The 108,543-nt window shown below is 36.9% G+C and overlaps 2 protein-coding genes and 4 pseudogenes across 2 annotated transcripts; 4 read left to right on the top strand and 2 right to left on the bottom strand.

The window, feature by feature from the left end:
* Window positions 1-16,902: 16,902 nt before the first annotated feature.
* LOC142625377 (uncharacterized) lies at window positions 16,903-18,071 on the bottom strand. The gene is made up of 3 exons (XM_075799049.1): window positions 17,971-18,071; window positions 17,434-17,892; window positions 16,903-16,989 (listed from the first exon to the last, which is right to left on the bottom strand). The coding sequence occupies exons 1-3, from the start codon at window positions 18,034-18,036 to the stop codon at window positions 16,903-16,905; spliced, it is 612 nt and encodes a 203-aa protein (XP_075655164.1). The 5' UTR covers window positions 18,037-18,071.
* Window positions 18,072-38,197: 20,126 nt separating this feature from the next.
* On the bottom strand, window positions 38,198-54,850 carry LOC142625376 (uncharacterized; annotated as a pseudogene).
* Window positions 54,851-59,354: 4,504 nt separating this feature from the next.
* LOC142623781 (putative acetyltransferase At3g50280) lies at window positions 59,355-60,692 on the top strand. Its single transcript, XM_075797240.1, has one exon. The coding sequence runs from the start codon at window positions 59,355-59,357 to the stop codon at window positions 60,690-60,692; it is 1,338 nt and encodes a 445-aa protein (XP_075653355.1).
* Window positions 60,693-72,006: 11,314 nt separating this feature from the next.
* Window positions 72,007-74,910, top strand: LOC142625375 (putative acetyltransferase At3g50280; annotated as a pseudogene).
* A 1,597-nt stretch (window positions 74,911-76,507) lies between these two features.
* LOC142625374 (putative acetyltransferase At3g50280) lies at window positions 76,508-93,552 on the top strand (annotated as a pseudogene).
* Window positions 93,553-95,998: 2,446 nt separating this feature from the next.
* LOC142625373 (uncharacterized) lies at window positions 95,999-104,423 on the top strand (annotated as a pseudogene).
* Window positions 104,424-108,543: the final 4,120 nt, after the last annotated feature.

Below are 108,543 nucleotides of genomic sequence, written 5' to 3'. Positions count from 1 at the left end.
GATGCCGGTGGGTCAGGTCCGGGCTGGGTCCAAAACCGACCCTAACTCGACCTGTAGACAGGTCTAGTCACCAAAGTAGCAACTTTAGCCACTAAACCACCAGCACTCATCATTGGAATAGAAACTCTAGCCATAGGATCAGAATCCTACTAGCTCAATCATAGAAGGTCATTGGCATTAGTCGTCAAAACAATGTCTCTAGCAACCAAATTGCCAACACTGATTGCCCAACCCATTGGACCAATGGCCTAACCACCATATATAGTGAGGGAAGTCACTATATGTTTTTTTGTACAATGTTTTACCAAAGGTAAAACGTTTTACAAGTTTTTGTAAAATTTTGTATGGTCAAAAAAAAAATTATAAATTTAACCATAATTTACTTGTAGGTAAACACTTGAAAATAGAAAAAACATTTTTCGAAAAATGTTTTACTTCAAAATAAATGGAGTGTAAAAAACATGTTGGGACATAAAACATTGTTGCTATAAGAATATTATTCTCAATTTTTTTTTAGAAGAATTATTCTAATATATATATAAATAAATAATATTTTGCGGTGCAAAGGAAGGTGGTGCTCTATTTTTGTATTATATACAATTTAAATTAATAAATTATATAGCCTACATGCCTTCTTTCTTTCCTAGAGTTTTGACATTATATAAAAATAGTCGCTGACCCATGCTATACACAAGAAAGTTTTATATTAAAATTTGTGCTATGCACAGGAAAGTTTTATATTAAAAATTTCAAAATTGCATGTTTAAAATTTGAATTGCATGAAACAATATTTGTTGTTTCCTACAAAGTAAAGCTCATAAATAGTTTAATTTGGTCCCAAAATTTTTTAAAGGAAAACAATTTTATCCCTCCATATGGGGTTGGTTCAATTTTGGACCCTTAAATGTAGGATTTTTTTGGATTCTATCTTCTAAACTAGGATTGATTCATTTTTGGTCTCTTACATATGTAGTTGGTTCAATGTTCCTTCAAATTAGGATACAATAGTACAGTCGCATAATGACCAAATCCAAAATTTTTAAATTTTATGAAAAATTCAAACTTAAACTAAATTTTAGGACAAAAAAGGTTAATGTGCCCAAAAATGTAATTTATTTAAAAGCTTATATAAGAGCATGAGAAATTTCTCAAAGACTTTGTCAAAATCAACCTAATCTTCAAAACTTAGAATCCGGTCAATATACTTCACATATTCAAAGCCTATTAGCTCTAATACCATAGGCATTTAATCCAAGGGAATATGCACAATCCAAAAAATTGAAAATTCATTTTATACCTATTTCATATCAAATATAAAAAACTGGTAACATATTATATGCAAAAAGTATAATATCAAATATCAACTTATAATAGCCACCCGAAAACATCAATGGCTTAGAAAAATTTTCAAGCTTCACAATCACAAACCTACCTCAAAGTTCACAACAATGCCTATATACTCAATGTCTAATCTAACAACTTTGCAAACATATAATCCAAGTTGTAAACTATTACAGTGTTCCACTTCCACATGAAAGTATGAAATTCCTAAATTATAAAGAAAAAAACCATTCAAATTTTACTTGAAAAATCCAAAATACTAAATGAATAAAAAATAGAATTGAAATAATGAACAAACCCTTTCTTATTCTGATTGAGGCGTTCGTTTTGTCTTGTTAGGAGGCTAGTAGTTTATTTTATAGTCTTTGTACATAGCACTAAATTTTATGTTTTTGACTTTCTGCTATGCTTCTTGCATTTTTTCCCCTCCATCTCTCAATTGTTCTTCATGCTTCTTCTTTAACGCTCCTCTCTCAACATACTCTTCATATCTCTTTCTTTCTCTTTCCTTGTGCTGCTGCCACTTGCTCTTTGTAAACTAAAGAAAAGCTTATCTAAACCAAAAGCAAAGAAGTGAAATAAGAAAGAGCAAGGGGATCAAACCTTTGAGGCTCACGACTCCTTGTTGCCACCATCACCAAATAGATCTCTCAAACCCTAATACCCTATGACTTCTACATGGGCAAGTCTTCCGTCAAACTTTTAGGGTGTTGAGTTTTGTCGAGGACACAATGAGTATATAGGAGAAATTAGGATGAAAAATCAAATTAAAAAAAAAAAAAAAAAACAATGAGGAGGCAAATTGTGAGAGCTCCAAATTTGGTAAGAGGCTTTGGTTTTATAGTATATATTAGTATTATGCCTGTGTGATGCACGGCTTAATCAAGAATCATGGGTAAATTAATAAAAAAAAAATAGATAACAAAAATAAAGTAATATTTTACTCTATTTAAAAAAAAAACAAAGTAACCATTTACCTTAAGTTATATGGTGAATGCATATTGTGTAAGATTAGTTTTTAGATAAATAAAATCATATATGAGTCCAAAATGGAATATGGTAGATAACTATGCAACTGAAGTAAAAGGAAGCGCTTAAAAAAATATAAAGGGAGTTTGCATAATTAAATCTCAAGTGCATATTTAAATGAAAAACCTTGAATTCAATAATTAAAAATAATAATTGAAAGCAAATATAAGTGGACCTCAATGTAATAGTTAATAATTATGAAACCCAAATTACTAAACATTAAAAAATAAAAGTAGATAAACTTACATAAAATTGAATTTTTGTCTTTGAAAATGAGGTAGGAGGCACCGAATTTCACCCTATAAAAAAAAAAAAAAGTGTAAATATAAACTTCAAGAAATTTTTTTGAGAAAAACTCAATACCAAGAGTATTTTTTGATCAAGTGCTTCAAAACCTCAAGGAAACTCTCCGAAAAAAAAATCAATAATATAAAATAAAAAAAAATTAAACAAACAACCTTAAAAAATGATAGATACTTGGACGTTCAAAATATTAATAAAAATATTCATGAATCTGGCCTTATTATTTATAATGTCTTGGAAATCTAAAGATGAGAGTCATGGTATAATAAAACTATTATCCATAATCATTCCTATATTTATCCAACAAATAAAATTAAACTTCAACAAAAAAACAAAAGTTGAAATCAATCATTCGAATAAAAAAATATTAAAAAAATAAAAAATGTTTTGATAATATAATTAAATTTAATAACAAATAAAATGAAAAAAGAATTAATTCAAAATTTAAGATTAAAAAATAAACTGTACTTGTACACTAAAAAGAAATTTAATTTTTATTTCTTATTTTGATATTTAAATAATTTGTTTTAGTGTTGATTTCATTCAAATGGTTATAAGTTATATTAATTCTAAACCATCATATGTATCTGTGGGGGGTAAGATTTATAAAATAAACAAATGGGTCGTGGGCTTGATCAATTGGTACTAGTTTGTTTTTGTCATTGGGCCCCTAAGCCCACGAGTTAGCCTGTACTACAAACATCCGAGGAACCGTCCGAGGATGAATGTCTCCTCGGATGGGCCCGGTGCACACCTTGGGATTTGCCAAGAAGATTAAAGGCAGAGTTCTGGAAAAACTATTGGGTAAGAGGGGGATCCAAGTACCCTCTAGAGGCAACGACTTGATAGAAATATCTGAGAAAAATGCTACTACCTCCACATTAAAGACCCTGCACCTACTTCCCTGGCCGCATTAATGGGGAAATGACCCATGAACAATAGAATTGAACTTTCCTGCTATTATTTAAAGACTTCAAGAAGGTGATGGAAATGGGGGAGGTACCTAAGAATAAGATTTGTGAGACACGTGGAGGTAGAAAAAAAGAAGAAGAATATTTAAGGAGAGGAGGGAAAGAAGGAGAAAGGGGAGATCGGTCGGTGAGCAAGAGAGAACTAAGAATTGTAATTTTGAGCACAAAAGAGAAGCAATATACAAATCGTCCTCGGCTTACGTCCAAGGAGGTTCCATCGTCATATTTGTTTATCATTTGCAAAGATTGTGGCATTCTAGCCTGCTTATCAAGTTTCCAGTACCCCTAAACTAGATTTCGAATCTACACTCTACAAATCTTATTGTTTAAGGCTCATTGGGCCTGAGCCCACGACTATCTTCGGGTCCAGGTGCAATTGTGCACTTACAGTATCCATATGTAACATTCTAAATTAATAAATAAAAATTTAATACTCTAACTTAATGTAACATTCTAAATTACTAATAAATAAATATAACACCAAAACTTACAGTAATGTTTGTAATTATATTGTGTTTTAGCCTTTAAGAACACATATATTATTTTTTTATCATAAAAATAAAACACAGATATTAATATTACACATGAAAAAAATAATGAATTCAATAATTGAAATGGTTGAAAACAAAATTAAGCCAAAACCTAAATTCATTAATGAAAAAATATCGAAATTTTTGAACTTAAAAAAAGCGGAGTTAAGTAAAGATAAACTTACATAAAAATTTGGATGGATGGATTCTCTCGTATCCAATTTTATGTTTGACAGCAAATTTTGCTTTTAATTAAATAATATAGATTCCATGGAACAAAGCATCAAACAAAAGCCATTACAAATTAAATCCATTATAAAATATTGATGTCAACAACAAATAATTATGTAATAAGAAATTAAAAAATACAAATATATAGCTTGCTATATTACTATGTACTACTTTCTTTCATTACTTGATTTGTCATATTTATCCAAAAAATATGTATATCTATTCTTAAAATCTAAAAATTTAATTTATTATATATAATATGATATGATATAGATTATTAGATTACAAAACAACATAAATCTAGCAAGTTTTTTTTCTCTAATTAATCTAAAATTGTCGCATCTAATTCTAAAAAATAATATAATAATAATAAACCCAAAAATGAAAGAACTTTTGTTACGTAACTTCTACAGACTCATAGAAATAGCTCTTTTTACATCTAATAAGAAAGCAAAAAATGCACATGAAGCAAAAAGGGGGAAAAAAAAAACTACATAAACTAACCATATAATTCATCGTAAACGGTAATCCAAACTCCTCTAACTCATCCAAATTTAAAACTATTTTATCTCAATCACCACAACATATATTCATATCATTAATGTTTATCCAAAACTAATTAAAATAAATTAGGCTCGAAATAGTGTCTCATTGTAGGTCTTTTTCATTCTTCTTTTTGTTGTTGAGTTGTGATTTTCGTGGTGGATTAGTTCAGAGATGAAGAGATTAGGAGACAATGTTTATGATAGGTCTTCGTAATCCAAGAGACCCTTTGGTTCTACTCCCGAAGACTCGTAAGTTTCTTTCTCTCAACCTTTTTGTTTTTAAAAAAATTACGGTTTAACCTCACTAATGTGTTTGCTTGGTGAGTTTTTGTATGATGGTATTTGCTGAATTTATATGGGGTTTTGTGAGGGAATAGAGATATGGGTTATGTAATATTTCTGTACTAATGTTTGAGTTTGAATTGTGCTCTTGGTATATGTGTTTGTGGATTTGAAGCTATGGGCAATGCCAAGTCCCAGAGGGTGGAGAAGGAGGTAGTGGTCTTAGTGTTACCACGCGGAAACTAAAAGAGACTTACGCCTAAACCTAAACTTTACCGTAGACAGTGGGTCCGTTTGGATAGAACTTATTGCTGAAAACTGAAAACACTGTAGCAAAATAATTTTTAAATGTGTGAATAGTGCCGTGGGACCCATTTTTAATGAAAAAGTTGCTGAAAAGTAAAATTTGTGGGTCCATGAACAGTGCACGGATGCACTGTTCATGAGGAATTAGTCAACAACTACGGCTGAAAAAAAAAAAAAAAAATCTGAAAACGCTGAAACGCTGAAACGCAGCCCGAATAATTTCAATCCAAACGCCCTCAGTGTTGCTGGGATTCATACAATCATATTATTTATATATATATAACCGAAGCCTTGCTAGCTCTACAATTTTCCACATCATCTTTTTTTTTTTTTTTAAATTCTTTTTAACATTTTATTATATTAGAATTTATCAATTTATAACTCCAAACTATACAACTCCCCAAGCCTTCACGTCACTTTTTTTTTTTTTTTAAGCCTTGCTAGCTCCACAATTTTTCACGTCATCTTTCTTTTTTACATTTTATTATATTAGAATTTATCAATTTATAACTCCAAACTATACAATTCCCCAAGCCTTCATATCACTTTTCTTTCTTTCTTTTTTTTAAAATTCTTTTTAATGTTTTATTACCCCAAGCCTTCACATCACTTTTCTTTCTTTAAAAAAAAAAAATTCCTTTTAATGATTTATTATTAGATTAGAATTTATCAATTTAGAACCCCAATACAACTATACAACTCTCTTCAGCCTTCGCATCAAAGTCAGAGTGTTATACCCTAAACCTCTCTGTTTTCTAATAGACGCTGGCACCCCAAAACCCAGATCCTCCCGCTGCCGCCGCCGTCGCCGTCGCCACCATGGATCACCGCCACTGCATCGATTTCTCTTTGCCTCTCCATCCGCTTCAATTTTTCATGGAATTTTGTTAGTTTGTGGCTATGGGTTGCTCTGGATTTAAGTTTTTTTTGTTTTTATTTTCATGGAATTTTGTTGGTTTGTGGTTGTGGGTTGCTTTGGATTTAAGGTTTTTTTGTTTTTTTTCTTTGAAGATTTCCACTTTTTCTTCTTCTTCCTTTGTTGTCAAATCTGAGGCAAAGAAGAATCATGAAATTTTTGTTATTAGATTTTCTTTTTTCCTTTTTTTTTGTATGCAATTTTTATTGGATTTTTGGTTTCTTGGGATTCTTCTATTTGGTTTTAATTCTGGGTTTGTTTTAGTTGATATATAGTGTTTTTCTCATCTTCATTTTACATTGGTTTGGATTTTCTTTTTCCTTTTTTTTGGTTATGCAATTTTTATTGGATTTTTGGTTTCTTGGGATTCTTTTATTTGATTTCAATTCTTCCTGGGATTCTTCTATTTGATTTACAATAACCATAAACATCTTACCAATTTTAGTATATTATATTATGAACTATAACATCACGGTATAATATTATTCTAAACCATTCTCAATCAATTTAAATTTATTTGATAATTTACAAAATTGCCGAATGATAAGATATACTTTTATATATTGCTAAAAGTATAATCAAACTTAGCTAATCAGAGTTGTTAGATTGCTAAATAAATTATATTACTTGAAATTCATACAAATTGTCAGACGGCTCGCTGCTCATTTTTTCTTTGTCGCATGCCGTCATCTGCTCCTGCAATCGTTTATGTTTATCAATGCCACCACCAAGGTTTGATACTTTCCTCTACCTTTTTATTTTTATTTTGTTCATCTCTGCCCATTCACTGGGGTTTCTCATTTTTGAATTGCTGTTTGTCTCTAAGTTATGGACTTCTTTCATTGTAATTTTGGATGGTTCTTGCTTCATTTTGAATGAAATTTCTTTATTTGCTACAAACCTTGATAGGTATTGCTTAATGAAAAGTTATATGTCTCCATGGCCATTACTCTTGCACATGGAGGGGTAAGTCCATATGACTTCAACTTTTTATTTTATTTTATTTTTATCTATGATATTTAGTTATTTATTTTGTTCATGAGTTATTGTGCTTTCAGGTTTCTTAGAAATCACTCACAAGGCAACATAATTCATCCTTCGGCTCTAGGGATTTCATTTCCTACACACTCTTAGATGCCACAGTCAGTATTCTTAAATCCAATTGGCAAAGCAGGATTCAAATCAGTAGATAAGCTCTAAGTGGCTTACAAACCTTGAAAGAGGAAGTTTTTTTTGGCAACATGTAAAACCCAAAAATCTGGGGCCTTGTATATCCATGAAGAAGGCTATTGATTTTATTTCCAAGACATCATATATGCTTGCTTCTACGTTAGATATGTCTGATTATAAACTCATTGAGAAGAATGTTGTTTTATAATTGCCATCTGTGGGGAGTAAAAAGACCCAAGTGGGCATATAGGCCTTTGAACTGTAGCATGGAGGGCCGACCTGCTCCAGAATTAAGAACTTGTTAACTCTATGAATTGGCCCATACGCCGAGGTTCCGAGGATACAGCCGAGGTTCCGAGGATACAGCCGAGGGCGAGCTTCTCCTCGGACAGATCCAAGGGAACTCAGAGCTTCATTATGAAGGCCAAGACACAACTCTGGAAAGACTAATGGTTAAAGAGGGAAATCCTGAATCTTCAAGGTACACCGGTGTTAGAAAAATACCACAAAAAAAGGCTGCCACTACCACATTAAAGACTCTGCACCTACCTCCCTGGCCGCATTAATGGGGAAGTGACCCCTGAATAGTAGAACTGAAACTTCTGGTCACTATTCAAAGGTACTAAGAAAAGAAATATCTAGGGGGTTGGAGCAACACGTGGATAAAGTATCAGAAAAAGAAGTATTTAAGGGGGATGAACGCCAGAGAAAGGGGGCGGTCGGTAACTAAGAAAGAAATTAAGAATTGTAACCTTTAAAGAAAGAAAGAGAAATAATACAGAAGTAGTCCTCGGCTCACGTCCGAGGAGGTCTATTTGCAATTATCGTTTATTATTTACAAGTGTTTGTAACTTTTAGCCTATTATCAAGTTCTCAGTACTTCTAACCTAGGTTTCAAACCCACACTCTACAAATTTGATTGTTTAAGGCTCATTGGGCCTGAGCCCATAACCTTCTTTGGGTCCAAGTGCAATTGTGCACTTACAATTGGCGCTGTCTGTGGGAATCTAGTAAAAAAGGAGCTGGGATACGATGGCAGGCCTAGGTTCTCACCATGCAGAATCACAGGGATCACAACCGGAGGATCATTTCGAGCGTCTTGAGCGTCAAAGGGATCGTGAGGGAAGTGTCCATACAGAATACCCCAAGGCTAGCCATACTCAGGGCGGGGGTAGCACCACCCACGAGGATGTTGCTAAAGCCATGCAGAAGGAGATTGGTCGTTTGAAAAGAAAGCTGCGCCGCGCCAGACGTAAGCCTTCACTGTCCTCGTCTAATTCTTCTTCAGAGGGAGCCCGGTGAGGTAGTTACAGCTTAAGGTCATGCTCACCCCCCAGCGCAATGTCCTCTTGTGAGGAGGACGACCAGCCAGCTCGCAGACGCAAGAAGCTTCCTTCTAGGGGCTTAGGGAACGATGCTACGAGTCGGGCGTTGCACCAACTCTCCAAATCTCCATTTTCACGGAGGATTGAGAAAGAGAAGCTTCCCAGGAGATTCACCCAGCCTACCTTCACCATCTACAATGGCCAGACTGATCCGGTGGAGCACGTGAGTCACTTTAACCAGAGAATGGCGGTGCACTCTCATAACGAGGCTCTGATGTGTAAAGTTTTCCCCTCTAGCTTGGGACTTGTTGCTATGAGGTGGTTCAACGGCCTTAAATCGGGGTCTATAGGTTCGTTTGGGGAGCTTACTAGAGCATTCGCTTCGCAGTTCATTACGTGTAACAGAGTACCTCGGCCATTGGACTCGCTGCTATCCATGACCATGAGGGAAAGGGAGACGTTGAAAGCGTATTCCGACCGGTACTGGGAAATGTTTAATGAAATAGATGGTGACTTTGATGAGGTGGCGCTCAATACCTTTAAGGTAGGTCTTCCTACTGATCACGACTTGAGAAAGTCTTTGACCAAAAAGCCTGTCCGCAGCGTACGTCGCCTCATGGACCGTATTGACGAGTACAAGAGAGTGGAGGAAGACCAGCAGCAAGGAAAGGGTAAGGAGAAGGTTATCCCGCAGGAGAGAAGAGATTTCAGGTCGGACAGGTACCACAACAAAAAGCCGAGGAGAGATTACGTTGGGCAGTCCGGCTCGGCAGCACCTCAGGCCGTGAACACTGTGTTCCGAGAACCAGTACATCAGTTGCTAGAGAAAGTTCGTAAGGAGCCCTTCTTTAGATGGCCTGGTAAGATGGCAGGAGACCTTGCGAAGAGGAATCAGAACCTCTTTTGTTAGTACCATCAGGATGTGAGCCACACTACCGAGAACTGTCGGACCCTTTGGAACCACTTGGAGCAGCTGGTCAGTGAAGGAAAACTAAAGCAGCACTTGTGTCAACCTGGTGGACAGGGCAGTCAATCTGGCTCAAACAATCAGAGGAACGGTTCATCTCGGCCGGCGGTAAGAACAATCAATGTTATTTTTGCTGCACCTGGCAGGACAGGCTCGGGTCCCACCAGGGTGATGGCAGTGTCACATCCTCAGGCCGAGGAGTCAGGCTGCAGGCTGAAGAGGTTGAAGCTGAAATTTCTCGTCTTGGGATTTTCCGAGGAGGATAAGGTGGGGATTATCCAACCCCATGACGATGCTCTTGTAGTTACTCTTAGGATAGGGAATTATGATGTGAGGAGGGTGGTGATAGATCAGGGCAGCGGTGCAGATATCATGTACCCTGACTTATTAAAAGGGTTAAGGTTGAAGTTGGAAGATCTTACTCCTTATGACTCGCCACTTATAAGCTTCGAGGGGAGAGCCGTTGTGCCGAAGGGGCAGATCCGTTTGCCCGTTCAATCCGGCTCAGAAACGGTTGAGGTGAATTTTATTGTGGTCGACGCGTACTCTCGATATACCGCTATCCTCGCCAGACCATGGTTGCACGCTTTGGGAGCCGTCTCCTCTACATTGCATGTTAAAGTTAAGTTCCCCTCTGGGGAATATGTTGAGGAAATCCTCGGCAGCCAATCGGTGACTAGGCAGTGCATATCGGCCGCAGTGCTTCATCAGACAGAAGCCGAGTCATCAGCCTTGCCCATTCCAAAATCATAACAATTAACAGTTCCTGATGCACCTGTATTGGGGACAGGAGAGGAAGCTTATTGTGGGGAGTTAGAGAAGTTTTTGATAGCCGATGATCCAGAGAGGTTCTTCCAAGTCGGCATACGCTTGCCGCACCAGGAGAAGATGGAGTTGTTGGAATTTCTGAAAGGCAATATCGATGTTTTTGCGTGGGACCCTTATGAGGCCCCCGGCGTGGACCCGAGCTTTATTTGTCATCATTTAAACGTCAACCCTGCTATTGTTCCGAGAAGGCAGCCACCTCGGCGTTCTTCCAAAGAACATTCCGAGGCCGTCAAGCAAGAGATGCTCAAACTCAAGAGGGCTGGGGCTATTAAAGAAGTTTTCTACCTCGAATGGTTGGCGCATACGGTTGTGGTTAAAAAGAAGAATGGAACGTGGAGAGTATGTGTGGACTTCACAGATTTGAACAGGGCCTGCCCCAAGGATTCGTTCCCAATGCCGCGTATTGATCAACTGGTTGATGCCACTGTCGGACATCCTCGGATGAGTTTTTTGGACGCATTCCAAGGTTACCATCAGATTTCCTTAGCGTTGGAGGATCAAGAGAAGACTACTTTCATTACTCCAACGGGGAACTACCACTATAAGGTCATGCCATTTGGGTTGAAAAATGCTGGGGCTATTTACCAAAGAATGATGACCAGGATGTTCGAACAGCAACTGGGGAAGACTATTGAAGTATATGTGGATGATATGGTGGTGAAGAGTAAAACAATACCTTCACACGTGAAAGATCTGGCCGATACCTTCCAGATGCTAAGAAAGTACAAGCTGTGCCTTAATGCCTCAAAGTGCTCTTTTGGCGTGGGGTCTGGAAAGTTCTTGGGATATATAATTACTCATAGAGGCATAGAGGTAAACCTAGCGCAGGTTGAGGCTATTCAGGATTTGCAACTGCCTCGGAACCCAAAAGAAATCCAGAAATTGACTGGGATGATTGCCGCTTTGAACAGATTTATATCTCGGTCAGCTGACCGGTGTCGTCCTTTCTTCCAATTGTTGAACAAGTGGAAAGGGTTTCAATGGACCGAGGATTGCGTGTTAGCTTTCCAACAGCTTAAGCAATATCTTTCTCGGCCACCCATTTTGTCTCGCCCCGAGGCGAACGAGGTTCTGTTTGCTTATCTGGCAGTGGCCGTCCACGCGGTCAGCCTGGTCCTTATAATGAATGAAAGCGGGGTGCAAAGACCGGTCTACTATGTTAGTAAGTCTTTGAATGAGGCCGAGGTGCGCTACCTACTCTTGGAGAAAGCACTTCTAGCCATAGTTCATGCCACGCGGAAGCTTCCTCATTATTTTCAGTCCCACACGGTGGTGGTCCTGACCCAATTGCCTCTCAAGGCGGTGTTACGCAACGCCGATTACTCTGACAGGGTGGCAAAGTGGGGAACCATTCTAGGAGCCTTTGACGTTAAATACAAGCCCCGCACCTCGGTGAAGGGCCAGGTCCTCGCTGACTTGGTGGCAAAGTTTACTGAACCATTGCTAGAAGAAACTCTAAAAGAAGCACACATGGATGGAAAATCAGTTGGTGGGATCACAGCCGCAGTGCCTTCGACTTGGAAAATGTATGTGGATGGGGCAGCTAATTAGAGAGGGTCTGGTGTCGGACTTGTCCTGATATTCCTTGAGGGAATTATCTTCGAAAAATCTCTAAAGGCTGTCATTCTCGGCTACTAATAATGAAGCCAAGTACGAAGCAGTCTTGGTGGGCATGAACATGTTACATAAGATGGGTGGAAAGGAAGTCCGTGCGTTCTCGGACTCTCAGTTAGTGGTCGGCCAGGTCACGGGGACCATGGAGGCTAGGGACCCAAGAATGTAGGAATATTTGGCCCAGGTCAAGCGTCAGTAAGCTGAATTTGACTCCTTCGTCTTAGCTCACATCTCTAGGAGTGGAAACACCCATGCCGATTCTTTGGCTACGTTAGCAACGTCCTCGGCTCAGGGTTTGCCCAGGATTATCCTTGTGGAGGATTTGCTAGAGCCAACTCTTACCGCTGTCAATGCGGCTCGCATCCATCTAATAAGGCTTGGACCTAGTTGGATGGACCCGGTCGTATCTTTTCTTAAGAACAATATCCTTCCTGAGGACAAGTCTGAAGCAGATAAGATACGTCGAAAGGCGCCACGTTTCTGGTTGTTTGAGGACCAGAAACTGTACAAACGATCCTTCTTAGGACCGTACTTGTTGTGTGTGCACCCTGAATCAACGGAAGCACTTCTGAAGGAACTGCATGAGGGGATTTGTGGAAGCCACACCAGGGGAAGGTCCTTAGCCCATAGAGCCCTGACTCAGGGTTATTGGTGGCCCAATATACAGAGAGAGGCTCAGGACTATGCCAGAAAATGTGATCAATGCCAGAGGTTCGCCCCTAATATTCATCAACCTGGAGGGGTTCTTAACCCTCTCTCCAGTCCTTGGCCTTTTGCGCAGTGGGGATTGGACATAGTGGGGCCATTTCTGAGAGCTGCAGGAAACAAAAGATGGCTTCTCGTAGGGACAGACTATTTCACTAAATGGGTTGAGGTCGAGCCCTTAGCAAATATCAGGGACGCTAATTCCAAGAAATTTGTCTGGAAAAACATCGTCACTAGATTCGGTATACCACACACACTTATCTCAGACAATGGCGTCCAATTCGACAGCAAGGCTTTTAGGAAATACTGTGGTGACATGGGCATCATAAATAGATACTCCACCCCAGCTTATCCTCAGGGAAACGGGCAAGCCGAGGTCGTTAACAAGGTCATAGTTAGTGGGCTCAAGAAAAGGTTGGACGATGCGAAAGGCAGATGGGTAGAAGAACTCCCACATGTTCTGTGGACGTATCGGACTACACCGCGCAGGTCCACGGGAGAAACACCATTCTCTATGACTTATGGAGCCGAGGCGGTTATACCTTTGGAATCTGGTTTCCCTACCCTGAAGACGAGTTCTTTTCGCCTGGAGAATAACGATGGACTCTTGGAGAAAGGTCTTGATTTACTTGAGGAACGACGCGAGGCAGCTATGGTCTAAATGACTTATTATCAACAGAAACTAAAACGGGGATATGATGCTCACGTGAAGCTAAGGCCACTCGCACTTGGAGATCTTGTATTAAGAAAAGTAGTGGGCACTTCTAAGAACCCAGCTTGGGGTAAGCTAGGACCAAACTGGGAAGGCCCCTATCGCATTGTTTTAGTAGCTGGCATAGGGTCATATCGGCTAGCTGACCTAGATGAAAGAATTGTACCACGCCCATGGAATGTAAATAACCTTAGAAGGTATTATTATTAATAAAATGTGCTTTTGTTAGTTAACACTTCAAAGTTATAAGTACCTCTGGGGCTTGCAGTTACTATTCTTAAGAGTCAAACAGAAACTTGGTTAAGTGTAGTCCTCGGACCACAAACCTTGTGGAAATTGATATCTTATCATTTGTTAAACAGAACCTTAGTTATGCCGGGTCCTCGGACCTTCTACTTTGGGGAAATTAACATTTAAACTTACTACCCTTAAGAATCAAACAGAAACTTGGTTAAGTGTAGTCCTCGGACCACAAACCTTGTGGAAATTGATATCTTATCATTTGTTAAACAGAACCTTAGTTGTGCCGGGTCCTCGGATCTTCTACTTTGGGAAAATTAACATTTGAACTTACTACCCTTAAGAGTCAAACAGAAACTTAGTTAAGTGTAGTCCTCGGACCACAAACCTTGTGGAAATTGATATCTTATCATTTGTTAAACAGAACCTTAGTTATGCCGGGTCCTCGGACCTTCTACTTTGGGGAAATTAACATTTAAACTTACTACCCTTAAGAATCAAACAGAAACTTGGTTAAGTGTAGTCCTCGGACCACAAACCTTGTGGAAATTGATATCTTATCATTTGTTAAACAGAACCTTAGTTATGCCGGGTCCTCGGATCTTCTACTTTGGGGAAATTAACATTTGAACTTACTACCCTTAAGAGTTAAACAGAAACTTGGTTAAGTGTAGTCCTCGGACCACAAACCTTGTGGAAATTGATATCTTATCATTTGTTAAACAGAACTTTAGTTATGCCGGGTCCTCGGACCTTCTACTTTGGAGAAATTAACATTTGAACTTACTACCCTTAAGAGTCAAACAGAAACTTGGTTAAGTGTAGTCCTCGGACCACAAACCTTGTGAAAATTGATATCTTATCATTTGTTAAACAGAACCTTAGTTATGCCGGGTCCTCGGACCTTCTACTTTGGGGGAAATTAACATTTGAACTTACTACCCTTAAGAGTCAAACAGAAACTTGGTTAAGGGTAGTCCTCGGACCACAAACCTTGTGGAAATTGATATCTTATCATTTGTTAAACAGAACCTTAGTTATGCCGGGTCCTCGGACCTTCTACTTTGGGGAAATTAACATTTGAACTTACTACCCTTAAGAGTCAAACAAAAACTTGGTTAAGTGTAGTCCTCGGACCACAAACCTTGTGGAAATTGATATCTTATCATTTGTTAAACAGAACCTTAGTTATGCCGAGTCCTCGGACCTTCTACTTTGGAGAAATTAACATTTGAACTTACTACCCTTAAGAGTCAAACAGAAACTTGGTTAAGTGTAGTCCTCGGACCACAAACCTTGTGAAAATTGATATCTTATCATTTGTTAAACAAAACCTTAGTTATGCCGGGTCCTCGGACCTTCTACTTTGGGGGAAATTAACATTTGAACTTACTACACTTAAGAATCAAACAGAAACTTGGTTAAGGGTAGTCCTCGGACCACAAACCTTGTGGAAATTGATATCTTATCATTTGTTAAACAGAACCTTAGTTATGCCGGGTCCTCGGACCTTCTACTTTGGGGAAATTAACATTTGAACTTACTACCCTTAAGAGTCAAACAGAAACTTGGTTAAGTGTAGTCCTCAGACCACAAACCTTGTGGAAATTGATATCTTATCATTTGTTAAACAGAACCTTAGTTATGCCGGGTCCTCGGACCTTCTACTTTGGGGAAATTAACATTTGAACTTACTACCCTTAAGAGTCAAATAGAAACTTGGTTAAGTGTAGTCCTCAGACCACAAACCTTGTGGAAATTGATATCTTATCATTTGTTAAACAGAACCTTAGTTATGCCGGGTCCTCGGACCTTCTACTTTGGGGAAATTAACATTTGAACTTACTACCCTTAAGAATCAAACAGAAACTTGGTTAAGTGTAGTCCTCGGACCACAAACCTTGTGGAAATTGATATCTTATCATTTGTTAAACAGAACCTTAGTTATGCCGGGTCCTCGGACCTTCTACTTTGGAGAAATTAACATTTGAACTTACTACCCTTAAGAGTCAAACAGAAACTTGGTTAAGTGTAGTCCTCGGACCACAAACCTTGTGAAAATTGATATCTTATCATTTGTTAAACAGAACCTTAGTTATGCCGGGTCCTCGGACCTTCTATTTTGGGGAAATTAACATTTGAACTTACTACCCTTAAGAATCAAACAGAAACTTGGTTAAGTGTAGTTCTCGGACCACAAACCTTGTGGAAATTGATATCTTATCATTTGTTAAACAGAACCTTAGTTATGCCGGGTCCTCGGACCTTCTACTTTGGGGAAATTAATATTTGAACTTACTATTCTTAAGAGTCAAACAGAAACTTGGTTAAGTGTAGTCCTCGGACCACAAACCTTGTGAAAATTGATATCTTATCATTTGTTAAACAGAACCTTAGTTATGCCGGGTCCTCGGACCTTCTACTTTGGGGAAATTAACATTTGAACTTACCACTCTTAAGAATCAAACAGAAACTTGGTTAAGTGTAGTCCTCGGACCACAAACCTTGTGGAAATTGATATCTTATCATTTGTGAAACAGAACCTTAGTTATGCCGGGTCCTTAGACCTCCTACTTTAAGGAAATTAACATTTGAAGTTACTATTCTTAATATCTTGTCACTGTTCTTATTCTTATCACACGTTTTGTGGAAATCAGTATCTTACCATTCGTTAATTTGATCTTGAGTTCTATGTCTTTAAGTGTTGAACAAATTTTTGTAAGGAATGGTCCTCGGACCTTACATCCTACTGAAAGTAATACCTCAAATTACAAAAGTTCAAACCATTAAATTAGTTTTTTAACTAAGGCATTGTTTAAAATCCAAACTAAGTTAATCTCTGTCAGGTTCTTAAGTACTCTACTTTGCAAAGCACAAAGAGATTAAGTTAATCTCTGGAGGTTATAATTGTGCGACTCCTGGGGTCAGACTTGTCTGTTTTGTTCTTCTTTAAACTATGTATTAATGAGAACTTCTACGAAAAGCACAAAAAGAATAAAGTAAAGCAAAAACAACATGAATGAAAGTTGGATGGAACTATTCTTTATTAATTATATACATAAAAAAAAGGGAGTATAGAAAGTTCCTATACTAGGCCCTAAATTAGGGAAGGGGGGTCTTGGAGGGAGCTGCTGCCAGCCTCAGTGCTCTTCAGTTCCAGCTCAAAGGTGGACAAGGCTTGTTTCCCTTTATCTGTTGAAGGAATGAGGGGCTCCACGTTTTGAATCTGCTCCTTCTCGGCACCACCACACTCGTCCTTCTCTTTATGGGAACCTTCAGGTTCTGTAGGATCAGGAACAAGTTCTTGCACCACAGGAGGAAGGGCAAGAGAGGCAGCAACATGAGGGTCTTCAATTTCCTGTATGTCTAGGGGAAGCCAAATGTTCTCGGGCTTCCTTAGCTCGGAAGCTTGAGGAACCCCTGCTGCGTTCATGGCCTCTCCCCAGACCTGCTGACAGTACTCTCGGTAGAAGGCCGCAAAAGCCTCTGTCAGCTGTTCTTGCGTTCTAGTCACCCCCTCCTGATAGCTGGTCTTCTTCGCGGCCTCCAGTGCGTGCTTGTGGGCGTGAGCCTCCTCCTTCGCCCGCGTAAGCTCCTTTTCCAAGTCAGAGCGTGCCTGTTGGACTTGGGCGAGCTCGTCATCCTTTTGGCGGAGAAGCTTACGCTGCCCCTCCACTTGGGTTTCCATCATCTTCAAGCTGGCCTTGTCACCATCTCTCTCTCTTTTCAAGTCGGCCAGCTGTGACGTGATCTTCCCATTCTCTGCTAGGGCCTGGCTTAGGGACCTTTCTGCCTCTTGCCTTAGCTCTTGCTCCATCCCAGCGCGCTTCCGAGAATCCTCCACGAACTTCTCGGCCGCGAAAACTTCTTGGATGGACTGCAAAGATGTCAGGAGGTTAATTACGGTAAAGTGTTTACAAATAAATACAAAGTACGAGTGCGAGGTGGAACTTACCAGAGCTAAACCCCTTTTTAATGAAAGGAACAGCTGAGGCTGACCCATCTTCTCCAAGGTTTCCATGTCCTTGGGCAGCAGAAGAGGACGCTCCAATACCTCGGCCAAATGGTGGGCGTGGCCTTGTTGGACTACCCTAATGCTGGAGTGGCAGGGAATTGGTGCGTCGTCCAGCCTCAAGTCAGGAGACCAGGTAGCTGGTGCTCGGCGCACCTCGGCCACGTCCCTAATCTCCCCACTCTCAACTGAGCGGGCGCGCCTTTTGCCCTTGTCCAGCTTCTGCTGCTAGGCCGGCGATGGCTGCTGTTTCAGCTTCTTTGGCTTTTCGCCACCAGCCCCCTTGGCATCCACCTTTCTTTTCTTCTTAGAATCGTCAGTGGGAGGTTTGGGCTCAGCTGGAGGAGGGGGTGGTGGCAAGGCAGGGGGAACTTGGGACCCCCTCGTTCCCTTATTAGCCACTCTCGCGCCTCTCGCGGTCATGAGGCCCTTAAGCTCGTCCATGTCTTCCTCAACAGAGTTGTCTTCTGGACATGCTATCACTAGGCCTTCGATCCCAGAGGCCTCGGCTGCTTCTTCTTCCTCGTCGAAAAGAACAACGAACGGGTTTCTGCGAGGTCGTGGGGAGTCCTCGAGCCGAAACTATTCTATCTCCTCGTCCAACGTGTTCGAAGAAGACACTTACTCCTCTGGGACAGCAATTGCTTGAGAGTGTACAGCGAGGGGGATTACCGCTATGGGCTGTGTGTACAATACAGTGTGAGGGGCGTCAGGGATTTCGTGGTCGGCCAAAAAGTGCGGCCTGGCTACGTGAATCTTTCTTCGCCTCCAGTCCCCCGCAATTATCGCGTTCTCAATCTCCTGGAAGTCCGAGGAGATAGGGTTATACCCTAGAATCAAATGAGCCGCCCTCACTTGTAAGTCTTCGCTGACGAACACCTCAGAGCGCAGCACTCGATTCAAATCTGCAACGTTGCAGTGGCTTAAGCGTGGGCGCACGTGTTGCTTATCTGCAAAGAAAGATACCAAACCCAACAAACATGGTTAGACTCATAGAACATGTGATAAACAAAAATTAAATAGTTTGTAAAGGCAAATGACATTCTAAGGTGTTTAGATGGGGTTATGGGGCATGAAGTTAGATCCTAAGGTGTCGCACCTGGATCTCCCCACTCAACTGGGCAGTGGGGGCCGTCGTGCCAGTTGCCAGAGACGATGAGGTCGTCATTCTTCATGCCTTTATTGGACTTAGGCAAATAGGAGATTAGCCTAACTACGCTAGAGCGGGATTTGATGTAATAACCTACTTTAGTGAGTTTATGGCATTCGTACATAAAGGCGACATCATGCTAGGTGAGGTTGAGACTCATTTGCTCGTTCAGAGCGTCTACGCTTCCTAAGACTCTAAAAATGTTGGGAGCGCACTGATCGGGGCACAACCGGTGGTTGTGGAGGTACTCCCTGGTTACGGGTTTCATTGGGATGGTCATCCCACCTTCTACGAAGGCGACTATTGGGATGATGACCTCTCCGGTTTTCCTAGAACTTGCCACGGCTTTCGCCGGGCAGTATTTTAATCCTACGTCGCTGGGAATACTGTATTTGGCTCTAAAACCTTCCATCCCAGCGACGGTGTCAACTAGACACTTAAATTTTCCCATTAGAAATGAACGAAAAACTAAGTTGTAAAAGGGGAAACGGCTAAAAAGTGAGCCGAGGACAGGATCCAAGGAGAATGGGTTAAGGAAAGGGAATAATCACTTACAAATTTGAAGTTGTGCGAGTTTCCACGGATTTGTGCAAACAAAAGGTGATTACTGATGTTTTGATGGGATTAGCCTTTGAAGAAATAAATGAAGGCGCAGGTTCCCGAAGCGTCACTAAGTGCGGGAAGCGGCCTCGAAATTACATTTGTCCCGCCCAAATTTTCATGGAGTAACAAGGGCCGTTGGATGCTCATCTCACCGTTGAACGTGGGGGACAAAGCATAACTTACGGTAATAAATGCGCGCGTTTTTTAAAATAAAATCGCCAAGTGGCATCTTCTGGAACGCGAAACGGTCTCCACACGTGCAATTATTTACAAAACATGTGAGATAAGTCCTCGATGGATCAAAACCCTATTTTTCTCCTCGGATGCTGAAAAATAGAGTTTTGAGGGGCTATTGTGGGGAGTAAAAAGACCCAAGTGGGCATATAGGCCTTTGGACTGTAGCATGGAGGGCCGACCTGCTCCAGAATTAAGAACTTGTTAACTCTAAGAATTGGCCCATACGCCGAGGTTCCGAGGATACAGCCGAGGGCGAGCTTCTCCTCGGACAGATCCAAGGGAACTCAGAGCTTCATTATGAAGGCCAAGGCACAACTCTGGAAAGACTAATGGTTAAAGTGGGAAACCCTGAATCTTCGAGGTACGCCGGTGTTAGAAAAATACCACAAGAAAAGGCTGCCACCACCACATTAAAGACTCTGCACCTACCTCCCTGGTCGCATTAATGGGGAAGTGACCCCTGAACAGTAGAACTGAAACTTCTGGTCACTATTCAAAGGTACTAAGAAAAGAAATATCTAGGGGGTTGGAGCAACACGTGGATAAAGTATCAGAAAAAGAAGTATTTAAGGGGGATGAACGCCAGAGAAAGGGGGCGATCGGTAACTAAGAAAGAAATTAAGAATTGTAACCTTTAAAGAAAGAAAGAGAAATAATACAGAAGTAGTCCTCGGCTCACATCCGAGGAGGTCTATTTGCAATTATCGTTTATTATTTACAAGTGTTTGTAACTTTTAGCCTGTTATCAAGTTCTCAGTACTTCTAACCTAGGTTTCAAACCCACACTCTACAAATTTGATTGTTTAAGGCTCATTGGGCCTGAGCCCATAACCTTCTTTGGGTCCAGGTGCAATTGTGCACTTACACCATTATTTGAGACTTTTTTTTAATAACTAAATTGATATCAATGTGGTCCTACTTTCTATTGAATCTTCTTGAGTTAAGATTTTTACAAATTACAGTAAATTAGGCGTTACAAAACAAATTAGGTGTTAAGATTTTTACTAATTACATGGGTTTTTACTTCTAAAAAAAAGTCATTCTATCTGGTATCTCAAAAAAAAAAAAGTGTTACAAAACAAATTGGTTGAAATTTATAAATCACCTTAATTGCTATAACAGATATATTGTTGATAATTAAATAGACACGAATGCCATTCATTTATTTATTCTTACCAATGTGCTTATTGACTTAAGCAGTTAATGGAATTAAATGAAATTTAGGACTCTGTTTTAACTTTGAGAATTATTGGCTTTGGGATGGTTTAATTATTTTTTAGTGTTATTCTCTATTTAAATACAACGAAAGTGTTGAAATAGAAAAGAAGATGTTTGATCACTGTGAAAATACTGCAACTTTGTTTCAATAACTGCATTGGAATGAAATTAGTAAAACAATACATTCAAAATTTTCCCGTGTATCGCACGGGTTAGCGACTAGTATATAATAAAAAGGCAACAAATACACAAAATATATTTAATTTGATGAAAGAAAAAAAAAATTACCTGCAAGGTTGTAGGTAGGGCAGAGACGAGAAATGAAGAATATAATAAATAATTGTAAAATACGTAGTAGAAATAATAAAACATTAAAAAACTGTGTGTATATAGAGTAAGAATTTTAAGTTGCGAAGAATATGATATGAACAAAAAGAAGTAATTTAGGTGAAACTCAAATACTTTTTTCTTTTTTTACTTTATTATTAGGAAAAAGATGACATAAGATGCAAATTTATCCATTAAAAAAAATGTATGAACAAAAAAATGCAAGTTCTATCTTTTTTTCCTTTTACGTTTTTTAAAGAAAAGTTGGGAAAAAAATGCAAATTTGATTTTTTTTTTTAAAAAAAATTCTATCATTAGGTAATTCTATTCTATTGATTTTAGGCTTTGTTGATAACCTTTTAACAATTGTTATAGTTGTAAATCAAATACTACTTTCTTTCATTACTTGATTTGCCATATTTATCCAAAAATATGTATATATTTATTCTTAAAATCTAAAAATTTATTAAAATTTCTGCAATTTGATGAAGCCACTTGGCACAACCACGGCGTCTAAACCCAACTTTTATTATATATAATATGATATGATATATATATATATATATATATATATAAATTAGTTTTTTTTTTTGAGGAAAAAATATAAACTAGTTTGTAATCCACACATACACATTGATGCATTTAAAAATAAATACATTTTTTTATAATAAAAATATACATAAGTAGTCAAATTATTAAAAAAATAAATTAGATGCATGTTAAAATTCCTACTTAAGTTTAGTACTACTTATAATCATTTTTTTAAAGATAAGTTTTGTTCTAATTTTTAATAAGACAGAATGTGCAGTTATACACACACACACACATTAACTTGTAATCTCATGCATATGCATGACTACATTTATTTATTTCTTTTCGAAACATAAAAGATATATAATTAGATACATAGTTTTTTTCAAAAAATAAAATAAAATTCACAGTTTAATTACCACATAAGTTAAATGCTATTAATGATCATTCTTATATTTTCTTAATTCTTAAAAAAAAAAACCTTGTAAGAATATTTTTAATATAAAATTAAAAAACTTCTCAATAATTGCAATGAGTAATAAATACCTTCACCAAAATTAAGAAATTGTTATAAAATTTTTATATTTAAAAAATAAATAATTCTCCTTAAATGTGGTTCTAACTTTAATATGAAAATTAACAAATTTCTCGATTTTTTAAATGAGTAGTAAATGCCTTCACCAAAATTAAGAAATTAAACTAACACATGTCACAAAATTATTGCTTAATTGAAATTCAATTTAGTAAATATAATTGAATTTTGTCTCAATTTTGACTTTTTATATATGATATGACTATCTTGTAAATCATAGTTGGTATTTTTTTTTAATAATGATTACTATAAGGTCACAATTTATACCTAAGCCCAATAATAGGAAAGGTATAGGCCCAATAATAGGAAGGGAATAGGCTCAAAGAGCCCAATACAATAAATTTGTAGAGAGTGAGTTTGAAATCTGGTTTCTTATGAGCTTAGCTAACAACGGTAGTGACCCAAGATCACAAAACAATATTGATAGACTAGTTTGTATGATGAGAAATTGTCCTTAAACTCAAGCCGATGAGCTGGTTCTTATATTTCTTTCTTCTTAAAGGCAAATTACAAAAGTATTTAGTTTACAATGTTTTCTCTCTTTATCTCCCGGTCCCCCAACTTAGGGCTTTCCTCTTCCTTTTATACTTCCTTTTCTCCTCTCTCTAACCTCCACGTATGGATCAGATTGCCAAGCAAGATATTTGTCCCATCAACCATTTCCTGAAACTTTTGATGACAGCTATAAGGCTGAGCCCTGCTACTCAGGCATCACTTCCTCATTAATGCGGTCTGAGAGTTAGCTGCAGAGCATTCAATGCGGAGACAATAGCTTTTCCTTTAGATATTTCATGGTTTTCCTTTGTTCTATACCCCCATGTTGCATATCCTTATCAATCAGAGTCTCATGGGACATTGTCTCTGGATGGCAGATAACTCATTTTGACCTCGGCCTAGCTGATCCGAGGAGACATTCCTCTTCAGACCTACTCCTCGGATGATCACGATCAAACCTTGCTTCTTTATAAATTAACACAGACCCTTAGTAAGATGTTTGCTCATCCTCGGACCACTTAATGTCCTCGGCTCAAGCCTCTGGCCCATTATGCACATAAATGTACACTCCTAGGCCCATCTCCCCCACAGTTACTTTTGATCTTCTTTTGGAAGTTTGGGTCCATGACTCCTAAGCCACTAGGATATAGTGAATCTAGAGCTTTAAGATTTTATCCATGTTGCACAAAACCCTGATCAAACCAAAAAATGTCTCCACCTCACCAAAGGCTTTTAATATTACTCAAATATATTACTCAATATATGTCAGACCTCACGTCTAAAGTAATATTATGTTAAGTAATGTTAAGTTTAGTCTTTTTTCAATTAAGCAAAATAAAATAAATAAATAGATCGGTTTCAAACAAGTTTGGATTCACTAATAAATATGGAAAAAACTTGAGATTAAATTGCTAAAATTTAATAGAATTTTGAATGAGTTTGGTATCTATATTTTTAAATAAATTTGAATTTAGAATAGGTATTCTTAACCCAAACTTGCCTTTTCTATTATTAAGTAAATGCACCAAAGTGGGCTTTAGTTAGCTTAACTGGTAAAATTTCTAATGGTTGAATAAGAGATCTGAGATTCAATCCCCGCCTACACCAAAAACCGATTAGTGTCTTGGTCTAATGATAAAGAGCTATCATCAGGAGTGGACGCTATAGGTTGAAACTTTTTAAAAAAAGAGAGTAGGTGCACCAAAATGGACCGAACATACTATAAAGTGGACCAAATGGATCAAGTGGACCCAATTTATTTTTGTTTAGGAGTGCTTCTTCAACAACATTTTTTACAACAAATTCTAGGTGGTAAGTTGTTATTGATTCAATTTGAAATCACCATTCAAATTAATTTTTTACTTACCAGTAACAACCTGCCACTTAGAATTTGTTGTGAAAATGTTGTGGACGAATTTTTTTTAAAGAAAAAATTATGCCACAAACAAGTATACTGCCACGTCATAGATCCAAAAACTCAAGTAATTGACTAGACCAAAGAGCCTATATATATATATATATATATTAAGGATGAAATGTAATGATGATATGACCACTGATGTGGCTCAACAAAAACATGTCAACAAAAAATGTTACGCTTCATTTTTTAGATATTACATAAATATATATGGAATATTTTTCAAACACAAATTCATGGGTTGCAACTATGCTCCTTATCAAATTTGATTTTTATTTTTTATTTATATAGAACTCAATTTTCACAAGGTCAAGTTCCATACACACAAAAAAAAAAAGCATGGAACTTGAGTTTTCAAAAGTCGAGTTCCAAGTGGGACTAATGCCACATCACTCGTGCCACATTAGTGGTGGTTGCTTGAAACTCGAATTTTGAAAAGTCAAGTTGTGCCGGAAAATCGATTTTCACTAAGTCAAGTTCCAAACGAGGCTATTTAATCAAATAACTTTCTGAAGAGTCTTTTTAATCGAATAATTTGAAAAAAAAACATTATTTATCAAAAAAAAAATCACAACTAACAGTTGTGGGGGGTAAAAAGATCCTGATGGGAATGTGGGCCTTTTGGGCCGTGTTAAGGAAGGCCGACCTGCTCCTGGGTTTAGAATTTGTTAGTACTATGGGTCGGCCCATACGCCGAGGATCCGAGGCTCCAGCCGAGGGTGAACTTACCCTCGGATAGACACCGAAGAACTCGGGATTTCATAGCAAAGATTAGGGGATGACACGGTTAAGGCCAGTGGTTAAAAGGGGTGAACCCTAGAATGCCCCAGAAGCACCGGTGTTGGAGAAATGTCAAAGATAAAGGCTGCTACCTCCACATTAAAGACCCTGCATCTACCACCCTGGCCGCATTTATGGGGAAGTGACACCTGAACAGTGGAAGAGAAACTTCTGGTTACTATTCAAAGGCACTGAGAAAGGAAATATCTAGGCTAAGGGGGAGGTGGGGCAACACGTGTATAAAGTATTCAAAGGAGTAGTATTTAAAAAGGATCTAAGACAGAAAAAAGACGACGGACTTTTTGTAACCTAAAAGGAAAAAGAAACAAAGAGAAAGATATAATATAAGAACAACTCTCGGCTTACATCCGAGGAAGCTGATTTACAATATTCCTTGTTGATTCCAAGTACTTGCAATCTTTAGTTTGTCATTGAATCCTCACACACTTCTAACCTGGGTTTCAAGCCCACACTCTACAAATTCATATTGTTTAAGGCTCATTGGGCCTGAGCCCATAACTGTTCTTGGGGCCAGGTGCAATTGTGCACTTACAATTGGCGTCGTCTGTGGGGACCTAGTCTAGAAGAGGTAGGGATATTATGGCAGGCTTAGGCTCTCACCATGCAGAGTCACAAGGATCACAACCGGAAGATCATTTCGAACGTCTTGAACATCGTAGGGATCGTGAGGGAAGCGTCCATACAGAATACCCAGGGGCTAGCCATACTCATGGTGGGGGTAGCACTACCCACGATGAGGGTTCTAAATCCATGCATAAGGAAATCAATCGTTTGAAGAGGAAGTTACGCCATGCTAAACGTAAGGTTTCCCCGTCCTCGTCTAGTTCTTCTTCGGAGAAGGATAGGGGAGTTGGCTACAGTTCAAGGTCGTGTTCCCCCACCAGCGCAACATCCTCCGGTGAGGAGGACGACCAGCCAACCCGCAAACGTAAGAAGCTTCGTTCTAGGGGCTTAGGCAACGATACCATGAGTAGGGCGTTGCACCAACTCTCTAAATCTCCTTTTTCACGGAGGATTGAGAGGGGGAGGCTTCCCAGGAGGTTCACCCAGCCCACCTTTACCATCTATAATGGCCGGACTGATCCGGTGGAGCACGTGAGTCACTTCAACCAGAGGATGGCAGTGCACTCTCACAACGAGACTCTGATGTGTAAAGTCTTCCCCTCCAGCTTGGGACCTGTGGCTATGAGATGGTTTAACAGTCTCAAATCGGGGTCTGTAGGCTCATTTGGAGAACTAACTAGGGCATTCGCTTCGCGGTTCATTACGTGTAGCAGAGTCCCTCGGCCATTGGACTCCCTGCTATCCATGGCCATGAAGGAAGGGGAGACACTGAAAGCATACTCCGATCGATACTGGGAGATGTTTAACGAGATAGATGGTGACTTTGATGAGGTGGCGCTTAATACCTTTAAGGTGGGTCTCCCTACTGATCACGACCTAAGAAAGTCTTTGACGAAAAAGCCCGTCCGCAGCGTACGCCGTCTTATGGATCGTATTGATGAGTACAAAAGGGTAGAGGAAGACCAACAGCAGGGGAAAGGGAAGGAAAAGGTTATCCCGCAGGAGAGAAGGGATTTCAGGTCGGACAGATATCACAAAAAACAACCGAGGAGGGATTACTTCGGACAATCCGGCTCGGCAGCACCTCAGGCTGTAAGTACTGTGTTCCGAGAACCAGTGCATTAGTTATTAGAAAAAGTTCGTAAAGAGCCCTTCTTCAGATGGCCCGGCAAGATGGCAGGGGACCCTGCGAGAAGAAATCAAAACCTCTTTTGTCAGTACCATCAGGATGTGGGTCACACTACCGAGAACTGTCGGACCTTGTGGAACCATCTAGAGCAGCTCGTCGGTGAGGGAAAGTTAAAGCAGCACTTGTGTCAGCCCACTGGGCAGGTCAGTCAAGTTGGTTCAAACAACCAGAGGAACAATTCATCTCGACCAGCATTGGGAACAATTAATGTTATCTTTGCTGCACCTGGTAGGACCGGCTCAGGTCCCACTAGGGTGATGACGGTTTCCCATCCTCAGGCCGAGGATATGGGTAGCAGGCCAAAGAGATTAAATGGCACTTTACCCGTTTTGGGTTTCTCCGAGGAGGATAAAATAGGAACTATCCAGCCCTATAACGATGCTCTTGTGGTTACCCTCAAGATAGGAAATTATGATGTGAGAAGGGTGATGATAGATCAGGACAGCGGTGCAGATATCATGTACCCTGATCTATTTAAGGGGTTAAGATTGAGGTTGGAAGATCTTACTCCTTATGATTCGCCGTTCATAAGTTTTGAAGGGAGAGCCGTTGTGCCGAAGGGACAAATTCGTTTGCCCGTTCAATCCGGCTCAGAAACGGTTGAGGTGGACTTTATTGTGGTTGACGCGTACTCTCCATATACAGCCATCCTCGCCAGGCCATGGTTGCACGCTCTGGGAGCCGTCTCCTCTACCTTGCACGTTAAGGTTAAATTCCCCTCGGGGGAACATGTTGAGGAAATCCTCGGCAGCCAGGTAGTGGCCAGGCAATGCATATCGGCTGTAGTACTTCGTCAGTCAGAAATTGAGTTATCAACTTTGCCCATCCAGGAGTCATAGTAATTAACAGGTCCGGAGGCACCTGGAGCGATGACAGGAGATGAGGCCGTTTGTGAGGAGTTAGAGAAGTTTGTAATAACAGATGATCCAGAGAGGTTCTTCCAAGTTGGCATACGTTTGCCACACCAAGAGAAGATGGAGTTGTTGAAATTTCTGAAGGATAATTTAGATGTCTTTGCATGGGACCCCTATGAGGCTCCAGGCGTAGATCCGAACTTCATTTGTCATCGTTTAAACGTGAATCCTGCCATCGTTCCGAGGAGGCAGCCACTTCGGCGATCTTCTCGGGAACATTATGAGGCTGTGAAGGAAGAGGTTCTTAAACTCAAAAGGGCGGGGGCTATCAAAGAAGTTTTCTACCCTGAATGGTTGGCTCATACTGTTGTTGTTAAAAAGAAGAACGGCAAGTGGAGAGTATGTGTGGACTTTACTGATCTTAACAAGGCCTGTCCTAAAGATTCGTTCCCAATGCCACGGATTGATCAATTGGTAGATGCTACTGTCGGACACCCTCGGATGAGTTTCTTGGACGCCTTCCAGGGTTACCACCAAATTCCCTTGGCGTTAGAGGATCAGGAGAAGACTGCTTTCATTACTCCAACCGGGAACTATCATTATAAGGTCATGCCATTTGGGTTAAAAAATGCTGGGGCTACTTATCAAAGAATGATGACTCGAATGTTTGAACAGCAACTGGGGAAAACCATAGAAGTATATGTGGATGATATGATGGTGAAGAGTAAGACAGTACCTTCACACATGACAGATCTGGCCGACACCTTCCAGATGCTAAGGAAGTATAAGTTGCGCCTTAACGCCTCCAAATGCTCTTTTGGTGTGGGGTCTAGAAAGTTCTTGGGATATATGATTACTCATAGGGGCATAGAGGTAAACCCAGTGCAGGTTAAGGCTATTCAGAATTTGCAGCCGCCTCGGAACCCAAAAGAGATTCAGAAATTGACCGGGATGATTGCTGCGTTGAATAGATTTATCTCTCGGTCAGCTGACCGATGCCGTCCTTTCTTTCAGTTGTTGAACAAGTGGAAAGGGTTTCAATGGACCGAGGACTGCGAGTTAGCTTTCCAACAGCTTAAGCATTATCTTTCTCGCCCACCCATTTTATCTCGCCTTGAGGTGGACGAGGTTTTGTTCGCTTATCTGGCCGTGGCTGTCCACGCGGTGAGCTTAGTCCTTATAAGAAGTGAAAGCGGAGTGCAAAGACTGATCTATTACGTTAGTAAGTCCTTGAATGAGGCCGAGGTGCACTATCTGCCCTTGGAAAAAGCGCTTCTGGCTGTAGTCCACGCCACGCGCAAACTTCCTCATTATTTCCAATCTCATACTATGGTTGTTTTGACCCAGTTGCCTCTCAAGGCTGTGTTGCGTAGTGCTGATTATTCTGGCAGGGTGGCAAAATGGGGAACCATTTTGGGAGCCTTTGATGTTAAATACAAGCCTCGCACTTCGGTAAAGGGTCAGGTCCTCGCTGATTTAGTGGCAGAGTTTACTGAACCATTGTTAGAAGAAACTTCGAAAGAAGCACACATGGGTGAAAAATCAGTTGGTGTGATCACGGCCGTATCGCCCTCGGCTTGGAGAGTTTATGTGGATGGGGCTGCTAATCAAAAAGGGTCTGGTGTTGGACTTGTCCTAATGTCCCCTGAAGGAATTGTCTTCGAAAAATCTTTGAGATTGGCCTTCTCGGCTACTAACAATGAGGCCGAGTATGAAGCAGTCTTAGTAGGCATGCAGATGGTACATAAGATGGGTGGCAAGGAAATCCATGTGTTCTCAGACTCTCAGTTAGTGGTCGGCCAGGTCATGGGGACCATGGAGGCTAGAGACCCCAGAATGCAGGAATATTTGGCCCAGGTCAAACGCCAGCAGGCTCAATTTGACTCCTTTGTCTTAGCTCACGTTTCTAGGAGTGGAAACACTCATGCAGATTCCTTGGCTACGTTGGCAACATCCTCGGCTCAAGGTTTACCAAGGGTTATCCTCGTTCAGGATTTGGTAGAACCTTCTCTTGTAACTGCTAACGCGCCTCGCATCCATCTAATAAGGCCTGGTCCTAGCTGGATGGATTCGATCATATCTTTTCTTAAGAATGACATCCTTCCCGAGGACAGGGCAGAAGCAGCAAAGGTACGTCGAAAGGCGCCGCGTTTCTGGTTGTCCGAGGATCAGAAGCTCTATAAACGGTCCTTTTCAGGACCGTATTTGTTGTGTGTACACCCTGAATCAACAGAAGCATTACTGGAGGAATTGCATGAGGAAATTTGTGGGAGCCACACAGGGGGGAAGGTCCTTAGCCCATAGAGCCCTGACTCAGGGTTATTGGTGGCCCAATATGCAGAGGGAGGCTCAGGACTATGCCAGAAAATGTGATCAATGTCAGAGGTTCGTCCCTAATATTCACCAACCTGGAGGGGTTCTTAACCCTCTCTCCAGCCCTTGGCCTTTCGTACAATGGGGCTTGGACATTGTAGGGCCATTTCCGAGGGCAGCTGAAAACAAAAGATGGCTTTTTGTAGGAACAGACTATTTCACCAAGTGGGTTGAGGCCGAGCCCTTGGCAAATATTAGAGATGTTGACTCCAAGAAGTTCGTCTGGAAAAACATCGTCACTAGATTCGGAATACCACACACACTCATCTCGGACAATGGTGTCCAATTCGATAGTAAGGCTTTTAGGAAGTATTGTGGTGACATGGGTATTATAAATAGGTATTCCACCCCAGTTTATCCTCAAGGAAATGGACAAGTCGAGGCTGTTAACAAGGTCATAGTCAACGGGCTCAAGAAGAGGTTGGATGATGCAAAAGGCAGATGGATAGAAGAGCTCCCTCATGTTCTGTGGACGTATCGGACCACACCGCGCAGGTCCACTGGAGAAACTCCATTCTCTATGACTTATGGAGCCGAGGCGGTGATACCACTGGAATCTGGTTTTCCTACCCTAAAGACGAGTTCCTTTAGCCCAGAGAATAATAAAAGACTCCTAGAAAAGGATCTTGATTTACTTGAGGAACGGCGTGAGGCAGCTATGGTCCAAATGGCTTATTATCAACAGAAGCTAAAACGAGGGTATGATGCCCACGTGAAACTAAGACCACTCGCGCCAGGTGATCTTGTACTAAGGAGAGTTTTAGGCACTTCTAAGAACCCAGCTTGGGGTAAGTTGGGACCCAACTGGGAAGGCCCCTATCGCATTGTTTCAGTAGCAGGCATAGGGTCGTATAGGTTAGTTGACCTAGACGAAAAAATTGTACCACGTCCATGGAATGTAAATAATCTTAGAAGGTATTACTATTAATGAAATGTGCATTTATCAGTTGATATTCCACAGTCATGATTAGCTCTTTTATTTGTAATTATCAGTTTTAAGAATCAAACAGAAACTTGGTTAAGTGCAGTCCTCGGACCACAAACCTTGTGGAAATTGATGTCTTGTCATTTGTTAAACAGAACCTTAGCTATGCCGGGTCTTCGGACCTCCTGCTTTGGGAAAATTAACATTTGAAGTTATCATTTTTAAGAATCAAACAGAAACTTGGTTAAGTGCAGTCCTCGGACCACAAACCTTGTGGAAATTAATATCTTGTCATTTGTTAAACAGAACCTTAGCTATGCCGGGTCTTCGGACCTCCTGCTTTGGGAAAATTAACATTTGAAATTATCATTTTTAAGAATCAAACAGAAACTTGGTTAAGTGCAGTCCTCGGACCACAAACCTTGTGGAAATTGATATCTTGTCATTTGTTAAACAGAACCTTAGCTATGCCGGGTCTTCGGACCTCCTGCTTTGGGAAAATTAACATTTGAAGTTATCATTTTAAAGAATCAAATAGAAACTTGGTTAAGTGCAGTCCTCGGACCACAAACCTTGTGGAAATTGATGTCTTGTCATTTGTTAAACAGAACCTTAGCTATGTCGGGTCTTCGGACCTCCTGCTTTGGGAAAATTAACATTTGAAGTTATCATTTTTAAGAATCAAACAGAAACTTGGTTAAGTGCAGTCCTTGGACCACAAACCTTGTGGAAATTGATGTCTTGTCATTTGTTAAACAGAACCTTAGCTATGCCGGGTTCTCGGACCTCCTGCTTTGGGAAAATTAACATTTGAAGTTATCATTTTTAAGAATCAAACAGAAACTTGGTTAAGTGCGGTCCTCGGACCACAAACCTTGTGGAAATTGATGTCTTGTCATTTGTTAAACGGAACCTTAGCTATGCCGGGTCTTCGGACCTCCCGCTTTGGGAAAATTAACATTCGAAGTTATCATTTTTAAGAATCAAACAGAAACTTGGTTAAGTGCAGTCCTCGGACCACAAACCTTGTGGAAATTGATGTCTTGTCATTTGTTAAACAGAACCTTAGCTATGCCGGGTCTTCGGACCTCCTGCTTTGGGAAAATTAACATTTGAAGTTATCATTTTTAAGAATCAAACAGAAACTTGGTTAAGTGCAGTCCTCGGACCACAAACCTTGTGGAAATTGATGTCTTGTCATTTGTTAAACAGAACCTTAGCTATGCCGGGTCTTCGGACCTCCTGCTTTGGGAAAATTAACATTTGAAGTTATCATTTTTAAGAATCAAACAGAAACTTGGTTAAGTGCAGTCCTCGGACCACAAACCTTGTGGAAATTGATGTCTTGTCATTTGTTAAACAGAACCTTAGTTATGTCGGGTCTTTGGACCTCCTGCTTTGGGAAAATTAACATTTGAAGTTATTATTTTTAAGAATCAAATAGAAACTTGGTTAAGTGCAGTCCTCGGACCACAAACCTTGTGGAAATTGATGTCTTGTCATTTGTTAAACAGAACCTTAGTTATGTCGGGTCTTTGGACCTCCTGCTTTGGGAAAATTAACATTTGAAGTTACAACTTTGGTCAAAGTTATCTCCTTATCATGTCTGGATGTTAATGCGTTACTGTTTATTAAACTCGGATCTTAAGTTTTATATCTTTAAGTGTTAAGCAATTTTGTGTAAGGAATGGTCCTCGGATCTTACATCCTACTAGAAACAGTGTTATGCATTATAAAGGTTTAATTGTTATATGAGGTCCTCTCTTCTTTTTAATCGAGGCATTGTTCAAATATATTAACCATGTCACCTTTTATTAAATCTTTAATAATATGCGCGTGACTATGTGAAAGTTATGATTGTGCAATCCTTGGAGTTAGATTTATTTACTCTGAGAAACTTCTGTAATAAGTACAAAAAGAATAAAGTAAAAACAGATACAACCCAAGTGAAAAGCAAATGAAATTGTTCTTCATTAATCAGTCAAATATACATTACATATATAATTCAAAAATGGAAAAAGAGAAGTCCTAAAGATAGGTCCTAAGCTTTTGTAGGGGGGTCTTGCTGAGAGGTATTGGTGCCCTCGGTCTTTCTCAACTCCAGCTCAAAGGGAGTCAAGACTTCCTTTCCCTTATCTGCTGTCTTCGTTGGAAGGACGTTGGGTTCCACTGTCTGGCTCAAGTCCTTCTCTGCATTCCCTCCTCCTTCCTTCTCTTTGTTGGAACCAGAAGGTTCTGTAGGATCAGGAATTTGCTGTGGGACCACCGGAGGTAGAGCAGGAAGAGTTGTCTCAGGGGTAGGAGTGGCAGCAGGAGCCTCTTCAATCTCCTGTATTTCCAGGGGAAGCCAAACGTTCTCGGACTTCCTCAGATCCGAAGATAGAGGAACTCCTGCTACGTTTAAAGCTTCCCCCATACTTTTTGACAGTATTCCCAGCATAAAGCCGCGAATTCCTCTGTCAGCTGCTCCTCGGTGGTTGCTACCCCTTCTTCGAAACTCGCCTGCTTGGCAGCTTGAAGAGAGAGTTGGAAGGATCTGGCTTCTTCCTTCATCAACGCCAGTTCCTTTTTCAGATCCGAGCACTCCCTTTGAGCTTGGGAGAGCTCTTCATCTCTTTCACGAAGGAGCTTGCGCTGTCCTTCTATCTGGATCTTCATGGTCTTCAAGTTTGACTCGACCCCATTTTTCTCTCTCCTCAAATCAGCCACCTCTGAGGTCAACTTCTCATTCTCAGCAAGGGCTGTGCCCAAGGACTTCTCAGTCTCCAGCCTGATTTCGAGCTCAGTTCTGGCTATCTTCCGAGTGTCTTCTATAAACTTCTCGGCTACAAAGACTTCCTGAATGGCCTGTAACAAAGTATGATGGAATTAGGAATAGTAAAAAAAAACTTACTTATAAATATTGTTAAAAGTGGAATCTTCCTAAAAAAAAAAAAAGGGCAAAAACTTACCAGCGCTAAGTCTCTTTTTAGTGAGAGGAATAGTTGTGGCTGGCCCATTTTTTCCAAGGACTCCATGTCCTTGGGCAGCAGGAGAGGGCGTTCCAACACTTCGGCCAAGTGGTGGGCATGGCCTTGTTGAACCGCCCTTATACTGGACTGGCAGGAGATGGGTGCGCCGTCCAGTCTTAGATTGGGGGACCAGGTGGTCGGTGCTCGGCGTACTTCAGCCTCGTCCCTGATTTCCCCGATTTCAACCGAGCGGGCCCTACCCTTGCCTTTGTCCAGCTTTTGCTGCTGAACCGGTGGGGGTTGTTGTCGTGGTTTCTTGGGGTCCTTATTAATCGTCCCCTCGGTATCCCCCTTTCTCTTCTTCTTGGGATCCTCGGCTGGAAATTTTGGTTCAGCTAGAGGAGGGGGAGGTGGTAAAGATAGGGGAACTTGGGACGTCCCCGTCTTTTTCTCTACAACCTTAGCAGCTCTATTGGTGAGGAGACCCTGCATTCTTCCCATATCTTCTTCGGATTCGTCCTCAGGTAGGGCAACCACAAACCCTGCAATTCCATAGGCCTCGGCGGCTTCTTCCTCCTCGTCGAAAAGTACAACAAACTGATTCCCGCGAGGTCCCTCGGTGTCTTCGAGACGGAATTGGTCTATCTCGTCGTCTAGTGTATGCGAAGAAGACACCTGCTCTTCTGGAACGACAGTTGCTTGTGAGTGCACAGCGAGGGGAATGGCTGCTATAGGCCGGTGGTACAAAACGGTGTTAGGAGCGTCCGGGAGGTCGCGGTCGTCCAGAAAGTGGGGCCGAGCTACATTTATCCTCCTTCGTCTTTGGTCACCCGCAACTATGGCGTTCTCTATCTCCTGGAAGTCCGAGGAAATGGGAGTGTACCCTAGAATGAGATGAGCAGCCCGGAGTTGTAAGTCTTCGCTAACGAACACCTCGGAGCGAAGTACTCGGTTTAGATCTGCGACGTTACAGTGACTCAGACGAGGACGCACGTGTTGTTTATCTGCGAAAAAGACATCAAAACAAACAAACCTGGTCAGATTCACACAGATATTTAACAAGTTTAAGTAAGTATGAATATGCATTTCTGTATGTGTTAGAAGAAGTTGTGTTGTGGGGAGATTAATCCTACGGCATCGCACCTGGATCCCCCCACTCAACTGGGCAGTGGAAGCCGTCGTGCCAGTTCCCAGAGACGATCAGGTGGTCGTTCTTCATGCCTTTGTTGGATTTGGGCAGGTAGGAGATTAACCTAACGACACTAGAATGGGACTTAATGTAGTAACCTACTTTGGAAAGTTTATGGGACTCATATAGAAACACGACATCGTGCCATGTGAGGTTTAAACCCATCTGCTCGTTCAGAGCATCTACACTACCCAAAACTCTAAAAACGTTTGGGAGGCACTGATCGGGACACAACCGGTGGTTGCGAAGGTATTCCCTAGTTACAGGTTTCATTGGAAGGGTCATCCCACCCTCTATAAAGGCTATCATTGGGATGATAACCTCTCCCTCTTTCCTAGAACCGGCCACGGCTTCTGCCGGGCAATATTTTAACCCTACATCACTGGGAATACGGTATTTGGCCCTAAAGCCTTCCATCCCAGCGGCGGTATCAACTAGACACTTAAACCTACCCATTAGAAATGAACGAAAGGCTAAAATCTAAAGGGGAGAATATTTACGAAGACAGCCGAGGACTGTATCCGAGGAGAAAAGGTTAAGAATAGAGAGAGCAAGAACTTACAAAGTTGAAGGTACAGGTTTCCACGGTTTTCTGCAGGTAAAGTATGATTGTTGATGTTTTGATGGGATTAGTCCCTGATGAATTAAATGAAGGCGCAGGTTCCCGAAGCGTCACGACGTGCGAAAAGGTGGCCTCGAAATTATATTTGTCCCGCCTAAAATTTCGTGGAATAACGAGGACCGTTGGATGCCTATCTCACCGTTGAACATGGGAGACAAAGAGTAACTTACAGTAATAAATACGCGCGTTGTTGAAAATAAAACCGCCAAGTGGCGTCTTTTGGGACGCGAAACGATTTCCACACATGCCATCACTCACAAAATGTGTGGAGTAGATTCTCGTCGGATCAAAACCCTATTTTTCTCCTCGGACGTTGAAAATTAGAGTTTTGAGGGGCTATTGTGGGGGGTAAAAAGATCCTGATGGGAATGTGGGCCTTTTGGGCCGTGTTAAGGAAGGCCGACCTGCTCCTGGGTTTAGAATTTGTTAGTACTATGGGTCGACCCATACGCCGAGGATCCGAGGCTCCAGCCGAGGGTGAACTTACCCTCGGATGGACACCGAAGAACTCGGGATTTCATAGCAAAGATTAGGGGATGACACGGTTAAGGCCAGTGGTTAAAAGGGGTGAACCCTAGAATGCCCCAAAAGCACCGGTGTTGGAGAAATGTCAAAGATAAAGGCTGCTACCTCCACATTAAAGACCCTGCACCTACCACCCTGGCCGCATTTATGGGGAAGTGACACCTGAACAGTGGAAGAGAAACTTCTGGTTACTATTCAAAGGCACTGAGAAAAGAAATATCTAAGCTAAGGGGGAGGTGGGGCAACATGTGTATAAAGTATTCAAAGGAGTAGTATTTAAGGAGGAGCTAAGACAGAAAAGAGACGACGGACTTTTTGTAACCTAAAAGGAAAAAGAAACAAAGAGAAAGATATAATATAAGAACAACTCTCGGCTTACATCCGAGGAAGCTGATTTACAATATTCCTTGTTGATTCCAAGTACTTGCAATCTTTAGTTTGTCATTGAATCCTCACACACTTCTAACCTGGGTTTCAAGCCCACACTCTACAAATTCATATTGTTTAAGGCTCATTAGGCCTGAGCCCATAACTGTTCTTGGGGCCAGGTGCAATTGTGCACTTACAACAGTGGTTAGTGATGTGATATACTCTCTCACGTGAATAATAGATGTTATCATAAATTTAATTAGTAAGAACTACTAATATATTTAAAAAATAAATAATAAAAAACTCCCAAAATATTGATTTATTTATTTATTGTAAGTAGGTTCATTAGACTCATAGCTGATACCCTTTTTATAGTGGCTAAAAAATGTTTTGTCATTGGATTTGTTATTTTTATTCCTCCAAAAGTGGACAAAATCCATCAGATGGTTAAGTAGCGCTATATTTAAAATTCTATTTTAAGGGATGATAGAAGCTATCTCAAATGAGGTGGTGTTAAAAAAAAAAAAAATTTGTTGTGTGCAATTTTGCTCATAAAATGTACTCTCTCCATTTCAAAGCAATTGGAGATGATCCTTTTCCCAACATTTAACCGATAGCAAGTTGCAGCTTAGTATGATTTGAAGCTCAAAATGATTTAAGCTAGTCAATGGGATTTAAAACTGTGTTCAAATACAACATTAATTATAGATACATTAATATCTGCAGCTAATTGTTGCAGATTCGACCCACCCCATGAAAAAGAATAAGCGGGCAATCAACTCATCTCAAAGAATGTTGTCATGTAAAATAGTTGCCACAACCCAATGACCAATTCAAGGTTTCAAACTATGTAATGAACTTCCATGTTACCTTTCTACCTCAATACAAGAATCACTAAGGGCCCATTTGGATGGAGGGAAGAAGGAGAGGGAGTGGAGGGGAATAGAGTAGAGCTGGCTAAAAATAAGCTAATTTTGGGCCAAATCTACTCTACTCTACTCTACTTCCCCTCCCTCTCCCTCAATCCAAACGGATCATAAGGGTATGTGTGGAACGGGGGAAGAGGAGAGGGAAAGATGGCTGGAATATACTAAAATCTCCGTCCACCAAAACATAGAGTAAGAGTACTGAAGCATTATTCCCACCCATTTGCTGGATTTTATACTGGATGCACACTGTCAGTTGTATGATTTCTCCCCCACTATGGTCAATTTCTCCAGCACTTGAGATCACAAAAGCTAAGAGATTTGCTTCCACTTCTCTTGAATCGTTTGTAGCCAATTAGCAGGGAATCTAGAGATTGATTCTTCCCTACAAGCCTGTCTTCTCTGTTTAGTGTCTGCAACATGGGAATTCCATAGTCCTCTACAAAGTTCTGGACCATCATTCTATTAGATTCCACTAGAGGAGACTTTTATCCTAATTAGTTTCCCAAGCTTTGATTTATCTTTGATTCTTGCAATTTTAAGAGCCTTTGCACACACAGGAAAACCCCTAACCATCCCAAGACACCAAAATTACGCCAGTTCCCAAGCATGTTCTTCCCTGATAAAAGGCTGCAAACCACCCAGCTGCCAGACCCTGATCATCTTCAAATAAGTGGACAACCGCAACGTCTTCACACCCATCTTGACCAAGTTCCATTTCCAAACTGCAGTTGTAAAAACCAAGACCTGAAAAATTATAGAGACATGTGAGTTTGAGTTGCTACGATTATGGACTTGGAATTCTGCAGGGGAATTTCAAACGACATAGTAGGATTCATAGCATGCCTATTAGTATGTGATGGGCGTTCTTTAGAGGACTATTATTCACTAAGCGAGTCATGCATAGTGTCTGCTTCAGATCATTTTATATTAGGGAGTAGTGAGGAAATAAGGCTTATGGTATGTTTAGAACTAAATTAATGAAAAATTACCGCAATAGAAGTTGGACACTTCTACCTAGCATTAGAGCTGATATTACTAATTTGGAGGCAACCCACTAAGCCATTTTAAGGAGCCAACATGAAATATGCATCTTCTTTTGTCAAATGAGAAGTAATTTCTTGACACAAACACCATATTGTTTTTAACATCCATCTCAACAACATACCTGCATGAGAGACAATATGGTCCATGAGGCCTAAGCCCAATGGGTATGTGCTCAATTATGTTATATTAATCACTCATTCTTCTCATCTTTATTCAATGTGAGACTTCACTCACATGTGTAACCTAACAATCTCCCCCTCACGTGTGAGTTTGTCTCTCTATGGGCTTCAAGACCTCTCTGTGGGCAATGAACAAGTCCTACTCACTCTCCTTTGCCTAATGAGCTTTTCACTTCATCAACGCGTCATCCATGGGAACCACGTGTCAACCCCGCACGTACATCAATGGGAACCCTGCATGTCCATGTCCATGGGAACCTCGCACCACACCATTATTTAGCACCATTAGCAACATTCCTTTGTTGGGCCTTTTTTTTTCTTCTTCTTCCTCTCCAGGATCTTTGTGTGTGGGCTGTTTAGGCTTTTTATTTTGTCCCTACTGGGTAGGGACCTTGAACACCTCACCACCTTTGCCACATACTACCATGAGCTCTGATACCACTTGTCGGGGAATAACACCTTGGAGAGATTCCTTGAGTAATTAATATAATACATAGAGACACACTTTAACCTAAAAGGCCTAAGCCCAATGGGTATGTACTCAATTATGTTATATTAACCACTCAAGAAAGCTCCTTAAGGTGTTATTCCCTGACAAATGTTATTAGAGCCAGGTTTAGGTTTAAGTGGGAGTAATGGTAGAGGAAGTAGGAAAGGCGTCTGGAATAGAAAAGTTTGATGGCACAGACTTCGCGTATTGGAGGATGTAGATTGAAGATTATCTATATGGGAGGAAACTGCATTTGCCTCTTTTGGGGACAAAACCTACCACTATGAAAGATGAGGAATGAGATCTTCTTGACAGACAGGTACTGAGAGTTATTAGGTTAACGCTGTCTAGATCTGTTGCACACAATGTTGTGAAGGAGAAAATTACTATAGATCTGATGAAGGCTTTGTCTAGTATGTATGAAAAGCCGTCAGCAAACAACAAGGTGCATCTGGTGAAGAAACTGTTCAATCTAAAGATGGCAAAGGACGCATCAGTAGCATAACATTTGAATGAATTTAACACTATCACAAATCAATTGTTGTCTGTAAAAATTGATTTTGATGATGAGATCCATGCATTGATTGTTTTAGCTTCTTTGCCAAATAGTTAGGAGGCAATGAGGATGGCAATAAGTAATTCTATAGGAAAAGAAAAGCTAAAGTACAACGACATACGAGATTTAATTCTAGCTGAGGAGGTTCGCAGAAGAGATGCAGGTGAAACCTTAGGATCTGGTTTTGCCCTAAACCTAAAGACAAAAGGCAGAGGTAATAATAGAAATTCAAACCGGAGTAGATCAAAATCCAGACATTCTAACTAGAACAGAAGTAAATCTAGATTAGGCCAACAAGTACAATGCTAGAATTGTGAGAAAACAGGTCACTTTAGGAGGCAATGCAAAAATCCTAAGAAGAAGAATGAAGATGACTCTGCTAATGCTGTAATAGAAGAGGTACAAGATGCATTACTTCTTACAGTAGACAGTCCACGTAATAATTGAGTTTTGGACTCAGGAGCTTCGTTTCATACCACTTCACACCAAGAAATCATACAGAATTATGTTGTAGGTGATTTTGGTAAGGTGTATTTGGCTGATGCTTCAGTCTTGGATGTTGTGGGTATGGGAGATGTTCGGATATTGTTGCCCAATGAGTCTGTTTGGTTACTGGAGAAGATTCGACATAATCCTGACCTGAGGAGAAATTTGATTTCTATTGGACAACTTGATGATGAAGGGCATGCAATACTATTTGTTGGTGGAACTTGGAAGGTTACAAAGGGAGCTAGAGTATTGACTCATGGAAAGAAGAATGGTACATTAAATATGACCTCAAGTCCAAGAGACACAGTTGCAGTTGCTGAAGCAAGTATTGATATAAGCCTATGACACCGCAGACTTGGTCACATGAGTGAGAAAGGGATGAAGATGTTGCTATCAAAAGGGAAACTACCAGAATTGAAGTTTGTTGATTTTGACATGTGTGAAAGCTGCATCTCAGGAAAGCAAAAAAAGGTGAGCTTCTTGAAAATTGATAGGACACCGAAGGCTGATAAATTAGAGCTAGTATACACTGATTTATAGGGGCTTTCTCTGGTTGCATCCCTTGAAGGTTCAAGGTACTACATCACTTTCATTGATGACTCAAGTAGAAAGGTATGAGTTTATTTTCTGAAAAATAAATCTGATGTATTTGAAACTTTTAAGAAGTGGAAGGCTATGGTTGAGACAGAAATAGGTTTGAAAGTAAAATGTTTGAGGTCAGATAATGGAGGAAAGTACATAGATGGAGGGTTCAGTGAATATTGTGCTGCACAAGGAATTAGGATGGAGAAGACCATTCCTGGGACACCACAGCAGAATGGTGTGGCTGAGCGCAAGAATAGAACTCTCAATGAGCATGCTAGGAGTATGAGGTTGCATATTGGACTACTAAAAACTTTTTGGGCTGATGTTGTTAGCACTGCAGCTTACTTGATAAACTGAGGACCATCAGTTCCTATGGAGTTCAGATTTCCTGAGGAGGTTTGGAGCGGTAAAGAGGTAAAGTTTTCCCATTTAAAAGTTTTTGGTTGTATTTTTTATGTTCATGTTGATTTTGATGCTCGTAGTAAACTTGATGAAAAGTCTAAAATATGTTTTTTCATTGGCTATGGTGATGAGAAATTTGGCTATAGGGTTTGGGATGAACAAAACAGAAAAATCATTAGAAGTAGAAATGTGTTTTTTAATGAACAGGTTATGTATAAGGACATGTCAACTATAGTGCCAGATGTTACAGGGATTAATCAAGATAAATCTGAGTTTGTCAACTTAGATGAATTGACTGAAAGTACTGTCCTAAAAATGGGTGAAGAAGATAAGGAGAATGTAAATAGATAAGAGTACACCTATAGCTGAAGTCTGCAGATCTTCCAGGACCATTAGACCTTTACAATGTTATTCACCCGCTCTAAATTATCTCCTGTTGACTGATGGTGGTGAGTCAGAGTGTTATGATGAAGCTTTGCAAGATGAGAATTCAAGCAAGTGGGAGTTACCCATGAAGGATGAGATGGATTTCTTATTGGGGAATCAGACATGGGAATTGACTGAATTGCCAGTAGAAAAAAAGGCTTTGCACAACAAGTAGTATCAGAGCCCATGGTGGTGTGCGGTAAAGGTGGTGAGGTATTCATGGTCCCTACTCAACGGGGATAGAGAAAGCCTAAACGGCCCACACACAAAGATCTTGGAGAAGAAAAAAAAAAGCCCAACAAAGGAATATTGCTAATGGTGCTAAATAATGGTGTGATGCGAGGTTCCCATGGACGTGCAGAGTTCCCATAAATGTGTGTGCGGGGTTGACACGTGGTTCCCATGGATGGCGTACGAGAGACCCATGGATGACGCGTTCATGAAGTGAAAAGCCCATTAGGCAAGGAGGAGTGAGTAAAACTCGTTCATGGCCCACAAAGAGGTCTTGAAGCCCATAGAGAGGCAGACTCACACGTGAGAGGGAGATTGTTAGGTTATACGTGTGAGTGAAGTCCCATATTGAATAAAAATGGGAAGAATGAGTGGTTAATATAACATAATTGAGCACATATCCATTGGGGGCTTATGCCTTTTGAGTTAAAGTGTGTCTTTATGTGTTATATTAATTACTCAAGGAAGCTTCTCAAGGTGTTATTCCTCGACAAAAGAATTCCTTGGTAAGGGCAGGTAAGGTTGGAATAAACAAGAATAGCCTCATCTGAAATAAACAAAGGTTGAAAACAACTATTAGAGGAATCAATACTTTAGAACACTCAAGTGTAAAAAGTATCATAATTTCAAACAAGTATTTGATAAGGATAAAATTTAGTTACAAAATTGGTTGTAGCCTTACTCAATATCATTAACATTAATATATATTTTGAAAATCTAAACGTTGGTCTATATGTTTCTTATGCTCTTAATATACATGTCAAATTTTGTGCCAATTGGATATGATTTACTATATAATCTATAAGACTATATTTTGTGCATAATTTTAAATTACAAAAACTTGCAATTTAAATAATTTATTGATAACATAACTAATGATCTTTATTTTTTTAGAAATTTTACAAGCATGAAGAATATAAGAAAAAGATGTAATTCAATAATAGATTCGTCAAAATTTACTTCAAATGAAAAGATATTAAGGGTTTATTTGAGATCTGCTTATTTTGCTAAAACTGAAAACTTTTTGCTGAAAGTACTGTAGATAAAGGTAAAAGTTAGTTGAAATAGTACGGTGGAACTCATAAATAGTACCAAAAAGTGTAGTGGAGCTCTTAAATAGTAGCAAAAATGAGCGAAATAATAAAATAACCTAGCTTTTTAAGCTGGAGCCAAACGCACACTAAGTAAGGTTATAGCGTAAGGCTATAACCAATTTTGTAGCTAAACTTTCTCCATTTGATAATAGCCAATTTTCACATCATCAAATTATATAGGAGTATAATCTTACTAATAAAACAACAAAAGCTATGGTGAAAATTAGAAACTAATTTCGTTTTCCAAACAATATATTTAGTAGGCCACTTTTTCAAAGTATATTACTTACTAACATCTCGAGCCTAAGAGGCTCGATTTTGGGCTTATAAACCGAGCCTCAGAGGCTCGATTTTTATGTTCTTAGGGAGTCTGACTTGGCGCTTTTTTCACGTGGAAAGAGACTCGATTTCTATACCGACCTTTAGAAGCTCGACTTCTGTGGAATAGGATGCCGCGTAGATGCCACATGGAAATCGAGCCTTAGAGGCTTGGTTTGCTAAAAGTGAAATCGAGTCTCAGAAACTCGATTTTTAAATTGTGGTGAAAAATTACTCCACGTGGCAATCATGTTTAGGTCCTTATATCAGATCTGGTTTTTTTGTCTGGGTCTCTCGGGTCATACACACATTCAGCAAGTCTTCTTCCCCCTCTCTCACTCCCTCTCTTTCTCATACAATCCCAACACTCATTGTAGTCTTTCCCTCTCTCACTCCCCCTCTCACTCATACAATCTCAGAATATTTGCACATCCTCATGTTAGGTAAGGGTCTGTTGGTTGTTTAGTGTATAAAGTGTTAGTGGATTTTGCTAGTGTTAGTGTATATAGTGTTAAGATATATTTGTATCATGGGTATGTATCATGACTTTTGTTGTTTGGTTTTGATATTTGTCTTTAGTTTTTTTTTTTTTTGCTTGAGTATGGAAATTATAATCATTGATTATTTGTTAGGTTTTTATCATGGGTATGTATATAGCCAAAATGTGTTGCTAAGACATACATAGTTCTAAGATGTATATAGCATGAATAATAAATATCTTTAAGACATACATGGTTCAAAGACACATATAGCTATGAAATTATAATCATTGATTGTATTGTTCGGTTTTTATCATGGGTATGTATCATGAATTTCTTTTATTGTTTGGTTTGATATTTGTCTTTAGTTTTTTTGTTGCTTGAGTATGAAATTATAATCATTAATTATTTGTTAGGTTTTTATCATGGGTATGTATATAGCTAAAATGTGTTGCTAAGACATACATAGTTCTAAGATGTATATAGCATGAATAATAAATATCTTTAAGACATACATGGTTCAAAGAAACATATAGCTATGAAATTATAATAATTGATTATATTTTTAGGTTTTTATCATGGGTATGTATCATGAATTTCTTCTGTTGTTTGGTTTGATATTTGTCTTTAGTTTTTTTTTTTTGCTTGAGTATGAAATAATGATAATGATTGAGTGTGTTTGTATGTGATGTGGGGTGAGTATATGCAAATGTGGGGTGACAAGTTGTAATTTTTGTACTTTGAGTAGATAGAAAAAGTTTTGCAATTGATGTTAAATGAAAGAGATAAAATATGTCACTAACATATTACACTTGACTCTAATAGTTTTACAATCTTTGAAGAATATTGATATAAATGTATACTACGATGGACCCCTTGCCAATCCTGAACAGATTGACGGATTCCCATTTAGCGGGACGTGTATCGAATGCTACTTCATGATGATACGTCGTAAGTTGAAGACGTTGAATGATTTGAAGAGGACAATAATGGAAGAATTGAATTTGAACCCTGCTTATTATGACATAAATATTATTTATCGTTATCCACAAGAAGTCCTTCATGAATGGATAAATTATGGGTATATGGTGATCAAAGAAAACAAACATGTAAAGATCATGTTTAATAGAATCCATAAAATGCCCCAAGTAAATATTGCTGAGTTGTACGGAAGTTTGGAGCCGCTTGCAGAAGTTGATACTAAGGAGGTGCAACAAACAATTACATCTTTACAATTTACAGCCCTAGATGATGGATGCACTACAATGGAAGGTTATACAATGGGAAGTTATATGCTCCCATTTGAAGATCATGCTGCTAATATCGGTAAAACACTCCAATTTCAAGAGACACATTTAGAGGAGGAAGACGAAGATGAAGATAAAGATCATGTTGCAAATAATGGTGAAAATCTTGATGATATGGATGAGTACGAAGAGAGGATTGAGTGAGGCGACTTTGACAGGAATGTGGATGACCATGAACTCGTTCCCAATTTTGAAGAGAAAAATATGGAGTACCATGATAAAGGTGATGTAGACAATGATATTGGCGTTCAGCATGATACAAATACGACAACTGCCTATACACCTCCTGCCGAGTAATTCTACGCAAATACTTGAAAAAATATGGTTGATCCTTCACGTCTTCAGATACCATTTGTTTCTACTTGGGAAGATGGGATGCATTTTAGTAAAGGGTTGACTTTTGCAAATAAAGAGGCGGTGAAGCATGCATTGATAATATACGTAACAAATGATAATAGAAATTTTATTATCCGGAGGTCAACCAAAACTAAATTATGTGCCGTATGCATTAACACCAACTGCAAGTAGTACGTTGGGGCATTCATGAAGGCTAAACTTAATGGTTTGTGGATGGTCACGTTTTATGTGGGTTTACATAGTTGTATACCATTTGGCTTGCGAAGAGACGGTAAAATGATAGATTCTAATTTTGTTGCATCAGAAATTGTGGGAAAATTGCGACAAAATCACACTGTTCGTATTGATGAGCTTTGGGAGATCAGACATACTAAGTATAAACATGAGTTTTCTTACTATAAGGTATGTGACGCAAAACAAAAGACAATTGCTAAGATATTTGGGGACTGGGAGGAGTCTTACCAAAGGTTGCGAAAGTTGTTGTTGGCATACTTGGATCAGGATTCGGGTACCCAGTACAGCTATTTCACCATACCTAGACCCATAGATGGTACTAGGTTGCTGCGCTATGTATTTTGGGCATTCGCTTCATGCATTGCTGCATTCAAATATTGCAGGCCATTGATCAGTATTGATGAGACTCATTTGCATGGTAAATATCGAGGGGTGTTGATGATTGCAATGACAACCGATGCTAACCAAAAGGTTTTGTCTCTCGCCTTTGCTATTATGGACAAGAAGTCAGGGGCTAGTGATGGTGGTTTTTAGAGTGTCTCAGAACTTTGATAGAGCATGTGATACCTAACGAGGGCATTTGCATTATTTCTGACCGACATAAAGGTATCAAATGCGCCATTGCAGAGTGGCCTAGAGGTGATGACGGAAGCTTACGGATATTTCACTGATATTGCCTTTGACATGTTGCTAGCAACTTCAATACACACTTTGATAACTCGACTCTAAAGGCATTGGCCGTGAAAGCTGGATATGCGACTCATGAAGCTAAATTTAAGTCCAAAATGCAAACCATTAAGGATGTCGAGATTAATGCACTAAGGAGTGTAGACCCTGATGATCCCCATCTTGAACGCTATATGCTATATGCCATACACATACTTAATGAGTGAGGATGTGGACAAATGGACCCAGTGACATGATGGTGGAAGACGTTACGGGGCAATGACAATCAATATCTCTGAGTGCTTTAATGGGGTATTTAAAGGTGCTCGCGGTTTGCCCATTGCTGCAATGGTTGAGTTCACTTGGTGCAAACTTGTTTCATATTTCCATGATCGACATAAAGAAATTACTTTTGATCGCTCTCGAGGTAAGGTGTGGAGTGATTATGCAATGGGGATCTATACCAAAAATGTCGATAAAACTTCAGGACACACTCTAAAGGAATTTAATCATGAAACTGGTGTATATCAAGTGGTTACCCCGAACAACGATCATAGAGGTGGAGGGGGAAACCACAGTCATGAAGTGCGCATATTTGATAGAGCATGTGGTTGTGGAAAGTGGCAAAATATTAAAATCCTTTGTTCACATGCAATTAAAGTTTTGCAGTAATTGCATCTCAATGCGACTAGCTATATTGACTCATGTTATAGTTTGGACAATGCCATTCACACATATTCACATCAATTTGTGGTGCCAAAGTTAGAGTCATTGTGGAGGGACGTTCACGGACCATGGTAGGTGCCTGACCCAAGTTTGTTGCAGGCCAAATGTCGTCCTGTGAAGTCAAGAATAAGGAATGAAATGGATGGGGTACGACGAAAACGGGGAAGTTGGAACCTAGATTCAAACTTAAGGGAGATTCAACCGAGGCAGCGATGCAGAGTGTGTCATGAAGAGGGGCATAACCGCAGAAGATGTCCCAATTCCCATGGGGCTTCGACAAGTGGTTCCCGTGGGGCTTTGACAAGCGGTAGTGCTACAAACTAGGCAAGTGCTGTCGTTGTTTTGATATAATATGCTTAGAATTTCATTTGCTTTTTGTTCTTCACATTTAGGAACTAACAATCGTATTTTAATGTCTTTTAGATGAGCAGAGACTCGATTTTGGAATGGCAATGTACATGGGAATTGTGGTTATCTTCGGTATGGACAAGTGCTAGGCGACTATGTTGACCATGTTGTATCAGTATGGACAAGTGTTAGGCGACTATGTAGACTATGTTGTATCGACTCAGTTGTTATTTTGTTTATTACTGAATGTTGTTGTAATTGAACTAGTAGCTATCCATTGTACTCGTTACATTAGTTGCGTTGTGCAACTTTTGCTTATAATGCCAGCAATGATAGTACTTTGGATGTGGTTAAATCTGATTGTGAGCCGGACGTACTGTGGTTAAATCTGTATGGTCTGTATCTAAGAGGGCAACTATAGTGCCCATGAACAGTGACTGCTTTAATCCAGTTTTTTGCATCTGATGTACTCTCTCTCCCTGGGCAATTATATATATTATGCTTGTATACAGCCATGTGATGTGTTTTGGATCTGGTTTACAGCTGCAGGTCCAATTCTTAAAACTACGCATTATATTTCTAAATGAGTGATTGCAATTGTGACTTTGCCACTACAACATTCTACTATCTACTTTAAGGCTTTCAACATTCTCCTATGTATGTGTGTGTGTGAATGTAAAATTTAAAACTGGCATTAGGAAAATATTTGAGTCCAATTTTCAGCTGGTTTTTTTCTTTCTTTTTTTATTATTATTATTATTTTTTATTTTTACAATTTACCATAGTGAAAACAGTTTTAACTGGTTATGTTGTTGTTATCTGGTCCGGTTCAATGACATGCCAAATACCCTTCTTTGAAACCATATTTGTCTTTGTGTGTGTGAGAGTTTATTGCTTTAGAGTGAATCAAATGGTCTAACTGTTCAAGTTAACTCATATACATGTGTGAGCTTGGGTGTGCTTTTTTATTGTTTTATTGAATAAAATTGTGCAGCCTGGTTCAATGCATATATATGTGTGTGTGTGTGTTTGAATTGGTTTGTTGCTTTAATGAATCCAATGGTTCAAGATATCTTTTGTTGAAGGTATTGCTTTCAAATTGTCTTTCAATTGCATTGGTTTGTTGAATTGGAGAATCTATTATGCATGTCTTTTATTATTCTATGTGAAACCACTTGCATTCACCGTCTACAAAAGATGAACTTAAGACTGTTGTGGGTTAAAATTGTCTTTTTTATATAATTTAATTAGTATTTTTATACAAATATACAAATTTACTTTTGAATTTTATTTGTTTACTGCATTAATGAGTCAATTTGTGTTTTATCTCTATTGTCTGGTTGTCTATGTATTTGTGTCTTTTTGTGTGTCTCTACTTTGGGGAGGTTAACTGAAATTAAAAGTTGAATTGGTTTTTTTTAATGGTAAAATTGATGATTTTTGTGATTGGAGGTTCCTAAAGCTGTGTGATTCATTGACCTTAATGGCAACTGAGGGATAATAGCTGAAAGGAAATTCAGTGATTAAGACTATTCAGGAAATTGCTTTTGTTTTTTCTAGCAATTAGTTTTTGGTGAAATTCATTTGTAATTACTACCTATTTTCAAATTGCTTCATTCTTTCCATTGCAAATCCACACACGCACACACAATGAACTTCATGTAGTTTTTGTGCCTGTAACACATTTTAAAATGCATCAATTTACTCTAACAAATATTTGATCTTGAATAAGCTCAAAAAAAATATGTAAACCTTTTTGTGTTCTGATTTCTTACTAAGCATGTGCATAGGCAAATAGAATTTGTTTTCCGTTCAATATTCATAAATACTTAAATCAGATAGGTCCACAACTCAAATAATTAAACGCACACATAATTGTCTACAAATCCAACCATATGAGTAGAGACTGCTAAAATCTCACATTGATATGTGATACAATTTGCATGTTTAAACCTGTTTTAAAGTAAGATCTAATCCAATCAACAGGCAAATTTATTTCTTTTTCTATTTGTTACTGTTATTAACTTATTACAGACTTGGATACCTCAGACTGATTTGGATTCAATGAGTGGCGAAGTTTCCTCATTTTAAATTTTCTCAAACACGACAATCTCAGCACAATCAAATCAATCAGAGTACCAAATGGAAAATTAACAAATAGAAAATTCCTCATGCTAAATTAACAAATAAAAAAAAATTCTCGTATCTTCTTGGGAACCAAACAGAGTACCACACGAAACAATCAGATCAATTATAAATTTGGAACAAAAACCACAGACCCACATGAAAAAATCACACAATAAGAAAATCATACCTGAAAAAACTGAGTGAGAGTGGAGATGGTGCTTGAGAGTGGAGACTGAGTGAGTGAGAGTGGAGAGGGCGAGTGAGAGAGGCGTGCGAGTGAGAGAGGCGCGAGCGTGAGAAGGTGGAGAGGGTGTGAGAGAGGCGTGAGAGGGAGAGTGAGAGGGAGAGTGATAGAGAGTGGAGAGAGGGCTGCACGAGAGTGAGAGAGGCGTTAGACTTGGTTTATTTTTCAAAAAACCCAGGTGGCTCCCGCAGATCAGCTAGCTTCCACGTGTTGAACACGTCACATACAAATCGAGTATTTAAGGGTCGATATATAAATCGACTCTCTAAGACTCGATTTACATGTGACATCCATGTGGAAAAAATGCCAAGTCAGACCTCGTTAGAACTTAAAAACCGAGCCTTAAAGACTCGATTTATAGGTCAAAATCGAGTCTTTAAGACTCAAGATGTTACTAAAATATATACTTTCAGAACCGTGCCTACTAACTAAATAGTTGGGAAATCATGGTTAAATTCCAATTTTGGCCCAAAAGCTATAATTAATGCGAAAGAAATGTTATAACAGCCACTCTGCTACTTTTACGTATCCTATACAACACTTCAATAGTGACTAAAATGTATTGAGCATGTTCAACTAAAAGCAAGAAAAAAGGATTTACTTTATTTTGATCGGTATGCTTGTACCACTAAATAGAACTCATAAATGAATGGAATGACATTTATGAACCAATACCAGAAACAATTGCTGGCATTTTTATTATTATTTGATAAGTAAATTCATTAAAACATGAAAATTGGGTTCTTCTGCCCAAGTACACAAGAAGTGTACAAGAGAAGAGCATCTCAGAGAAAACACAACATAACTACGCATAAAGAACCGTTGAAGCCCAGAAAGGAGATGGTGGAGGAACCAGTAATCCAAACAAAGGACTGAAGGAAGGATGCCAGGCAGGAATAAATAATGAGAGTGCATACCAGGGTCCTCCAGGGAGACGTAGACCTTGGTGTTGACCAATTGTGCAGAACCAAAAACCTTGATGCTTGCCAAGGAAAGCTCCTGTCTCAGCTTCCAATATTACACCTTCCATCTCTCCCCAATATGTCTAGTGACAAATTCACTGAACTTTATCTGTATCCCAAAAAAAAGGGAGATGAATGCATTCCCCACTCATAACCTCATGATAAATCCACTCATAAGAAACCACAATGAAAATTATTTTTAACAGCCACTCAAAATAAATCCATAACAGATAATTTCAGTATGAATGAATCACATGATAAAGAGAATAATAATATGGTATTTCTGTTGCTTAGCAAAAGGATATTATTCTGACTCTTTCCTATTAACTTCACCATCCAAAATAATAGAATGAAGTTTAAAGCAAACAAAACCTAACAGAATGACGATTGAGATTTAAGGGTGATCTACTTCACTTTCCTATATGATTCAAGTAAACAAGTAAATGCTGGCACCAGGAGATAATTACTTGGACGGATGAGTACTGGAAATAAATAAATCGTGTCCTAAGGAAGCATATTCCTTGTTAATCCTTTCTATCTTTGTTAGGTAAATAAAATCTGTAGCAAGTTTACGGACTTCTTCCTGCAGGCCATTGGGCAGAGGTAAAAAGAGAAGGGAATCAGAATAGTAAGACACGAATTCAAGTGCTCTACAAAGTGACACTTAAAGCTACCTACAATGAGCAAGCATTAGTATAAATTGCTTCAGCAAACAAGTAATTAGTGAAAAAAAAAAGATTGTATTAACCATACACGATTGTGGATGTTTCAGACCTTTCGGTTCCCATTAACTATGAGAAACACTGAATAAAGGCAAAATATTCATGGCAGCATCTATGTAACTAAATTTGCACTGTAATCATAATCACAAATAAATTGAGTGAGAACAATCCTTTTTGATAATACGTATGCAGTATCTGGCATCTTTTAGCAACTACAATCTATAATTTCCACCTAAAGTTTTCAAGGACTCCAAAATATTCAGCAAATGTTGTTCACAAATTAGATAACGTGAAACAGAATGAAAATAATTAAATACAATCTTTTCAAGTAAAGTTCTGCCTTTATAGTAAAGCTAGTCCCAACTAACCTTTGAATAATAAACAAGTGGAAATAAAAGTCACTTGAGCTGAGCAGAGATGCGAAAGGAAGTATGTTTGATCCCTGGCCTAAAAATTCAAAGTTAGAATGCGTTAAAACCAGACAATATGCTTGAGAACTTAAATTAAAAAAAAAAAAAAATTGTGCTCCTTTGCAAAGTGAGATCTGTGTACATATGGCAAAAGAAACCAATAAAATCACTCCTGTGTTTTCTTCCCTCATATAGGAATTTAGGGAACTACAAGTACCCACTTGCAAGCTCAAAATTCAATGACTGTAAAGATATCATCTTAAAGTAACATTAAAACCTCCGGGACATGATCATAAAAATTACATATACATAACAATTACATATGTGGCACCTCTAATGGACTGTGAAACTCCTCCCCACTGGTCAATTGATATAAGTTTGATGATATTCATTTTTCTTTTGTTAGAACTTAGAAGAGAAGGGAATTCCTTGGCCTATCTCCTTGCCCTTTGGGCAGCTTTTTGTAATAGCTCTGGGCTACCACCATGGCCCTGGTCAGAGATGGGCAGGGGCCCAAGCTTTCTCTTTTGTAAGCCTTCCTTGGCCTTTTTTTTGTGTGGAATAATAGAGGTTTATAATTCAGCAAAAAAAGAAGAAGTGCGAGTAGCAATCTAAAGCATCTGATCATAAATAAAGCTCATATTTAAGAAGACAAAATTTTTTGGACACATCTATGATATATAAAGAATATCAATAAACCCAAAAAGGACACGAAATGATAGAAGGCAGTGATGTGTATCTCATGAAGATACCATGTCTTTCGATAGTTCTAAAACAGAAGGGTTTTATCCATCTGATCTGTAGAGGAGTCAATGATATTTGCAAAATGTCCGGAAGCAACACAGTCAAACTCCATACTGCTGATGGCATCCATGAATGCACCTGGAAAAATGACATACGCTTAAGAGAGAAAAGAATAATATATGTAACTTTGCAATGGTGAAAGGTATAGTTTTTAAATTAAGTTGACAATATACAAAACTTTATTCTTGTATTGCAAAGAACATATGGCCACATCGATACTCTTCAATATTGTAAGACACCTGAAAAGTTGACCATTAATTCTCAGCACTTAAATGGCCACATTAAGTCCGTCATGATTTCCTCTAGTAAAAAAACAAATATGCAAGCAATGAAAAAGACTGACCTAAAATATTATGATAGTTGAATTCATAGACACGAAGGAACATCAAACAGTTATAAGTTTAAAATATATAGTTAACAAGCATTAGAAATTGAGCTGAAGGTAAAGCGAAAAGTGAGTGCTAATTGAACATTATCCAAGAAGATACACTCAGAGGAGCAATGCGTAGTTGCATACCACATTCCTCCAATATTCGTCTGTCAGATGCACAACCTTCAATGGAACATCAACCCGAAGAAAGAGATAAATTAATTTAAGTTGTAAGACCCCTCTTCTGCATAAACCACACAATAAAATCAAGCTAAGGTTGTATCTATGAAATGTAAGAGCAAAAGCCTTTCATTGAAATCATGCAGATGGGCGCAATTCATCCAAACAAATGTAATATCTGTATTAGCAAATGTGACTACTTTTTTTTTTTTTTTTTTTTAATGAGGTATTAGCAAATGTGACTACAGAAATTCATTTCAAGGGGTATCAATTTATGACTAAGTCCAAAGGAAAAAGGGAGTATAAAATTGTGACAAGATGTAAAATCATTAGACACTAATGCTCTCTAGCTCAAATGAGACCTCCTCCCCTTGTAAAAGTGAAATGGAGGGTAACTGGATATCTAAAGTACAGTCCCCACTAGGAGTTCCCACATGGTGCTGGCAGGTGGGGTCGTGTATTTGTGGTTTACTCTTCAAGAGGTGAGTCCAAGGGCCCTGCCTTAATAAGGTTCCATGTCAAAAAAAGAAAAAAGAAAAAAAAAGAAAGAAACAAAAGGCAAAGGGTAAAGTTGTGGGTTCATGAGTCATGATCCACTAGGTTCATGAGTCATGACCCACTAGGTGCATGTGTAAATACTACCACAACAACAACCAAGCCTTAGCCCTAAAATTTTAGGTTTGGCCATGAATCCTGAACAGACTAATAAGGCCCAGTGCAAGTGTAATTACCAATAAAATGGCATTTTTAGGGGTTTTTCAACAGAGACATCTAAGTTTTGAATCTCCCCTCCCCGCATAAAATGTATTAAAAAAAATGTAATTCATCGTACTGAAACTTTATTGGACAACAGAAAGATTAAGAGTAAAGTAGAGTTAGTAATCTAATTACAAAGAGCTTTAGCATACTTCAAATCTTCTTCCCATGGGCAATCTGACCAGAAGCACTCAAAGTAAAGTAATATAATACATTCATTCACGAGAACACCTTTATATTTCAAGCACACGAAGGATATATATACTATTCTTTTTCCAGCATTAAATAGCATGGGAATTTGAAAGAGAAAGTTCAAGAGTTTGTACAAAATAATGGCAAGAAGACAGACAGTACATTTAATTCATACAGTCATGCACCATACCTGTCCATCAACAATAAATATACAGATGCTTCTTCCACAGCTGCAGTAACTTGTCTCTCAATCATTGAGGGCATTCTGGCAACAGTTGCCTCTAGCTATGGAGGCCAGTGGAATCCCATCAATACCAATTGTTGTGGTAATAGCCAAGTCTTCCATAACATCAGCCTGTGACTTTGCAATATTGAGAACACCTCTAGTATCAACCACCATAAATTCATACTCTCCCCAAAAGATCTACTATACAAGCGGTCCCTAGTAACTCCCAGTTCATCCACCACAATTACCCTGCTCCCCTTATTAATCAAAAAAACAAAGTCAACTTTCACTAGGTGAAAACACACATGGAAGTTCCAATTTTTATTCCTACAGTACAGGAAGGCATAAATACTAATCGATCAGAGAATCTAAAGCCAGAATTATTAATCAAATACCCTGACAAGGTGATTAAATAGTGCTGATTTACCAACGTTTGGTCTTCCAACAATCGCAACCCTGGGAAGTAGATGCTCAGGTATCTGCACATTGAATTTTAGCTAGCAACAACACTTTCCCCTTTTTATTTTCAAAAGAGAGAGCACCCATCAAATGCTATCAAGAAATATCAGTTTATTACATCACTGAACTTAAAAATTAAATAATGGGATTTATTATTACTCAAGATTATAGAAATTACTACATCACAGGAAAATTGATATTTGATTTTGTGCAGCTGTCTATTTGATAATAACCAATTAAATATTACACACAAGACATGCTTCTAGAAGCATATGTTCATTGAAAACCTTGAGACAAAGAAATGAGCTTCTCCATCAAGATCAATTTCAATTGTTACTACATTTCCTAGACACAGGTCAGAATAGAAGTCAAGAGGCTATCGGGCTAGTCCTCAAGTCTTGCAAAGATGGTCTTTTTTTTTTCATTCCTCAAAAAACAAAATAAGATCGAACCCAATGCACAAGGCTCTCCATATTTCTATGGGGTTTAGGAGAAGTGCTGGTAAGTCCTCTTACTCCCAAAGTCATACAAAAATAGTCTTAGATACTTTCATTGAAACCCTTGAGACAAAGAAATGAGTTTCTCCATGAAAATCAATCTCAATTGTTACTACATTTCCTAGGCACAAATCATGAGATAACCATTTCTTTTTGTACTGATTTCAATAAATGCAATGTCAAGCTTTCTGGGGTTTGGGAGATGTACTGGTAAGTAGTCTTACTCCCAAAATCATACAAAAAAAGTCTTAGATATCTTCAGTCTCAAAGTAATGAGCTTTTCCATTAAAATCAATCACAATTTTTACTACATTTCCTAGACACAGATCAAGAGAAAACCATTTCTTTGTGTACTGATTTCAATGAATGCAATGTTAAGCTTTCTGGGCACTCCTTTTATGTCTTGCAAAGGTTACTTATTTATCAACTGGACAAGAATTACTCATTCTTAGCACCAATTACGAGTTAATTTGTTTTTGGCACAACATTAATAATAAAGACAAAATTTAGACATAGTACTTTAGGTGCTGTTCCTTAAATTCTCATATTAAGATTTATCTACTTAACTAAAACATATACTTCCATTGTATGAGAAAAAAATCTACATGACAGAATCTTAAAAAGAAAACCTAAAGAATAACACCTAACTACTGTATCTAAGTCTTGCTCTTACTCTTTCTCTAGTAATAAACTACTACCTTATTCACATATTAAGTAAACAAGTGAGAAATTGTTACCGAGATTTATAATGGTAATTTTACGTTTGCTCTTCTTTCGATTCTAATTGAATACAATAGAATAGGATTAATGGAATGGAAGAGGAGGTTTGGGAATTGGAATAGAGGAGAGAAAGGAAATGTTCTTGGAGAGAGTGGAAGAGTAGAAGAAGAAGCGCACACCTTGCATTTTTAGCGTAAACAAGAGTGTTGAGGGTTTTTTTAAAATTTTTTTTTTTTACCTTTTAATTTTATGGTAGTGTATTTTTTTTTTCTTTCGAACAAAATTTTTCAAAGAATGTACATGATTTTGTATATTTAATGTACACAATTTTATACAATGTACATAATTTTATACATTCAGCAACTATAATTTTTCAAATAATGTAAAAAGTTTTGTACATTTAATGTACACATTTTATCATATTTTTGTATATTGTACGTTTTTAGACCCCTTAAACACAACCAGTTTAACCTAGTTATTTAGCCAAGTGATTAACTTAGGTAAATTATGCAGATCTAGGTTAACACATATAAATCATATCATTATAAAGTGCGAAAAATAAAGAACACAACAATATGATAACCTAGGAAAACCAAACTGGTAAAAAACCTGGGGAGGATTTAACCTAGCTATTCTCAAGGTAAAACAGAATCCACTATGAAAGAATTGAAGTTTACACAATAGCGACTTAGACCACTAACATCCTATTGCTACCTCTAGTAGGAAACTTACTTCTTACTATCACGACCACGTGACAGCTCCGAGTCCACGGACTACTTCTTTCGTGAATTCCCAACAAGCACAAGCACTCCCGCTTGTATATCTTTGAGCTCTTGAATCTGTAACTGAATTAATTACCAAGCTCTTAACTTCAATCTAGATCTTGATAACCCTAAGTGTATGTGTAGGCAAACACCTTTAACTCTCACAAAAGATTCACACACACAGCATAAAGAGTATCAGAGAGCTTTTGGGTACAAAATCCTAGATGCACAAAAGAGGCACAAGATGCACTCTAATCTCTCTAAAAAACTCTTTAAAAACGTGCTTAGGGTCTCCTTTATATATTAGAAGAAGTAGAACTGAAACCCTAATCCTTAATAGGCTTGAACTGCTGTTTGGGCTTAATTATAATTTTGCAGATACGACTCTCGATCGATCGAGTCTATTATTCAATCGATCAAGCCTTGCAGAAATAGAATAGTAATTTCCTGTAATTACTCGATTCCAAAATTATATTAAACCAAACTTTGAGCAAGCCTAAACCTAGACTAAATGTTTTGATCATAGTTTGCCAACATATTATATGTTGAAGTTCTAATACATTAGTCCCTAAAGTTTTAGAACCTAACATATATTCTACCTATAAAATTTGTCAAAGAATTTATACAATTATATATATTCGATGTACAAAATTTTTCAAAAAATATACACAATTCTGTATATTTAATGTACATAGTTTTTTGATGTGTGAAAAATTTTCTTCTCAAATTACTAATAGTGTTAAAGTTTATATATGCAATATCTAAACCTTTAAATAATGTACACAATTATATATATTACACGTACAAATCTTTCAAAAGAATGTACACAATTTCGTACATTCATTGTATACAATTTTTCAAGGACCATAAGAAATTATATATTTTCACATAGATTTTCAAAAAAATGTATAGAACTGTGCACATTTTTTCAAAAAATGTATATAATTCTCTATGCTCAACAAACATGCAATAAAGGCCAAACTATGGTAGTCCAACAACCCAAAAAAAAAAAGTGAATTTAAAAAAAAATGAAACAGTAATTTTAATAAACTGATGTAGGACATAATCTACAATTAGATTTTTGTTATTTATTAATTTTAGTATTTAATTTGTAGGTTTCAAAATTTTAGGTTTCCTCGTTTTATTTCCTTATTTTTAGGTGCTTTTAATTTTTTTAAGGAAGCCTTTAAATAGACCACCAAGTTTGTAAACGTTTTAAACAATTATTCAATCAATAAAATTTAGACTTTTATCTCCCTATTCTGTGGTAAATTCCAGACCACTTTTTCCTTATAAGTTCAAGGACCCTCATAAATTTGAAATTATTTTTCAAAAGCAAACATGTTTTGTTTTATATTTTCTAGAAGTAGACGTACTATGCTTTTTGTTACTTCCACACCCCGCAACATAAACTACTAACATAAAGCTAGAGCTACGTAATATATCAAATTGAGATGTTGATTGTATAGTAGATGAGTAATTTGATACCAAATGTTCTTATATTTTAAATGAGCTTCAATTTGTGCTAAGTGTCATTCCACCTCATTTGTAAAATTTTGAATGTGTAATACTTCCAACCTATTCAAAACTATTTTAAGTCCATCTAAAATTACTTAATCTAAGACTACTTATAGCTCATTCTATTTAAGTCCCATTTAAAATTACTTTTAATCGTGGGTTCCAGTGAGCTCAATTGGTAAAATCTCGAATATTTGAATAAAAAACCTAGAGTTTCATCTCCGCCTATAGCAAAAATCGATTTATGTCTTGGTTAGATGATAAGCCTACACCAATCTATTTAAAATCTAAATTTTCTTACAAAAACTTATTATTAGTTTAAATATAAATTTCAAAGAAAAAGTATATCATTTTTTAGAAATTAATTGTTCATATCTTATTTTAAAAATGCACACATAAAATAAATTAAAATTAAAATTAAAATTAAGTCAAGAATTAAAATAATTATAGTGAATTTTGGTTGGCTAGCCCCGGAGTTAGACTTGAATTTAGGCTAATTAACCGCATTAATTTGGTGCTTGCTATTTTGTGTTATGGTGCTTGCTATATTATCATGCTTGTATTTTCATAACACAAAATTTAACATGGTTCGCTTCCTATCCACCAGTACCATCCGAGCAACGAGTCACAATGACTCAACTGCTAGAAGAGTCGAGTTAACTCCATGGGATCTCCGACACCTCATAGTTGGGTATATTCAGAGGGGCCTCCTCTTTGTCAAACCTACATCTTCACAAGAAAAACAACTTGATGAAGAAAACAATGTGATCGATCACCTAGCATCCTCCCTCTCTCGCACATTGGATATATTCTATCCCCTTGCTGGCCGATTTGCCATGATTGAAAACAGTGAAGATGACACCACATCCTTCTTCATTGACTGCAATAACCATGGAGTCCAATTTGTCCATGCAGTTGCAGATGGTATCACTGTGGCTGATATCCTTGAGCCTATCTATATCCCTGATCTTATTGATTCCTTGCTACTTATGAGCGGTGTTCCGAACTATGAAGGCGTTTCCAAACCATTGCTCGCCGTGCAAGTAACTGAGCTTGTTGACGGCATCTTCATCGGTTGCTCTGTAAACCATGCCGTTGCTGATGCAACCACATTCTGGCATTTCTTTAATACTTGGTCTGATATTTCTCGAGGCAACTGTGACAATTTGCAACCGTACCCCATATTTGAACGTAGTTGTTTGGACGGTATCATCAACTTTCCCATTCATATACCAAGCCCTCTAAAAGTAAAAGCTGAGCAATCCATTCCTCAACAGCTGCAGCGAAGGATTTTTCACTTTACAAAGGAAAAAATTGCAGAGCTTAAAGCAAAGGCCAACAGAGAAATGGACACCGACAAGATCTCATCTCTGCAAGCAGTCGTGGGCCATTTTTGGCGATCCACAACTCGCTGTCGGTGTCTAGATTCTGGCGAAAAGGTTATCTGCATTGTATCTCTGGGGACGAGGCATAGAATGCAACCTCCATTGCCAAAACAGTACTTTGGGAATGCAGTGCACGGGGAGATAGTCATAAGCACAGCTGGGGACTTGATAGAACACGGAATCGGCTGGGCGGCTTGGCGTTTAAACAACATGATTGCTTCAAAGACATCAGAAGAAGTGAGAAAGCACTTGGATGAGTGGGTGAAAAATCCTTTGGTGGTGAACCCTAACAGCAGCCCAGCCGTAATTAAAAAAGTGCTCTTAGGAAGCTCGCCATGGTTCAACGTGTATGGTAATGACTTTGGTTGGGGAAAACCCATAGCGTTGCGAGGCGGTTTTGGGGCTAAATTTGATGGGTCGTTGCTTGTGTTTCCTGGGCAAGAAGAAGGTAGCTTTGATTTTGAAGTTTGCCTTTTGCCTGAGACTCTAGTTGCTATGGAAGAGGATGCAGAGTTTATGGAGGCTGTGGCCACATGAACTTATAAGCTCGGTTTAAATTGAGGGGAGGAAGAGAGATTGAAGTGGAGTAAAGTAAAATTGATTGAAAATTCTCAATCCAAACCAACCAATAATTACTTATGGCCAATAATTAACGGGTGGCTTAACTTGGGTTAGTCCAAACTGGATCATAAGAACTGGATGCTTTTTTAATTTTTCGTCGTCTCACTATTACGTCAATTTACTTTCTTGGGATCTTTTGTCGAACATTTTATTATTTTGTGTTTGCATTTATTTCTTGCAAATTTCTTAGCCATCATGTTTGTCAAACTTATTCAGTTCAAAGGTTAATTCCCTTGTACTTATGAGAACAAAGAAATTTGCAGAGACTATCTATAGACTTTCTCTTAATTAGGTCTTGTAAACCCTGTTAAGAATAATGAATAGGCGTTTTGCTTTATGTTTGATGTCATGTCAGCTAATTGTTGTACTCTGTTGCTGTTTCTCAGCTGTACCCTTTGTTGCTGTATGGCAATTTGTTCTCAATAAAGATTTCCCTTGATTATAAAAAAAAAAAATGTTGCTTCGTTCATGGATATGCCACTAGTCCCAGTCATTTTGTCACATTTATTATGTGCAATGCTTTTCAAAACAACGAACAAATGACAAGAAGCATGCTTTTAAAAACCGGTATGGTGAAAAAATTGGAAAATGAGCTAATTATTGGTTTTATAGTTGGACCGGGGTCCAACCGATGGTCAAACCGGTGACGTTATAAATAATTTAATTATTATTTATTTAAATTATATAAATAATTAATAAATTTTTAATATACTAAAACTAACAAACCAATAGTAATGAATACGTTTCCTTAAAAAAAAAAAAAAAGAAGTATATAAGTATATAAAATCTTTTTAAAGAATTTAACACAATAACATTACAAAACAATCATCCTTAACATAATAAACTTTCAACAAAACCAAATAAATAAGTTTATTAGTCATTACATTTACATCCAAATGGCAAATAACAAATAAGTTCATTACATCCAAATAGCAAATAAGTTTTAAAGTTTCAAACAAATAACTACTAAGTTTTAAGACCCAAGCCTCATTTGTTATGAAAAAAATTGAAATCAATATCATCATGTGAACCAAATGCTCCACCACTAGCATCATTATCATTATCATTATCATCATTCTCATTCTCATTCTCATCTTCTTCATCTTTAACTTGAATAGGATGATTTTCATCTCTAAATCTGGGAGGAGCATCAACTTCATAACCAAATGATTCCAAATTGATGTCATCATCATCCTCAATTACTTCATTGTCCATATCTAGACAAATTCCAAAACCAAAGAATAATAAATGAAATAATGATTCTAATAATCATTTTTTATAAATCATAAATAGTCTAATTAAAATATGCAACTAGCTAGGCAAAGAATTATTATAAACTAACCTCCTTGTACATGGCTAGAAGACCCTTCTTCGATTGGATAAGCTCCCTCTTCATATAATGCATTTTTTATCTCCTCATGATTAAGAAATGGAGGTTCCTTATCTTCCACTATCCAAAATTCAGTTTTATCAATACTTGCATAATCAATAGGATCAAAATTGAACTACTTCCTTTTGACTCTATATCATAAGATGAATATAATGAATAATTAGTAACAAAATCACTTATATTTCACAATCACAAAGAACCCACTTGACCAAATTAGTTAATCACTCATATTTCCCCACAAAAACATTGAAACAAAGAGATTATATAATATATACCTTTCTTTCAATCGGTAGTTATAATGAACATACACAAGATCATTAAGGGTCCGTTTGGGAGTTCATAAGGGAAGGGAATGGAATGGAATGGAATAGAATGATCATAAGGAAATGGAAAGGAATTGAATGAAATAGAATGTATTTAAGTAAGGGAAAAGAATGGAATGGAATGGAATTAAGTAACCTTGATTGGATGTTTTAAAATAAAGGAATGGAAATGAATGAAAATGAATGGAATGTAAGTAATCTTGTTTGGGAGTAACATGGAGGGAATGGAATAGAATCATTTTATGACAATATTACTATTAGACCCCTATTTTAAAATAAAGGGTTGAATATATAAGGGTATTTTGGGAGTTTTAGTAAAAAATTCATTAAATCTAATTTTATTTCCTCCCATTCCTCCAAATTTTGGGGGGAATGAAAATTTGAGGTTTTAAGGGAATAGAGAGGAATGGGTGTTCCCTCCTACCCATTCCATTCCCTCTCACTTAAACTCCCAAACAAAGGAACGAACTTTTCATTCATTCCATTAAAACTCTCAAACAAGGGAAAGGAAGAATATTCTAAAATTATTCTTTTCATTCATTTCCATTCTATTCCATTCCATTCCCTCCTCCCAAACGAGGCCTAAGTCGTTAATGCTCCAATCTATTTCTTCTTTTGGTATGTATTTGTTCAAAAACACTCCAATTTTGCTTACATCTCGAAGAGGCAGCTGTTTGGCTAAGGATTCGAATTGCAAACTTTTGTAAGGTTGGAGCACAAGATCCAAACAACTTCCACCACTCATCTAAGTTCCATATGCAACACAAAACAAAGATACAATGAATCAATAAACACAGCTATACCTATCCCAAAAATATAAAAAAGAGCTATAATCTTTAAAACATATTTTCATTTTATTATTAGCTAAAGCAAATAATATCTTACCCGGTTGAGATGCCTTGGCTAATTCTTGAGCAAGTTGGGTTCCAAAAGTTTGTTCACGCTCTCAAAATAGCTTTAATTCCTCCACCAACTTCAATCGACCAACTAACACTTTTGATTCAATAACATCTGTTACAACAGATTGTGTCTCTAGCTTCTTATTAAGAGTGGATGAGTCATATTGGAATGCAGGATTCAACCAATAAGCAGCAACATGAATATCTCTATAGAATTGAGTATCCTAACAATCCTTGATAATATTAACATAAGGCTCCCATAGTCTCTTCTTGTCCTTGAATATATATATATATATATATATATATATATATATATATATATTTCTTTATTCCATCAATTGCTCTATACATGTCATCATATACATAACCCATAGCTGATTTTTCATCAGAATCAAAAATGCGTAATAAATGAATCAATGGTGACATAATATGCACAATTACATGACAATCATTCCAAAATTGATTGTCAAGAATGATTTTCACCACTGCCTTTGCCTTTTTATCTTTTGCATATCTTGATTCAACATAAAATTTGCTAGTCACCAAAGCTTGTAAGTCATACTTATGTTCCTTAAGGCTCCCTAAGGCAATGAAAGTAGTAGTAAACCTAGTTGGCCCTGGACGCACAATTTTTGTTTAATTTTTTCTAGTCCTCAACCGAGCTTGCAAAGCCACATGGTTATAGATGAACACTGTGATCTTGGATGCATGCTTTGCAACTTTATCTACATGATCCATCTTCCCAATCTCCTTAAAAATTAGGTTTAGGCAATGTGCTGCACAAGGTGACCAACTAATGTTCTTATATTTTTCACAAAATTCTTCCAGCAGCTACATAATTTGCAGCATTGTCAGTGACCAAATGCACTATATTTGTAGGACCAACCTAATTAACAATTTCATCAAACAAGTTACTCAAATTAATAGCATCCTTAACCAAGTCAGAAGCATCAACAGAACGTATAAAAATAATTCCTTTAGGACAATAGACAAGGAAATTAATCAATGTTTTATACCTAGTATTAGTCCACCCATCAGCCATTATTGTACAACCAGTGTCAGCTTAATATGAACGATGAGAATCAACAATCAAATGGACTTCTCTTTTTGCTTCTCTCAACAAAGGCACTTTAAGGGCTAGATAATTTGGGCCTCTATATCCAGGATCATAAGAAGCTACAGTATTTAACATAGGTTGATAATAACTAGAATTCACAGCATTAATTGGAATGCAAGCATCATACATCCATCTTGCTATAGCCATATCCACCCTCCACTTCTTTTCTTTGCTAGAAAACACACTTTTAATAGAAGGTTGAGCTCCCGATATTGTTCTAGGAGTGAAGTAATTACCAATGTCACAAACTTTTCTCTTGCCAAGATTGGATCTTGGTGGAAAACTACTAGGACCACTTCTATTTCCCCTACCTAACCCCTACCTCTAGGAGTAATTTCTTGGACATCTTCAAATTCTAGTGAGTCCTCTAGTGACGAATAATTAGATGCTTCTTGATCCTTTTTTGTTTGTTCTTTAGATTTAGAAATTTTCTTCAAATTCTCAATCATTTGAAACCTAACATCATAAGGTACACCTGTACACACAGTCATATCACCTTTAATTCTAGCTAGATGTCTTTTCATCCTATTGATGCCCCCTCCTTTATAAAATTTCCCACAATGTATACATCTATAACTATTTTTTCCATCTTTCAATTCTTCAGTTACATGATCCCATGCAGGATCACATTTCGCTCTCACAGATGAAGAATTAGCATTAGACCCGGTTGTAGAAGCACGTTTATTAGATGGTACAGAGGCAGACTCCATTTCACTCAACAATTTCAGACTAGCAGCAACCATTTTATCAACAAATAAATTCATCAACCCAACATACACAAGCAATAGTCAATAATTTCAGACTAACAACAACCATTTTATCAACAAATAAATTCATAAACATAACATAAACAAACAATAGTCAATAATTTCAGACCGACAGTAACCATTTTATCAACAAATAAATTCATCAACACAACATGCACTATCAATAGTATAATACTCTGTAAACTATATTTCACAAACAATAATGCTCTGTAAATCAAATCCACAACATACACAAAATCACAAATAAACTAAAATGCTATTGTAAACTAATAATTGAAGTTACCACTTACCAGTGAAGTCACGGAAGGAGAACCTAAGATGAAGCCGAGAACATGAATTGAGAATCTGAGATGAAGCCGAGATAAATGAAAAAAAAAAATAGAGAGAAAATGATCAAAATCAAAATCAATTAATCAAAATCAAAAGAATAGAATATTAATTATTACATTACCTGATGAAGCTAAGAGAAATGAGAAGAAAAAAAAAACAGAACCAAGAAAATCAAAATCAAAATCAAAATGAAGTAATCATAATCAAAAGAAAAGAATATTACCTTCAGCCGTCGAGAAGCAGAGAGCAGAGAGGGTGAGGGCAAGACCAAGAAGGAAAAAAGAAAAAAGAAAAAAAAAAAAATCAAAACACTTCAGTCTTCACAGCTTCAAACGCCGAGAGGAATGATGAGAAGGGAAAAAAAAAAAAAAAAAAAAAATTTCAGAGGAGTGCGTGAGGTGAATGTATTATAAGGCTTGAATTTGGTGGTGGGGGTGTGCTATTTATTGAGGAAAATGTATTACAAGGCTTGAATTTTCCTCATTTCCATTCTTGTAGGAGTTTTTGAAGTTGTTTTTATCCTCATGCACATTAACTACTCCATGCTTCAAGCTGATAAAGTGTGCCAAAACTCGAATTTGCCAGCAATTAGGACACGAGTGCCAATTGGTACCTGTGTCTAGGCATATTTTTACTCCAACTTTGATTTTTGGCTGGTTTTGCTAGATTTTCAAATTTTAATTTGAGGATAATTACAAGTTTTCAAGTCATTTTAAAGCCACTTCATAATCAGAACTTTCTTTTAATGATTTCAATTTTCAATTGTTCCTCTCCTTTCAAGGAGGGAAAATTAAAAATGGTTTAATTTATCTCATAACTTTTTTGATTTTCTTTAATTACATCATTGTCTTAAAATTAAACAAAAGAAATTTTGACATGAAACTAATTGTACTTAATCCAATTAAGGGCCAATTAGAGTTAAACACTCATAATCACATGGTTTATACTACATTAGTGTGTAATCATGTGCACATGTACGGGTACATTTAAAAACAATCACAATATATATATATATATATATATATATATATATATATATATATATATATATAAAATTTAGAATCTAATTGGATTTAGACTTTTCGGTTTTTGCACCCAATAATTCACTTGTAACAAAAATTAAAAAATTAGATGGGACACATGGCGCAAAATTGAACTTCAATTTAGAATTTAATTGAATTAAGATTCTTTAATTTTTGCACCTAATAATTTACTTGACACACAAATTGAAAAATAAGATGTGCCATGTTGCGTAAAAATAGACTTCAATTTAAAATTTAATTAGATTTTTTCTTAACTTTACCTATCAGGCTAATTTTTATTCAACTCCTCTCTACTCCCTCTCCCTTCCCTCAATCCAAATAAGCCATTAGGGTTGTGGATAACTTTTAAGAGACAATCACTTGCTTAGGGCTAGTCCTTTTTTTTTATTAAAGAAAAAAGTGCTAATTAATGTAGAAAGTTGTGTTTAAACTTTAAACCAAATTTGTATCCTTGGCAAAAAAAAAAAAAGATTTAATCATATAATTTCTTGGTAAAAAAAAAACACATGCACATATTGTTAAACTTCTCCATATATATTTGCCTGAATTATTTTTAGTATACAATAAAATATGAAAACTCACTTTAAGAGAGCTAAATTGGCTCACGCCACCTAAATGAAAAGGTCATACATTATCAATTACTAGTGTGTAATCCTGTGCACATGCAAGAGTACATTTAAAAACAATCAAATATATATATATATATATGATTTAAAATCTAATTGGATCTAGACTCTTCGGTTTTTGCACACAATAATTCGCTTGCTACAAATATTAAAAAATTAGATGGGATAAATGACACAAAATCGAACTTCAATTTAGAATCTAATTGAATTTAAACTCTTTGATTTTTGCACCTAATAATTCACTTGACACACAAATTTAAAAATTAGATGAGACTCATGGTGCAAAGTTAGACTCTAATTTAAAATTTAATTGAATTTTCTCTTAGTTTTGCTTATTTATGTATGTATGTGTGTATATATATATACATATACACACACACATTTTGTAAAAGTGTGTATCTAGCGTTAAATCTTAATGTGGCTCAATTTTTTGATTGGATGGTCTAATTGTCGTGCATTATATGTTGTTTTGACTTTTGATTGTGGTTAATTCAATTATATATAAGTGAAATTCATATTCATTAAACAGTTCAAATATCAGTTTTACTCCCAGGGTGTTTACACCCAAATTTAAAGTTGGCCCAAAGAATTCAAAAGTTAAAATAATCACTAGCCCTCTCAAAATAAAAACACAAAACCCCTTTTCACAAACAAAATAAACGTAATTCCCTTAATGATAATAATAAAACATCTAACCTTCATTTTTGTTGAGAATAATCTAATCTAAGGGAGTCAATATCATACCAGAGGTTTTTTTAATTTGATAAGGGAAATAAAATATTTTAGTACCGGTTAATACCAGTGTACCATTTCGAGTTTATCACTAAGTATTTTATATATATATATATATATATTAGTTGTATATCCATAAGTCAAAGCCTATATATAACTTGTCTCAGTGGAAAAAGAAGAAGCCTATATAACTTTTTTACAATATTTAAAATTATCAACTCATATCTTATTTAATAATTTAAACTCTATCTAAAATGTTAATTCATTATACTTATAATATATAATATTCTCAGCAAAAATATATAATAAATAACATTTATAATAGGATTGATATTTGATGTAGTATTAAATAAGGATCATGTTAATGGGTGTTTTTAGGACGACAATAGTTAATAATTTATTTAAGAAATTTTTAATATTATTTTTATGAGAAATGGAAAAAAAGTCAAAATATTAATTACTTTTTTTTCATAATTTTTTAAAATAAATTATTAATCATTATCCTAAAAATGCACCCTCCACCTTAAATAATACTTAAATAAAGTCTTGGTCATGGCAGTGTTCTCAACCAAAAAATCAAAAAGTCATTGTAGTGTTCACATGGGAAGTACACACAAAACGAAAAAGTCTTAAATAGTTATATTTAAAAAACTGAAAAAAGTGGTAGAGTTTGAATTTTGAATAATGTTCATGTGGGTTATCACTACCTGTCAGCCACACAAAACAACAAAAAGTTAGAATAAAAAAAAGGTGTGCTAATGGGCACTGCAAGGTGCCGTTAATCACAATATTTTTTTACTTTTTTCTAATAAAATTTTTGTTTTTTTTTAAAGTTAATTTATGTAGTTTTTTCAGTTTTGTAGGTACTATTTGGTTTCTTTTTTGACTTTTTCTAACATTTTTTTTTTTGGTCTTCTTTTGTACTTAACAAGCACCAAGTTGTGCTTGTTAACATATCTTAGAAAAAAAAAACATAAAAAACAGAAGAAGAAATCTACGGTCAAAGCAATAGCATTTGCATCTCAATTTATTTTACAATTTATTCAACATCTCATTTTTATTTTTACATACTATTTAATAAAATAATATAAACTCCCTAATAATCTAGAGATGGATGGGCAAGAACCAACAAAGCTTCATCACAATATATCGGCCAAAAACAAGCGACATTATAGATAGTATCGTACACAAACTAACTCAACTTTATTAAAAAGCTAGCAACAACAGTTCCACCACAGATCCAAAATACAACCCAACACTCAAGAACTGAGTTGTGCTAGGACCACCAAAAATGGCACAACTTTGTGTCACAACTCTTCGCATGGCAAGTTGTGACTGGTGAAGGAGTGTCTGTGGACCATGTGGGGACACATCTTCACCAATTACAACTCGCCACGTGACGAGTTGTGGCACAAGGTTGTGCCATTTTCGATAGTCCTATTATTTTCCCTCAAGAACCCATTGTTTTTCAAAAAAAGAAAAAAAAAACCCTTAAGAACCCACAACAACCGCTTGACCAAAATAAAAAAAATTTGGAACACCATTATTCTCTCTCTCTTTTTTTTTTTTTTAATTTACAAAATTTAGCTTCAAAATTAATTACAATTTAACACTACAACCTTACTCAATAAAAAAAATATTACTACATATTTTGAAAATTTAACCGTTAATTTGCATGTTCTTTATTCTCTTAATACACATGTCAAAATTTATATCAATCAGATATTATTTACTGTATGATTTATAAGTTTATATTTTATGTATAATTTTAAAGTACAAACTTTCAATTAAAACAATCTATTGATGACAAAGCTATTAATTTTTAATTTTATAGAAATTTTGCAAGTATGGAGGATAGAAGAAGAAGAAGTATTCCAATGGTGGATTTGTCAAAATTCATCTTTAATAAAAATATATTGAGTAAGCTTGTTGCCTAATGTTACAACCAATTTTGTAACTAAATTTTTCATGAAGCTTATTGAGGGTAGCGTATGATCTTTCATCTGGGCAGGATTCTCATAGAAAGAGAAGCATCGATCCCTAGGCTAGGAGAGGCTTTTGCTTTCTTATAACAATGGTGTATGAAGGGGGATACCTTAAAAGAAGCTTATGTTATGATCGAACCCTTTTCTATAGAAAGAAAGTGCGTGAGCCCAGCCTATGATTAAGTTTGGAATATAACGCCACCCCCTATTTGAGTGAGGTTGAAAGCATCAGCACGCATGAAAGCAGAAGGAATCCAGACACTGGCCAGAAAGATTTAAAGTGGCAAAATCCGTGTGTAAGAACAGATGGGGAAGGTTGAAAGCGAATCAGGAAACCCCCGCCCGCTATGCTCTTTATCAACGGGCTTTGTACCGCTCAAGTGTGCCATCAGAGTGAGTCTTCACTTTATAGACCAACTTAAGCCCTATAGCTTTCTTACCCTCAGGAAGAGGGACCAGATCCCAGGTCTGTGTCCGCTCTGACGCCGATCACTCTTCTGCCATTGCTTGCTGCCAATGAGGTATACTGGATGCCTCACGTTGTGAGTGCTACAACGGGATTTTGTACACAAAGTAAGGGCAGTGCCTTGAGTACAAGTCTGGTTACTTAAAGAAATGGATTAGAAGTGAATTGTGAATTCTTCGAGCGACCCCCTCCTCTCCTAGTCTCCTGCTATCTAGGTATCGAAGTAACTTTCTAGGAGTTCTGGATCGATAGAGCCCAGTAGCTCTTCCAGCGTCCAGGCATAAATGAGTAAGTAGTTTCCTCAAAGCTTGGTAAACCTGATTGTCTTACTGAACTAAGCTTCTTAAATAGAGAGGACAGCGCCCTTGCCCTCTTGTCCGGATCGAGTGTTCCTGGCTAAGTATTCACTGATTCAAGATTTCCCCCTGGTTTGGTCCATGGTAACTCTGACAACATACACATTGAGTAAACTCCATTCACTCTGAGGCCATTCAATCAAGGAGGTAAGCGCTGATATTCCGATCTGCCTAATTCGTTGAGTCTTCCGTGGTGAGCTCAGCTGGGATTTGAAGTTTTTCATTTCTTCTTAAAGTTGAAACTAAGGACTGGAATAAGTTTTTCATTTCCTCTATGTGAGGGATTTGTCAAAATTCATTTTTAATAAAAAGATAATGAGTAAACTTGTTGTCTAATGTTACAACAAATTTTGTAACTAAATTTTGTCATTTTTTAATTCACCGACAAACCCTCATAGTGTCATTACTTAGTTACCACATCGGTGACCATTAGTAACTCCCATGGATGTTAATTGCATTTTAGTATAAGAATTTATGTTTTTTATTTTGCAAAAAATATTTTTTTAATATATTTTATATCAAATTATTTATTTTATACTATAGTTTATTAAAATATTAATCCTTTTTAATCTTTTTTTTACTTACAATAACCAATATCCATCATGTTCATTCATTCTCATGTGAAAAAAAAAAATTAAATGTAAGATGAATAGTGTCAATATAAATTTTCATCAATAATGCATTTTTACATAGTTTTGTATGACTACCGAATGAGTGGATGAATTTTAAACTCGATGGACTAAAATGTGATTTATTTTTTTATATTAAATAATTTTAATACTGTATAAAATGCTATAATATTTACAACAATTATTTTAAGTCGCAAACTATGTACAGCTGTCTATGACATTTGTATATATTCAATGTTAACGGGCTTTCTGGTAGCATGTAGTGTCAAAAATTATTGTACTAGAATTATTTATTTATTATGACCATATCCTGCATTGCTAGAAGGCCTCGTCAATCGTCATCCTGTCAACCCCAACTGCGCATCTTAGCTCGATCTTAGGCCATAAATGGCAACCTGGGCATGATCATACGTGAGTGTTTGATGAGATTCGACCTACAGTGTTTCTTAGCAAAGTCCTACACTTCTGTGCGAAGAAATCAAATTTCCACATGGTTCACTTCCTTTCCACCAGTACTATCCAACCCACCGGTAACAATTACTCAACCAGAAGAATCGAGTTAACTCCATGGGATCTCCGCCTCCTCACATACGGTCCTATTCAAAGGGGCCTCATCTTTCTCAAACCTACAACTTCACAGGAGCAACAACTTGAAGAAAACAATGTGATTCATCACCTACAATCCTCTCTCTCCCGCACATTGGATATATTCTATCCCCTTGCTGGGCGTCTTGCCATGATTGAAAACAGTGAAGATAACACCACCTCCTTCTTCATTGACTGCAATAATCATGGAGCCCAGTTCGTCCATGCAGTTGCAGATGGTACTACTATGGCTGATATCCTTGAGCCTATCTATCTTCCCCAGATTGTCGATTCCTTCTTTCTTATGAATTGTGTTCCAAACTGCGAGGGCATTTCTAAGCCGTTGCTGTCAGTGCAAGTAACTGAGCTTGTTGACTGTATCTTCATCGGTTGCACACTAAACCATGCGGTTTGTGATGGAACCACGTTCTGGCATTTCTTTAATACTTGGTCTGAGATTTCTCGAGGCACTTGCGAGAAATTGCAGCCGCATCCTATATTTGAACGTAGCCATTTTGACAGTATCATCAACTTTCCTATTCATATACCAAATATCCATGAAGAAAAGACTCAGAAGTTGGTTCCTCCTCCGCTAAAACAAAGGTATTTTCACTTTACAAAAGAAAAAATTGCAGAACTTAAAGCAAAGGCCAACAATGAAATGGGCACCGATAGGATCTCATCTCTGCAAGCACTACTGGGTCATTTTTGGCGATCTGTGACTCGCAGTCGGTGTCTGGAGGCTGATGAAGAGGTTAAGTGTACGATTGCTATGGGTACAAGGCAAAGGATGCAGCCGCCGTTGCCAAAACAGCACTTCGGGAATGCGGTGGAAACGGCGAGTGCCACAAGCACAGCAGGGGAACTGATAGAACATGGTCTCGGCTGGGCGGCTTGGCGTATAAACAATGTGCTTGCTTCAAAGACGCCACATGAGGTGAGAAAGTTCTTAGATGAATGGGTGAAAAATCCTAGGATGATGAACTATATAGTCGCCCCATAACTAACACCGTGCTCTTAGGAAGCTCCCCACGGCACAACGTGTATGGTAATGACTTTGGTTGGGGAAAACCCGTGGCTTTGCGAAGCGGTTCTGTGACTAATTTTGATGGGCGGTTACTTGTGTTTCCTGGTAAGCAGTGGCGGCGCCACGTTATGCTCAGGGTGTTCCCAGGAACACCCTGACTTGAAATTTTTTTTTTTATATATATAATAATTAAAAAATTTTTATTTTTGTACCCGTAAAAAAAAAAAAGGAACACCCTCAGTTTGAACGAGGAACACCCTCAAATTAAAAAAAAAAAAAATATTTGTTCTACTTTCAAGCAAAAAAAAAAAAAAAATTTGTAACAGAACAAAGCAAAAAAAAAATAAAAAATTTCTAACAGAGCAAAACAACGGACGGCAACTAGCAAGCCCAACATCAAGCCCATGACAAGCCCAACAAATTACAGAGAAAGAAAACCCACAGTTTCTAAAAAAAAAAAAAAACCAATACAGATCAGCAACCTCAAATCAGTAGTTCAGTACATCATCAGACATCAGAAATCACTAAAGCTTTTCTCAAAAAAAAGAAGAAAATCACTAAAGCAAAACAAACCTAAAAAGAAAAAACGGAGCAACGGCGCCTCCCCTTAGAAGGTAGATCGGTCCAATCGCCCTTCATCGCATCAGAGATCGGCCCAGCTCCAGCGCAATCACTCATCGGACATCGTCGCCCCTCATCGCATCGGAGACGGAGATCGGTCCAGCTCCAGTCCAGTCGCAGTCGCTTAGCCTCATCGGACATCGTCGCCCCTGGCCTCATCGCATCGGAGACGGAGATCAGCCCAGTTCCAGTCGCAGTCGCTCAGTCATCGTCGCCGTCGCAAGTCGCACTCGCACATCGGAGACGGAGATCGGCCCAGGTATTTCTCTCTCTTTTTCTCTCTGACTCTCTCGAAGTCTTTCACTCTCTCTCTCTCTCTCTCTCTCTCTCTCTCTCTCAAATATGAAATGAAATAAATAATCTTATGACTCTCACTCTCTCTTTATTAACTTTAGTCTTTATCTGAACACTGTGAGCTGTGGCTGAAGCACCTTTCAACAAAAAAAAAAAAAAGAAAGTGATTGGCTGAAGCACTCAGTGAGTGAGTGGAGTTTAACTTTAATAATTTTTTGACTTTTTGAATTTGGTATTTTGGTTTTATTTTCATTCTTATCCGGTGGTTGGTGTGTGTTGGTATTGGTGTTGAACTGTTTGGTGAGATATTAATTGTCTTTTAGGGTAATGTTATTGTGATTTGTAAAATTATGATTGTGAAATTTTTTGATTGGCAGACTTGTTTGATGAGTAGTGTAATGTGCACATTAGCATATGAAATGTGTAATATATACATGACTTACTCTTTTAGTGTAATGTACAACTAATAAATAATAATTTAATTAATTGGAAAAAACAATTAATAAATAATAATTTAATTAACCAATATGTTATAAAAAACAAACAAATTAAATTATGTTAGGCTAAATAACAATTAATAATTTTATAATTAATTAAAAAATAATATAAAAAATTATAATTTATAAAAGACAAATAAATTAATAAAACAACTAAACAATAATTAATAATTTTATTAATATTTTAAATAAACTTATAGTTTATTGTTTATTTTTTTGCTAGGATTATAGACAAATATTTACAGAGAAAACTGCGTACCAAAAAAAAAAAATTTGCTAGAAAAAATTTTTAGGAACACCCTGAAAAAAATTCTTGGAGTCGCCACTGCTGGTAAGGAAGAGGGCAGCATTGATTTTGAAGCTTGCCTTTTGCCTGAGACTCTAGAGGCTATGGGAGAGGATGCAGAGTTTATGGAGGCTGTGGCCACATCCCACATGAACTTATAATTACTTATGGCCGACAATGGGTGGCTTTACTTGGGTTAGTCCAAATTGGGTCATTCCAAGAACTGGATGTTTTTTTGAATTTTTCGTTGTCTCACTACCACGATCAATTTACTTTCTTGGGATCTATTGTTCAACATTTTATTATTTTGTGTTTACATTTATTTCTTGCAGATTTCTTATCCATCATGTTTGTCAAACTTAATTCGGTTAAATGGATCATTCCCTGCTTGTACCGATAAGAACAAAGAAATTTGTTGTACATGGCGACTATCTATAGACTTTCTTAGGTCCTGTAGATACTCTGTTTAGAATAATGAAAAGGTGTTTTGCTTTGTGCTTGATGTCATATCAGCTTGATGCATTCTCGGTTGCTGTTTTGGCAACTTGTTCTCAATAAAGATTTCCATTGATTATCCACAAAAAAAAAAAAAAGTTGCTTCGTTCATGGATATGCAACTAGTCCTAGTAACTTTTGTCACATATATGTACAATGCTTTCCGAAACCGCGAACAGATGACAAGATGTGCATCCCTAAAAAATTAATTTAGCAAAACTTATTGCTTCATTAAACTGTTTTAGGCATGTCAATTTGTTAGCAGCAGCAGCAGCAGATCAAAGAAGAAAACTTTGGCCCACTTTGGGGGCAGTGGCGGGACCACCCAGGGTGGTCCCATGGCCACCTGAAAAAAAAATTATATATCATAATTTAAAATTTTATATTTATTTACCTTTAAAAAAAATTTTGGGACCATCTTGAATTTTTTTTATGTCAATAAAATTAAATTTTGGTCTATAATTTGAGCAATTTAACAATATATTGGGGTCTTTCAAGCAAAAAGGAAAAACTCAAAAAAAAAAAAAATTTTGAACTAAAATCTAAAAAAAAAATTATAATAAAACTACTACAAGCTGAACAGTGGCTTGATTCTTTCGACTAAACATACTGCCCAATACAACACAATTTTCAACATTTTATTTTTTTTTATTATAATATTATTTTTCCTCATCAGACTTATATTACTTACTTCTCATTTTTAATTATTATTTTTGTTTATTCTTAACCACACACGTCTTCTGTCTCATTGATTTTTACACTTCATACTTTTAAATTTTATCTTATTTTCATCTATACTTTTACATCTACGTTTTGTCTTCCTCCTTGTTCGTAATTTCTGTGTCTTCTACCAATGCAGTGCCTCTTCTCAAGTTTCGAGTTTCAAATTTCTCAATACAAATTTTTTTTAGCTGTAGGTACTTTTGTTCATTTCATTTATTTTCTTTTCTTTTTCTTTTGAGGTTTTTTTGGTTTACAAAATGCAAATTTGTTTTGGTTTTAAGAACAATTTTTTTTTCAAGTAAAAACTTCATGCCAGCCGAATCTTGAATTTTAGTTGATATTTACCAAAACACTCTGAAACACTCGAAATAGACCAGAATGACTTGAAATTTTTTCCGAAGTGGAATAAGGTGGGTTACTATTCCGGTTTGTTTACCGCATAGTATTTTCTGGCCGTTACGGCTGGAATAGAATGTAATTAATAACATTGAATCAAACCTAATTACCTAAAGGCTAAAAAGAAATAAAATTGTGTAATTTATGCTTTCTAAGGAATACTCTGAACAAAATTCTTGGAGCCGCTACTGCTTTGGGAATGCAGTGCATGCGGAGCTAGTCACAAGCACATCAAGGGAATTGATAGAGCACGGTCTCGGCTGGGCAGCTTGGCGTATAAACAATATGATTGCTTCAAAGACAACACAAGAAGTGAGAAAGTACGTTCTTGGATGATTGGGTGAAAAATCCTAAGGTGGTGAACCAAAGCCCCCTCACATGTGCTTCATTATTGATTTTAGGAAGCTCGCCATGGTTCGACATGTAACGGTAATGACTTTGGCTGGGGAAAACCCGTGGCTCAACGTGGTTCTGGGCATGAATTTGATGGGATGTTAGTTGTGTGTCCTGGGAATAAGGGAGAAGGTAGTATTGATTATTTTGAAGTTAGCATGTTGCCTGAGACACTAGATGCTATGAGAGAGGATGCAGAGTTTATGGAGGCTGTGGCCACATGAACCTATAATTACTTCTATCTAGCACTGTGTGACTTTTGTTGGAAGTGGTAGACCAAATCGTGTCATTTGATTTTTTATGACAATTTTATGTCTTTGTATTTTTCACGTTCTAGAATTTTTTTTTGGTTATGAATTGAAAAGTCATTTGAATAAAGATTACTCTTGTAATCTCATTTGGTTGGAAACTCTATAAAAGGAGAAGAGGTGTGGTATGAAAGAGTGAGGGAAAAAAAATGTAGAGTTCTCAAGGTAACAACCTAATGTCTTCTAGCTAGTATGTGTGAGAAAATTTTTGGAGACTGCTTAAGGCAGTAACCTTATTTGTGAAAGTTCTGTTCAAGGCAGTAGCCTTATTTGTGGAGAATTATGTACAAGGCAGTAACCTGATTTCTCCTTATTTATGAGTTTGAGCTTTGAAGTACTCTAAAACTATCATTTTCCCTCTTTCTTGTGAGTGTTTATTTTCAGTAGGCTTTGCAAAGCCAATTAGAATGGTATCAAAGCTTTCGCCATTCCAACAACTTTACTATATGGATGCTTTTTGATTAATTTACGTTCTTGGGATCTTTAATTGGTCAAATTAGACCATCTTGTTTGTGAAACTTATTGGTATATTAGAATCTAGTGATGTTCACTTTATGCCCTTCTTGTTGCTTGGTAGATGGATGTGCCACTAGTCTTGGTTTTTTGCACATTTATGTACAACTAGTCGCATATCAGCGCATTGCGCGTGATAATTTTTTTAGGATAGTCTCATTAAATATTTTATTAATACTTTAATTTTAGTTATTAATCATTGGTTTTTCATTAGTTTTTAAGTTAATAAAAGCCTTAAATATACATTTTTTTTACCTTTATACATGCGCGCGCGCACACACACACACACACAGTGAATCTTTACACATACTTTTAAGAAAATTCTATATATTCTACTTTTTTGGATGCGTAAAATTAAAGACTACTACTCCATAATGATAGTGACTAATTAATTTTATATTTTTTTTAGTAATCTCATTTGTAACGCTTCTTACCATTATCATATATTTACTAACTGATGATTTGCATAACAAAGACAATAAATGAGAGGTAGCATTGTTCATTAGATTTTCGAAAGTAATAGTCTATGAAAATTATATATATATATATATATATATATATATATATATATATATATATATATACACACATAAAATAAATAAGGTTATATGAAATGTCAAAAAATGGATTTTTAAATTTTCTAACTTTATTTCTTATGTAATTTCTACTACTATCAGAGAATATCTCTTTTTTAATTATGATTAATATGGTTTCCATAGTTAGAGTTTGATTAGTTTTAAATTTAAATTTAGTACTATGATTGAATTTTTTTTTTTTGGATACAAGATAGAATTATGTTCTAGTCTAATCTAAGTGTATATGTGTGTGAAGCTCCCTCCTGAAGACTTGAACCCCGACCCTTGCCTCCCACACCCCACAAACACTTATACTTGTGGAGTGATCATCGCACCAAGGGTATGCGGTGGTAGTACTATGATTGAATTTAATTGTTGATTGTTGATTTAATTTTTTAACTGAATTTAACTATTTATGTTACTACATTGTAAAGTTTTTAATGTCTCCACACGGTAATCTCTATTATTTTTTACTTCTCCTTACAAACTCTTTGTTCTCCAATCAACGATGATCAATTGACATTTGATTTTTTTTTCTTTATCTACTCTTTATTACTTTGTATTGGTTTTTTTTATACCATCTCTCTCTCTCTCTCTCTCTCTCTCTCTCTCTCTCTCTCTCTCTCTCTCTCTCTCTCTCTCTCTCTCTCTCTCTCTCTCTCCATTGGCAACCTATCATTTTCCAAAATTTGATGATGATTCTATGACATTAAATATGCATTATTAGTTTTTTTTTTTTTTTTTAATTTAGTGTTTCTTACTTGATTTGTTTTGTATTTCATTCTTCCTTTGATGCATTGGGTGTGAGAATCAGTGTTTCCCATGCATTACTCCACTTAATGTGGACAATTTTATTTATTTAATTTAGGCAAAATATTATAATTTAAATTTTTTAAAATAAAAAGGAGTGGAAATATAAATAATTTAATGATATATATGGGGGATGTGGCTGAATTTAAATGTTAAATAAAATGATATGAGAAAAAAAAAATACATAACAATAAACACTAATGTAAGGTCGGAATTTGTACCTAAGCCCAACAAGAGGAAGGGTCTCGGCCCAAAGAGCCTAATACAATAAATTTGTAGAGAGTGAGTTAGAAATCTTGTTTCTAATGAGCTTCAATGACAACAACAGTGACCCAAGATTACAAAATGATAAGGATGGATTAGTTTGTATGATGAAAGTTGTCATCGGACTCAAGCCGAGGACTAGATTCTTATATTTCTTATGTCTTAAAGATTGATTACAGATATTCAGTCTACAGTATTTTTTCTCCTTCCTTCTCGATCCCCTTCCTCTTGTTGGGCTTAGGTACAAATTGCGACCTTACAACTAACTTATCCAAATAATTCTATGTAATATATTAATAGTACATTCTTATATACTATTTTTAATTATTTATAATGCAATATGATAATATTTACCAATCAAAGTCATAAAAAAAAAATAAAAACTTAAAACACAAAACTAAATCCCATCGACCAAAATAGAGTTCTAAAGAATATAAAACTTTATCAAGCTAAAATAGAGATGCAAGAAAAATAAAAATAAAAATCCACCAAAAAATTGAGGGAGAAAGAGTGGGAAATAACCGCTATTTTGTGAGAGAAAATTATGTAAAGAATGAAAGAGTGAATGACAAATTTATACTAAGAGGGTGATAACAAAAATAAAGGAAGATAAAAGGAAAGAGGAAGAGTGATATCAAGGTAGAATGTTTGGGGAGATGAAAAGGTAAAGAGAAAGAGAAAGTGTAAATGTTAAAAAAAAATGAGTACAATTTGAAGAGCATAATTTTCTTTTATTTGAATTTAAGTAAAATATTACTTTTTTATTTTTTAAAACAAAAAGAGAGAGAAAATATAAATAATTTAATGATAAGGAGGATGTGGTTGAATTTCAATATTGAGTAAAATAGAAGAGAAGAAAAAAAAATTAAAAGATATAACAAGAAACACTAAATTATTTAAATTATGCTATGTAATGGAATACTATTTTATTTTTATCTACTATCTTTAATTTTTTATAATGTAATTGGATAAAATTTAACAATCAAAGAGCAAAATAATAATAATAATAATAACTTAAAACACAAAACTAAATCATATCAACCTAAATTAGAGTTCTTAAAAATACAAAAATTTATCAACCTAAAGCAAAGATGTAATAAAAAAAAATCCACAAAAACATTGAGAGAGAGAGAGAGAGAGAGAGAGCAAAATAGTGTAATTGGATAAATTTAACAATCAAAGAGCAAAATAATAATAATAATAACTTAAAACACAAAACTAAATTGTATCAACCTAAATTAGAGTTCTTAAAAACACAAAAATTTATCAACCTCAAGCGAAGATGCAATAAAAAATAAAAATCCACCTAAACATTGAGAGAGAGAGAGAGAGAGAGAGAGAGAGAGAGAGAACCTTTTTGTGAGAGAAAACTATGCAAAGAATGAAAAAGAGTGACAAATTTATAGTAAGAGGGAAGGGATAAGAAGCAAGGTAGTCAGTTTCGTACCGTACCGGCCGCTACGGCCAATATCTTCCGTTCCGGTGCTTAAAACGGTACAAAAACATCCTCATTTCGTACCGGTTTAAATATCGACAGTATCGGGTGCATTTCGGCTGTACCGGCAGAAATATTAGATTTCGGCCGGAAAATAGATACTGGCCCGAAACAAAACCCAGATTTATTTATAGTTTTTCACTCACCTAAGATAATTTCTTAACAAATTTCACGATCTGATGCATCTCTCTTGTATCTCGATCTCTTTTCTGCTTAGCTTTCCATTTTTCTCCGTGGTCTCTGCCTCTGTGTTCCTCTAATCTTCTTCTTCTTCTTCTTCACTTTTTTATTTCTTAAGTGTTTCTCAAAGAGTCTTGCTTTAGGTGCCCACGTGATGACTGACCAAAGGTAAGGAGCTTGTTGAAATTTGAAATGAGACAAGACTTAGTGGAGGTAAACATGTGGAGGAGATAAAATAAAGAAAAAAAATAAAGAAAGATAAATTGTAAAAGTAAAAGAGAATGAGTGGAGGTGAAAAAAGGTGAGATATTAAAAAAAAATTGTTGGCAGAGGATAGTGGAAAATTGAGATACGTGTACCCAAAAAAATAAATCTTTTCAGTATTTTTACAACAATTTCACAACAAGTTTTATGTTTTAAGTTGTTATAGGTTTTTATTGGTGAGACAAAAAAGTTATTTTAGTGGTAGGTTCAAATTAGAACCAATAAAAAATAGCCACATATGATTTGTTATAAAAGTATTGAGAAAATATTGTGGACGTAGCACATTTATAATATATATTTTTTAAATATATAAAATAGCGGTAAATCCGAAACGGTACACCGGTATTGACCGGTACTGAAATATATCGTTCCGCTGGCCAAACCGGTACAACCTCCGGTACGAAATTGACTTCCTTGATAAGAAAAGACAAATAAAAGAAGATGAATAGCAATATTAAAGTAGAGAGTAGTGGGGAGATGAAAAGGTAAGGGAAGAAGAAAGGTTGAAGAAAAGTGTAAATATTTAAAAAATAAGTGAATGTAAAAAAAATTATAGGAAAATTGGAAATAAAAAAGAAATATATATAGATGTTAAAACTAACAAAGATGAATATGTAAAGTCAATAATCTATTTATATATATATGTAAAAAATAGGAATAAATAATAAATAATAATTATGTGGTGAATGACGTGGTGATGAGGTGGTGCAACAGGAGTTCAGCAACAATAAATTTCACGCTTCAGCTTTTATTAATATATAGATTCTTTAAAAACAAAGAATTATGATGATAAGAAGACATGGGGAATATGTCCCCAGTTAGCAAAACCTATGGCTTGATTAAACTGTTTTGGGCATGTCATAGTGTCAATTTGTTAGCAGCAACAACAGGAAAATAAGAATTACAATTTGTTAGCAGCAATTTTAATTTTGTTAAATTACAATTTTAATCCTTTTTTTTTTTAAGAATAAGAATTATCTAATTAGATTGGGGGTATTTTTTATATTTTTTGAAGGCATAACTAATTTTCTAAATCTTCTTCTCATATATATATATAAGCAGAGATCTCATGTGGGAAAGTATGAGATTTTGCGAAGTAGCGCATTCTATGTAAAGAGAATTGAAATATTCTCATGTGCAACATAAAAGATAAAAACAAATCAAATTTTGATTTTTTGTTTCATTTGGTTTGATGTTTTAAGACTTTTCTAATTAAAAAATAAATATTCTTTGTATCATTTAGTTCAATGTTTCAAGACTTTTCATCCCTCACATAGGCCTGTCCAACAAAACCACAGACCCAACCCACCCGGCCAAACTGACTGAACTCGAACTGGCAACCGCCTGACCCGACTACTTGGTGGTTGATGGCGGGTCCCTGCCATCCCAAACTGATTCCGGCGGGTCGGATGGTGGGTCTTCCCTTCCAAAACCCGATCCACCGACCCGACCGTGTATATAACCCAGTTCTTAGTCATTTTGTATTCTCCACTCCAGTTCAGAGTTCAGACCATCACTGGCTCACTCACCTTCAGTTTCTCTGTCCACTCCCTCTCCCAGCCTCGCCTCAGAGTCTCACGCTCTCGATCTCTCTCACGCTCAATAGCCAACACCATCGCCGATCTAAATCTTTAGATCTTTAAACCTCCACCATCGTTGAGCTACGATTCTCCTTCATCGCACCATCACCGAGCTACGATTCTCCTTCATCACACCATCGACAAGCTACGATTATCCTTCATCGCACCATCGCTAAGCTGAATCTTTAGATCTTCGAACCTCTACCATCGCTAAGCTACGAATCTCCTTCATCGCACCATCGCCGATCTCCAAGTAACAGTCTTTATTTCTTCATTTTAGTTTCATGCAAGTTTTGATATGCTATTATTTCTCTCTATTTCTGTCTGGGTTCTTCGGATTTGTGGTTACTAATATTTGGGTTTGTAGATTTGTTCTTAAGATTTGTGAAATTTGTACCAAGTTTTGATTTTGTTTTTAGTCTTTTGGTCGAGTCGGGTTCAATCGCCGTCCACTCGAGCCCGATTTGACTCGACCTGTAGTTTTTCGCGGTCTACAGCGGGTCCGCCGTTCTTCAACCTAATAAAGTCGGGTCGGTTCCGGGTTAAGCCCAAACCCGACCCGTGGACACCCCTACCTCACACATACACAAGCCTTTTTGCATTTTAATTCACCATTTTCACCATTTTCAAATACACACAAACCAAAAACAATGTCATTTACCTTCAATCTTTTGACGATACCTACTTAACTCTAACATTATATTCATTACTAATAAAGGTCTATAACAATTATGTTATAATACTTATATAATATTCTCCAAAATCATTTTACATAAAACATTACAACTTGGTTACTTAATAGTTAATTTTAACTTCAGCACTTAAATAAATATAGTTGCATATGAAACGGTACTAATTTAAATATGAAATTAGCAAGAAAAGAGTATTGGAAGAGTGACAAGAGATACTCTTGCATACGCACATGCATACACATACGCTTAGAGTATTCACATCAAAGATGTGAAAAATGCTAAAAAGTCATTTTTAGCTCTCACCCCTCAAAAACTCATTCACATCAAAGATGCTATATTTAAAATTTTTAACATCTAAGCTACAGGTTGCTGCCATCTTTTTTTTTTTTTTTTTATATAAGATAGAATTTCTACTCCAGTCTAATCTAAGTGTATATGTGTGTGAAATCCCCTCCTTGAGAATTGAACCCCGGCTCTTGCCCCCCACACCCCACAAGCATTTATACTTGTGGAATGACCACTGCACTAAGGGTGCGTGGTGGTAGGTTGCTGTCATCTTTGGCAGCTTACTGTAGCAACAATCTCAAAATAATAATAATTGTTTATTAGATTTCTCTCTCCTCTCTCTCAATAAAATATTCTCTCTCTCTCTCTCCGGCCTTCTCACTTTTTTCTTTCTTTCTTTCTTTTTCTTTTTCCTTCTTCTCCAGTGCCTCTTTCTCTCTCTCTCTTCTTCTCTAGCACCTCTCTTCTTTCTCCCTTTTGGGTCGGCGTTCTTGGCTTTTTTGGGTTGAGATCGGAGAGGCTGTTGAAGGAAAAATTCTGGTTTTGTATCTTATACAAAACACATAGTGGAAGCAACAAACAAGAATCTATTTCATTCATGATTGATAACGTACACTATGTAAATTTCAGAATTTAAGAACAAGATAGCGTACCTTGGTGTGGAGAAATTCAAAACAAAAATTAGAAGCACTTGGGAACACTTTTAATCTTCACTCCAATTTCACTTTACGCCCAAGATGTGTGGTCTCTCAATCAGTTTTTCAAAGGGAGAATGAAAGTGTGTCTTACACTCTCTCACACACTGTTTCTTATGTTTCTCCCTTTATAACTAACTGATTATCTAATTGGGCTGGCCTATTGGGCCTTTCTAATTGGTTTTAGTGTGTGGCTTGGAGTAGGACCAATAAGACACTAGCTCCAATGGGCCTTGGGCTTTTCCGTCAACTCTTGACAAGTCCAAAATTACCATTAATTATATTTAATACCACTATATAAACATAATTGCACTCTAGGCCTTATTAATAAATTATATCCCAAGACTTTATTATACATGTAATCCCTTCATAAAATATTCGTAGTAACACAAAGTCATAAATGTAGACTGTCACTTTGTAAATTACTACATTTTATCCTTGAGTACCCGGTTTAATCCTTTAAAGTTATTCATTATATATTTATGAAATCCAATTTCATAAATATATACTTTAGTAATTTATATCTCCATCAAGAGACTATGGTTAGGCCTAACTCTCTGAATAACTGAATCCATTAAACTTATCTCAAGGGAATATTTTATATCTCCATCAAGAGACTATGAATTCTATCTTGAGAATATATGTTCCATCAACACTAAATGTGGCTGCCCAATATACTGCGGTTTTAACCGTCACTTCAGATCTCACTCCTGATATATCAAAGCAATCTACACTTCATGATCAGGTCCATTATTCTCTCAGGATTAAGAGTTCATGCAAATAGAAGTCGTGAGATTTGTTATTCATTTGACAGTCATTAGGAGAATAATAAATCTCACAGCGGTCCTGTTCAATATGTTTTAACTCTTAAAACATATCAACATATCAACTAGAAGTCTCCACTTCCATGATCAAGACAAATCATCTTAGTTGACACGTTATAGTCTTCGCAGATGAAATGCCCAATTTCATCACCGATTACGAACTATAAATTTTGAGTTTACAAAGAACTTGTGATTTACATCTTCTGTGACTTTTCACATAAATCACATACAATGCATCTCATGAACTATATGATAATGTCTCATATTCATGTTACCATTATTTTAGATAATAATAAAACAACTTTATCAATTACAATATTAAGTCACACATCATGTCATACATAATATCATACATAACATCATACAATAGGATTTAAGGGCACTAATCCTAACAGCTTTGTGGGTGGTGGTCGTTTTTGTGGCTAGGTGGGTTTTGGCCAAGGTTAAGATCAAGGCGGGTGAGTTATGGCTGGGGTTAAGATCACCTGGGTGGGTTTTGGTTGGGGTTGAGACTAGGGTGGGTGCAGGGACGGAGCTAAGACTTATAGTTAGGGGGGGCAAAAGTATAAACAAATTTTTTTTTGAAACTTCGAATAAGCATTCATTTAGAAGAGAAATGCTATGTACATAATATTTTTACTATATTTTCACAACAAATCCTAAGGTTTAGGTTATTATTGGTTGTTATGAGTGGGCAAAAAAGTAATTTAAGTTGTAGATTCAAATTAGAACCAATAACAACTTACCGCATGTGATTTGTTGTGAAAATATTGTAAACGTAGCACTTCTCAATTTAGAAAGTTAAGCTTTTTTTTTTTTTTTTTTTTTTTTTTACCTTTTTTTGGGTGTCTTGTGTGTTGTCAGATGTGTGTGGGTGTTCACTTAGACTAGTTAGAATTGGCTTAGGATTTTTTTATTTTATTTTTTGTTTGTGTTTTGCATGGATTTGTTTTGGGGTGTTGTTTGGGCTTAAGTTTGTTATTGGTAAATTTTGTTCTTGAGCTTGTTAAATTTATTTCAGATTTTAAATCAATAAAAAATTTTATGGCCTTTAAAAAGATCAACAATATTGTTGAGAGGGCAAAGTGCAAATTTATTTAAACAAATTGCTAAAATCAATACATACATGCATGCACACACACACACGCACACACACACACATATACACTAAAAAAAAATTGAAAAAATTTGGGGCAAGTCCAACTATAGTTCCGTCACTGGGTGGGTGAGTTTTGGCTGGGGTTAAGATCGGCTGGGGTTGAGATTGGGGTGGGTGGGTGGTTCTGGCAGAGGATTCTTTTCTTTTATTTTTTTTTTTTGGTTTCATTAATGTTTGTAGGTTTGTTTGGTTGCTGAGAAAATCAGGAAAAAGGAATGAAAATTTTGGGTTTCATTGATTGTTGTTGCTTGAAGTTAATCTAAAATAAAGGGTTGTCAATTTTTTTGGTGGTTTGTGGGAGGAGTATGATGGATTGTGGGTGGTTGGCTGTGGGTTTGTGGAGATGGTGGATGGTGGGTTGTGAGGGTGGCTGCATCAGATATTCATATCAGACAAAGAGAAAGAGGGAGAGAGAGAAATCAATTAAAAAATGATTACTTTTTAGTTGAGGTGTGAAAATAGAACCTTTGATGTTAGATAAATTGTAAAATGAGATGTTAAAATAAATAAAGTAGTGTTTTGAGATATTAAATGCTAAAATTTTTAACATTCATGATGAGAATGCTCTTACATAATTATATATGCAAAAGTACAACTATGAGTTTTCTAGATATATCAAAACAAAATTATCAAAAAAGTTGGAGCGCACTTGTTTGGCACCTAATATATATTTTGAGCATATATTAGGTGCCAAGGTAACCCACTATGGATCTTTTAAATATATTCTAGATCCTCACAGGCTTGTATTATTTGGTTTGAATGTCACCACCTGGTGGCATGCCATATGTCCCTCAAGAAGGAGGAAATGTATTATATGTGATTATCGGGAAAAAAAATTACTATACACTTTCAATATATGGTGATAATGTGACGTTCTTTTCTCCCACATTTTATAATAGAATCCATTTTTAACTTGTCATCTCAACTAATTAAGTGCAAAAAGTTGTTTTCATGGCAAAGATGTAACCGTATAAAACCTATTTGAAATCGTGTTTTTAATTCATAATTTCAGTTGAAATTCATGTGCGTACGGATGTATGTGAAGAAGTGTTTATGTAATTAACATAATTTTGTGTGTAGTTTAAACTAGTGTAGATAGTGTTAAACATCAATTAGTGATTATGTATCTCAATCTTTCGTGCTTCTCATGATCTATTTCTCTGTTAATTAATTCCTTCCTCTTCCACTCACACATAACTGTCATAGTTTTTACTTGGTTTGCTTCCTATCCACCAGTACCATCCGAGCTACGAGTCACAATTACTCAGCTACAAGAATCGAGTTAATCCCATGGGATATCAACCTTCTCTTTCAAGGTTCTATTCAAAGGGGACTGCTCTTTCTCAAACCTTCTTCATCTTCAAAAGAACAACAACTTGAAGATAACAATGTGATTGATCACCTAGCATCCTCCCTCTCCCGCACATTGGACATATTCTATCCCCTTGCTGGCCGCCTTGCCATGATCGAAAGCAATCGTGATAAGACAACTTCCTTCTTCATTGACTGCAATAACCATGGAGTCCAGTTCGTTCATGCAGCTGCAGATGGTCACTGTGGCTGATATCCTTGAGCCCATCTATGTTCCCCAGATTGTCGATTCCTTCTTTCTTATGAATGGTGTTCTGAACTACCAAAGCATTCCCAACCCCTTGCTCTCCGTGCAAGTAACTGAGCTTGTTGACGGCTTCTTCATTAGTTGCACACTAAACCATGTGGTTGGTGATGGAACTACATTCTGGCATTTCTTCAACAATTGGTCTGAGATTTCTCGAGGCTCCTGTGAGAAACTGCAACCTGATCCCATATTTGAACGTTGTGGTTTTGACGCTATCATCAACTTTCCCATATTCACATACCAAAACCCCAAGCAGTAAAGGCTGAGGAGTTCACTCCACCGCTGCAACGAAGCCACTTTCACTTTACAAAGGAAAAAATCACCGAACTAAAAGCAAAGGCCAACAATGAAATGGGCACCAAGAATATCACATCTCTGCAAGCACTCATGGGTCATTTTTGGTGATCTGTGACTCGCAGTCGGTGTCTGGATTCTGATGAAGAAGTTAAGTACATGATAGCTGTGGGGACGAGGCAAAGAATGCAACCTCCATTGCCAAAACTGTACTCTGGGAATGCGGCTCAATTAGGGGTAGTCACAAGCACAGTAAGGGACCTGGTAGAACACGGACTCGGCTGGGCGGCTTTGGGTATAAACAATATGATTGTGTTATGTCTGAAGAAAGGAGTGCACTATTAGCTATTGCCGTGGTTGGATAGTTATTGCATTTGAAATTCGTATTTGGATTACTATGGAGTTGCTGCTACATTCGTATTTGAATTATGGTTATCTAGATAAGGTTACATTTGAATTGGTATTTGTAATTGAGTTTCTAAGAAGTTGAGTCCCTTTAGGATTATTTGTTAGTATTTGAATATTCATAGGATTATCTATTGTTATCTGTTTGTCATTTGAATTCCTAGGAATTGTATTTAACATAGAAGGCAATGAATAAAGCGGCAGAGAATTATTATCCCAATTTCCTTCTATTTTCTTATTTAGGAGACCAGTCATCTCGAATATGACGAAACAACTATCTATTCAATTAGAGATTAAACCCAGTCATAACAGATTGCTTCAAAGACACCACAAGAAGTGAGAAAGTTCTTAGATGAGCAGGTGAAAAATCCTGGGAAGGTGAACTTTAGCGGCTCAGCAACAGTAGCGACTCCAGGAAATTTTTTTAGGGTGTTCCTCAACAAGCATAAATAACACAATCTAATAAAAAGAAAATTTTATATATTGACAACAACAACAACAACAATCAAAAAACACGCAAATACATAAAATTTACAATTGCCTTTTACGAGTTTTCATATCTTGAAATCGTTGCATGATAGTCTCATTATCAATGCTACAAGCTACATCTTTTTCAGTATACACAACCAAGCAATCATTCATCGACTGATCTCCCATTCGATTGTGCATTTCATTCTTTATATATTTCATTTCTGAAAAACTTCTTTCTACTGTTGCAGTAGCAACTGGAAGGGTCAAAGCTAATTTCACAAGCAAATAGACTAATGGATACGTCTCATGCTTCCTTGTGCTCACTAACTTTTCAGCAAGTTCCCTGACTCCTTGAAGCTCTAAAAAGAAGTCATTGCTGCACATATCAAAAATGTAATTCTGAAGTTGAGAGTCAAGTGCCAAAATATCTATCCCAAGAAAATCAGAGGGATTGAACTTAGCTAGACGTATCAACTTTTCCTTATCGAAAGCCACAAATGAATTACTTAGATTCAAGCAAGCCATACAAAGTAGCAAATCGGTATTCGCCTCAGAAAAACGATTGTTAAGCTCTTGAAGTTGCATATCTATGACTGTGTAGAATAGTTCAACACGATAATGATGTAAATTTGTATTTTGTTGAGTGTTGCGTCGCGGCCTCCCACAAACTACAAATATTTCATCCATGTTCAAGATAGAAATATCATGTGTGGTACAAAATGAAAACACTTCAGTCAATAAAGATTCTCATTCATCATCTCTCATCACTTGTAATCGTTGCTTAGACACTTTACCAAGATCCATAGCATTTACTATATCCTAATTATTTTTTTTTGCAATGCTATTAACAACTCATTTGTGATCCCTAAAATATTTTTCATCAAGTGTAGAGCAAAGACAAATTCAAAAGATAGAATTGACCTCATAATAGATCGAGCTTCAACTTTTTGGTCGGAGAGGCCATCTTCTTCAATAATCTCAAGTACATCAACAACAGCAGAGAACATCAAAATCAAGTTGAGAATAGTCCCATAATATGATCCCCAACGTGTATCACCAGGGCGTTTAAGATTTGTCTCTTGATTCAAACCTTACCCACTTCTATGTACACCATTCTCTAAATCTTTTTTAATTTTGGCAAATTGTGCATCTTGAAGAGCATCTCGTCTCTTACAAGAGCCTCCAACAACAGTTACTAAATTACTAACCACATAAAAAAAATTAGCAATGTTAATGTGATTTTTAGCAACGGCAACAAGTGTCAATTGAAGTTGATGAGCAAAATAATGAACATAAAATGCTGACTTATTCTCTTTCAAAATTAAAGTTTTGAGACTATTGATATCACCTTGCATATTACTAGCCCCGTCATAACCTTGCCCACGTAGATTCGATAAACTCAAATTATGTTTACAAAGTAAACATTCAATAGCATATTTGAGTGACAAAGCGATGGTACTTACTACATGTACAACACCAAGGAACCGCTCTATAATAATTCATTTTTTGTTCATATAACGAAGAACGAGAGTCATTTGTTCTTTCACTGAGATATCACATGACTCATCAACTAATATTGAAAAGAACCCATTGTCAAGATCCTTGATGATGACTTTGGATGTTTCACGTGCAATTGCATTCACAATGTCTTTTTGAATATCAGAGTGGGTAAGCTTGCAATTTTTCGGAGCATTTTGCAACACTTCTTTGATAGATTCATTGTGATCCCCCAAAAATTGTAGAAGCTCAAGAAAATTTCCTTTATCACTTGAACCTTGAGATTCATCGTGACCACGAAAAGCTAATCCTCGGCATAAAAGGAATCTTATGCAATCGACTATTGCATTTAATTGAACCTGATATTCAAATTTTTCTTGATTTGATTGCTTGACAAAAACACTTTGAATGTGTTGCTTTTTGTTCAGTAGATCTTTACCTTTCTTGACAGTTTGGTTATGAGCACTATTAACTCCTCCAACATGGGACTCTAACTTCATAAGCTGATTCCAAAGTTTGAATCCCTTTATTACAAAAGTCTCACCTCCTCGTTGCTTACCAACATCTTGCCCAAATAGGTAGCAATAAAAACAAAATGCTACATCCTTGTCTATACTATATTACAACCATTTTCTACCTACATACCACTCGAATCTAAATCGACGGGGGCTTTCCAGAAAAATTTGATAAAGGGAAATCATGAGCAGGTTGACAAGGGCCTTTTGTTAAATAATGTCTTCTTATTTCATCATGATTATTAGGATGATAAAATGATATCTTTTGTTGTAGCCCAAGATTTGAAGGAAGATTTTCTAAGTTAAAGTCAACACGAATTCGCTTAGAAGATGAAGATTAATCTTGCACAGGAGATGAATCTTGCATAGGAGATGAATCTTGGGTACGTGGTTTTCTTATCAAATATTTGTCCATAATTCTAGTAAAAGAATAAATAATAAACTATAAGTTCATTTGAAATATTAATAAAATTATTAATTATTGTTGTTTAGTTGTTTCATTAATTTGTTTTTCTTTTATAAACTATAATTTGTTATATTGTTGTTTTATTAATTATAAAATTATTAATTATTGTTTAGCTTAACATAATTTATTTGTTTGTCTTTTATAATGTATTGGTTAATTATGCTGCTTTAATTATTGTTTTTAGCCTAACAATAAACTATATTGCTTTAATTTATTTGTCATTAATTATATTACTTTAATTTGTTATATTGTTACCACCGCACACCCTTTGTGCGGTGGTCACTCCACAAGTATAAATGCTTGTGGGGTGTTGGGGCCAAGGGCCGGGGTTCAAGTCTCCAAGAGGGAGCTTCACACACATATACACTTAGATTAGGCTAGAGTAGAAATTCTATCTTGTATAAATAAAAAAATAAAAAAATTTGTTATATTGTTTACACTAAAAGAACCATTAATGTGCACATTACACTAAAAGAACCATTAATGTGCACATTACACATTACTGTGCAGCAGCACAGTAATTAAAGCAAAGCAATGTAATGTGCAGCCCGGCCCCCCATGTGCCCATCTACCCCCACCCCACTCAACACACAACACAAGCACGCCTAATGCCCCTGCCAATCAGAAAATTTCACAACACTAAAAGACAATTAATATAGAGACCAACACACTACACACACCAACACCAACATCAACATCAACACCAACGGATAAGATAAAATGATAAACTCATAAAAGCCAAATTCAAAAAGTCAAAAACAGACAAAAAATTAATAAAGTTAAAGACTTAAAAGATAAAGTTCGGCCAAAATGAGCCAATCACAAACAGACTCATAGTTTAAGAATCAAAAGAGTAAAGAGAGAGAGTTAGTCTTATTAATGATAAAGAATAAAGAGAGAGAGAGAGTTTAATTCATTCATAATTTTCATTTCATTCAGAGAAAGAGAGAGAGAGAGAGAGAGAGAGAGAAGTATCTTGAGGGAGGGATGACGGCGATAAGGGTTAGCGACGAGCGACGACGATGACACGGAGGGGCGAGCGAGTGAGCTGTGACGATGACGACGCGGAGGGGCGAGCGAGTGACAATGACGATCTGGACCGATCCGATTCGATCCGACGAGCAAGCTATGATGATCCAATCTCCGACAAATGAGCTGTGACCGATCCGATCTCCGTCTGTTGGCTTTAGCTCAAGCGGCGTTGCTGTGACTGATCCGATCTCCGTTTGCTTTAGGTTTCTTTTCTTTTCTTTTTTTTTGGATAATGCCTTTAGTGATTTCTGATTTAGACCTTTAGGGACTGACTGACTGAGGCATTGCTCTGTGTTTTTTTTTTTTTTTGGAGAATCCATGGGTTTGCTAACCTACCTCTGTAATCTGTTGGGCTTGCCGTGGGCTTGGCTCTGTTATTTTGTTTATTTTTTATTTAGATTTTAGTTCAAAATTTTTTTTGGGCTTTTTTTTTTTTTGGCTTGAAAGTAGAACATATAATTCTTTTTTTTTTTTTAATTTGAGGGTGTTCCTAATTCTGTGATTGGGGGTGTTCCTACTATAGAGCAAATATAAAAAATTAAAAAAAAATTTCAAGTTTTTTTTTTCGAGTTAGGGTGTTCTTAGGAACACCCTAACTTGCACGTAGCATTGCCTCTGCTCAGCAATAAGTAATATATTGGTCTTAGGAAGCTCCCCACGGTACAACGTGTATGGTAATGACTTTGGTTGGGGAAAACCCATTGCCTTACGGTTCTGGGACTAAAGTTGACGGGAGGTTACTTGTGTTTCCTGGGAAAGAAGAGGGTAGCATTGATTTTGAAGCTTGCCTTTTGCCTGAGACTCTAGATACTATGAGAGAGGATGCAGAGTTTATGGAGGCTGTGTCCACGTGAACTTATAATTACTATGGGTGGCTTTGCTTTTTAATCTTTCATGTCTCACTGCCATTCTATCAATTTACTTTCCTGGGATCTTTTGTCGAATATTTTTTTAATTTGTGTTTGCATGTATTTCTTGCAGATTTTTAATTAGGCTTGTTTGTCAAACTTATTGGTTATACAAGGATCTACTGCTATTTGTGCCTTCTATGTTGCTTGGTTGATGGATGTGCCACTAGTCATGGTTTTTGCCATACGTTCAATGCTTTAAAAACAAAGAATTGAGATGAGAAGAAGACACGGTGCATCCCTAGTTTAGCAAAGTACAAGTAGGATGGCCAAACCCATTGGGTAATTAATGAGTGTCCGACCTGAAAGATAATCGAGTGGGATTTTACCCGGCTCGAAATTATCAAGTCGGGTTTGAATATTACTCGAACTCAACCTGTACTATTTAAAAAAACAAAAAAACAAAAACAAAAACAAAAGAAGGTGTTTCAGGCCTTCAGCTAGTTCAATAATGAAGAAGGGTAAATGTGTTATCATTTCCAGATTTTCTTATACTCTCTTTCACTCTCTAAGGCAAAAGACAACATTTTTTGCTCAAAGGAATCGTGCTAATTAATCAGTACTTTTTGTTTTGTTTCAATCCAGAACTTGATGGTTTTGCTCCATGTTACATAATCTACAGATGTTCTTGCTCAGAATTCAATTCCAAGGTTTGATTTTCTCTTGTTATTCTTTGTAAAATTATATTGTAAATTTTGTGATTATTCTTCGCTAGGGAGGTCAAACTTTTTTAGTTGAGTTATAAGTTACTTATCTATTTGTTTATTTGGCTTAAGTCCGTGTCTGGGGTCTTTGAGTCCAGAGGTCATTTTTGTTTGATCTTGCTAAATTATAAGGCTTTGATTTGATTATGGCAAAGGGCACATGAGAAGGTTTAAGAAAAAGAAACAGTAGAAGTATAGTGCCAGTTTTAGTAAATTTCAAGTCTCTGATCATGTTCTTATGAGGTTTCTTGAAAGCCGTTGAGCTTTGTGGCTCCAGGAAACTTCAGTTATACTCCTGTCTTGATCATATACTGCATCATGTACTCGTCCATGTTTTTGTATCTATCAATTTACTTCAACTTTGGGTCTTGTTTAAGGTAGTAGTCTAGATGTACAAAATCACTATACTGCTTCCTTTATAGAGCCTCTTATCTTACAACTCCTTTTTATATAAAATCACAACTTGGTTTTGAGCTTTTGGAAGTGAAATGTTTTGAATATGAAGTATTCCTTCTCCACCACTGAAGTTTGTCAATTGTTTGGCCAAGATGTGTTATATTTCTTTTGTATATAGTTTCATAAAATTTATTATTAGCTTAAAATTATTATTTCTTTTGTATATGTTATATTCTAAAAGTTTAGAACAATTGGCAAACTGTGAGCACAAACTTGTATAGGTATAGATCTTAGAGTCTATAGGATTTATTAGACATTACTCAAGGTGTTACAAGTCAGAACACGAGAACATACAAGCTGTAGAAAGAAGAATTCGAAACATGCCAGGTTTGACCGATCGAAAGACAGGCTCGACCAATCGAAACATGGATTTTGCAGATTTTAATTTAGCCCAACAGTCCATATGCCCATTAAGTGATTAGGATTTCAGATTTATTTCACATAGTATTTAAAGGAAACCTTAAGGCACGTTTTGAAATGACTTTGGAGGTGCTTTTGTGAGATCTAAAAGGTATTGTGCCTTCTCATTTCAAAGTCACTACCGGAAATCATTCTCATACCATTAGAACCAGTAGATCTGAAGTTGCTGCAAGAAGATCATACATAGCTGATTGTTAATGTGTATCGGGTTGTGGGCTTTAGACCCACCTTGTTTACTTGCATAGCACTCTTACTTGTACTACGCACATCTGCCTCCTATATAAAGGCGCTCATTTATATTCTACTATTTTGAGAAATACAATACATTTATTCAGTATTTTTAACTCAATATCAGAGCCATTGCTCTAACTTTCATGTGTCTTGCAGTCTTGTCTTTGCTGGTATTTTCTACTGCCTTGACTTCTTCTGTTAGTAAACCTTTTCCGTGCCCTCTCTTGACTACTCCACCGCCGTCAGAGGTGCCTAAGGTTGAATCTTCACCGCTAGAAGCTCGATCATTGCCACCAAGACCACTGCCTCCGTCGCGTCTTTGACATTGGACCTCCGATTAGGACATAAGACATATCACCGTGTAGATTTTCAACCGCTCTACACAATGCCGCCAGAATCATCATCATCTGACCATTCACACACTGCCACACTCCGGTCAAAGTTTTGGCAATTTCTTCCATGTGCCTCACGCGTCTTAGGTATTGCTCCGATCCTCTCACCATCACCGCCATTGAAATCGTCTTTCTCCGATCTACATCGTCAGAAAAGAATCGACCTTATCGGACAATCCACGCGCTCTCATGTGTCACCTAAAAATTTTGCAACGTGGTCTACGCGTTTCCCCTGTTGCTGCTGACGTCACATCAGCCCTAGTTGACGTCATCTTCCAGGTTGCTGCTGACGTCATCCTGGCATCATTTGATTACGTTATCACCATACTTGCTATCGTCATCTATCTGCTTACGTCATCGTTGACAGTAGCCATTGACTTGTCCTTGGGTGACTTTTCTAGCGTTGATCGTTGACTTTTCTGAGGGTTGGCCGTTGACTTTTTTGTCAGGTTTGACTTTTTGCAGTCTAGGTGCTCCTTACCCAATTTTTCGCATAGATTTCATTTTGCAATCTATTTTTGCATATTTTGCTTCTAAATGAAGAATAAGGACAGTTCTTCTTTTTTTACAACAATTATCACTGACAATCCAATAAACGATTTTGCAATTTTTGCAAACGTTTTAGCCATAATATTGAGACTTGCTATCAACGCAACAAATCAGATGTTTCCAATTCTGGTGCTACTGTTACTAACACTAAGAATATCCATCAAATGGCTCTTGTCTCCGCAAAGTCCAAGTCTTCTGGATCCACTATCACCATTTCCACAATTGACCTTCAAAACATAATCGCTAATATCATTTGTATGGTTGGTAATGCATCTTATTCCTCTTCTCTCTCAATTTCATCTGGTATGTCTCCTTCCTTTTGGCTTATGGATTCTGCTTATTGCAACCACATGACACCTCCCTCATCCTTATTTTCTCAACTTGAACATGCACCATACCCTCTTAATATTCGTACAGCTAATGGTTCCATAATGTTTGGTCATAATATAGGTTCCATCTCGACCTCCAACCTCTCAGTTCCTGGGGTATTTAATGTTCCTAACCTTTCTTACAATTTATTTTCTGTGGGACAATTAGTTGTGTTGGGTTATCGCATTACCTTTGATTATTCTGGGTGTATTGTGCAGAATTCGAGGACGGGACAGGAGCTTGGGACCGGTCCCAGAGTTGGGCATACGTTTCTTAAGGAAAACCTTCGTCTTCCACTTGTTGTTCCTCTAAAGGTTTGTTAGGTTTAGTGTCCACAGAAAATTTTGATTGTTTTTCATGTCGGTTAGGAAAACAACCAGCTTTGCCTTTCAATACTAATGAATCAATGTCCACTAATATCTTTGACCTAATTCATTCTGATGTTTGAGGGTTTTCCTCTGTCTCTAGTATTGGTGGATCTCGATATTTTGTTGTCTTTGTTGATGATTATTCCCGCTCTAGCTGGATTTTATATATGAAACATCGTTCTAAATTATTGCAAGTATATTCTAATTTTGCAAAAATGGTTGAAACTCAGTTTTTCAAACGAATCTAAATTTTTCGATCTGATAATGCTCTTGAATACACTCAATATGTTTTCCAAGCTATTTTGCATTCCTATGACACTATTCATCAACTAACTTGTCTAGGTACCTCTCAGCAAAATGCTAGAGCTGAACAAAAACTTTGTCATATTCTTGACACTGTTCGTGCTCTCTTTCTTTCTGCCAAAGTTCCTTCTCCTTTTTGGGGTGAAGTTGTTGTTCATGCTATTAATCGCATTCACAGTCCTATCATTCAAAATCAAACCCCATATGAGCGACTCTTTGGATCACCTCTAGACTATCACCACCTTCATTCCTTCGGTTGTGCCTGTTTCATTCTTCTTCAGCCGCATGAGCATAACAAACTTGAGCCTCAGTCTAGACCTTGTTGTTTTCTTGGCTATGACGAAACTCAAAAGAGGTATCAGTGTTATGATCCTGTCTCCCATCATCTTCATATCTTCGCAATGTTATCTTTTGGGAACATCGCTCCTTTGTCGAGCTCTCTCACTTCTGTGCCTCCCTATCTGCCTCCTCTGTCTTAGACCTTTTTTCAGATGAGCCACATATTGCTTCTACTGTTGCTCCTGATCCTCCTATAAACTTCTCTGTCCAACCACCAAATATTTTTTATGCCTCTCCTAGATCACCCTCTAATGAACAGGTGGAAAATGAACCATCCAACCCTGAACTTTGGTCCCCTGCTCTTATTCCGCCTAAAAATCTTGCACAAGACATTCCACCTCGTCACTCAACTTGGGTAAGATCCAATCCTACACATTTACTTGACTATCATTGTTATACTGCCCTTGCTACACTGCATGAGCCTCACACCTATCGTGAGGCCTCCACTAACCCTTTATGTTAGATTGCAATGAAAGAAGAACTTGATGCATTATCTAAAAACCATACTTGAGATTTGGTGAAAGGGGAACCTGATAGGTCCATTGAGTGATATAAAGCTCGTCTTGTTGCAAAAGGTTTTACACAGGAGTATGAGATTGATTATGAAGAGACCTTTGCTCTAGTTGCTCGTATCTCATCTATTACCTTCTTAGTTGTTTCTGCTTTGCCAGTAAATGGGATCTTTTTCAGATGGATGTCAAAGATGCCTTCCTTAATGAGGATTTAAGGGAAGAAGTTTATATGCAACCTCCTCCTGGTCTCTCTATTGAATCAAACAAGGTTTATCATCTTCGACGTGCTCTTTATAGCCTTAAACAAGCTCTAAGAGCTTGGTTTGCCAAGTTCAGGTCCACCACCTTTCGCTTGAGTTACACTGCCAGTCCTTATGATTCTGCCTTATTTCTTCGTCACACCGACAAAGGCATTATTTTGCTTCTCTAATTTATGGATGATATAATCATAACTGGTGATGACCTTAGTGGCATTCAAGAACTCAAGGATTTCTCAGTTAGCAGTTTGAGATGAAAGATCTTGGACATCTCATCTACTTCTTCGGTCTTGAAATCACTCATTCCACAGATGGTCTTTATTTTACTCAGGCCAAGTATACTTCTGAATTTTTGTCTCGAGCTGAACTCACTAATAGCAAGACTATTGATACTCCAGTTGAACTTAATACGCATCTGACTCCCTCGGGGGGGGGGGGGGGAACCATTATTTAATCCTTCTCTTTACAAACGATTGGTTGGCAGTTTAGTTTATCTTACTATCACTCGTCCAAGCATTTCTTATGTTGTTCACCAGGTGAGCCAGTATCTGTCTGCTCCACGATCGACTCACTATGTTGTTGTTCTGTGCATTCTTCGATACCTGAAGGGCACTTTCCAGCCTAATCTCTGATGCTGATTGGGCTGGAGGTCCCACTGATTGCAAATCCACCACTGATTATTGTTTTCTTCTTGGTTCTTCTCTGATTTCTTGGCGAAGTAAGAAACAAACCCTTGTGGCCCACTCCAGTACTGAAGCAGAATATCGTGCCCTTGCTGATATCATAGGTGAGCTCCTTTGGTTATGATGGCTTCTTAAGGACTTAGGTGTGTCCACATCCTTTGCTACTCCTTTTTATTGCGACAACCAGAATGTCATTCATATTACTCACAATGATGTCTTCTATGAACGGACTAAACACACCGAGATCGATTGTCATTTTATCCGTTATCTTGTCCATGGTGCTCTTAAGCTATTCTTGGTCTCTTCTAAAGATTAACTTGCAGATATCTTCACCAAGTCACATCCTAAGGGACGCCATCGTGCTTTGGTTGACAACCTCAAGTTGGTCTCACACTCACCTTGAGTTTGAAGGGGGTTGTTAACATGTATTGGGTTGTGGGCTTTAAGCCCACCTTGTTTACTTGTATAGCACTCTTACTTGTACTACATACATCTACCTCCTATATAAAGGCGCTCATGTATATTTTATTATTTTGAGATATACAATACATTCATTTAGTATTTCTAACTCTGATGATTTAAACCTTCAAGGGTGGTCTTGAAGTCACAAACTAGAGAGTTTGTGTTGCTAAACCTTTGAGTGGGATCTCAAAGTCATAAGCGTGGGAGCCTGTGTGCTGCAAATCCAAGAGATAGGAGTCTGTGGAGTCGAAACTTGCACGTGGTCTTGTCCGTAAGTTCTACTGGTGGTAGCAATAGATTTAGAGTTAAATCTTTTGTAAACTTCAATTCTTTCTAGTGGATTTGTTTACCTTGAGAATAATTAGGTTAAATCCTCCCCAGGTTTTTATCTTGAAACGTTTGGTTTCATTGGTTTTCCTGGGTGATCATGTCGTTGTCTTATTTATTTTTCCACACTGCATGATATCATATTTTGTTGTTTAACCTAGATCTCATAATTAACCTAAGTAAACACTTGGCTAATTTATTTAATTCTGTTTGTAGGGGTCTAAACAAACAAACAGAGTTTTGGAAAATCACTTTTTAGCTTTAAAAAAACCCGAGTTCAAGTCAGGTATGAATATCCATGGGTAAAATTCCGTGTAAGAATAGCATAGGGATGCTTAACAAGCATCAGAATCCGAATATCTACAGGTAAAATTTTTGGTTTGGGTTCGGATATATTCAACCCAAACCAAGATCACTACAACAAATTTGGTTTTTTTCAAGGGTCAAAACCCTTGGAAAAAGTATGAAAAGTCCTTAAAAAAATATTTTGAGACTCTAAATGACTATTGATTACCTTTGAAACAAATGCCCTCAAAAAAGAAAGTTTGATCGCCTACAAGACCTTTGAAACAGAAATTTTGATGGCCTATGTGACCTTTTAAATAATTGCTTTATCTTTATTGAAGATAGGTAACCTTTGAAAATTTTATAATAAATAAAAGTAGGATAACCTTTTTTTTTTAGGGTCACCAAACCTCAAAATAAGTTTTTACTCTAAAAAAAAAAAAAAGCGTGCACGTAGACTTTAAATAACCATGTATTACAAAATATATATTATACCAAAATACGAATCACTTTCAGTATGCACTACAACCACACAGACATCAAAAGTTGAAATGGCCAAGTACACCTCTCTATCTTGCCTAATACCACAACAGAAAATTCTATAGACATAATCTCACAAAATTAGAATTAACCCAATACTATAAATGAAAGCTTATACAAAAGGAAATCTTTCATCATCTTGTTCGTATCATCATCTGAATCTGCAGATGCAATACTTATTACATTGGGCATAAGTTGAGAGCAGATTGAAGCAATGCACTCATAGATTTGGCACCAAGCATGTGATTAGACTAATCATTCGCATTCACCAAAATAGCTTTCAAGTATGGCATTACGGCATCATAAATTCATAATACAGTAATACTGTTGGAATTGCTCCTGTTATAACAATAATACCTGTTAAATTGATGCATTCTAAAATAAAATTGAGAATGCTTGTATCATGGGTAGCTAAAAGTACCGTGTTGTACGTCAACTGATGCTAAAGCTATTAAAGCACCCTCTTGAGAAAAAGGTGAATGCATAGTCCAGGATATATCACCACAACAAGATATAGAATAAGCTTATCAATTTTAATCTCTAAAAATGTCTTTAAGAACACACCAACACTTGATCATACCCGGTCCATGGCCATTACAAGCATGAATTTTCTAGATACATCAAAACAAAATTATCAAAAAAGTTCAAGCGTAGTTGTTTGGGTAATTGGCAACTAAATAATTTTGGGCATATTTTGAGAGAGCATGGGAAGAGGGAACCACTACGATCTTTTAAATAAATTCTAGTATTATTTGGTTTGAATATCACCATTTGGTGGCATGCCATATATTCCTATCGGGAGGAAAGTTATTATATGTAGAAAAATTATTTAACACTCTCAAAATATAGTGACAAGGTGCTGTTCTGTCCTCTCACAATTTATAGTAAAACCTACTTACAAGTGGCCATCTCAACTAAGTGAGAAAAGTTGTTTTCACCTCAAAGATGTTTAATATAGGAGAAATGATTATTGCACATTACCTAATACATATACTACAGTACACAGTTGGTGTAAAGTGTGGACATCCTAAAAATATGTGAATATCTAGCTAGCTTTACAAAATGTGGACATTGTGTAAACGATAAAACCTGGTTGAAATCATGTTTTTAATTCATAATTTCAATTCAAATTTATTTGTGTACGAATGTTTGTGCAAAATTGTGTATATAATTAACGCTACCTTGTGTAAATTAGTGTAGATAGTGGAAAACAACAATTAGTGATTATGTATCTCAATCTTTCGTGCTTCTCAACAATCTATTTCTCTATTCCTTCTTCTGTCACCCACACATAACTACTATAGCTTTGTCAAAAAACTACGCACTATAGCTTTTACTTGTTTTGCCGGAATTAAATTTTTGACATGGTTTGCTACTTTGTTTCCTATCCACCAGTACCATCCGAGCCACGATTCACAATTACTTAACTACAAGAATCGAGTTAACCCCATGGGATCTCAACCTTCTCTTTCACGGTAATATTCACAGGGGCCTCCTCTTTCTCAAACCTTCATCTTCAAAAGAAAAACTACTTGAAAAAAACAATGTGATTGATCACCTAGCATCCTCCCTCTCCCGCACATTGGACATATTAATTCTATCGCCTTGCTGGTGGCATTGCCATGATTGAAAACAATGATGATTGAAGTCGTGGAAGCTTAAAGAAAGCACACTCAACGCTCTCTTTGATGAACATAAACTAAACTGTTAGCTTTTGGATAATAAACCTCAAATCCACGAGGGGTTCTTTGAATCCACGAGGGGATAAAACTATAATCCACCAGAAAATTAAAGAAAGTTTGACAAAACGTCTGTGTTTATTGATAATAGTCTTCATCTGCCTCTGACAGGTATAAAACATATAAATATTGAGAAAAACATTTGAAACTCTAATTCACACTAATTACGCAAGTAGGTGACAAAATACTGAAATTTACCAAAAATAGAAAAATTAAGTTAAATGCAAAATCATAAATTACTAACCTTAAGGGTTGTTACAAAACAAACGGGACCTTATTTTAACTTTTGAACAAAAAGTTATTAAGAAAACAAAAGTTACTATAAATGGCAAAATCGTAATTTTTGGCACCTAAAGGAAAAAATTTGCCATTTTCAGGGGTACCTCGTGGCAAAACTATGATTATTACTCAAAACGCCGTTTTGCTTCAACCTGCCAAATTTCATGTGATTCCGACTCCGATACCCATGATTTCTCTTAGTGCTTTTTTGCCTTGCACAATGATTTCAGGCGCGCGTAAGAGTCGAAGAAGGCCATGAAGGTCTATTCTATATCAATGAGAAGACAACTTCCTTCTCATTGACTGCAATAACCACGGAGTCCAGTTCATTCATTCAGCTGCAGATGGTGTCACTGTGGATGATATCCTTGAGCCCATCTATGTTCCTCAGACTGTCGATTCCTTCTTTCTTATGAATAGTGTTCTGAACTACCAAGACATTCCCAACCCCTTGTTCTCCGTGCAAGTAACTGAGCTTGTTGACGACTTCTTCATCGGTTGCACACTAAACCATGTGGCTGCTGATGGAACCACATTCTGGCATTTCTTTAACACATGGACTGAGATTTCTCAAGGCTCCTGTGAGAAATTGCAACCTAATCCTATATTTGATCGTGCTGGTTTTAACGGTATCATCAACTTTCCCATTCACATACCTAATCCCCATGAAGTAGGGGCTGAAAAATTTGTTCCTCCACCACTGAAACAAAGGTACTTTCACTTTACAAAGGAAAAAATCACTGAACTTAAAGCGAAGGCAAACAATGAAATGGGCACTAACAATATCACATCTCTGCAAGCACTCATAGGCATTTTTGGCAATTTATGACTCACAATCGGTGTTTGGATTCTGATGAAGAGGTTAATTAGTATGTGATAGCTACGGCGACAAGGCAAAGAATGCAACCTCCATTGCCAAAACAGTACTTCGGGAATGCGGTTCAAGTAGGGGTGGTCACAAGCATAGTAAGGAGACATTTAGTTCGCTGTAATGTACCTTTAATGTAATGCACATTACGATGAGGTGACATTAAAATTTTTGGTTTATTTTATTTTTTCTAATATTACCATAATATAAAATTACAAAATCTATCACATTATCTTAATCTTATTATCTTCCTAAACAATATAATATTGTATTCTTACATTGAAATTACATTAATGTAAGATTACAATAATTTAATATTACGGTGTAATGTAATAATATTACCGCGAACCAAACACTCCCTGAGGAACCTGGTAGAATACGTAGATGGCTGGATGGCACGACCTGTAAACAATATGATTGTTTCAAAGACACCAGAAGAAGTGAGAAAGTTCTTGGATGATTTTGTGGAAAATCCTTGGAAGGTGAACTTTAGCAGCCCGGCAATAAGTAATACATTGGTCTTAGGAAGCTCACCATGGTTCAATGTGTATGGTAATGACTTTGGTTGGGGAAAATCCATCGCGTTGCGAAGCGGTGGGACAAAATTTGATGGGAGGTTACTTGTGTTTCCTGGAAAAGAAGAGGGTAGCATTGATTTTGAAGCGTGCCTTTTGCCTGAGACTCTAGATGCTATGGGAGAGGATGCAGAGTTTATGGACGCTGTGGCCACATGAACTTAGAATTACTAACTATGGGTGGCTTTGCTTTTTAATCTTTCATGTCTCACTGCCACGATCAATTTATTTTCCTGGGATCTTTTGTCGAACATTTTTTTTTTACTTTGTGTTTGCATTTGTTTCTTGCAGATTTTAATTAGACCATCTTGTTTGTCAAACTTATTGTTTATACAAGGATCTACGGCTATTTGTGCCTTCTTCGTTGCTTGGTTGATGGATGTGCCATTAGCCCACTAGTCATGGTTTTTGCCACATATACGTTCAATAAAAACAAAGAATTGAGAGGTCAAGGAGTTACTTGTAAGCTACTTGTAGCTTACAGAACAATAGCTTTTCCCATATAGGTAGGTAGACAGAGCGCAATAGAGTAGATCATGCCTTGGTTAGACGTGAGAGGTAAGTATTCTTTGTCATTGTTAGAGCATTCACATTGGATATTGTAAATGCCATATGTTGGTAATATTTAGTATCAGCTGTATCCCAAAATCTCCGTTACCCGACTTGCATAATCTTGGAATTGCAAAAAAAAATTGCAATTATGCTACAATGCTATCCTATTTTTATGTTAGTATTGTAGCTCAATTGTAAAAATAAAATATTAAAATTTATTCCTATCTCATTCTTTTAATCCTTCTTTCTCTCTCCTCTGTCTTTCTCTTTCTCTGGTCTCAATCCTTTTCTTTCTCATTCTCTCTTTCCTCACATCTCTAGTGGTTGGGCCTCCACGCCGACGAAGCAAAGATCAAAGCTTCTACATCGATTTATTGGCTGAGGAGTATTGTGAGTCGGATTTGGTGGCTAAGGAGTGGTAGGTTATGGGTTTAGGTCGTGGTGGTTCTAAGGCATGGTGGTTATGGGTGTGGGTCTGTGGTGGGTGGGTCTATGGTGGGTGGAGCGTGGGGAGTCATAGTGGGTCTGAGGCATGGTGGTTGTGGGTCTGGGTCGTGGTGGGTCTGCTGTGGGTGGGGCGTGGTGAGTCGTGGTGGTGCAGTGATGGGTTGTGGGTTTTGTTTGATTGTTGTGTGTGTGTGTGTGTGTGTGTGTGTTTTTTGGTGTGGTGGTGGTGTGGCTTTTGTGGTCGGTGTCTAGTGATTTTTATGGCCGGTGTCTGGTGGTTTGTGTGTGTGTGTGTGTGTGTGTGTTTGTTGGTGGTTATTGTTGGTGGGTTTGGTGGTTTTTTTAATGGGTTTGCAAGTTGGCATGGTGGTGGCGTGGTGGTTGTGGTGGTGGTTGCTGGCCGGTGTCTGGTGGGTTAAATGGGATGTGAGTGGTGGTTTTTTAATGGGCTTTGCTGGAGCTGGTTGCCTAGAGGAAAAGGGAGAGATAGAGGAAGAGAGAGAGAAACGGTAAAAATAAAATAAAATAAAATAAGAATATTTAAATAAAGTGACAAAAGAAATAAAGGTTAGGATGTTGAGTGGGTTGAAAAATGGTATGATATAATAAATAAAGTAGGTTTTAAGATGGTAAAATGAGATATTTTTTACATATCGGGTGTAGTTTGGACGAAATCTATTCCTAGTTATAATTGATATTCAAATCTCTCTTGAAATAGATTATGAGCATGTTTGGTTTAGGCTTGTTTTGAGTGATATCACTGGAAACTCATAACTCAGTTATGAAAAAATGTGGAACTCACACCAATTTTTTTGTTTGGCTTAGTTTCGTAATCTTGTTTTCATCACTCAAACTCAAAAATTTTGAGTGAGAGTGATGAAAACTGAAAACACCAAATTGGTGTTTTCAATTTTTGAGAATTGAGTTTCAGTGGCATTTTTGTAAAATTAAGCAAAGAATGAGACCCACCCATATGTCTTGTCCCATCAAGTAACGTCTCTCTTTCCCTTTTTTTGTCTTTTACCCTGAGCTCTCTCTTCTCTCTCCATTCTTCTCTATCTCTTCTCTTCTTCTTTTTTCTTTTACCCTGAGCTCTCTCTTCTCTCCCCATTCTTCTCTATCTCTTCTCCTTCTTCTTCTTTTTTTCTTTTTCTTTTACCCAGAGCTCTCTCTTCTCACTGACCTTTCTTTGCTCCTCCACAAGCCGCCACCACCACACCAGTCATTACCGTCACGAGCAACCACCAGATTGGTTCAAGCTCAGCCCAGATTGGAAGTTTAGGTTTGCTATGTTTGTGGTTTGGGTTTGCTATGCACGAGGACCTCGAGATCGGAAGCTTCGCTAGCGACATCAGCTCGTACTTCGCCGGAGCTCCATTTTTTGGCTTCGGTTTTTTTTTTTTTTTTGCTCTGCGTTATTCTTCTTCTTCTTCTTCTTGACGATGTGGGATTTGGTTGTGGGTTTTCTGTGCATTCTTTTGGATATTTTGTGTGGCTATTGGTGGTGTTGATGGTTGTGGAATCTGGGTTTGTCATTGGTGGTGGTGATGAAATTGGGTTTGGGTGTGGATTTCATGTTCTTCATGTAGAGTCACGCGGTTAAGGGAAGAATACAGTTGAAAAAGACTGATCGGTGGGCTCCACCATTTTGGCAAAAGGTGGACTTAAAAGTTGAGATATATAATTGAGTTTTGTTAACAAACAAAAATTTTGGAGTTTTTGAGTGATAGTGGGTTTTGAGTTATGAGTTATGGGTTTTGAGTTTGAATTATGAGTTTTGAAAACTAAGTTAAGAAAACTGAGTAATGGGAAAACCAAATAGGCCCTATATTTCATAGTTGATAAAAGTTTGTTGTGTTGAAACCCCCACCCCCAAAAAAAATTACAACTCAGAAATCTACACCAAATTTATAACTCAAAACTATCTTTACTTTTTGTTTGGTACCAGATCTTAGCTGCATAGCTTACTCCCTGACTCAAAATTTTGACAAATAAGTGGAGCCCACACACTTATAACTCAAAATTTTGGAAACATCCTAAATGTTGAACTCAATTTCCATTAGTCTAACTCAAAATTTTGGATTTTAAATTATGAAACACAACTCAAAAACTAAACCAAACCGCTTATATTTTAGTAGGGCCTACAATTTTGAATTTTGGATGATGAAAACTAAGTTATATAACTCAAAACTCATCAAACCAAACATGCTAGCCTGTAAAGTCATAAAATTGAAAAAATGTCATGTTTGATGAAAAAAAATCCACAAGCACCTAAATTCTTCCTCAAAAACTTGGATTTTAGTGTAAACCCCTCCTCTTATGAGAGAGGGAAAGGGCATTGATTGATGAGTTTTATACTCTTAGAATTTCCAATTATTAAATGTCTTTGGGAAGTAATGAAAATTATAAATTATTTCATTATTTAGCTTATTTTTGTTATTATTCATGGACTTCACTGCACTTTTTAGTGCTATTCATAAACTCGAATGCACTATTTCAACTCATTTTTTATGTAAAAAAAAAAAACTAACTTTTATCTTTATTTACAATACTTTCAAAAATATATTTTTAATTTCAACCAAATAAGTTGTATCTAAACCATCTCCAAGTGAAATAACGATTGATTCATCAAGGAAAAAAATTAAATGATAACGGGCTGAAAATTCGCGCATGGAGCAACAAGTGTCCAATTGTTGACAGTGCTGATTGGCTCTTGTTTGGGGCTCCGGGTCCCAATTCACTTCTATATTTTTATTATTATCTGTAGCTTCAAAGATTTTCCTTCTTGTTTTTGGGACCAAAATAGTCCTAGGCTGCGCACAAAGTTTTCCATTTGCTTCACTTCACGTTTCTTCATCCTTCTGTCCTTTTCTATTACTTTTCTTTGGTTTGTATTTCCCTTCTTTTTTTTTTCTTTCCTCATTTGTCTTGGCTTTTAAAAAAAAAATCATCCTTTTTTTTCTTTTTCTTTTTTTAATGAAGTGCACATTCATACACAATTTTAATAAAAATAGAATTTATTATTTTTTTATTCAATAGGGGCATGAGAGTGAATTTATACCAACTATATTTTTCATCCTCTTAATTTTCTTCTCAACCAAATAAAAGATTTTTTAATCCTCTCAACCAAACACACATGAGAGAAAATTAAATTACTTTTACAATTCTAGTTTTCTATCTCTTTCCCTTTTCTATCATTCTATTTTTCTATCCTCCCAACCAGTCTCTTTCTTTCAACCAAATGGACCCTTAAAAGACCAATTATAATTAGTTAGCTATA

Source organism: Castanea sativa, chromosome 2 (assembly GCF_040712315.1).
Source record: "Castanea sativa cultivar Marrone di Chiusa Pesio chromosome 2, ASM4071231v1".
NCBI classification, from domain to species: domain Eukaryota; kingdom Viridiplantae; phylum Streptophyta; class Magnoliopsida; order Fagales; family Fagaceae; genus Castanea; species Castanea sativa.
This window is presented reverse-complemented; position numbering and strand designations above follow the sequence as displayed.

What these genes read in the sequence shown, in the direction of transcription:
- LOC142625377 (XM_075799049.1), bottom strand. Translation starts at nt 18,036, where the DNA reads ATGGAAACCTTGGAGAAGATGGGTCAGCCTCAGCTGTTCCTTTCATTA. An exon ending in TAAAAAGGGGTTTAGCTCTG is followed by an intron (nt 17,893 to 17,970) that starts GTAAGTTCCACC and finishes ACATCTTTGCAG; the next exon opens with TCCATCCAAGAAGTTTTCGC. An exon ending in AGGCCATGAACGCAGCAGGG is followed by an intron (nt 16,990 to 17,433) that starts GTTCCTCAAGCT and finishes TGCTTTTCGTAG; the next exon opens with AAGTTCTCATTAATACATAG.
- LOC142623781 (XM_075797240.1), top strand. Translation starts at nt 59,355, where the DNA reads ATGGTTCGCTTCCTATCCACCAGTACCATCCGAGCAACGAGTCACAAT.